Consider the following 121,896-nt stretch of genomic DNA (forward strand, 5'->3'; position numbering starts at 1 on the left):
ATTTCATAGGAGAGCAATACAGATCAGTTTTATTTTACTGCAATGAGCTTCAGTTTCAAAGTATATGAACTTATTACCTTAAAACAATTTAATGCACTGTACAACACATTCCTGAAATCCCTAGAGAGACATTAGAAGTAAATAGATATTTCATTAGCACCTACATATCTGAAGGGGATAGGAGCTGTAGGAGATTTGATTCAACTGAAAAATTTTAAGTGCATATAAGTGGAGTTGGTGGTATGCACTAAGACTACAGAGTGATTCAGAAATTGATATAGGAGTTCCTGAACATAATGTCTCACCATCCCCATTCCCCCTCCCATCTCAAATGTTTGCTCTCCAGAAAAGAAAAAAAATGTTTCCTGCATGAGAAATAGAATACAGTGATAGGACTTGTACTTTGATGCTGCTTTTGCAGATATTGATCTTGCCAGTGATTTTTTTCCTACCTCTGATAGTCCAGTTAATACCAGTTCAATCACATTAACCCCATCCTTGTACACATGTTCTCCCAAACACTACACATTCCTAAAATACATAATATATGCATATCAGTGCATGCATGTACGGTTTTTAAACAGTAAACAGCATTTACACTGTCAGACAAAAGGACAAGTCTTTTTTTTGAGGGGGGGAGGGGGAGGGAAGGGGGAGGAGTGCCACTGTGCTGAGATGCTCAAGAATGAGGAACAGCTATTCAGACTAACCTAATCCTGGAGATCTGCAAGCCTGTTTAGTCTTCCCTCCCTCCCCTTATAGCCTGTTACCTATAGGTTAATTAGCCTCCTTACTGTACATGAAGGCATTGGGCTGCTTTTGCTGCTTTTAATGAGGAGAATGGAACTTAACTGAAGATGCAAGGGGAAATCACAGCAGAACTTTTGTGGCTTGCCCAATCACAGCAGGTCATTGCATCCCACTGTGCTCTCCAGGATGGTTGCTCTTCTTGCTGCACAAAATATCATCTTGTAAAACCTACCACAACTATGTTCTTACTGGTAGTGGAAATTGGAGCTAACTTTTTATCTTGACAAATTATGAATGGGATTTCATATAATGGGGCAGGAAGAGGAGGTCACTTGTATAGTCTGAGGAAATCCCTCATGTTGATTATTAATCTGCTAGGCATCAAGGTATGATAACTGTTTCCAGGGGAACACTGAGAGCAATTGTAAGTGTCGGCTTACCCAGCATCTGACAGCCTTCTCTTAAGTTGCTGAATGTATGCTTTTTAAGTACAAAAAAGTAGCTTCTTACAGACAGTTACTGGGCTAAGTTCTTGCTTTATAGTTGCTGGGAGTTGCATTATAGTCCTAGTTTGTTAGAAAGCATAAAGTTTCTGATTTTTAAATTAGCAATTTCATAAATACATATTCTCACAGAATTACAAGAAAACATAAGGTTGAATAGAACCTCTGAAGTCTGAAGAGTCTTCAGGTCTCCTGCTTAAAACAGGAGAAACTTCAAAGTTAGATCAGGTTGCCAAGGGCCTTGTTCTACCAAGCCCTGAACATTCCAAGTACAATTGCTCCTGAATGGCTACAGGTAACTTGATAATCATCTCACACCTGGAAAGAAGCCTTGCATTCTTCCTCTCAGCAGGCACAGATCTCATATACTAGTGTAATCCCACAAGCTTTGGAGGGGCCAGGTGACCTGCTAGCTAGCGAAGCTTCTCCCCATAGAGAAGCCAGTTCTAGGCAGCAATACTACCCTTCCTCCTCAGTATCACCATAGAGCTGTCTATTTTTATATCAGGAGACAAGAGCTCAGTTATGCACATGCACTTGGCAGATTTGACCGTGCTGGAGATGAGCCATGACTGCACTGCCAAGACATGACATCAGGATCAGCTGAAGTGTGAAATGGGAACCAACTTTGAAAGTCTCTTTTATTTATTTATTTATTTATTTAAAAAACAGAGCTTTGTCTTTTTTTTTTTTGGAAAAGAAACCCAAAAGGCACTTGTCATTTATAAATATTATGTGTGCATATGCATACACACACCAGCTATATAAAATAATGATTTATTTCATTATCTTGTCAGGCAAGCACATAGTAAACAAGAGGTAGCTACCTGCATACAGCTGACTTAGCCCACAGTGATGTGCAGAGGTTAGAAATAGGTACTGTTCCCATGGGCTTCGTTGTATAGTTAAACAGTAATTAGTTCAAGAATAATTCCAAAGCTTAGTCTTCTAAACTTCTAAGTAGGTTGAATTGTTACAGTATTTTAGCATTCTATCTTTGTCAAAATTAGTTAATATGGCTAGGTCTGTGGAAAAAAAATCCAAAATATCCATCATCTGCTTTTCTTCCCACATATAAGACACAGTAACCCCAGGATTGAGAAACAAAATCATTATTCATTGTTTTTGCAGTACATGTGGAGCATATGGGGAAAAAACATATGGTGTACATATGTTTTTCCTCAGCAGTACAGACAAAAAGATTGAAAGCAGATAAATTGAATGCCTGTTTTCAGCTTCAAGCATCAACCTCATGACTCTGAAATGCAGCAAAGACATTCTTTTACCATTTCTGAGTATATATTGATGTAGCCTTTATATTACAAGTTAACAGTAGTGCTAACTGAATATAACTGTTTTATTGTCGGTTATAATTATCAAAACAAAAACAAGAACATCCCCCAGAATATCATTTAAATCCAAAAGTTACAGTGATTTTCTCTAAATAGAAGAAAAGTGCTGTGAAGGTGAAAGATGTGTTTGCAGGAAGGGAATCAGAGCTCAACTCACCAGCAACCTCCATTACTTTCTAGCACATTCAGTCTGGGCTCTGAAGTCTCTCTGCTTTAGCACATCATACAGCCTTTATCTTTGATCTTTAAAGGAATGAAACTGTAAACACTGTACACTGACAACTCTGAGAAAATAGATTCAGAAGGATTCTTTCTACATACAGAAAGATATTTAGAAGCACACATCTAAGATCAGCAGCCATACTGGTGCATTTTTCAGAGAGCAGATCTTTTTGTTTAGAATGTTTGGGGCTTCAAAGACTGCACCTTCTTATTCTATACAGCCATGAAGTTGCACATATGAAACACTCACTTATTTCATAAGTCTAAAATTAGATTCTATTCATTTTTCATCTGTGAATTGCATGCTAATATCAGTAGTGTTAGAGAAATCATAGCTGAAGTCTTGGATCACTTTACCAATGAGCAGACAATTGTTGTTCTATGATTTTCTCACAATTTACTAACAAAAGAAACAAGTGTAGCTGCCTCAACATATTCTTGATTTCTCGTGGTTCAGTGTTAAAGAGAAAATATTTTTTAATTACTTGCAAGTATATGTTGCAGTGTGCTTCTGGACACAGAAAGAGTGAAGCTGTAATGTTTAGCTAACTGAGAACAATAGAATTGATGCAAAATGTGGGAAGTGACACATCTGACTAATATGCAGGAGCTCTGCATAAAAGGAACCAGTGTCTTCCAGACTTCAGTCTGCATGTGAAACCTGCACAGTTAAATTGATGGTAACTAATAAGCTTCATGTAAAGAGACCAAGATATGAGCATTCTTCTGCAGATTCACAGACCAAAAAAAATTCAATAGCTTGGGTAACACATAAAAAGAAGCAGGAATAGCTGTTGGAAAACAAAGATTTTTTTTGATTTGAGGTTACTATTCACATTGGAAATGGCAGTAGAACAAATGTGGGCTTTTTAACTTCCATAGCAACACACTCATACTGAAGTTATGCCACTCAGAAGTTGTTTTCTTTAAATGCAGCCATATGGCTTTAAAACCTTTTTGGTTTGATGCCCAGATACAAAATAATTACTGCTTCTTTTTATTGTCCTAGTAGACTCTGAACAAGGAAGCGCTACAATTCTACTCAAATTATTTCAGTTTTCCTTTAATCTTCACAGCTTCCTGCAAGGCTTTGCTTTTTACTTTAAGAGAAAGTGCTAACAGAAACCCACAGCAAAATTAAAGATCTAACTGTTAACTTCTCTCCTTCAAATTCCTCATCTTCTGGAGATCGTGTACTTGTTATTAGAAAGTTTGTTTCTTGCTTTTATAATTTGCCACATAATTTCTAGAGGACTAAACATTCACATTTCACTTGAAAGTTTAAGTAAGGAGTCATCAGTAGTTGCATTAAGAATACACTCTCAAAACAATACGCTGAACTTATATAACAGCAGAGAACAAGTCTACCAACACTGAACATAACAAGCTCTACTGAATTGAGCCTAACTTTAGTGTGTTCTTTAGTATACTCAAGCCACACAGAAACCTCACAAAAATCAGTTAAAATTATAGAAAAAAAAGCAATGCAAAGTTCACATCTTTAGTCTCTATTAAGACATTATTGCTAATTTTAGGAAAATCTTTTATATTAAAAGAGTATAACACTTTAGACACATTTCCTTAAATCTTCTTTCTAAGCTGTTTTGGTAACTACAAAAAACAAACAGGTCTACATGACAACACTTCTCACTCCTGGAGAGGTGTAATAATACTTAACCAGCATCTGCTGGTCTATTGCTTGGTTTCAAGGCAATGATTGCATGGTCAAAAACTGCCTCAATTCTAATCTGATTAGGACTAAACACACTGTAATGTACTTCTCATCCAAAAAATATCAATTCAGTTGAAAAAAATACAATGTTCAATGCCTCTTGTCCACAAATTCTAAATGTATTTAGAACCCTGAAAGGCATCTTTCACAGTACAAGTAAACATAAAACTCCTGCAAGTTACGTTTCCAGTGTTTGTTCCCAATATACATAGTACAAATAACTTCATTCATCAATATTTCATAAAACAAGAAGTGTATTATACATTTTAATATAATATCACAAGAAGACTTCAAATATAACTGGCTTTCCAGGCAAAGACTGTATAAGAATGAAAGCTTTTTTTTTTTTTTGTAAGCAGGGAAAAGAACACCTCTAGGAAATCAAATCACTTCTTCCCCCTGTACAGTTGATATCACAGAAAAGCTGTTCTGAATGTCTAATGATTAGCTGCAAAATGTTCATAGGTTTTTCTACAGAAGTGCTTTATGGGCTTTTAGGTTAGCTTTTACCATCAAGTTCCACACATGAATTTCAGCAGATGTTTCCTGCAGAACGCTGTTCACAGTATACCTAAAACTGTGCCAAGCAAATGTAAACCTGTTATTGTAGCACCCAAAAACCAGTACTTCTGTTTTAAATGCACACTAGAAAGGACCCACCATCAGCTGCATACTCTGGCCAGCATCATTCTTATACTAAAATAGATGAGATAATCTGGAAGTGGAAGATGTACACCATTTCTTCCCCCCCAGCAGAGTAACTTAAACTCAAGGCAAGCTTCGCATATAATATAATATTTATTTCCTAAAGTTAGTCTGACATACCACAAAAAGAAACAGCTATTTCTTACACTTCCTTAATTTCAGTGCCTCTAACTTACTACATATTTCCTTCCTAATTTGACTATGTAAACATTTTTCATATTGCTTAACTACCTCTAGTATAACAACACTTATTACCTCTCTCTGTACCAGACCTTAGATACAATCTTTAGAACAAAAAGATGCAAATGAAAAACTAAGAGGAAAGTTCTGTTTTTTGGGTTTTTTTTTTGTTGTTTTTTTTTTCTTTTTTTTTGCCTTGAGTATTTTTTGCATTTGTTATTATGAAGCAAATAAGTAAGACAGGAACACAGCACGGAAAATATTCATAACATACAAGAAAAGACTTTTTGCAAAGTTCATTCATTGTAGATATCACAGCTAAGTAATGCAAAATGCCCAGGTCTATCATCCATTCAGCAACAATTTCTCCACATCTGGAGAGCCAACACAGAATTTTATTTCAAAAGACATTCCAGCCACAAGCATCTATGCAATCCTGTAAAGATTTGAGGTGACATCTTTCAAACAGCACTCAGCTCCTCAACTGAAACATTTCAGATTTTGATATTATTCTTCTTTGTCAAAAAGTTAAAACAAGTTCAGGACATAACCACACACTCTTGTTTCTCCAACCACACCATATGCAATACCAAACAAGTGAAGAAAAAAAAAAAAAAAACATTCAAAAGGCTCACACTTGTTTCCTCTTATTTTGGTCAGCAAACAGCTCAATAGAAAGAAGATCTTCACTTACCTTGTCCTTGTCCTCTGATCTGATGACTTAACAGCAGCAGAATAATTGCCAATATCCAGTGTGTCCATCTGATGAATCTGATAGTTAGTGGTCTTCCAGCCATTGCATTATCAAATACTGTAAAAAGAAGTATTATTGACTGTTTCAATTATACCCCCCAAGAAACGTACTCTTGAGAAGACTTTGGGAGCGAGAACACCACAGATTTCTATATTACATATGTATCATTCTAATAAATACTTAAATGTAAAAATAGTTTTTATTCAGAACCTTCCTACATCTACTCAAGACTGACCTCTTACGCCATTACAAAGAGGAAGTTGCTATAAATATACCTACACCTACCTTTCATACAGAAATCTTAGATTTCACAAAAGAAATAGGTTCTAATACTTTAAAACTTTAAGTTACCTAAAACTTTTGTAGTTGGTGGACCTTAAAAGCAGCAAAATTACTTCTGATAAGTTCTTTACAATACCAGACAAAACATCATTGGGAATCCCAATAATCACATGCAGGAAAAAGCTGACTCACCCAATAAGCAACAGAGTCTCTTAGCTACATAACAGTCCTTCTGAAGAACCCTACATCAAAGAGCACCTCTCCCTTTGGAAACTGGCTCTTAAATGAGGCCAGAGAGGGGATGGAGCTTCTGGCACATGGCAAGCACGAGTTCCTGGCTTAGCCACTCCCCTCACCAGGTGCTCAATCAGTTCAGACTGATATAACAGTTGCCTTAAACTTATATAGCACAAAGCCCCTCAGTGTGCAACTTGAATTTTAAAAAAAACTGTTTAGTAACGCTGAGTTATGTTAACAGTTGTCTTCCACTGTGGGTATTCCTAAAACAACTAGATAACAGAATATAGAATATCCCAGATTGGAAGTGATCATGAAGTCCAACTCCTGGCTGTGCAGAGGACTACTCAAAAATCAAGCTCTGTGTCTGAGAGTACTGTCCAAGTGCTTCTTGAACTGCAGCAGGCCTGGAACCATGACCACTGTCCTGGAAAGCCTGTTCCAGGGCCCAATCACATTCGGATGAAGAACCTTTTTCTAACCAGTTTCCTGACACACCTCCATGCTGTTCCCTGGGACCCTGTTGCTGTCACACAGAGCAGAGCTCAGAGCTGCCCATCCTCGTGAGGAGCTGCAGCCGCCATCAGACCTTCCTTCATTTCCTCTGCTCTGTGCTGAACCAACCAAGGGACCACAGCAGCACCTCATACATCTTGTCCACTAGACTATTCACCATCTTCAGGGCCCTAGTTTAAGTACTTTTTAATAGTTTTCTGTCCTTCTCATATTCTGGAGTCCAAAATTGCCCCAACCCCTTCTCTTGCCATGGCTGGCAGCACTGGGCCTGATGAACCTCTGGAAATGTTGACTCACGTTCATCTTACCATCAGCCAGAAACCCCCAGATCCCTTCCTGCAGGGCTGCCCTTCAGCCTTTTATCCCCTAGTCTATACGTAGATCTAGAATTGCACCATCCTGTAATTAGCTTTTGGTAAACTTTACCAAGCCCTCTAACTTGTCAAGTTCTTCCAGGAGACCCATTTTTTGCAGTTTCCATCATGACCAGATGCAAAAGTGATTTTTTTTTTTTTTTTTAAGCACTGTGACTCTAGTCTACTTATTTAGATTTTTTTAATCAGTTGCAGATTTGTCAAAATTATACTGAGAAAAAATAAAATGCAATTTTTAATACACAGCCCAGGCAGTACCACAGATAGTGGCATACAGTCACCCTGTGTGTAGAAATTCTTCTTGTGCTAATTCCTTGAGCTATTTTAATAAAGATGGCATTGTAAAAAGTTCTTGTAATTTTCATTTACGATACTTCAAAATTCTTGCAAACCATGCTGTAGGAATTAAGAAAATATTAAGGAAACAGGAAAAATGATAGCAGAAGGGTATGCTTGCATACTGGTTGATTAAGCATGCTTTTAATATTGCTCTTATTTTCAATTTTTATTTTCAGAAAAGAAAGTATTTGACAAACCCATAGTAAGAATAATGGCTGTTGCTACTCAAGGACTGACTAGACATTGGTGAGTGGATGGCGAGCAACTGTTTTGTGCATCACTTGTTTTCTAAATACATACTAATATTTGGGTGTATTTATACATATATATAATCAGTTATTTTTCTCTTCCTATTTGGTCTTAGTAAATAGCTCTTATCTCAAACTACGAGTTCTACTTCTTCCTTTCCCTCCTCCAGCCCCCAGTTCTGTACTCCATCCTACTGGGAGGGGCCAAACTAGCAAAAGACCGTGTGGCATTTAGCTTCTTGCCAGATTAAACTACAACAGACATTCATAATTAGTGAATAGAAGACAATGATTACTGTTTTATTGAGGTGAATTGTAGAGGTCAGCATCGATATTATAATAAATAAATAAAGCAAAAATTTTGAATTCTTATTTTGAATCTGAGAGGAATTTTCCTTACACTGCAGTAACCATCCAGTAAAGAAAAATAAAACACAACATAGAAGAGGGTGCACAGGGTGGGAAGATGCAGAATACGTAAAAACAACACAGGATTACAATGGGAGGGGAAAAAACATGTATGTGAAGTTCTCTGTAATGTTTGTGAAGAAAAAAAAGCAAAGAAAAACTTCTGACACATTTGTAAAACTAGAACATCCGTTTGTCAAGAAAATTCAACAGGAGATAGTCATGTAAGAATAAAACTAATTTAGAACCCAAAACACAAATCCCCTCTGAATTCAGAACCTTGTTGCCTATGCAGTAGGTTTAGGATGAGAGGACTATCTTAAGAAAACACATTTTTAATTAAAGAACAGTTGTTCTCAGAGGCTCCTGTGTTGCAGAAGAGCTTAACTGTCAAGTCCATGGCAACCTTTATATCTTAAGAATTCACACTGCTGTTGGTGCAGCCCATCTAATACAGAAAGAAAGTGACTATCAGGCATAACAGTTTGGTAGAAGAAAATAAAAAGCTTTTACCTCTCTTTTATCAATTAGTTATCTCCTAAAAAGTGACAAGAAATTATACTAAAAATGCTGACTAATTAAAAAAGACTTTAAAAGCACATTTGCTTTTGTTGTTGTTATAAGAACATTTGCAAGAAAGCCAGAAAATATACAAATTACAGCTTACATGAACAAAAATCTCATTAATCATTCTAACTAGATCTTCAGGGAAAAATTATTTATTTTTTCTTCTCTTAACACTGCTAAAAAAATGGAAACATATCAGAAAAGAGAAAAACAGCAAGCTGACAAAAAAGTGAAGTCTTACATAAAGAGGTTCCTCCTCCTTACTTCTTGTTCTAAAGCAACTATTTCTCATTCACATTTTGAAGAAGAGAGAAAGAAAGAAAAAAAAAAAAAAAAAAAAAAAAAAAAAAAAAAAAAAAAACCAGACCCACCACTTCCTTGGTCTTGCTAACTGACGCTCAATTACATTAATCAGCAACTCGAAACAGCCACACACACACATTTCTAGCGTTAGAAATCATAGGGAAAAGATCATTAATGACTGCTATTTATTTTATTCTTTTTTTTTTTCCCCTGCAAACTTACACATATAGAAATACTTTACATAAAAGGAAGAGAAGGAAAAAAAAAAAAAAGAAAGGCTATAAGAACACCTGCCAGTTAACAGTCAAGACAAAATAGCAAGACACTTTCTCTCCATTTATTGACAATTAACTGTAACTAGTTTAGAGTAAAACAGGTGCAGTCAGGTGGCAAGAAATCAGCTAACACAGATAAATCTGGTGTATCAGAAAGTGTAGCAAATTTTGAAATTTGTTATAGTTAAGACTTCAGTAGAAATAATGTGGGTGATTTTCGTAGCGTTATTAGAGACCTACTGCTGCTTCTACTAAAATCCAGAGATGGCTTAAAATTTTATTTAGGGATGACAATGACTTACACCTATTTTGCTTTCTTTCTGTTTCTGCTTAGATTATTTTATATACTTTGATCTGTTCTGAATCACTGAATACAGTGACTATTCAGGCTTTAAAACTATCTTTGTTTAGTAATTTTTATATAAAAATCTCTTTTCTAAATAGTGTTTGCTCTATGCTAAAATCAACTTGATAAAATTTTGATAAATAAGTAAAAATATGATATTCTTCTGATAAATTTATTATTGATTTGTGAATTTACTTTTGAAGGTAATTTAAATGACTTAAGTTCTGTTCATTTGAAGTTCTGTTTTTCTCTCTGTACAGCACTGATGAGAATCGAAGGAGAAAAATAGAAGGCCAAAAATAAACCTATACAAAACATCCTTTGTACTTGGAATGTTTTAATAACAGGGATTCACTGATGCCTAAGGAAATTTTAAGGATATATTAAAACTTTTGCTATTATAGATTGAAAATTCTATGTGATTCATCTCACTGAATGAGAATCTATGATGTACCTGAAAGAATGAAAGATTCTGATTTCCTTAAATGAATGAAAATCTTTGGCATCAGCAAGTGTGTTTATATCCATGTAACTGAAATTATAACCTGGTCTGATTCAGTTAGAAATAATTAAACTTATCACTGATGTATTACATTGCCTGTTATAAAGACTGTATGCTTTAAACTCATTTCTGTTAGTGCATTACCAAAGACATTATAAATACAAGATCCCTCTGAGGGCCATCTGTGCAACCAGATACTGTCTGATGAGGACCTTGCTGCAGTATCAGAATTGTTTGCGCAGCATAATACAGAGCAGTGATAAGATTTTTCCTATTTAAATTTTCCTATTTAAACTTAGAAGCAGTATAAGAACAGTACATAACCTCAACTGACTGCTGGAGAATCTCAGGGGTGTTGGCCCTAACTATGAAATAGGCTGAGGTGCACAGTCATGCTCTTATGAGACATCTCTTCCACTCTGCTCCCACACTGGCGCATGTTCTCTCAACCATTGCTAGAATACACTAGTGCAATATCAGAATATGTTCTTCTGTACTTTCTAACAATTTCTTCAGAGCTAAGCACACCTGCTAGAAAGCTGTGTGATGTATTTAAACTTTACAAAAATTGTTTAGCAAGAGTCATTCAGAATACTGGTTGGTAATTACTGATTATTCAGTAAGGTATTAAAACATTATTTCAGTAACTTATAGTCAGGTTTGTGTTCAGTATCTTTCCAAATCTTAGTACTGACTGATTCCTCTATACTCTCTTATTAAAATTAAAAAGTAGTAAATCACTTTTTAATCTTATTTTTGCACCAAATCAATAGTAAGAAGAAAACAACACACATGTAGTGCTTAGAGAAATGAAAATGGACGACAGGCATGCTATTTAACCTTAAGTAAGTTTCCTCAGTTCTTTTGTATATGGACACTTCTCAATTTCACTTTTATGACATACTTTGGACTCTCATGGACACCGCACCGAGAATGAAAAGGTCGTGAGTTTTTTTGTGGTTTTTTTTTTTTCCTCCTATTCTTCTGTAATAGATAGTTTAATTCTTGGATTACTTAAGTTTTTAAGATTTTTTTTCTTGCAACTGTTCAAAATTCTGATATAGGAATTCCCTGCATTACTATAGAAACAAGCTAGTTGCTAGAACTAAAAGAAATGATTCTATTACTATCAATCACTCAAAAAGAGTGCTTAATTTCACCTCCCAGTCAAGTTTTTTCTTTTTGTTTATCTTCTGATGCTGTTATCTTTGGGATTCATATTTTCAAGTCTTTTTGAAAACTGCAGTAAAATTCAATCTCAGAATCTAAGATTCCTAGACAATAATCTAATCACTAAAACAGAACTTTAAAAAATACACTAGATCTCAAAGAAACAAAACAAGAAATCTCTTAAATCATAGAATCATAGAATTGCTTATGGTAGGAGGGACCTTCAAAGGCCATCTGGTTCAACTCCCATGCAATCAAGAGGGATACCTAGAGCTAAATCAGGTTGCTTGGAACCCCATCCATCCTCATCTTGAATGTCTTGAGGGGCAGGACATTCACGACAACTTGGAGTTTCAGTGCTTCACTATGCTTATCATTAAAACAAACAAACAAACAAACAAAACCTTTTCCTTATATTCAATTTAATCTCCATTCTTTTAGTTTGAAACCATTTCATCTTTTCCTATCATAACATACCCTGCTAAAGAGTCCATCCTCTATTTTCCTTCAGACCTGTTTTAGATACTGAAATGTTGCTCCTGTGTCTCTCTGGAGCCTTTTATTCTCCAGGATAAACAGCCCCAGCTCTGTCAGCCTGTCCTTATAGAGGAGGTGTTCTATCCCTTGGATCATTTTTGTGGCCCTTCTCTGGACACTCTCCAACAGGTCTATGTTTCTCCTGTACTAAGGACTCCACATCTGGATGCAGTACTCCAGGTGAAATCTCACCAGCACAGAGTAGAGGGCAGGATCACCTCCCTTGACCTGCTGGCCATCACTGAGGTGCATCAACCACACAATACAGCTTGGTGTCATCTGCAAACTTACTGAGGGCCCACTTGATCCCACTATTGATGTCACTGATGAAGATGTTAAAATCCCAGGACTGACCCCCGAAGGACATCTCTTGTTAAAATCAAATGTGTACTTTTTTTTTTTTTTTTTTAAGAAAATGAAACAAATTGTGATGAAATATGAGCATCTGAGTTGCTCTCATTTTTTTAAAGACCAAGACAACTTTCAAAACGTATGTGTACAATAGGTTATAAAATATCAGCATGTTTTGGATAAGTTTGAAATAGTTTGCTTACCAAGCTTGCAGAAGTTTTGCTTGCACATTTATTTTTAATCCTTAATTTTCACCCTGAAAGCTTCCCTGCATTTCTAAAATATTCAGAATATCACACTTTGGTTCTGACCGAAGGCAAATTGAATCCAAGTTAGCAGTGTACCCTGGCAGTCAAAAGGGCCAACTATAGCACAAGGTGCATTAGGGATAGCACTGCCAGCCAGGCATGGAAATGCATTGTCCTGCACTGCTCTGGTGTGGCCTCACCTTGGATTTGATACTGCAGTGTAAGGACGTCATAAAACTATTAGAGAGTGTCCAAAGGAAGGCTATGAATCTGATGAAAGGGAGCCTGCAGGATAAGATGTAGGAGGAGTGACTGAGCTCAGAGGAGAGGAAGCTGAGGGGACACCTCATGGCAGCCTGCTGCTCCCCACATGGCAGGGGCAGAGTGGCAGCGCTGAGTTCTGCTCTCTGGTGACAGTGACAGGACTTGAGGGAATAGCATGGAGCTGCTTTGGTGAAGGGGTTAGGAAAAGGTTCTTCATCAAAGGGTGACTGGGCCCTGGAGCAGGCTCCCCAGGACAATGGTCATGGTTTCAGGCCTGCTGCACTTCAAGAAGCACTTGAACAGTGCTCTCAGATACAGGCTTTGATTTTTGGGTGGTCCTTTGCACAGCCAGGAGTTGGACTTCATTATCTTTGTGGATCACTTCCAACTTAGGATATTCTGTGATTCTGTGATTCATCTCTACATACTCCTGCAGGTTATGATTTTCATATCATAAGAGTAGTATTGTCAGATGAGAAAAGGACTCCAAAGTCATTCAGTTCTCCCCATTCTGCCCTGGACTATAACCAGTCCTACTTCCCCCCCCTTCTGAAAAAGGGATAGAGTTCTCATTACCCATTACCGGGCAGTAGCATTTGCCATTGGATAACATTTACTGACAGATGCTTGCAACAATGTACATTGTTACCTGAGCATATCTACTTTCTATGGCTATGCGAACATTTCTCATCAACTGCAAGATGTTCTCCACCACCGCACAAAGGGATTTAATCTTTGGTGAACCTGAACAGTGCACAATTGTTTTTTTTTTTAATCAATCCTAAAGAAAATTATCCACTTTTGGTTATCACTGTTATTTTGGCCTTTGAGTCTTTCTGATTATTGAAAGAGAACAAAAGCAAGGAGTAAATAAAACTGTGACCAATAAATATAAGTTTCCTAATTAACAATCACTCATGCAATCTACTTTTGCGTTAGCAGAATAAAATCAATTTAATTGACTTCTGCTCCATAAAACCACTTGTTTTGTTTTTCTTTCCTATCTCAAATACTAAGAAATTAACTTAACAAAGCATTATGAAATTCCAGATACTGACTCTGTCAATACAGCATGAAGGATGAGGAAAAAGTGAGTAGAAGAGTAATACATATTTCACAAAGTATTGGATCCCATGAACAGGTTAATGATGTTTGCAAGGGAGAAAATGTGAGAATCAAAAATTCCCGAGTTGCTGAGTGATAATAATGGTGCTATCTATTTTGCATCCATCACAGTGAAGTGCCTGACACATATTTTGGATTGTTTTCATGCATTTTCTTTATTATGATTAATAGTAGCATTGAACTATTTGAAATGGCAGCCCATCACACAGAGAATGATGTAATAAGTTCACATGATAACAACTTTGATCTCAGACACACATGGAGAAAAGGTTAAAACTAAAAACTTTGAGAAGTAGCCATTTCTGAGATAAGGGTCTGTTACAAACAGAGACCAGGGAGTAAGAAAAAAATACCCTACCTAAACACAAATGCCTTTTTTTATCAACTGTTATTCTGGTACCTTTTCTACATTCTCTTTTTACATTAGAAAGTGCTGAGATTTAAGATGTGTCTTCTTTGTTACACTTTGAAGGAAAAAAGGGGGTTACTCTACTAGGTAAGATAATTAAATTTCTGTAACCAAAAGGAACAAATGGTGATGTATATCATCCTCCTATTTCTCACATCCTGGATATGCTACAATGCTCTACTTCATCTCTCACATAAATCACAAGTGCACAGAGGTTGATGTAATGTAGAATCATAGAATTTCCCACACTGGAATGGACCCATGAGGATCAAGTCCAACTCCTGGCTCCACACGTAATATATTTCTTTTCTCCCAATTCCTATAACATTTTGAATAATGCATCTATTCACTTTTCCTTTTAAGCATAGAGAGAAAATTAAGTTAGCATAAAGACACTTTGCCAGTGGTTGGTTGCCTGGTGAGAGTGAGAAGTGGGGTTTCCAGTCCTTGCAAGGTGATCCAAGCATTGTAAAGATGTTTCAGAGCAAGTGTGCTTATGCTGATACACTTTATTTTGCTGCCTAGGAGGATGTACTGTTGCTATGGCTCAGATAACAAACTCTAACATCATCTCTTCAGAGGAGGAATTTTATATAGGAAAAAAGTAATTTTGGAGCTACACTCTTTCCTCTGACACAACCAGAACAAATGAGGAAAAAAATTCCTACACTCATCAAAAGAATGGACATAGTAACAGTCTACATTAGTGTCACAAAGTATTTTAAATGACTAGAAATCATTCTGAAATATCAAGATGTGTCATACACAATTAAGAATGGCAAATCCCTGTTAGTACTTTCTTGGGAAACCTTCTGCACATTCCTGGGAGCGCAGAAACTGAGTCATACGTAATCTTCCCAACATAGGAACAGAGCTGCACAAATCAACGATTCAGTCCTGCAGCAGTCAACAGACTTGCAGGTCTCGATGGACTGTAACTAGGGGATGACAGATGACAGTCGAATTTGTGGGTCAGCCCAGGTACACACAAGTAGCATGTTAAAGTTTGACTAGGTCAAAGACTCTCACCTTTCTTAACAGCCAAATATGAATAAGTAAGGGTCAGATGAGTTGTTTAGAATACATAGAATGTCAAATCTGCTTGAAAGTAAGTTTAGTCCCTTCTGGCTTGTGCTCTTCATTATTTTTGTATAGTTACAGATATAGAGTCATAGAATCACAGAATGGCCTGGGTTGAAAAGAACCACAATGATCGTCTAGTTTTAACTCCCTCTACTATGTTTAGGGTCACCAATCGCCACACCAGGCTGCCCAGAGCCACATCCAGCCTGGTCTTGAATGACTCCAGGGATGGGGCATCCACAACCTCCTTGGACAACCTGTTCCAGTGCATCACCACCCTCTGTGTGAAAACGGTCCTCCTAATATCTAACCTAAATCTCTCTTGTCTAAGTTTAGAACCATTCCCCCTTGTCCTATCATTATCCACACACGCCGTTCCCCCTCCTGCTTATGCTCCCTTCAAGTACTGGAAGGCCACAATGAGGTCTCCACGGAGCCTTCTCTTTTCCAAGCCAAACAAGCCTAGTTCCCTCAACCTTTCCTCACAGGATAGGTGCTCCAGCCCTCTGATCATCTTAGTAGCCCTCCTCTGAACCCGCTCCAAGAGCTCCATGTCCTTTCTAGTGCTGGGGGCCCCAGGCCTGGATGCAGTTGGAGCCTCACGAGAGCCAAGTAGAGGGGCACAATCACCTCCCTCTCCTTGCTGGCCAACTCTTTTTCAATGCAGCCCAGAACACAGTTGGCCTTCCAGGCTGCAAGCGTACACTGCTGGCTCATATCCTGCTTCTCACCCACCAGAACCCCCAAGTCCTTCTCTGCAGGGCTGCTCTCAAGGATATCTTCTCCCAGTCCATATAAATATCTGGGATTTTCCCATCCAAAGTGCTGCACCTTGCACTTGGCCTTATTGAACCTCATTATGTTCTAGCTAGGTTCCCGTGGGCCAAAACAAAAATGTATAACAACATATATAAATAATAATGTTGCACATGGTTTTTAAGAAAAACTGAATTAACTTCAAGTTGAAATATTGAATACCTTCCAGTGAGGCATTATATAACATAGCGAAGAGAGCTTACTGTTTATATACTACGTATTTTAAAAATTATTACCATTATTAAGAAGTATTGGCATAGTAAAACTTCTTTATCTCCTCTGCTTAACCAATAATAATCCTGAAAAATATTTCTAGACAAAGAAATTCTGAAGAATGGGACCATCTATAATTCACTTAATTTTGTGAATGGAAGCAGCAACAGAGATGGGAATAGTTGCTTAGTTTTTATCCGTTATGTATATAAAATCCAAGTAGTCCTAAACATGATAGTTAATGAGAAAGTTAATGTTCCACGCACACCAGTAGTATCATACTTTCATATATTCAGAAAGGGCATGATTTACCAAAGAGAGTTTTGAGAGTAGTCTGACAGGTTTTAATATTTATTATAGTTACACTTGCATGTCTTTTTAAAGAATAAGTCTCCAGCACTTAGCTGTCTGGACTTGTTAAGGATAAAAAGCATGATAGCTAATAAATTTTAAAATCCTCTATAAATTCTTTGAATGACTTTCCTACGCATAACGATGTCATATCTAATGACTTAAGAGACCTGATACACCAGGGCTACAAACATATATGTGATTTCAGGAAAGATGCTTACTGAGAGGTTAAAAAGTCTTTTTTTCTGGCCAGGATTCTGGAGACATGTTAAATCTATCCTTCATCCAATATTTTATATATTTAAATCTAGGCTCTGGTTATCATATTTCTCTGACGGAGTGTTCTTGCTTAGAGAGTGGAAAGGGAAGAAAATGTTTCTGCAGCCACTACTTCGGATCCACTGCTACAGGATATTAGTCTTATGCTAAATGAAAAAAACTTGAACATTCTTTGAGGCACTGGATTCCAGAAGTCATAATGGAAGCTATTTGCTATATCTTCTTGTCAAAAATAGGTAAGAAAGGAAAAATTACACTGAAAATCAACATTCTGTAATTTAATAACAGGTTTTCCTCGTGACATCCCAAATCCCAGAAGACAATATGAATCAAATCCCATGAAAATGTAAGGTGCCAGGTAGAACTGATTAAGAAATGCTGATTGAGAACATGCTAGTAGATATAACAGGGAAAAAAAAAAAAAAAAAAAAAAAAAAAAAAAAAAAAAGAGAAGAAGAAGAAAAAAACAACAATAAATCAAAGTTTGAGCATCAGTATAACATAATAGCAATAGCTCATTTTGTCGCCTTGACTGAGTTTGTTTTTGACTAAGATTGGCATTATTTTTCCCCCTTAAGTCCAATTTAATCCCTGATGTCAAGTTATACATTTTCATCTTGTCCAATATGGGTGACTTCTGCCTCAGCTGTGGTTGCCACCACATTACTTGTTTCTCTCTTGCACAATGGCTCCTACATTCTTTTTTTTTTTCTGTGATTTTCTCTCTCTCATGGCAAGTTAAATATGCAAATTATCATTACTACCAGAGGCTTATTAAATACTGTAGGTATGATACTTGGATAAACAGATGTGCAGGCTCCTAATTTTTTTTAATCAAAAATGCAGACTACTTGGATAAATAGATGTGCAGGCTCCTGTTTTGTTTTGTTTTGTTTTTAATAAAAAATGCAGACTGCTTTCTCCTTCTCACAAAATATTTAATCAGCAGAGGTTTCATAAGTGGTCATTTGTTGTTCCTTACAATTTCTAGCTGACTGTGTAACAGGTTCTCCTACTTCAAAGTTTAAAAGCAAAGCCCCTGGGCTGGAGATCTTCCTCAGTTTTTCAGTGAGCTAAACCATGGATAAAGATTTAAGCAGTTGGCAGTTCCTCATGTTCATTAAGGTCAGTTATTCCACAGGGGAAAAAAAATTCAAAGGGTATTGCTGTCAGAGAAACCATTTCTCCGCTGCTCAGATAGCCAACAAAGAAAACCACCAGCTCGAAATGTTCTTTAAACAGATAACTTGGCTCCAGTTTTGTAGATACATTAAGCAGTTTCAAATGCTTCTTGTGGAAGTCTCTCATGACCTCCCTCAGTTTTTAATTATAGTCCATATAAAAAAAATAATCAATGAAAGGCAAAAAGAGGTAAGAACACCCACCTAGTACTTGACTTTGCCCAAAACCATATATCAGAATCTAATCTTTCTATAGTTTGAGTATAAACTTGCTAAGATATCTTTTCACCTATAAAGTTATTTATTTTCCTTCTCAATTCTATATATGATTGGATACAGGATTGCATTTTTTCCACAGTAATTCTAAAGTTTGTATATAACCTGCTTAATTTAGGAATTATGGGTTAAAAGAATGCTTGCTCAGTACTTGCATTTTTTTCCTATTTTAATTTGGAGAACTCTACTGACTTCTACACAAATACCGTTCATTCATCCTGAAGTCAGTGAAAATTGTATGACTGAAGTTTATCACTATTCATAGAAGCAGCACCATAAATAATCTACCAGAGCTTTGAGCAACACGAAGATCAGTTGGGAGTTTTCTATAAACATGAAAAGATCATTTAAGAGAGGAAGAACCTGCATGTACTCCTAATTTTTTCATGCTAAAGGAAAAGAAGCATATAAGCTTGTTCTTTTGTGTTTTCTTTCATAGTAGTATGAGACTCCATTTGCACATAGATTATTAAAGCGACTAAACAAGACTGACAATTTAATATACTTTATAACCACTAGTTATACCAATGTCATTATGAAAATACTATATCTTTACTAATCGTTCTTATTCCTCTCACGTTTTTGATAGAGTCTTGGATGGGCAAATACAGGTAAAAAACCTTCTACTTGCATCAAATTTGATCAACAGTAGAATAGACCTATTTCTCACTGCCCAGAATGAGACAGAAGACAAATGAATTAATTGTTTTCATAAATTTGTTTCTGTACTTCTAGATTACACCTTAGGAGTGACAAAAAGCAGCCATCTGTGCACTTGCTATCTCTAGCTGCCTACAAATGCCTGAGAAACAGAGTAACGTGTACCAATCATACAAAAGTACCTAGAATGTAATACAGGACATGTAACTCAACAGCTGATTTCCATCAATCTCCATAATGTTAGGAATAAGATGCAGTTGATTTTCCACAAGTATTTTAATTCATTAACAATATTTACTCCAGGTTAAATCCAAAACACATGACCCAATATCAACAGCTTCGAATCATGATCCATATCTGCGGTATGCAGGATTATTTCCCCTGATTTACAGCTAGTACCCTGATTGTTACTGTCCTATGATTTTGCAATGAAATTAGAGGCTTCTTCTGCAATCCTAAAGGCCTACATCAGTTTCCATCTTGACTACTAGTGTTCCATCCTGACCATAAATTCTTTATCTGTAAACACATGCATGCAATGGATACCTTTCCTCTTATTCATCGGAAATGTCATCTAAAGTTATGAAAACTGCAGATGAAAGGCTTCTGCTGTGTTGGTTGCAATTATCTTAAATTTAGAAGACTGTGTTTTCTTTGGTGAAACATGCGTGTATGGAAGTGTCACCAAGCTCACTTGCATTTCCATTATATTTCCCAAAGCTAATTACAACTATTTTTATTGCCTAACTTTTCCTTACCATCAACGTAATTGAATATATTATGCTAGTCCTGGATTAATTAAGGAAGTCTGCAATTTCCTATTTACATACCACACTCTATTGTATTTAGGAACTAATCTGTTTTGCATATAGTAATCCATAATTTGAAATAAAAGACTTTGGCGTTTTTACTGCTAAACTGTCCGTACCACAAGGTCAACGAGCAAAACTCCTCGGCCCTTTCTCCACACGAGCACTTCACTCCAGCTTTGCCATCAAAGGAAGTCCAGAGCAGCGTAAGGGGAAGCAAGAAACAGCTTTGCTCCCTTGTCCCAGCAGCTGTTCCGCCCCCCACCAGGCCGAGGCCGCCCCCCAAATTACCTGGTGGTGGCTGAGAGGGAGGCTGCCCGTGGAGGGGCGGCCAGAGGTGGGAGATCTCTCAACCTCCGGGGCCGCGCAAGCAGGGCAGGGGAGGCTCGGCTCCTCCCCGCAGCACTCAGCCCCGGTTCGTCTCGCCGCGGCTCCCAGCTCCCCCCGGCTGCTCCCGGACACTGCTCCGGGCAGAATGCGAGCTTGCGTGGCAGGCAGGTCTTGGGGAGTCCCCTCCCCGGAAGGAGCATCGCACTTTCTGCTCACCCAGCGCAATAAGTCTCCCTCTGAGGGATCGAGGGACATCGCTCCCCCCGCCCGCTTTTTTTTTTCCTTGTCATCTCTTCTGAGGGAAATGCCACTCCTGAGTCCCGTGCCCACTATTTCCCTGCCAGCATCTCCTCCTTCTGCCAAGAAGGGTTCCCCTTCTTCCCCGAGCCTGAGCGCTGCTGGCAGCCTCCCGTGGCGCCGGCAAGGGAGCAGCGGAGTACTCCCGACCCCAGCCCCGGCTCTTACCTGGGCATCGCCGCAGCAAAGCCCGAGATGCGGTACGGAGAGCGCCTGGGGGCGTGCTGCCGGCTGAAGTTTATCAGGGAAGGGCGGCGGGCAGATCTTGCTGAAATTTAAGTGCCCCCAGCCCCAGACCTCTGGGTCCTTAGTCAGCAGTTCACCCAGTCCAGGCAGAGCAAGTTTACTTGTTCTGATAAGAAAAAAAATAAAGGAAAAAAGAAAAAAAAAGCGGGTGTAACAGGCGAGCGAGAGGAAGGCATCCGCTCCTGTGGGCTTCTGGCGGTGCAATTATTACAGCTGAAGGGAGGAGTTAGTTTAATTACAGGCCGTGCTCCCAGGAAATGTGCCCTCGTGGACGCACGCACGGGCGGGGGTGGAAAGTTGCCGCGCTCCAGTGGGCGGTGGCGCTGCTTCAGCACCGCGGACAGCAGCGGGACAACCCGGAGTGCCCCGGCAAAATGCCCGTACGGCTGGTGGCCGCGGATGTCGGCCTGTGATTTCCTCCCTGTGATTTACCGATTGAGTTCTCCAGCCGTCGTCAGCTGAAAGAACGTGTCAGGTCATGGCCGCTCAAAGAGTCACTAAAATCCCGGCAATGCACACACGTTATATTTTGTTGCACAGATGTTGACTAGTCAGTGTTTTCACTGACTGGTGAATTTTGTTAATTCCATCACTAGGTAACCTGGGACAGGAGCTACAGATCCACACGGAGGTCAGATTCATACAAAACTCTGCATCTGAGTATATCTAACCTGTGAGGTCACCTTCCTCCTTGCTCCATAGGTACAAGTGCCTCAGTGGTACCTTATACGATTTGCATGTCAACTCTGGAAGCTTTTATGGATCTCACTCAAACAGTGAAGTATGCTTTGATGTCCTTCAAATCTAGAAAACTGCTGTGTAGATTTTAAGACTTCAACAAAAGGAAGCACAGTTTTATGAGGATCAGTCAGTAAGGAGCATGAGTGCCAGCCCCTTTGTATTAACACAGATGAGTATTAAAGAAGTTGGATAAGAACTGACACCTAAAGGTCTCCCAAGTCAAAGGGAGAGATAGCAACTTCTGTAAATCTCGGAGAGAAAAAATAATCCAGAGATGAAATACTTATCATTTTCTCCAATATTTAATACTATATTTAATACAATGTTAAATAAGCAGTTGAAGTGTTGTAGAGTAAGCATTGAAACGAATGGAGCTAAGTTATTTTGGAAAATAGTAATTGATATATGAAAGTGAGAAAGGGAATTTGGTTTACTAATTATTTGTACAAGCATTAAATAAACCATGACTTGCTGGTTGTTAGAAATAGTTTAGAGATTGGAAAAAAATAAAGGAAAGCTTTGGAAAAGATCGTTAATGATCAAGGCAGACATGAGGAAGGCAAAGTGAATCTTAAAAATGGTACTGCACGGATGTTCTGTTCATCAAAATGTATATGATCTATTTGTGTGTGTGCTTTTTTGAAACGCACATATGACATGAGAATACAAATTACAACCGTGGTAAAGGAAAGAAATAAGACAGGCTGGCTGGATGGAAAAACACTGAGCTTTTTTCATTAGCTAACAAATTGTATACGTAATTATATATACAGACACATATGTACATACATCTACATATATACATACACGACAAAACCTAATGCCATTAATTTGTGACATGTTGTAAAATGGAGCAAACTAAAGGAAATGTAGACCCTGAAAACATAAGATTTAAGATGCAGACAGTAACATAGGATTATTAAAAGGTTTACAGAGTAGTAACATACTTAAAATCACGCAAGCTTTCCCAACAACAGTCTGAAAGCAGCTGTGCCAATTAGTCTGGTCACAGATTGTGCAGTAAAGACAGAGTCCTCTTCAGTGAAAGTGTCTTGGAGCATATCCAGTACTAGTACATGACAGTGAATATGACAGTGTCAAATCAAGACTGCTATGGCTTCATGTTCATAAGTCACCTTGCTATACAGATGGTCTGAGAGATGAAGCATGGAGGAAGAAAACTAAAATGCTAGTGGCAGAAGTCATGAGCTGAGCATGACCAACTGCACAAAGCAACATGTGACATACTCTGCTGTGGCAGAAAAGAGTTTCTTTCCTTCCCCATGCTTACCACACATTCACAGTCAGAATGCTCGTTTAGGGCAGTGAACAGTTTGGTACGCTCATTTTACAGGATAATCAAATGCTTATGGTTAGCCTTTGATATTGCAGGTAAGATTACTCTAATACAGACTGAGTTGTTGGCATCCATAGTCTCAGAGCACTTTCTACAGGACAAATTTTTTTGCTCAGATAGTACAAATTAAAGTTAAGCAACATTCAAGCAGTTATTCTCAGAAATGATTAGGGACTGAGTAAATATCAACTCTGATCAGAATTAAAAATGCTACAAGAATCACACATTATTTTCAGACTTTCTTAGTACCATCTACTTTTGCCATAGAGCAGAGAGGACTCCATTATGTTAGATATGGGGTAAGTATGGAACAGTAACAGCAAAAACTTTCCTTCACTGAAGAGCTTGTAGTCCAGTAAGGTAAAAATTTTGAAAAGAGCTAAGTGCCTACTGTGTAGGCAGCATAAGTTTTATGCATTCTTAATTATTTATTTCTATGCTTCTTAGTGCTTTGATTTATACATGATATGATGCGTACATGCAGTGTTGATACTCAGATAACTTAATTGTTTTGGTAATATAACAAGGCATATGATGTAATGTCAATTGACTGCACCTTGTGTCCATTACAGAGCTTTTCCATATTGATGCTTATCCTCTAGTGGCAAAGCTAATGATTCCTAATATGTGTTCACGGTAAGAAAGAGGCTATGATAGACACTTAATAAATGGTTAAATAGATTGATGAGAGAGCCAAACTCGAAATCAAATATTGGCTTTAAAATGTTTTTGAAATGATAAAAACAGACGCAAAAGATTTGAATGCAACTTAAGGTAATGTTTCCATAAGTAATCAAAAAAGAACAAAAGAAGGGCAGGGTAGGGCAGGGTAGGGCAGGGCAAGAAAGAGAAGGGGAAGGGAAGGGAAGAGAAGGGAAGGGAAGGGAAGGGAAGGGAAGGGAAGGGAAGGGAAGGGAAGGGAAGGGAAGGGAAGGGAAGGGAAGGGAAGGGAAGGGAAGGGAAGGGAAGGGAAGGGAAGGGAAGGGAAGGGAAGGGAAGGGAAGGGAAGGGAAGGGAAGGGAAGGGAAGGGAAGGGAAGGGAAGGGAAGGGAAGGGAAGGGAAGGGAAGGGAAGGGAAGAGAAAAAGAAAACTAACCTAATAGTGGTTCAGCCACTTTTTAGTATATGTAGCATTTATTGCTCAAGTCCTCTTAAAAGAGTTTAGATTAGGTAGGTATCAGCAGCTGGCTGTTCAGAACAAAGATGAGATGCTTAACTTTATGTGCCAATCATCTGTACCAATACATCATCTATTAAAGAAAATTCTTGTATCATCCTACTTCTTCTGAATTTTTTTTGTTTTGTTTTGTTTCTGAACAGATTTTCCTTTTTTTAGATATTAGCATTACTGCTAGGTAGTGAGAAAAGCCGAAGATCACCTCTTGTAGTCAAAATAGGAAGATCAGCTAGAGCAACTGTCTTTCAGTAAATAGATACATATCTAGCTGCATAAATTTCAAAAAAAAATTTCATGTATAAGCATTTGGCACACTGAAATGAATTTTGGCAGTGATCTCAGCAGGATTAGAATATTATTAAAAAGTTTTTGAAGGCATGGCATAGGAACATGTCAACAGAATGGGAGGAGGATAGAGAATGGGCCATATATGTAACATCTCTAATTAAGCCAATAAGAAAAATATTCAAGTCACTACCATAATTGCTGTGATTCACATTTTCTTCTTAGAAGGATATCTACTAACCCCTTTATTTTCCCCCAATTCTATCAAATGCCCCAAAGAGGGGCATCTGACTGTCCCTGTAGCAAACTGATGGCATGAATAAAAGCAAAACCATTATTTGTGGTATCATAGTCACATTAGTATAAAATAAAATATTTGATTACCAGGAGAAAATAAGAGGTCATTTACCTTTTTCCAATTACTTAGCCTAAAAATTCATACTTTGAATAACAATTTGATTTGAGTTGTGTCAAGATCAGTTATACTACAAATAACACTACTGCCTAATTACAAATATAATCACGCTTTTGTGTGAAAATTAACCTCATAATATCCATATGTGTGCTATGGCATAGAAGGCTAAGTACTTAGATTACTTTGTACCTAGAATCTGACCCAGGTTCTCAGTTTGATAATGCCAGACCAATTTGTAATTGATTTTATACCACCATTCATTCTTACAACAATGTAAGTCTTCATACAATTGAGTTATAGAGAAGAAAAAGTCTGTCACAAAGATACAGGAGCATCCATCAAAGATACATTTAGAACAAATGGACAATGCACTTTTTAAAAAAGTTGTAATTGTATTCAAGGGGATGACATTTAGCAGTCATTGACTGCAGGTTATTGAAATATTCTGTGACCTTGGCTCCATTCACAATTGGAAAGAAAAACCACAAACAAAACTGCGGGGAATAAGGAAATTGAATTTTGGTCTCAGTTACTTTGTTTTGAAAATGTAGGATAATGATTTTAATTACTCTCACAACTACCGTTTTCGGAATCAGTGCTTAACCAAAAGCCACATGCAAAATAACCCCATAATCTGTAAATTCACAGACTTAAAAGTATTGCAGCTGGAATCCATCTACATATATATAAGTGACTCTACATACTTACTAGAGCAGGAAAATTGTTTTGGTAAAAGCGTAGTTCTAATGAAAAAAAAAATTAATAATATATTCTTTGGAATGTTTAAACCTGAGAAATACACATGAAAAATATTATAGTTTATTTCATTAATACCATATAAGATTTAACTATGGTGATGCAGCTGCAGTCAGATTGGGTGGGTATTTTCCACTCTGATATGTTTTAGTATATAAAGTAATCTGTTCAATATTTTCAATATGTTTAGGAGTGGGTTTTTGTTTTTTTTTGTTTGTTTGTTTGTTGTTGTTGTTGTTGTTTTTAATTTAAGAAAGGACAAGAAAGAGAAGAAGTCGAAAGCCAAGGCTCAAAGATCTAGTGAATAAAGATTTTTATTTACAGACTGTGTCTGTACACTGAATTTAGCTGATAAGTAAAGAAGTAGGAAGAGAGGAGAGCAAGAACAGACGATCTTTGCCTGACAGCAGTGGTTAGATCAGCACTCTTGATTATCGTAATGGGTTCACTTGTCAAATGCCTTTCATACCAAAAGCAAAGCTGTTAGATGTTAGAATGTCAATTTTTTTCTCCAAAGATAAAGGACTTCCTCCCCCCAACCCCTGGATGAACATTAAAAGCATTTTAGTGCTTGAAACAATTTTATTTCCAGGGGGATATAATAGCATCTACCTGTCTTTGTTGGCTCTGAACACTTTATTCTTAACTTCAAATAATGAGTCAGCATGTAAGGTTTCTTTTAGAATTTACTAGCAACAAAGATACAATTTTACCTCTTTTGACCAATAGCATTCATAAATAAGCTCTAGTTCTTGCTTTGCATTTCCTAAAGAGATTGAACATTGTACCAACAATTGAAAGCTTTTGCACATTTTTTCAGCTCTTCAGTGCCAAAGCTCTCATAAGAAATCAAATGTTAATACTGTTTCTGTATCAGTTATTAATCTGATCCCTACACAGTGACAATGTGAATATTTGAACTTTTTAAAATGAAACAACAGCAACAAGAAATTCCTCTACTGCCTCAGAGGCAAAAAATTTCAACAGCAGAAAAGGAAGCAAGCCTTTTGGTCCATTTAAAATAATGCTTTATCTACGGGTTCTTGAGGGCAGGGGCTGCCACAAGCGTGGCTGTTCCAGCTTGGATGGCAGAGTACAGTACTGTAGCAAACACAAGTGTCTGCTGCACTAGAAGGGAAAGAATTTCATGGATTCATTCTCTTATTGTGCTAAATGTGAAAAAGATGTTACAGCGAACAGATGGACAAGTGTTGAAAATTTTAATAACTGAAAAAACAAATGATTGCTCTTAATAAGAGTTGTTTAGGCAACTACTACTTATAGTGGTGGAAAGGAAATGATTTTAGGCTGAAAATAAGAAGATGCATCAAGAGCTGAAAAGAAGGAATCTATGGTACTTCTGCTTTTTTTCAGTAAGCAATGCACAGTGAAGGCAGTTATTCATGGGGTATGTGGAAGATCCATTGGCAGTGGATTAGGAAATATATGAAACTGTATGTCTGAAAGACATCTGAACCTAATGAGGTTTAACAAGGTCAAGCGCAAGGTGTTACATTTGTGCTGGGGCAATTCCAGCTATTTATATGGACTGGGGGAAGATCTTCTTGAGAGTAGCCCTGTGGAGAAGGACTTGGGGATCCTGGTAGATGAGAAGCAGGATATGAGCCAGTAATGTACGCTTGCAGCCTGGAATGCCAACTGTGTTCTGGGCTGCATTAAAATAGGAGTGGCCAGTAGGGAGAGGGAGGTGATTGTCCCCCTCTACTCAGCTCTTGTGAGGCCCCATCTGGAGTACTGCGTCCAGGCCTGGGGCCCCCAGCACTAGAAAGACACAGGAGCAGGTCCAGAGGAGAGCCACTAAGATGATCAGGGGAATGGAGCACCTCCCCTACGAAGACAGGCTGAGGGAACTGGGCTTGTTTGGCTTGGAAAAGAGAAGGCTCCGTGGAGACATCATTGTGGTCTTCCAGTACTTGAAGGGAGTGTATAAACAGCGGGGGGGATGGCTGTTTATGAGTGTGGATAGTTATGGGACAAGGGAAAATGGTTTTAAATGCATTCAAGACCAGATTGGATATGGCTCTGGGCAACCTGGTCAAGTGGTTGGTGATCCTGCATATAGCAGGGGGGTTGAAACTATATGATCTTTGAGGTCCTTTTCAATGCAAGCCACTCTATGATTTCATGATTCTATGAAATATATTACCACAAAACATGATTGTGACATTTAATGGTTATTACAAATAAATATTATATATGTTTTTCCTCACCTCTTTATTTTCAAAGGGGTGTTTTGAAACAACAGCAGTATTGCTAGGACAAGATTCAGAAACTTAAAAAACACTAAAGACGTAGAAGTCTCAATAGAGTAAGTAATAATTGATTTTTTTTAGAAATTATTTTAGGCTACTATTACTTACACTTCCAGACACACTCAAATAAATTTCTAGAAGAAAGAGTGTTGATTTTTTTGATGAGAAAGTTGATTTTCTTCCTTCGTCCTTTCATGCAGGGCAAGTCATTTCAGATACCTATGTACTAGCTACCTCATTTCAAGGACAGGAAAGAATAATGTTTGCATGCCTCACAGATTTGACAAAATATATTTTTCTTTGCTGCATATGGAGAAAGGACAAATTTCCAATTCCATGTTAGAGCAGAGATGAGTACAGAGTTCTGTATCTCACTATTGCATGAGATTTATTGGAAAATAAAAATTTTAATTATTGTTCCCATATTACCTAACTTAGTACAGATCCAAGTTATGATGCATTTCTGAGGTGTGCCTGTTGGCTATTAAGCTATCAAAGTACTTGGAAGCCACGTGAATTCTTTAAGATGTGCAATTGTCTTTGCTAGCACACAGTTCAAAAATTCTAAGAATGATATTCCATTACAGATTCTGCAGGCCACCAGGCTGCTTTCGGAACTTAAAAGGACTATAAATAAACATCTTAAGGGATAATAAAGAGAAGGAATAGACATAATGGGGAAAATAATCCCTTTGAAAGTGAAACTAGATTTTCAATGATTTTTATAAACCATTTTTAGTTCAAGGCAATGAAGAGAAAGAGCCAGTACATTCAAAGAAACCTCAATTCCTTTTGCTACCGTTCCCTAAGAGATAAACTCAAATACCATGAATATCTTCCTGAAAGACAGAGAGTTGGGAATGCAGTGTTACTTTTATTAATTTTGTCTTTTAATTGAAAAAAAAGTGGTTGCTCTAGATTTTCTTATTATACATATTGAAGGGAAAAAAAAAAAAAAAAAAAAAAGAGATGCAAAAGGATTAAATCTGCAAAATAGTACCAAAAATTTAGGAAAAAAAAATCAATGCCAACAGGAATCTAGGGAATAAAATTTTTAAAAAATATCACAAGTGCTAGAACAATTACTTGAGAATGACAGACAAAAAGAATAAATCAGTAGAAAGCTTTGAAGGTACCTTAGAAATAAATTAATATTTACTCCAAAAATATTAATGTGTTGTGTATGGCAGGCAAAATCAATGGAACCAGTCATCATAAAATGGAAAATAATGTAACATCCCATAACACTCAGTAATGATCTGGAAGAAGCTGTGATGTTGCGTGCCCTATCTTAAAAAAATGTTTATATCTTCAGTGCTACTCAGCATACACTTGGGTTCCAGTGATTTGGTACCTCACAATTGAATTAGTGCATTTTTGAGAGATTTGACTTTATTCCATTCACTTTACTTAGCTAAGTAGAAAGAAAGGAAAAAAAAAAAAAAAAAAAAAAAAAAAAAAAGGGGGATATTTAGACTTCATTCTTCCTCCTTTTGAGTATATATAAATGAAAGTTTAAAGTTGGAAAAATCTTTATGGAAACTTTGTGAAAATAGCCACAGATTACCAGAGTAATTGGGGAAAATGTGAGTACTATTTCCCTGGTTTTCTAGTCCACTACACCAACTAATTTCACAGCTTCTTTTCATCTACTAACATTGGTTTATATATACACTAATCTCACAGTCTATAGCTATTCTTCAGATATGTTTTAAAAGCCTACTTCCCTTGTGTCAAAAATAATTCTATCCTGCCTCAGGCAACTTCTCCAGACTTTCCTTTTAACCAGTGTTTGAGAAGTCATTTTGCTCTCATTTCTTGATAAATTCTCAGTTGTATCCTTGATATATTTTAAATCAGGCTTTCTTTCTTACCAAAGGATGAATACCTCTCTTCCAATTTGTTAATGGTTTTCTACTTTCTCCTGCTGTTTCCTCTACTCTCATCATCCTCCTTGACCTCAGGGTTGCTGAAACTACAGTTAGATTAGACAGGCCCAGAACATCCTCACAGAAGCTGATACAACACTTTTTCTTTTTGTGTCCAAAAGCATGCTTGGATTCACATGGGATTGTATGAATTCCATTAATGATAGGTACGGATGGATGGATGTGACCATTTTTTGATACAACTTAAGTTATGAAAATAATGCAAACCAAAACAAACAGGACTTGTTTTTGTAGCCAATCACAGGCTATGTATAAGCCTCTATAAATGACGTATTCAAAACATTGTTCATTACCTTGGAAATAACACTTCAAATAAAAAAGTAGAGTTAACAAAGTCAGAACAGTAATATAAACAAATTAGGAATGGCTCGTTAAAAATGACACTGTGACTGAGTTTATGTGCTAAGGAAATAATCCTTCCATTTCAAGTACTCAATATTTTTAATGCAAGGCAACTAGTAAAACTAACAAGCTGGAGTGAGAAAAAGGATTTTTTATATGGATTGACAAACTTCTATTTTACCAACTTCTCTATTTAGTGAAGAAACAAGGTTCACCCCAGAATGCTCTCTAACCCTCACTGCTTATATTTCACAAAAATTTTAAAGGGATAGGAGCTTTAGAGTAAGTGCTCATTAAGAGTCCTTTTCTGCATTTCATTAGTGTTGAAATAATAAAGTGAAGGCTATGTAAGGAAAACATTTCCTGAAACAACAGCTGGTAATAGAAGCAAAAGTTAAAAACAGCAGCTGATTATGCAACTGAATGAAATGGTAAAAAATATTAATTAATTGCAGTTCAGCAAGCACCCTTCACAAATATGTAGGTATGGCAGAGTCTATACTTATTATGCACACTAACCTGCTAATTAAAAAAATAATAATAAATGAATCCAGCAGTGGTGAAGTAATTTTATTATCTATTATTTGTGTCTATCTTCTGACTGTGTCTTGCAAATGGGAAACCTATCACTAATCTTAATAGAAGATATTTCATGGAATGTTAAATCTTTTTCTCTTTTTCTTAAAGAGACATGTAATTTAAATTTTGTTCTCTTAGCAGTGGCTCTTCTTCTACCTCACTGACTCTCTGCTGTTAATGTAGGGGCAGGATCACAGAGATGCTTGGGCTCTAGCACTGTTGTATTCACATTTCAATTCCTGTGACTGTGACAATTCAGTTTTGTATACATGAGGGCTACATATAGACTGCTTGAGCTCTTTCCAGCATCCAGGAACAAACTCACCATCCACACCTCCTCTTAATTCTTTTGCATTTAGCCAGAAAATAAAAAATCAATTATCTGAAGAGTTCTGAAGAGTTGATATTGTTGAATATAGGACATAATACAGATCAGATTTTTCAACTCAGACAGCCTAACTGATGTAGTCTGAATGCCAATAAATAATGAAGCTTCTATTTTTGTGATGCCATTACTATTATTATAGTAAGGTAAAAGAATTTCCGTGATTTTACTGATGTAAAACAATATTTTATTAACATTAAGGATTTCAATCCTCAAAGATGTGTCATTAAACAAGAAAGTAAAGTACGGTTTCTAAGTTATAGTGAAAGTTAATTGATAAATACTAGCAGAAACTGACAGAACATAGGATTCCTCATAACAAATGTGTCTCTTAAGAACTGCAACTAATCTGATTAAAATATGAAGAATATAAAGCAGGATATTCTCCTGGAGTCAGCCATACTTGTAATGACAGTCACTCAAAAAACTAAACACCAGAAAACTAGATCAATATAAGCAAAGAAACAGGCAAGTTTCTTTAATCTTACTAATTATTTTCATCCTTCATAGTAACTAAACTAAATCAATTCACTCAGTGTGATACGAGACAAAATCATTATTGTCTGGTCATGACTACCGTGCATATCAAAAGTAACTTGATCAAACTAAGGTGTGCATTGCTTAGAGAGTCAAAAAACTTCAATGGTATTTCACTGAAATCAACCAACAGTCAATCAATCAATCAATCAGCCTCAACTCAAAACCAAATTTAACTTCATTAGAAACAACTGTAAGAATTTAACAAGAATTTAACACCTGAAATATATTCAGAGGAATCCACCTTATTTGTAAATGTCTGTGCTTAAGAAATTCAGTCTGAATTAGATTTATTTCACTCTCCTGAAATGTATGATTATGTTTCCAGAGTAAAATTGGTATTCTAATGGCTCCAGTTGTACTCTGGGTTCAGAAAACCCTCCTTCCACTGGCACCTTATTGGAATATGATGTATTTCAGTGCATTTTGATGAGTTCAGAGCATTTGGATATTTCCATTTAGTGTTTCGTGCATCCTTTTCAATTCTCTCTCTGCCATGTATCAAACCTTGTTAATTATATTTCAAATAGTGGGGCAGACAAATTGTATCTGCCAAGATATACTTTCAATTGAGTATTGAAAGTGCCTGCTTAAAATTCCCCTTGAATAAATTTTTGTTAAAAAATATGTCTTAGCAAACCATTAATTGTCACATAATTATTTGTACTAGATTATCACAGTAGTGTATATAGCACTACAAACATGTTTTATAAATAAAATCAAAAAAAAAAATACTGATAATTTTTCCCTCTGAGGAATTTGCTAAATAAGTAAATAACTTTCATGTCTTACATAAAAAGAATTTTAAGGACCAAAAATTGTTATAAATCTGTGTGTTTTCTTTCTAATTAATTTTTTTTATCTTCAAATGCAGGGTAAGATACACTTTTGACAGTTTGAATCTGCAGCTTATGTTTTTTTTAATGTTGAAAGTGAAGAAACTTTCCACAGAACAAACTTAAAAATATTGAGAAGTATCAAAGCCCCTTCCAAAGGCATCTTGTGTCTGCTTTTATTGTCATCTTCACTAGATCATTTGACAATTAAAACTCCAGCTGCTTCATACAGTTAGAAAACATCAAGAGCTAGGCATTGAATGTCTCTTCTGTAACTACAGGTCTCAATCTAGGACAAATATCACCGAGTTTCCCCTACTCTAGGAACAGCAAAAACTCACCATAGATATCAATTTTTTATGCTCTCTTGGTGAGATTAGCTTTCTTCACAGCAATACAGCAGTATGGTGCTGTATTTTGGATTTGTGGGCAAAACAGTGTTTGACAACACATCGATATTTTAGCTTTTGCTGAACTGTTTTGCACAGGTTTTCAAGGCTTTCTCTTTTTCCTGCATAGCCCCCACAACTAGTAGACTGGAGTGGGCAAGAAGCTGGGAGAGGACATGAATGAGACAGCTGACCCTAACTGACTAAAGAGATATTCCATGGCATAAAACATCATGCTCAGCAATAAAAACAGTGGTGCAGAAAAAAAGGGGATGCAGGTGGAGAAAGGGTAAGTCTTTATTCTAAAGCAGCCATTGCTCAGAGATTTACTGGGCGTCAGTCTGCTAGCAGGAAGTGGTTCATAACTACTTGTGCAACTTTTTTTCTTTTTCTCTCTATTTCTCCCTCTCTCTCTTTTTTTTCTCTCCTTCCTGCCTCTCTCCCTCCCTCCCTTCCTCCCTTATCCTTCCTTCATCTATTGAAATGTTTTCATTTTGATCAATCACTTATCTTCTTATTGCTCTTCCCATTATCTCTTCTACTTCACTGCAAGGAGGGAGAGAGGGAATGAGAGACTCTGTGGCTGCTGGCTTTATATAAACCAATCCTAATGTAATAGTTTTAGTGAACAATTTTTAAACTTGAATAAATGCTTGCATAAACTAATATTTTTAGTACAAGCACACACAGATGAATCTTTTCAGTGTCTACCTGAACCACAATCCAAACAGTAACTGGACTTTGAATAGCTTTAATCTTGTTAGTTTGGGTATTTGTAGCTAAGTACTCAGAGCAGCACTCAAAGCTTTACCTGTTTTAAATCACCTGGGCCACAGGGGGCTACACAGCCAGGGAAAACTTGAGGCTCTTCTCCATGTAACCAGATGAACCCACAAGAAACTAGCTGGGGTATGTGAAACTTCACTTTAGAATCTCAGGGCAGCAACAACCTCAGCCATGACAGAGCACACAACGGCTCTGTACATGGTCTCTCACAATATATAATTATACAATTTGTTCTACACATTTTCTCTATTTGCAAAAACCTTCTTTCCAGATACAAGAATCATAAGGCAAGACAAACTATTTGTTCTATCTAGTAGTCTGTGAAGTTTTCATTAAATTCCTGGGGTAATCATTCAGATATTTGGAGAAAGAACAGGGTTATTGCAGATATTGCAGGCAAGATTGTCTGTAACCACTTATTGGTTCCCAAAAGGTCATAGATTGTTACAGTGTCTATTAAAATCCAATTTTATATGACATTTTAAAGCTGTGTTGGGCAATAAATGGCTAGATTTAAGGTGTTTTTCCAAAGAAGAGAAGGGGCAGATATGCATTGCAGACCAGTAAGACTGCAATAAACTGAAGTACACTATCAATCTGCTGAATTAAAGCAAGGGTTTTTATCCACTGCATTTACTGAAATAGAGATAACAGTTGTCAAAGCAGAAATATAGGATTACTTGATAACTATTACAACAATAAATATTAATGAATAAGACAGCCTCATCTCTGTCCTCATCTGGAAAGATGATAGAACAGCTTGTTCCTGATGCCATCTCTAAGCAATTGGAAGAGAAGATGGCCATCAGGAATAGTCAGCATGGATTCACCAAGGGAAAATCATGCTTGACCAACCTTGTAGCTGTCAGTGATGGCATCACCAGCTTGGTAGATAAACAGAGAGCAGTGGATGTTGTCTACCCTGAGTTCAGCTAGGCTTTTGATACTGTCTCCCACAACATCCTGAAAATGAAGCCAAGAAAGCGTGGGATAGATGAGTAGACAGTGAGCTGAGTTGAGAACTGGCTGATTGGCTGAGCTCAGAGGGTTGTGATCGGCAGTGCAGAGTCTGGTTGGAGACTTGTAACTAGCAGTGTTCCCTTGCGGTTGGTGCTGGGTTTGGTCTTGTTCAATATCTTCATCAACAAACTTGATGAGGGGATAGTGTCCACCCTCAGCAAGTATGCCGATGATACAAAGCTGGAAGGAGTGGATGACACACCTGAAGGCCGTACTGCCATTCAGCAAGACCTGGACAGGCTGGAGAGCTGGGCAGTAAGAAATCAAATGATGTTTAACCAAAGCAAGACCAGAGTCCTGCACCTAAGAAGGAATAACCACAAGTTGATACAGTTTGAGGCATGACCTGCTAGAGAGGATCTCTGTGGAGAAGGACTTGGGGGTCCTGGTGGATGACAGTTTGGCTATGAGCCAGCAGTGTACTCTGATGGCCAAGAAGGCCAGTGGAACCCTGGGGTGCATTAAGGGAGCATGCCCAGCAGGACAAGGGAGGTGATCCTCCCCCTCTACTCTGCCCTGGTCAGGTCTAACCTGGAATACTGTATCCAGTTCTGCGCTCCTCAGTATAAGAAAGACAAGGATCTCCTGGAGAGAGTCCAGCAGATGGCAACAAAGAAGTTACAGGGCCTAGAGTGTCTCCCCTGTGAGGAAAGGCTGGCTGACCTGGATCTGTTCAGCCTTGAGAAAAAAAGAGTCAGGATCTGATTAATGTTTATAAATATCTTAAGTGTGGGAGTCAAGGGCACATAGCCAACCTCTTTTCAGCAATCTGTGAGGACAGGACAAGGGAAAACAGCAATAAACTGGAGCATAGGATGTTCCACACCAATATGCAAAGGAACTTCTTTACAGGAAGGGTGACAGAGCACTGGAACAGGCTACCCATGGAGGTTGTGGATTCGCTTTCTCTGGAGGTATTCAAGACTTGCCTGGATGCCTACCTGTGCAGCCTGCTGTAGGGAGCTTGCTTTGCAGGGGGGCTGGACTCGATGATTTCTAGAAGTCCCTTCCAGATCCTACAATTTTGTGATTCTGTGATTCTGTAACAGCTCTTGAGAACTGATATCTAATCGATTGCAGGTGGGCCTGCAAAATATTTTACCATCACTCTTTCCTTTCAGTGGACACTGTCATAAATGACCACTGTCATAAATGTCCACTGTCTTAAATGTGGGCCCGAAGAATGGATGTAGGTAAAGGTTGAAATCTCTCAGGATTCTTCTCCCACCATCCTGTAATGCAAGAGACCCTTAGATCCAGTGCTATGAGCAGCTGGAAAACCTCCTATTTGTGATTATTAGAACATGAACAATCATTTTCAAGAATGGGTTATCCAAGCAGTCCTTTCATGATTTACAGTGATCCATATCCTCTCTCGTGCACTCTTGTTTCCCTCCAGCTACACAAAAAAGACAGCAGTAATTGATCAGAGAAGTTAGTTTTTTACCAGTCTGTTGATTTACAAGTAGCTCCAGGAAAAGCAAAGCATATGGAACCAAGTGTTGCATGATGTTCTTTCATACTTGACCTCTCTGGTGGGTGTGTATTAACATTTGAACTCTTCCTGTGAGTTGGGCATCAGAAACATTTTTGTCCTTTGTGGGTTCTCTGGTACATAATATGGTGATGAGCTAAAAGCGTCTCTTCTCTAGCACTTACTGTCATAAGATGTGTAAGCTGCTGTCTCTAACATGAAATCTTTGTAAAAATAAGAGCTACATGTCAAAAGGAATGGTTGGAGAAATAGCCCAAAACCATAATCAACATTGTCAAAGAAAAGCAGGGTTTCCTACTGCCTGCAGGAAGATAGCCCTCAAAATAAATATTTATGCTTAATTTGCATAAGTTTTATGTCTTTGTTGTTTAATTATTGCAATGTTACTAAGGCCCAATGTTACACATTTCATCAATAGAGAAACTACAGCAATGAGGAAGTAAAAAAGCAAACATTTCCAACAAATCACTTCTCACTAATGGCAGCATAAATCAGCTGTTACTCAGCAAACTTCAGTGAATCTACTTTACATTTACACTGGTGTAGTCAAGCATGAAATTTGCCCTAGTGATTTATTCCATAGATAAGATAGATCTAGGCTGGACTCAGTTCTGCACTTAGAAAATGGTCCATAATTGAAAAATTCCTAGTAATTGAAGATAAAATTCATGGCTGAGGAGTCTTTCCTGAGTAAAAAATTTTAAATGTTTCAAGAATTGCATTACTATGAAGAGCCAGAGTTATGCTGCCACCTATGACTTCAAGTGTGTGTGCTGCAGTTATGAAGAAATTCTTAGCAGTGGGTTGGTAGAGAATAGTTCTGCAGAGGTGATGGCTGTTTACATTTTAGCAAAGGATTTATGCAGCCTAATTCCTATATCTGTAATACAGCTTCATACAATAGAACAAAAATTTTAAACTACGAGAAAAAATTGGTGAAGGAAATGGAATAAGTCTAGAATATAAATCAATTAATCATTTTATGGTAATTTGGAAATAAAAACACTTTTAAAAATTTCATCATAATTACATAGGCATTATGAAGGTAAAAATGCAAAGCCAGACTCTTCTCATAAAAATCCAGGGTCATGAAAAGAGGCCAGGTACAGCAGAAACTGAAATACAGAATATTCCACTTATACAGAAAAAAAAAAAAAAAAAAAAAGCAACAAGACAAATTAGATGTTTTCTTCCTCAACTGATTACAGTCTCCACCCTTTTCAGTCATTGTGCAAAATATGCTCTGTAACAAAGTTCAGAAGAAATTTACATACCCATCTGGCTAAAGTATAAAATTCATTAACACCTTATCTTGTAGATGAAAATTGCAGATTTAAAACCTTTCTTCTTGTGAAAATCTGAAGTCTTTTTTCTTTTTTTTCTATAGTGTGAATTGATTTTTCCCATTTTTTACTTTAAGTGTTTGGTGGGAAATGTATAATTTGCACTTCAAAGACTCTCTCCAGATTAGTGTGTGCTTTGCCGCTGCAGGAAAGTCTTACAATTGTATCATTAAAGTCAAGAGATTTCCACACATTTAAAGTGACAAGCTTCCATTTGTTTAATTCTGTAGGAAGAATTACATATTGTTCAGTACAGCATTTTAGCATATTTTATTTTCTGGTCTATTTGTTTATCCATACAAATGATGAACTGGGTATCTATTACAACATAAAGTTTCATGTGCATGTGAAATAATTTACAAAAAATCTTGAAATGGAAGGTTAAAATAAACCATATTCAATGGCCCAAAATAATCCACTCAAGACAATTATTCCTGCCTCAAGCCACTAAGTTATACAGTTAAGCTTTAAATCCATGTGGTAACAGACCAAACCCTGACCATCTACTCATCCAGTATTCCTGATGGAGAATGTTTCATCATGAAAATTTTGGATGAGAAGCCATCACAGTACATGTCAAGTTCTCTCACTGTCAAAAATGAGTTCCACTCTGTTTACAGTGCAGTTGTGAAATAGCACAGAGGCTCAGAAAGGTTCTCCTGTTTCACATCCTATGCAGAGAATATTTCTTCACAAAAGGATTTGGAAAGCTAACGTGCCATAAAGTACTGTCACAGCAGGTAGATTAGAAGGCCTTGCTCTCAGCTGCTAAATCTCTGCCAGAGCTCAAAGCCAGATTGTTCACACCATGACATTGTCATTCCTAACACTGCTGTGCAGGAACTTAACATCCACCTGTACAGCTACATGTATCCAGGACAGAGAGCCCATCATCATTTGATAGTAACTGTCTCCCATCTACATGGAAACATATTAAATAAACAAATAAAACAGGCACTGCCTAGGAAGACAGGGAAAGCCAAATACATCCCTCTGAAATTACCAATTCTTGGAAGCATTATTTGCAAGAAACTCTGCAATGCTAGGGTTAAAGGAAACAATTTCAGTGGACTGTGGATCACACCATGCCTCATGGTGCTGAGGCTGGGGGCAGCTGTGGCCAGTGGGCACTCCCTCCCTCCCCAGGCAGCCTGTTCCGCAGCCCCTTTGAGGTGAACTGTGCTGATTTGGAGATAGTAATCAGGGAGGGCCATAGGCATGGCTGGGAAAGAACTGGGTCCAAATGGTGCCCAGGCCAAGGGCAAAGCCAGGACCGATGGTTGCTCCAGCACAGGCCTCTCTATGCCCGTCTGACATCTCTGAGACTGTGCCCACTGCCACAGGGTTGTATTCTTCAGGCTTCAGGACATTGATCTGCCACCCAAGTTGATATACAGTTTTTTATTAAGCTTTTTAAGCTTTGATTCTGTGTTGTCCATGACAGCTTAATGGGTGGGCATCCTCCCCAGCACAGTATTCAATTACCAGAAGTAGTGAGGAATTAGAGCTCTCCTGCCTGCTCGGTATTGCTGATTTGAATGCAGTCACTCTGTTCTCAGAGATGGGAATTACCACAGATCTGATTTTCCTATTGCACTGATGGATCTCCTCCCAGTAAAAACTGCAAAAAAAGAAGTTACACAAGCAACAGAAGAGAACCACCCCCGTGTTTTTATTTCCATTACTTGCTAAGTGAATTATCTGCTTCAGTGATTAGAGGTTACCAAGCACTTCAGCTGTGGGGAGGGTGGATGGAGCAGAGAATGGATCTTGGCACCAGTTGCGGTGAGCACTCCTCATTTGGAGGCACTGTGTTCTTATCTCTCTTCTCCTAGGGCTGGTGAGGCTGTGGTGTGTGAACCTGTATCACCTGTATCAGACTATCAGTGGTTATGCACAGGGCATCTCTACGTGGGCACATTTTGCTCAACTGGAGGTTGTGCCCCATATGTGTTCCCCTCAAGTTATTCAAAAAGCTTCTACTGCTTACCTATAAAACCAAGTGTTTTGATTCCAGCAGTGTCCTTGGTCAACAGATGGCCTACGAGATTATTTCCTCTGGTTGGTATGAATAATAAAGTAATGAGAAATCTGGAAAGTGTGTGGGAGGAAGGGGAAGACTAATTCCATTCACAGAACTTGTCTTGGGGTAGGTTATGTATGCTAATACTATGACACATAATGTATTTGATAACTATAAAAGGCAGTGGATGCAGAGATTTTGTTTGAGGTAAAGGTTTTAATTTGACATCAATTCTAGCACAGTTTGTCCTAACTTGAAATCCCAATTGTACTTATAATTAAAAAAAAATGAAAGAAAACTACAAAAATCTCTCAGAGCTCTATTAGTAAAACATTTTTAGATTAAACTGATTACTAAAGGTAAAATGCTATAGAGAATTTCCTAGCAGCAAAAACTCTTTTTTTTTTTCCACTGAGAACTCTGCACTTTCACATTCCCCATTTTTAAATAGCAAGCACTCCACAAATCTTAATGCATTCACAGAATTTCTGGGAGGCAGAGGTAGACCACTGCTTTTCATTTTACAGTTGGAGAACAGATGCAGAGTAAGAGAATGTGAAATGCTTTTCCATGGCCATGAGTTTGAATTGTCATTTCTGGGTTGCTAGGCCATTGCCCTAAATACCAGGATGTACTTTCTACTATTATAATTTTTTTTCCTGACTACTGATAGTCCTAGGTAGAAGCATTAATAGCATTTCATTAAGAAAATGCAGGATATTCTTCTCTCCTTCCTGAGGGACCAATGCTGAGACCTCCTATTCTTCCTTAAAAAGTCTAGGAGATACAATAGTATTGCTTATAGACAGCTGAACTATTTTCAGTAGTTCCTGCTACTCATCATTTTAAGTCAGAGCAGAAAAGTCTGTTATGAAAATTTTGGCCTCTGATGGGTTTCCCAAGCCATTAAAAAAAGAAGACGAAAAAAAAAAAAAAGCCAGCTATGATAGGTTTTGCTCTTTATCTCCAACATGGTTTTGATCTAATCTGACTCAACCATGTAAAGCAATTTTTGGACACTGGGGATACAGGACCCACAGGGCTAGTAGGGTCAAAATCTTTCCCCAGTGTTGAGCAAACAGAGTGGTGTTTAGGAATAAGTGACACTTAAAACCAGAAAAAAGACTACCTTGTTACAGATCCACTTAGGTCAGCAGAGGCTTTAATGTGGGCTGACAATAGAAGCCTATCTCTCACTAATATGCAATAAAACTCTTTTTTATTTTTTTCTTTCCTGCTAACTAGAGCTCTGCAGAATCTTTTGCTGATATATAGGAGTTTAAGATATACTGTTAGCTTTTTGAAATAATGTTATGCTCGATAAGAAAAGCATTATCTGAAACCAGGACAAAGGCCTGAAACCAAGGATGAGTTCATAGTTTTAATAACACACATATCTTTATGGGGTCTGTTATGCAGCTACTGGGAGAAGCACGTGGATAGCCAGGCCCTAATGTTAGAAAAACAGTAGCTCCTTTGCAAGAGATACAGACATCCATCAAAATCACACTTCAAAAATCACTTCAACTTCAAAAAACAAACAAAAAAAAAAGATCAGTCTCTTGGAATTTGTTTTGTATTTTCCTCTCCTTTTGTTTTTACAAGCTGCATGGCTCTAATAAGATAAAAGGAATCTGTACCGCAAAAAAGCTTTCTGCTTTCTTCCTCTTTCAGGAATTAAAACTCCTTCACTGCATTGCAGATAATTGAAAAATAAAATTATAGGCTCATTCTAACTCAAAAAAAGGAAAACTCTTGCAGCACAATTCAATATGGGAAGCCTGAAAGATAAGAAGAGCTGTTATGCAGCATTCAGATAAGGTTCTTTGCAATCAGGCAAATTTTTATGCTTTCTAATAGAAATTTGCAAAAGGCTAGACTGCTTTGATATTAAAAACTTACACTTGGAAAGCACAGACATAGGAAAGGAAGCTGTTAAACAAATAAAGCATCTATCTAATAGAGTCTGACAGAAAACAGTGAGGTACAAAAAGTAGATCTACTGCCATCTCTACTAGCTGGGTTCCGCTGGTTTTGGAAAATGGTGTAAAACCAAAACTTATACAGAAAGCCAAATTAATAGAAAGCCAAAAAATTAATAGATATCAGCACAGTGAAATATACAATGAAATTCCAAGATCACTATTGTATGAATGCTTGTTTATTTATACACACCTATATCATGAATGCCTTCTTGCTGAAAAATGTTTTACTCTAAACATATATTGGCTTCAATAAAAATCTTACAGCTTTGAAATCAGAATTTGCTGTTGGTAAACGTTTTAACTTGTCCTAGAAAGTGCTGAAGTACCACATTAGACTGAAAATCAAATCTTATGTTTTGTTTCTGTTTTTGTATTTTTTTCCATTATTAAATGACAGCAGAGTAGAAATAGCTCCTACTGACATGTCATAATAACTGAAATATTCTCTTAATAGTACTTATTTTCTAAAATCAACAGGAAAAATTGAATGTTATCTTCAGATGGAAAAAATCTGTAGCAAAATAAATTCACCACAGAAGAAAACCTTTTACATTCTTTGGAAATACACCTCCTGTACTGGCTGTAATGAAAACACTGTGAGAAGCACAGGCATCTTTGTGTTGATTCACAAAACTCCTGCTATTTACCATCTAGCTGTAATGATTTCAAAGCAAATCTGAAATACACACTGAAGGTGTTCTTTCACAGATTTCTCTTTCTTGCAGACCAGACCATTCCCATCCTCTGCTTCATTTCATCTTCCTGGAATTATTCCATAAAACTGCTTGGAAATAGGTGCAATAAGACTGATTTCTTCGATTTTCTGAGTTAAAAAATATATCAGAGTGATCTTTTAGGTTTGTTTTTTTTTTTTTGCTATGTAAGGCTATTGCGTTTTTTTGTTATTGTTTGTTCTTCCACTCTTCTCATCTTTCCTCTTTAATGGTATTCTGGTAGAAATGAGAGAGCAACAAATTATGGTGAGGAAGGGGGAAGAAAAGTCAAGATGGGATGTTTCAGGCCAGCTTGTCAATTTAATAAAAACAGAATAGAAAATGTAAGTGCTGAAGAGACTGACCTGTGGAAAACTGACATCACTGCTAAGAAGGCAAAGTGCTCCATTCACAGAAGAGATTTCTGAACTCAAATCAGACTTACAGTCTGTTCAACAGTTGTGGTAGCATCGCCTTGTGCTAGCTAGATTTGGGACAGGTAACTGTAGGCAAAGCAACCAGGAGTTCAGCTGGACAAGAATGATGGTTTGTGAGTGTAACGTATCACCTGTACCACAGAATTAAGCCAGGTCCTGTTTTTATTTCAATTACTTTTAAGCCAGGTCCTATTTTTATTTCAGTTACTTTCAAGCCAGCCTGTTTTCTGACCTACTCTGATCATATTGTCAAATCATACCTTAAGCATTACTTGGACAGGATTTCCAGTTCCAGTTCATTTTTCATTACTCAACAAACAAACAAATCAACAGATAAGTAATAAGGCAAGGAATGCTCTGAACTGAGCAGATCAATGCATGCACAAACTATTTCTTGAGGAAAAATAAAGTTAACTATACATACTTCCAAATAAGCACTCATCAACAAATCTGCACAATGCTTCATGGGGTGGAATGCTTCATAACATAAGCATGCAAAGTAGTTAATTACTGCCTTGCTTCCTTTTCTTACCATTCTGCAATTTTCATTTTGTTTTGCTAAACTTTTAAACAGGAAAATATGGAAAAGAAATAACAAAGGAAACAAACTTGAAGGGTGACCAAGACATGAAGGAGGACTTTAATGATATTCTCTGGAAAAACTGTAGTGTCAAAGCATGTTGAAAAAAAAAAATTGTGAGCTGCTTCAGAATAAGCATATAATAGACATTTAAACTCCTAAACTTTGCAATATGCAAGTGTATAATTAGGAAAGTGCTATGTAATAAACACCAATTAAGCCAGAACCATCACAAGCAGAATAACAAAATGAACTCTAAAGCAGGAGGACCAAAACTGTCTGCACACTGGAAAATAACAGGAATTCAAAACTGTGTGCCTAACTGAGTGCCTGAAAAACTATTTTTATCAGGGGAAAGGATGCCGTAACAACAACATTCTTCTTACAAAACTCTCCAAAAGAAAAGAAGTGAGAATAAGAGAACATACAGTCAATTATTTTAAATGAGAAGTTTTGGTCTGCTCACTGACAAATGAAACCCAAATAATTTAGATAGCAAGAAAACTATGGATTTACTGAGCATCTTCTTTCTGGATTACTGAGCATCTTCTTTCTCTGGCCCCCCTGAGCATAGGTATGCAAAACACTGAGAGCAATAGACTGCATCTATAGCACTTGCTGCACCCTTTTTCTAACTGGTATCAATCCATCTTCTTCATATTCCTTTTTGCTAACATAATGCCTCCTAGCTATCATAACTAAAACATAGAAATATCCTTTATTTTCCAAAATATAGACTCCTTGCCTTCTTCATCCAATAGAAAAAGATCTCATTCTTATGAGGACTTTAACCTCATTTCAGGAGGAGCTACAACAGTGGTAAAATTCACATCACCTGGTATCTGTACTGAACTAGTGCCTATAAAAGCTATATTTAGTTCATTTTCTGTTACAGGTAATAAAATCTTAATCATTAATGAAAAATGTGTGAATTAACCAATGGCTTTTCACAGATGAATTATTAAAGGAACAGTACTTCTGTTTCATCTAGCATCAGCATTGCAACTTTGGGCTTCTGTGGAGGCAGACAGCGAATGACCCAGCAAATTCCCCTCCTAGATCTCTGCAAATTGATGGCATAAGCAGTAATGACAACTGTAAGAAAATAAGGGAAAAGGGAAGAAGGACAAGATGCAAGGGATGTAGTTTAATTATCCGACACCTTCATTAAACCTGGGAATATTTCTCAGCAATAAATTGTTTCTCCTTTGATCACTCCCATCCTATTTGAGAGGGTATTTATCGGCCCACAGACATAGTGGCAATCCCTCACTGCATCCTTGGCTGCAAATTAAAGATCAGATGACTGTTATGTGTTACCCTGCTGCCTCAAAGAATATTGTTACTCTGATACCCTTCCTTTATTCCTGACAGCTCTTTCACAGACACTTAACTAAACTTAACAAGGGGAAATTTAGATTGGATCTAAGGAGGAAGATTTTTACAATAGGAGTGGTGAGGCACTGGCACAGGTTGCCCAGGTTGGTGGTGGATGCCCCTTCCCTGGAGACATCCAAGGTCAGGCTGGAGGTGCTCCAAGCAACCTGATCTAGCTGTAGGTATCCTTGTTAATTGCAGGGGAGTTGGAGTAGGTGATCTTTAAAGGTCCCTTCCAACTCAAATGATTCTATGATTCTAAAATATTAGAGTTCTGTTTTTTGGGGAGTTGTTCTTTGTGTGTGTATGTTTTTGTTTTGTTTTGTTTTGTTTTGTTTTGTTTTTAACAGAACAGGGTTTCTATAGAATTAAAAGTCATCAGAGAAAACAAAATATTATTCTCAAAAATATTGATCAGTATAAATTATGCATGACTCCATGACTCATTCTGAATTACTTCAATTACCCAATATTCTTCTCTTTCTGGTGGGAATAAATTAATTATAACATTAGGAGCCATTGTACAAAGGTTAAAAACAGGCATGCGTGCATTCAATCTACAGAAAACTAAAAAGTCTAGGCTAATGAAATGTCTGAGGAAAAGTCTTATTAATTAGCAGGTTCACAGCATTCTTCACAGCTATAATTCAGAGATGCCAAACTGTTATATATATTAACACTGTAGGCAAAAGCTGTACCTCCATCTAGAGAATCATTTTATGCTTATTTCATTCAATCTTGGACCTTTTTTCTACTGATTTGTATGCTAGAAAGCCCTATATTTTCTTCAAAGACTTATTTGAGATAGAAATCAAGTGGAATGTTTATGGCCTTGCAGATAATGAGATAAAACTGCTGAAAGAACTCTAGTTCTATTTATTTTTTAAAATGTTATCCTTATTTTTTAAAGCAAATTGCATTTTCAAAGTCTCAGTAACATTGTACCTGAAATAGGTATGTGTTTATAGAGTTCTCTTTATTTGCGTTAGATTTGATGTTGGTATAGCCTGTTATTTTCTTCTTGATCTTTTTTCTCTTTTTTCTTTTTTTCTTTTTTTTTTCCAGTGAGGGAACTGTCAATATTGGACTCATTCAAACCCACTGCATCAGTAAGAGTCTTCCCACTGACTCTGCAGAATACTTCTGTAGAAAACACAGTGAAAGCATGGAGTGAGAAGTACTGAGACTATCTAATCACACTGCTCCTTTCTTCAGCTATGAAATAAAGCTTATTCATAAGTAGATTTTCTAATGTTTCACTTTTCTCCTCTCAACCTTTGCATTTTGCAGAATGTCAGTAATGCTCATTGTGATTTATTCTTTGAGATAGACACAAGTATTTTTTAAGCAGAACATTTATTCCATATCTATTCCATGTCTTCTAATAACCAAGCAGTTAAGCAGCACTTGTGGTCTCGTGGGTTGTGTTTATTAGGAAGATAAATCAGTCTTGGAGGTAGAAACAGGAATGGGTGAGCTGCCAGATATTTGCGCCCAGTTCCAGGGATGGGGACTTCTTGTTCTGTGCATGATTGGGAAAGGGTAGGAGAAGCTGCCCACTGAGCCAAGTTTGGGTGGCATGGCTCCCAGCAAAAAGCATACCAGGTTGGAGAGCAGAGCTTACTGGAGGTGGCATCTCTTCAGTTTACAGACAGATCAGGATCCAGCTTTTAACTTTAAAGATCACTCATCTAAACTGGGATGAACCCCGTCTAGCTCAGCCCTGGATGCAACTGTGTTTATGGACAAAGCTCTGCCTTGGCGGACAGGTCTGTCCTTAGTAAATCAAAGCTCTTTGTACAGATAACACTGCCCTCCCTCCTTTTTGCTCAACTTCTTCCAGAGCTTGCATTTGTCATTATTTTAATTTTCTCTCTCTCTGTAAGGCTCTCTACATTCTTCTTTATTTCTGTCACTTTACACTGCTGATTAGGTTGAAGTTTTGCATTCCTTTTTTTCTGGCTCCATTCTTTGGGACTTGTCATCATTCTCCTGCTGGCAGTTACACTGCCCTGAAGTCTTCATGTTTTTCTAACATATTCCAATAAAGATGACACAGTTTAGTTGAAGCAATTAAAACGGTAGGTCTTTGCTATCACTTAAAGTACACAGATAGATTGGGCAGCAATTGTATTTGTAGGAAAGGCAAAAGCCTGAATAGTTACCAGCATATATCTGCCAGTTTTCTCCATGACCAATTGCTCTTTGTCCACATTGTTCTGCATTTAGTATATCAGTTCTCAGGGAAGTACGTCAGTCAGTGAAGTACGTCAGCTTCAGTTCCAGTCTTAACACCTACTTGGACATACTGGATTAAGTCTTTGTCATTTCCTTTTCCAGTAAAGAGGTTTATCTGCACATTCTCCTCCTGCCATCTCCAATCTTACCCACTCAAAAAAAGAGAACAAAAAAACCCCACCAAAACAACTAATAACCCATAATCTTTCTTGAGTTGCTGAACAGCTGGTCGATAATCTTGATCAGGCGTCAGTTGGGCTTTTTTTCATCTAGTGATACTACTTTTCTTTCCTTCATTCATTACATTTAATAAAATTTAGATATAGATATGTCAAAGAGCAACTAGAAAGAGAGCAACAAAAAATAGGCTAGATTCAAAAGCTATTAGGAAAACCTGTTCTGTTTGCAGAAGCAAGGGCATATGGACAAGATACAATATAATTCATTACAAGAACTTCATTTGGTAGAGCTAAACACTACATCATCTGAAAAGCTGACCCTTCGTCATATTTTTGAAAAAATTATTCTAGTTTAAGACATTTCATGAAAGTTAGGGCTTTTTTTGGTAACAATTTCACAGTAAATCTGGTAATTTTGCTGATTAGAACAATTTTTCTCCCTTTTTATTTCAGGATCCTGTGTGTTTTTCTAGTCAAAATCTAGTCAAAATTGGGAATATTCAAAATTCAGCTATTTTAAAATACCACAATTTGCATCATATATACTACTACACCTTCAATATTGTAAGTGCAGATCTGGAACATTTCATACAGCCCTCTGTTCCTTAAGAAAAATGAGTTAGAAATTAAAAAAAAAGAAAGAAAGAAAGAAAAAAAGAAACCTTTAAAGTGAAAAAATTGTTTTGTATAAGCACTGAAAAGCCAAATCCCCATCTGCTCTGCATCTACAGTGAAGTTGTCTTGCTATAATTTGTAGGAAAAGAGGAGTGTCTTAGCATTCAGTCTTTAACAATACATGCACCTCATGTTGAGCAGTATGTCATGCTACGATTAACTCTTTTCCTTCCCCATAGGCTTACCAGAAGGGTTGAATCTACAAACTAAGAGTATCCTTAAGCATGGAATAGATGGGTGGGAGGGAGAAGAATGGTAGAGCTTTTAGAAACCCTTTGTTCCTTCCTTTTTCTCTGTATTTGTTTCTTAGTTGTAACAAAGACATAGGTTTGCACACTATGCCCAGACTAAATCTTGTGTGATAGTTTTGAGCACTATGGAAATCACTGATCTTCAAGCAAAATATACTTAATTGCCTGAGACTGCAATCATGTTCCTGTTTAAGTCCTTACTTAGTTCTCGCCTTAACCAATCACTTTATAACACCTGGAGTTTAAGTGCTCTACCAATCCAAGCTCTAAAAACTTCTTTGAGTCCTCAGTTAGCTAAGTGCCTCAAATTTTCAATCAGTATAGGCCATAAGAAAATTTGGAGATATTTTTTTGCATTAGCCACATAATAAAAAATATGCATAGTGTTGCATAGCAAGCAGGTGGGTTTTCTGTTCTTAGAACATAACAGATGTCTATTCCGCCTATAATTTTTGGCTTGTTTTTACACCCATCTTGAAGTTAAACAACAATAGAAACTTCATCCTACTTTTCACCTATTACTCACTATTTCTCATTCTTCTTCTGCAGAATGCACTGGGAGGCTCTAAATCTTTCTGTTCTCAAGAAAGGCTATAAAAGCAATAAAAAAGAGATGGACGCCTCATGTTCTGTGGCTCAACAGTAATTATTTTACAGACCACTTTTGGACTTCCTAAGGGAATAGAGGGTCCAAAAACACAAGGATTGCATTTCACTGATGTAAATCTCTGTATATTCAGGGAACACCACCGATTTAAGTTTTATCTACAAAGCTGGTTGTCATCAACCTCTTTGGCCTGTATTCATCTTTTACATTTTACGCTTTCCACATACAGCTGATGAGCGGCTACAGGTAGATGAGATAAAAGCTCCCGCTACTCCTGCTCTAAGCCATCAGATAGCTTTTGTGTTCAAATCATTTAGAAACAATGGGTATGTTAATAAGCTTTGCTTAGACTTTGGACATTTTAATGTGGGTTTTAGGGAAGGTCTTATTGCATAAAAGTTCCAAGAGATACAGATACATAATGCATGAGAATGTCATATTTGTGTTCATTTTTTACGAAGTATGCCTACTCACATTAGTGGTGATCTTCATAATACCTCACCTAGAGTTTGGGAGTTTCTGTTCGTCACCCTGACCTCAGAGCTAAGTTACTCACAAAGACACAACCACAGACTACTCCTTTCAATCAGGAATCAGAATTTAAAACAAACAACAACTTCAAAATATTTTGCATCAGTTCACAAATTATAGTCATTGAGATTTTAGGTTTTCTCTTTTTTCCCATGTAGAGATACATTCATTGGAATAATGTAGCTGGAGTTTACCGACAGATGAAAGGCAGTCAGTAAAATCAGTTTAGTTCGCCAATTGCTTATGATATAAATTTCCCTATTTGAAACAGTCTTCATGACTAAATATTGCATTTGACACATATTGATATGCTTAAAAACACATTAATAAATTGTAATTCAATTTACTAGTGCTTTATTGAGCTGGGGTTGTTCCATTTGGAGAAGAGAAGGCTTTCGGGAGACCTCACTGCAGCCTTTCAATACGTAAAAGAACATTATGAACAGGAGAGAGACCAACATTTTAAACCATCTGATCATGATAGGACAAGGGGGGATGATTTAAAACTAAAAGAAAGGAGATTTAGATTAGATGTTATAGGGAAAATCTTTACTCAGATAGTGATGAGACCCTGGCACAGCTGCCCAGAGAAGCTGTGGTGCCCCATCGCTGGAGGCACTCAAGGCCATGTTGGATGGGACCTTGAGCAGCCTGAGCTGGTGGGAGGCAGCCCTGTGCATGGAAAGGGTTGGGCTGGCATGGACTTTGAAGTCCTTTCCAACCCAAACCATTCTCAGGTTCTATGATTCTATGAAATATTGACTTAACTCTCTGCAACAATATTTAGAGTAAATAAGCCTTGTTACCCAAAGTATGAAAAGAATGATCAACTTCCTTTTGCTGACTCATCTTAAAAACATTTCTGACTCCACTGTCCAACGTAACAGAAAAAGCTCTATAGATTTAAGCCTCTGTCCTTTGAGTACCAGGCAGCACAAAAGAGAAGCATTTGTGTTGTGATCTAGTTTTGTGCATGCTGCAGTTTCCTTAACAAGATTAACCCCACACTGACACGCCTAGCTACAGTGAAAGGAATAATTTGTTTTTTCTGTTGTTATTAACTTATAGTTTATGAGAAAAGGCTGCCCTCTTCTGACAACTTTTTTGTTTCTTCTAAATTCTTAGCATCATTTTCTCATTTCCAATTATACCTTATCGTTTGTTTCTCTGAAAGTTGCGTTGATAAGATCATTATCCCTTTCCAGTGTGAGAGAAACAGAGCAATATAAGAAATGTAAAAGTAAGAAGAATAAATACAGTTTGCAATTAACATGTAAACTGCATGTAACCAGTAAGCGTGATAAAAATCAGCACCTTTCCACTTCTCAAACAGCTAAATAAGGAAGTACGCAGATACCTGGTAATCTGAGGCATGGTAGAAATATCATTCACCACAGGTGTCACACTTTCACTTCTTAAATGTGTCACCTTCACAATTTCTGAGGCGCACACAGTGCGGATGCCTTTATCCATAGCACTTTGGCAGTATATGCTTAAGCCTTTGGGTCTGAACCAGGCCTGTATTTCTGATACAACCTTTCCTACTTAGCCACATCTAATTTGCGTTGCAGAGCCATCTCTGAGCACACAGAGTGGGTTGCTCTGAAATTAAATTAAGTGACCACATCCACTGTCTGCAGATGCACTGTATCTAAAGCAGGTCAGGGACTTGGGAGCTGAGCTTATTTAAAAGCTATCACATTGTTTTTCTTAGGGCATAGATATTTATTAATGTTTCTCTCCTATACTCCTACAGTACACAGAAAGATGCAAGTGTTGAAATTAAAAAGGGAATTCAATGTCACAGTGCAGAGCCTCTCTCAGGGCTGCAGTGAATCCAGAGCTCTGCAGCAGTAGTATACAGGCTTTTTTCTTAGAAAAGAAAAACAATTCCATTGGAATTGAGAACAAATGAACACAGACTTTTAAGAGTAAGCTCATTTAACTGATCGATGATTTAATGTAAAAAAAAAAAAACAAAACAACAACAACAAATGTATCAATGGCATCTGAAGTAAGGACTGCTACCTAAGAGTTACTCTCTCACTGAATGCTCCCCTTGATGAGCTTCCATTTGCTTTCTCTAGCCCAGGTAATCTTGGTCCTGCCCTGAACATCAGCACAGCTGCAAGAGGGGGGAAAATGCACCCAGCCTAGAACAGCTTACAGCATAAGAGCAAAAGCACTCCCTTGGGAATATGGACATGTAGATCTAAATGTCCCTTTTACCATGGCTGACTAATTTGTTCCCAAATGACCTTTTAATCCTAAACTACACCAGCTAGGGAGCAGCAGCATGCAATTTTCCTTACACTTTTTTTCTTTTTTCTTTTTTAAACAGAAGGTAGAATCCTTCTCAAGAGTTTGTGTGGAGTTTTGTCCAAAGTGTTATGTGTGCATCAGGTATACCCACTAGGCTGAAGAGAGAGGTGCATGAATGACTTCAGGTATTGATTAGCTAGAAGGTGCAGCATCAAATTGTTCAGATCTGCATTTTCTCAGAAGAAATATTGCAAATGTCAAAACAAAAACTGAGTGCCTGCAGTGGCAGCTGACAAATGCAGTGGGTAACTTTGTATATAGCATAGATCCTGATTAAGCACTTCTTCAAGTCCCCACATCTAAGTCCTTCCTTTCTCACTCACTTCAGCTATGCTGTACTGGTCGCTTGCGATCCAGACAGAGTCCTGTGTCATTGTTCATTATTCTGAAATGTTCCTTTAGGAGTAACTTTGCTTATAACATTCATGTAGAAAGAGTTGATGTATTTACAGATCTTTCTTCCTTAAGTGTTCCCTGCCTTCATTTCAGCTTCTGCTTACTGAATCGCTTTCCACTTAGCTGCATATAAACCTAGTCTGTAATTCCAACTTACATCTGCACTTTACCTTGTACAAATAAGGAACACCAATGTGAAATCAATCCTGAAGTTATCTGAGGCAGAGACCATAAAAAACAGCCTTAACTGTGTATAGCATCACTGAAAGTAATACAGCCATCTCGAATTGCACTGGCAAATGGACCTGTTCTACATATCTTTAATGTAGGCTATTTCAAGCTCTTTGCAAATTGTATGATACATATAGTGAAAAACTCTAACATTACATGTCATCTTTCCTCTAGGTAAACTACTACTTATTCTAGCACTTACAAGTGCTTAATGAATTTCTTGACATATCCCTAATTTCATGACACCTGAAGTAGCATGGTTAAAAGAAAAGATGTATTTATCACATATAAACCAGTTCTACTGCAAATACGGGAAAAATAAGCTCAAATTAGCTTTATAAATCTGTCATTTAACATTTTCATCTTCCTGTGAATAAGCACTAAATATGTGTACTGCATAAAATATTCCAAACTTGTCACATTTGGCAGTAATAATTTAGAATATGTTGCTAGAAGTATATACTAACGAGATCTTTCTTCATACATATAAAGAACGTTCCTTACAATCGAAAACTTTGTCTATAAACAAACTACTACAATAAAGTTTACAATTTATAAGTTGGGAAAATTTTCTTTTTTACTGGACAAATTTCCATTATACAGGAAAAGCCCAGAAAACTGAAGCATGGAGGTATCACCAGGCCAGGTAGCAGGCTTGTACTTACAGCCTAACACTGAACCAGGAGAAAAACAGAGTTCAGTGTACTTCTACAAAGCAAATACTTCATCACTTCCGAGTCAAAACAATCTGAAAAAGACCTATTTCTTCATTTTGGATTTTTCTCAATGGAAATTGACTTGGGGTTTTCAGTGCATTCTGAATCTTCTCAGTGAAGACATACAAAAACCTTTTTGTGGTAAAAATGAAAAATGTTAGTGAATATTCAGTAATCTAACAGAGAATACAAAATAGTACTATAATGAGTCCAACCCCTCTTTGGCTCTGATGCAGAAGTTTGTTCACTGAGCTATCATCATCACGTGGTTCAGAAAAAGGAACTCCTTGGAAGACTTTTATTTTCTGCCTGACTGTGGCATCCTCTGCTGCGCTTTGGAGAGTTGACAGAATTAGTACAAAGTAGCATGTGGCAATGGGCCATAAAAGCAATGCATTTTCAAACAATTACAGCACATTTTTGCTGGTGCTGGGAGATATAAGGATGGAGTCCAAGTGCTTAGCCACTTGAGAAGGGCAATTATGCACTGGAAGTGCACTGCCTGAAACTGTCTTTTTTACAAAATGGAAATTACAAGCTAAACTGGGAAATTAGAAAAAAAAGTATTGATGCCTCGCGTTGATTACTGGATTCTCCTGATCAGCCCCACTGCTCCACTCCTATTTACCCAAAGTTTACCTAAAACAAGGAAGCAAATCATCGTTTCTTTTCTGCTATAACTTACATAGGTATGATCCTCATCATAGCTTATATAGGTGTGTTTAAAATGTGTGAAAATATTACCATTGACTTTATACTGCATCACTGTTTAACACTATTAGTCATACCTTACCACGTCTCCTTGCATCTTCAGAAGCACCTTAGCTGGCATTTTTTACAAGCATTTACAATGGAAAACTCCTAGAAAGGTATCTCAGTCTTCAATTCTTCACATATAGTTCCTCATGTCTTACACCCCAACAGACAATTCAATACATTATGATTGTTTGTGTAGGCGTGCACCGTTTTGTCTGTATGTTTACGTGATAAATAAGGATGCTTGGAGCTAGTAACCTGTTGTATATATGAGTTATGTCTACTGCCTAAAAGAAAGTTCCCCTTTCCAAGGACTTCAACACTAGAGTTCTTGCCTATTTTGTCAGCAAGAAAAAGGCAAAGAATATATTTTACAGTGAAAATGCCAACCACAGCAAATACTGAAAAGGCAGATTTTTTTGTGTCTCTATTCTAAATAGAGTAAGCTGCTGAAAATTAAGCTCATATGGGTAAACAACCTGGAAAATAGTGTTAAAATCTCAGCCATTTGACAACTACGTCAACAGCAGCTGTAGTAGTAAACAAGGCCTCAATACTGGAAAGGGCAATACATCTATCCATAACACTGTCAATTTACAGATGATACAATTTCATTAATTTTTCCAGATAGTAACTTGCAGTTGACATGCAAAATACAAGTTTATATGCAAAATGATAATCATGCTCTGTACTTCAGTTCTTTTCAATAGCACATAAGATCAGAGCAAAAATAGCAATAAATAATAATTTTAAAAAGAGAATATAAAACATTTCATAAATATTTCAAAGAAATTGTAGAAAGCAACACTGAAAGGAAACTTATGCAATCTGAAACGATTATCTGCCTGAAAGTCTGTGTCACCCATGACAATATTATTGTTTGACCCATGTGAAATTTACTCTCAGATGTGTAAGCATCCTTTCAAGTGATATGAGAAATGGGTACAGAGAGGTAAGATGATGAAAAAAAGACGGCTCAGAACCCATATAGGTGAATCTAGAGGCGCTGAGAGAAAGCCTGTGTAAAAAACTACATAATGAAAACAAGGAGCTGAAAGGAGCTGATTAAAAAAAAAAAAAATAGAATGAAAAAAAGAAATACAAAACACTTCCACATAACCATACAAAACAAACAAACAAAAAAAAAGCATACAGTGCCAAAGTTGAGTGAGGCTCCACCTGAGATAACTCACTTCCATGGAATAACGAGATTTCTGTCCACAAGTGTGTATATATTTGTCTTGATGTATCCCAGCTTATCTTGTCTAGACAAGTAAAAGCATGTGCAATAGCAGCCTTGGAGCTTTGCACACATTAACCTGCATGTTGGAACTGCCTTTTGCAATTATAAAACTGAGTTACAGCTCACTTTTTTGTAGTTATGACACTATCTTCCATTTGCCTTCTAACTCATCTGTTTACTTTCAGTAAAATTCTCTGTTCATGGGTTTTGGACATCCCACACTACTGACATTCAGATGAAATTGGCCAGTAGGTTCAACCAAGTATTGCTATCAAGAGCAGGAACACTAGGGGCATGAGAAAAGGAGGAAAAGGAAAACATGCCTAGAACTTACTTACATTAGAAAAGAGGATTGAATATATACAATATTCTTAAAGAAAAACAATATATGTATTGCTGTTTATCTTGCTCCACAGCTTCTGCTCTGAACACTTTTTCTTGTATTCCCACAATGTATCTTTTCTTCAATGATCAGTACCATCATAAAAGGCAAGCTGGCACTGGAAAACCTTATTTGAACAGGATTATTCCTTAAATAAGTGAAAACCTGTCACCAATTTTAACCTGAGCAGCAGTTCTAATTGGAAGAGCCCCAAACTGAAATAGAATATAAATGCATATATTTCATCTTTGTTCTCTTCAGAATAGACTTTAGAATTACTTCATATCTGAAACATCATTGCCCTGTCCATAACTTTTATAGAAAAAGATCTGAGTGGGTGCAATGATATTCATCTTGGATGAGGATAAAGATAATTGATTTAAACAGCAAATTTATGTATGTGCTCACAAATCTTATTGTTCAGTTCTTAGAGACTGAGACATTAAACAATGAGAAAATGTGGATTAATTTATCCAGTGAACATAGCACAGCAAAACCGCTGTATATTAGATCTGTAGATCACATGTACAGTATATTAAATTCACTTTGTAGACAGATAATTATGTTTCAATGTAAAATCCATTATAAATAATAAATAATTAAATATATGTATGACTTGATTAATAATGTGCCAAGATTATGCAGATAATTCATCTTTAATTCAGTAGTTGTCTCACTGCTAACAAATAATAACTAATAGATCATTGTATGTTCTTTACCATGATACATTTATTTTATTAAAATTTCTGAAATGCAGAGGTATCTGAACATTTCAATGAATTTCACCCTAAGGCACTAAAAGGAAGTAATACATATTACCACATAGACTCTTGAAAATAAATCTAGCTTATCTCATTTCCTCTTGTTGCAGTCTTTATCCTGAGGAAGAATCAAAATGTCATTTCCATGAGAGAAATTATGTTAGTGGAAGCTCTCTCTCTCTTCATGGACTCCTCTCTGGGCAGGGGATAGGTTTGAAGGTCAGTTCAGTATTCTCCATTAGTACAAAATCATATCTGCACAGCTGTAGCCTATGAAAGTAAAAACAGAAAAAAATGTGCATAACAGAAATTTTAAAATTAATTGAAAAATCTTTTGTATCTGAATTACAATTCCAGTATTTATCACTTCTCAGAGATGGTACTCAGGACAACAAAAAATGTCTTCTCGTCTAAGCTTATACCCTATATAATACATCACTAGCGTAGTTTTGCCAGACTATAAACAACCAGGACATCAGATAGATGAAGCATAGTAGCATGAGTATGAAGAGTCTGATATTAGTCTGAACCAAAAGCTACTAACATTAAAATTAAAATTAAAATTAAAATTGATTATTTAGAACAATGGTCCAAGCACAGCCCAGTTCATGTGAACTCTGGGAAATTCAATTTATTTTGAATTCCCTAGCTATGAAAGTTTTTCTTCTTTCATTCCAAAGAAAGCATCTTAACACTATTTCTGTTTTTTGGATGTAACGAGAGCATGTACAAGAAAGTTTCATGCAGAATAGTAATTTGTCATCAAATGCCTAGAAAATCCAGAACTGTGCAATACTACACAAACACATACAGATGTCATGAAAGGTGCCTCTTACTCATAGAATTCTACCTTTTGATGTCAAAGGAAGCTAACTGCACATTTAGGGCAGAGATGATAGCTAGTAGGTTCTTCATGATCTACTAAAGATAAATAGTGTGAGCTAGATTGGACAAGCAAATGACTAGCACACCCTTTCCTCTAAAGGGACATAAACTATGTTACTTATTTTATTCAAAATGATCTGCATTGGTTTGAACTGGCTGTACAACACAATTCACACAGAACTGACACATACAGTGAAACTGAGGGAAAAAAGCCAAGAAAGAATAGGTACCTTTGCTATTGCCCATTAATGTAAGATTTCCAACTAGTGATGGCTTCACTCACCTGCATGGGATACTGACAGATTTTTGAGTCTCATCAAAGTCCTCACAAAGCTAAGGCAGTAGATTTTACAACTAAGATGATCAAGACAAATCCTGGTATTTTGTACAATGCAAAATAGAATTTAATGCAGTCCCTCGTCCACAATTTGCTTTGATTTGAATGTAATGGTTTAGTCTTGTATTATTTTTGTAGAGGGAGAAAAAAAGACATGAAAGCACGGAAATCGAAAGCATTTTAAAAATCCTTAAAAGGCCTGTGAAAAAATTTAGAGGACAAAATTTCAACCAGAATAATGTAAGATTATTACTTGGATACATTTCTTGAGTTTAATTTCAGTTCACAATGCTGCATTTCAGCACAATTGCAACACAACAGCCAAGTATGTTTGCATAGCCTGTTCTCCAAAAGAGTTCATTTGGGAAGGATTCTATCTAATCACAGAGAATATAGTACTTAGACATGATGATGAATGTTAGGAATAAAAACATGGTTTCCAACATACTGTATCTCATTTAAAGTGAAATCCATCTAAGTTTGTCATTATCAAGTACAAGGAATGGGAGTGTGGTGAGTAGGTTTGGTTCTCCAAAGAAGAAACAAAACACAAATATTTTGGGGAAGTGAGGCATTCAGAAACTTTCACTCCATGTGGCTTCTCTGATGTCTACTAAAAAGCAAGGGCTTAGTCCACTCTTTTGTTCAGTAGAGATATTAATAAGGTCTTTTCTGTTATACCTGTTCTTGCTTTTATTAAAAGGAAAAAAAAAAAAAAAAGCTGAGATAAATATTTTTTGAAACATTCACCTTCTCTGTCAGTTGAGTTTAACCTGACTGACAGATTCAAGAGGTTTTAGTGAGAACTGACACCGGGATACATACAAGTTACAAAAGCTGTTTTTATGTGTGAGCCAGAATGATTTACCTTAGAAATTAGAAGAAGAGTCCGAAAATTATATGTATTCCTTAGCACTCCCACGTTTACACACCATCTTTGCGAATAATGTGTCAGTAAACAATTTTCAGTGATATCCCACTGTTCACTATCAACTCAAATCAGAGGAGAGTGAGACTCCTATTGTCTTTTATCTCTGCATCTGTTCCTGTTTTTCATCTACTAGTTTGTTATGTGAATAATTTAAATATTTTTAAAGTAGTTTCTAGTTGATTATCCTGTATTCAGGTAATTGGTGTAATTACATGTAACTAAATAAGGTAAATATAGGTAGTTACAATTACATTGAGCAATTATGTAATTATACTAACCAATGGCGATGTAACATATGCATTTAAATTACCTTCACATGCTGATTCAACACACTTCTTTCCATCATTATCTTAAAACATCAAATGCGCCTATATGACTGCCATCTGATAAAGCTCCATAAGGATTTTAGGGGATCTTATATTAAACCAAGTACATCTCACTTTAAAAGTAAGAAGAGTCTGACTAAAAGGCATGAAAACCAAAAAGGAATATTCACTGTAAGTAGAATATAAGTAAGTATAAATGAAAGAATATTCCCACTCATTAGTTATTTGGGAAGGGAAGGGAAGATGGGAAGACTGGAAGGGAAAGGAAGATCAGAAGGGAAGGAAAGGGGACATTGAAAGTCACCAAGCCAAATGCCTGATAATTCAGAGCTAACCAGATGTTAAAGCATATTACCGAAGGCATTGTTCAAATTCTTGAACAGTGACATCCATGGGGCATCAACCACCTCCCTAGGAAGCTTGTTCTAGTGTCTAAGTACACTCATAGTAAAGAAACTTTTCCTAATACCCATTGTGCAGATTTTATTTTAAATTTGGTCTTTGTTGAATCTGCCTTCATATGAAACAAATATATGTAATAACTCTAAAACACAGTAATGCTGCTACTCCAGTGCATTTCTTAATTATTGTTTGTAATACACTATTATCACGAGCTGAAAATTAAAAACGTAATTGCTAATGCTATGGTACAAGTAACTTTGAGACTTGAAAAATGAATGTATAGATAGTAATGCTGCTAAAATATTTGAAAACATAAATAAATAATGAAAGGGTAGTAGCAGCAATCAGTATAATAAGCACTGATTATTTCATTTTAAGTGAAGACAAGCACAGACTGTATGTTTCGGTCTTGGAGGATCTTTACCATCAGCCACGGGACTAAAAGCTTATTCCAGTCATCAAAGTATCTAAAGTGCTCCATTCTGTAACTGAATGTGAAAAGCTGTGTGCAGGCACATAATTAAAATAAGAAAAGTGCTTCATAAAATTCATCTCCAGGAAGAGAATTCACCATGCAGTCTCCTGCTTTAAGTCAGGCTGGCTTACATAAGTGGTCCTTAAGAGCTCCCGCAGACCTGAAAGCAGCAACAGCCTGCTGTAATAAGGAACATGCATGACTTCTACAGGCTCAAGAGATACAAACTGAGGATGCTGTGCATTAAACATTGATGTACAGAACACTTCTTCCATATGATGAATTTGAGAAAGGATTAGAAGGATACTTATGCATTTATGAATATGTAATAAAAAAATCAATAGAGGCAAGTACAAATTTCTGGGGAAACGTCCTGAGCAATCTGGCTGATACACAACTTGAATGCATTACACTTACCTTTCTGGATTATTAAGAGCTTTCAGTCTCATCTGAAGAATCTTAAGCTTGTATTTCTGGCCTACTAAAGTCTTCGTAGAAAAAGTCAATGAAATTTTGGATATTTTCTCAAAATCCTGGTAAAATCCAGTTAATATTTTGACTCTTTTGTATTGCTGAAATGTCGTCACTTCACTAAAGAAAAATATCATTTCCAGTCAGATTTTTTTTTAATCTAGGAAATATTCATTATTATTAATAATTATTACTAAGAGCAGAGGTCTTGCAGGATGGATCACCTAAGAGCATTCAGAATGATGACACCGAGAACTGGATTCAGGGGCATAATTTGTGAAGAGAGAGAGGATCATTTCAGTATGAGGAGTGTTGCCTCTGACACTGAGCCATATCAGATCCAAGAAAAGGAGCTGACTAGACAACTTGATGATAACTTTAGACTTAGACTAATAAGTCTGAAGCAAGGATTAGGAAACTCAGGAAATTAGTTGGTAAGTAGATAACAAAAGATTTAGAAACAAATAATGACGTACTGATTCATCTGTGACTCAATTGTATTTCCAGCATAATCTGTTATTTTAACTTTAATGAAACCTCTTCTGATGCTTTTATTCCAAGTAGTAATATCCAGTAAATAGTTGTACGCTGCAAAAAGAAATAGGAAATAGTAAGATCCAAGGAATGAACCTCAACAGTTACGACTGCTAGTAGCACTCTGCCAAAAGTATTTACTGGGTAGTAATAGTGATCCTTTACTTCCAAGATACCAGCTCAAACCAAAATAAAAAGGCTATTGGAAAAAAAAAAAAAAAAAAAAAAAAAAGTAGCTTCTTCCAAATGGCTGCCTAGAGTTCTGTGTAATTAATGTGTAATTTCTTCCAATTTTTATATGGAAAAGATTTGCATAAGAAAAAAAAAACTCGTCAGAGTTAACATGAAGAGTTTGACCTGCCTAAATAAACAAAGCACAACTAAGTCCTAAGTGGCACCTTCAGTTCTTGGCAAGCTTTGCAAAGTGGAGATGTTTGAGTTACTAACGTGGTGAAACTACCACATAATCTACAAAAGTATAGAGTACAGAAAATAGAAGAGGTAGTTGGCAGAAAGAGAGGGGAACAGCATTCATGCAAGCTTTATGGATTGGCAAGGTGGGAGGTTATCTAGGTAAGCAGATCAGTCAGGATGCAACTGCTGAAGAGAGACATTGTTCTGGAGAACAGCACTGATCTGTCCTGCCACATGTTAAGAAACTCTGACCTGGCCTTCTAGTGTACTTCTGCAGCCACCACTCATACTGTAGTTGTGCTATGGCTATCCAGAGGAGATACAGCTTTACTAAGTAAGGAAGCCAATTCAAATTTTTTGTCTTTTTTATTTGATGTTTATCTTTGACATTCCCTCCTAAGAGACCAAGCCTCACCTTGAATGAAAAGCTTGTCCTGTCAGGTTTACAGTATTAGCTTAGTTTACAGACTCTTGTTTATGTCTATTTTCTCATGTTTTTAAACATCTAAGAATTCAAATAAGGCTTAGTTAGTAAATTCCCTCTTTTTCAGACCAGTTTATTAGACTTATTTTTATTTATAACTCTGCATATTTTCTCTAAAACTTATGCTGTCGTTACAACACTTCTTATTCCTTTCCACATATCTCCTATGTTTGGTAGTATTACCCTGTTTTCTCTCTTCTGTCACCCTTGTTCCAGACGACTGTATGTCGTCTGTGTTATATTCTGTGTTACATTCTTTCCACCAGGAAGAACCAGGATTCTCCCTACGTGGATCTCTGATAAATGCCCAGACAATTAACAATTATGAAAGCAAAGCAAAGCCATACTTTTCTCTGGAAGGAATGAAGCATGGAGAACTAGTGGCCCATTCAGCCTTAAGAGCATAAAAGAGCAAACTCGAAGCCGACCTAATATGGGGAGATGAGTGGTGTTAGCAAGCGTATAGGTTCAGCAGAAAGATCACTGGGAAGAGGAATTATTTTTCTTCTGTGAGTCAGGAAGGGCCAGTGGGAGATTTGACTTGGGTGGTTTAGTGAAGAAGGATTGGGAAGATTCTGGAGTGTGCAAAGTGCGCCTCTGCAATATTAATCTTGGCACACTTGAAATGCAATCAGCAACCCAAATATTCTTCATACTCCATCTGCCACACTGAATGCATATATGTAAGCAAATTGAAGTTTGTACCTTGGGTTTTGTTGTCCAAGTCTTTTTCACTGCATACCAAGACAACTTTTTTAATCGGTCAGCTGTATAAATAACCCTGATACACCATACACCATGTTATATAGTATCTATAACAACTTCATTAACATCTCCCAAGCTTTTTGGAAGAAATGGTGATGCAAGTAAGCACAGTTAAGGTAGTAGCAAGAGATACTCAGTCTCTGGTCACAAAACTAGCCAAGATTATGGAAAAAGCTAATAGGATAACTTGATTTCACTTGAATTCTATCTAAGCTCAACCTTATGCACCAAATCAAAGAACTTGTAACATTATCGATTAGAAGCAGAGTGTAAAGTCTCTTGATAAAAACAGAAATTAGATGAGAATTTAGCCCTCTGGATGGAGAGGTAAATATCTAAACTGTTCTAGCTGAACCGCATGCCATGAGTGTTCATTTCAGTGTAGCATAACCCTAATAAAGTTAGCTAGCTTTTTGTTCCATTGTTTTCCTCACATGGAGATGCAGAACTTAAAAAGCAAGAGTAGCTTTAGTTTACTTTGTACACTTCCCTTGCTAGGGAGGAGCATACAAGTGTTTCTTCCTCCAGCCACGGCCCCAAGGTACTGCTCTCTGAAAATGATAGTAATTATTCCATCTAGGCAGGTTCACTCAGTCCATTTTTTTCACTGTCATTTGATTCTTATTTTTTGGCTTCCTTATTCCTCTGACAGTACAGCTCATTACTTTTAAAGTCATATTTCTTTCTCAGTTCTAACTCTTCTGCCATAATCACTCTTCTCCCTGCCCCAGTCTCCAAACTTATGCTTAACTCATGGTTTATTCCACCCTTTCATACTGCACTGAACAATACCTTTCTACTCCTAGAGTGCATTCACTTCAAATCAGCTAACAAATGACAACCATAACACTTCATGATGTTTGCTGTGAATATGCATATATATGTGTATGCGTGTGTATTCAGTCACTCACTGCAGAATGGGTCTTCATCTGAAGTATCAAAAAAAGCTTTCGTTGGTGAATTCCTGAGACTTAACTGTTTTTTCCAGCTGTCAGCATAATAACCTGAAATTTAATGTTTAAATATTTTATTTCAGATATTTAGCAATATAATGACATACAAAAGTGACAGATTTGGCTTTAATTTTCTAAAACATTGTATTAGAAAATAATCGACTTGGAAAATGCAGGAATCCCCTAAGTATAACAGAATGTAATATATATGTATTTCATTTTTCTCGTACATCAGTATTACTAAAATTATCATAATCCAATATTTTGAATCTATTTAACTAAGTGCTAAGTTCAAAAAAGCAGTGTTTATAAAACACTGGTAATAAGTACAAACCTAAAAAGGTAGTTCAGATATTTGGAGGGAACAATTACAGAACAGGTTCACATTTAGTAAAATTCTTCTTTCTTGAATCATTAAAGTAAGCATTTTTAAACCCTGTGGGTATTCTCTAATAAAATACAATAAATAAAATATTAGACATGTATGACACCACCTAAGCTCTTGGATGCAATGTATTTTCATTTCATGTAATTTGCTTTCTGATTTTGGGTCTTGACAATAGTTCTTGTTTCTAAAATAGCTGATACCGTTTTGTGTATCTCATTTCTTTAACTAGAATGGACAGTGAGGGCTAGTTCTAGTCTGCAGAAATCACTGCAAGACAGCAAGTGGAAGAGCCTGTGTCAGAAGGATGCAGTTTTTCTACCCAGTGCCCAGATGCAGCAACCTGCCATTTCCTTATTAGTTTTATGGGTATTTTAAAAAGAAGAAGAAAAAAAAGGTGTCAGCTGATTGGTCACATATTTCTCCTTCTCCAGCTCAGGCATTCTGTCAGCTTGCATCAAACATGGCTAGTAAACATTCTGGCAAAGTACTCAGGTCATCTTGTCCTATTATAAAGTACTTTAATAGCTGGTTCTTATTATAAAGTAGGATAGAGATATGTCTGTGCTTTGTCTTCAGACTTGATCTCATATATGTATTTAAGGATGTGAAGAAGATAAAGCACAAATTGGAAGTTAACTTCTATTTAAATATTCTAAAAATGTAATTCTAGTGAAAATCCTGCTCTGCCATCTAGCAAATGCTCACATTACTGTAGCTGCTTTCAAACTGTCTCTAGATCTTCTCTAAAAGTAATAAAGCCCCAAACAACTAAAGAGTCTACAAATAAGAATTTAATTCAAAAATAAGAGCCCCATGAAGTTGGTATAAATATTATTACTCTGAAACAAAAACCACAGGCACTCTAGGAATGATAGCACAGTATGAAAGCATAACATGATGGACTAAGTAGAAGCAGTTTCTCTATAAAGAGAAAATGCATTCTGAATCCACTTCAAGCTAGAAAGCCAATAAAGGATAAGAACATTCAGTACTCTAACAGAGATAACTATGAAGAAGAAAAAGCCTAAAACTTTTAACAGTTTAAAACACTATGCAGCTCAACCAACCTTGTTGATTCCTTAACAGTATTCTACAGATCTTTAAAGAAAGCCCAGAAAGAGCAAGTCTGAATTCCTTGGAAAATCTCACCCATCTCAAAGACGAAAGAGTAGTTCTTACCCAGTACTGGACAGGACAGTGGTTGGAAAACTTCACAATCATCACATTTTCCTCTCTTGTAATCTGAGTAGGAGGCACAAGGATATGCTATTATGTTGCACTTCTTTTTCAAAGATGATAAGAAGAGGAAGACAGATCTTTGATGGTCACATTTAAAATACTGAAAACCTTCAGGAAAGAAGAAATAAAATACGCATGTAATATATCATCATTTTTCTTCAGGAAAGAAAAGATATTAACCAGGTTTTCAATTTAACTAAGTCATTCTTTGTTAGCCATGATTTTCTTCCTGTTTATTTGACCTTATACTTTATTTGAATGTAAAAAAAAAAAAAAAAAAAAAAAAAAAAAAAAACATAAACACAGCAGGAAGAAATTGGACTGTTTCGAATATTACAGGTATGAAGAAAAAAGTCTGCAGGATTTTATATGCAAGAAACAGTCTGTCTACTACACTCTGTCAAATTATCACCACTTTATTATCAAGCTCGAGCCTGCATTACAATTGGCCTTATGGTCAGTTAGCTATGTGTAACATCTAGGTAGAAAAGCTACTCTGAGTAGTACTTTAGAAATTCTTTCATCCAGGTTTTTGGGTAATAAAATCCTTTCCCTCCTAGCAAAACAGAAATGTGTAGGTAAAGATGATCCCTCTTAAGGGACTGTGCCATACTCCCAGGCACCCATGTGGAAGCCCTATATTTTTGAAGCAGCTCTAACTCATACCAGCAGCATGCAAGTTTGTAATAGAAATATGGATATTCCTATATATACCAAAAATGAGTAAATAAAAATGATAGCAACTTTTCTTCTGATTTATGGAGGCTGAAACAAGCACAATTCTGCAGGAAAAGATTGTGCAATAAAGTGCTTTCTTGATGAATATAAAAGTGCTTGTTCAAAACCTAGGACATCTTTGCCAACCAGGTGGAACCTAAGAAACATAGTAAAGACTTCAAACCCTTGCTTTCCATGTCATATGCAGATAACCCTGTCGAAACCATTCACATCTTTCCCCACAATATCTTCCCTCATACTTGGCCATATATAAACACAGGAAGATAATAATTACTACATGCAGATTATGTATGCAATAATAAAGATACAGTGGAATATGTATGGTTCTGGGAAGTTTTTTATTAAAAACAAAAACAAACAAACAAAAAAAAACACAATATCTTTGCTCAACTCATCTGTTGAATTTGAATGGGAAAGGAAAAAGAAATGCTCTCAGACCCCATATTATTGGGTATGTGCAGTATCCATTGAACTCAGGTTAATCTTCTCTTATTTAATTTTGGAGTCTTTTCCCTTTAATTGAGCAAACTTTTACTTACCGCTGAATACAGTTTGTGGACAACCAGGCTGATTCATTCCTCCATTTGGATAAAAATCAATGCTTCCTAAAGGTTTCCTGAAACCTAGTGCTAAAAATATCACAAATTAAAACATAAGCAAAATTACCCAGTGATCAATTTATTATCTGATTGCACTACAAAATAATATGGAAATTTTAAGGAAAATATTTTAAAATATATTGTTCTTTCTTTAAATGAGATTCATCTTGAGTTACAATTCATGACTTCTTTCCTCCTTCTAAGAACGTTATTCACTCTTATTGACTCCTGTTAAGCTATATAAAATGGATAGAACAGAAGCAACTCTGTAGTACTGTAAATATGACACATTTGCACAAAGACATTTATAAAATTCATGTTCTCTGTAGCAACAAAATTTCTTTACCAATGTATAATTGAGTAGGATTTCCCATTTTTGCACGATTGGATTCTGAACTGCACTAATATAAACAAAACACTGAAGTAGAAAAATCCAAACTTCTGTCCTATGACAGAGAGATTTAGCTCTATCTGACCTAACTTCCTTTTTAGCTTCCTTACTTTTGTTCACTTAATGGGAGTGTTACAAAAATTGGTGTTTTACAGCTTCATATATGAGTTTGTATAGTAAGATGCTACATATTAGTACCATTAAGGAAACTGATAAGAAATTTGTGACAAGTAGATTTGAAAGGTTTACTTTATATTTTTGGGAAGAAAACAAAACCAGATTATTGTACAGATGAAGTAGACTACAACATCATTACAATAATGAGATTCCATTTTGAATTTTAAGCAGTAGATCTGTTCAATGACAGAACTGAGACTGTTTTTCTGAGAACAGGCTTTAACTCAGTGATAATGACTGAATTGCAACGTTCAGGTTCATACACACTACCAGAGTAAAAGGATGTTTATGCTAAACTATACTGCAAAGAATAATATCATAAATTAATTCAATATGAATGTTTTATTCAATGTGCAAAGTTCTTTTTTGTTTTTATTCAGAAGGCATATGCTATAACAAACTTGACATAAATGACTGCATTTGCATGGCATTCAATGGATTCATGACTCCCTGGTTATCTACCTGTGCCTTCAGTTAGCTGTTGGAAGTGAGAGTTACTCCAATATTTTCAGGTTCAGTTATGAAACTAAATAAGTCAGTAACAGGTCATGATTGGTTAATTCATCAGTGAAGATGAGTTTCATTTACTTGACAAACAGGCATGATAACATACAAGAGACTTTAACAGTGTACATGTTGTCAGGAATCAACAGCCCAGCATTCCACACAATAACACAAAACTACTGTAACACTATACAGATGTTCTCAAAATAACTTATTCATTCCCCTTCCCCTTCCTGCCTTTTCTCAAGTTTAAATAGTATAGTTCAAGTTTTGTTATTACCATTAGCATCCGTATGAATTACATCAACGAATTGTGCATCAGTACGATCCAATCTGTCCTCTGGTTGTACTCTAGTGAATAAAGGGCCTGCTGGATCAAGACCTACATGAAAATAACACTAGCATTACACATCCTAAAGTCTGTTTCTAAAGTTATACTCAAGACTAACATTAGAGCATTATTTATTATTGACTCACACATTTTTCTAGGGGTAATAATAAGAAAAAAAGCACAGTTTCCAGTCTTCTACATGCTAAGAAAAGCATGAGATCCTAGCACAAGACTTATCAACCCAGACCCTTGAATTTCTCTCTCTCCTAATAAGTTGTGCTCATCTCCTCATTCTCCAGAACTATAAGCAAACTATATTAAGGATGAAATCAGGTGAACTCATTTTCTCTTTTCCCCCAGAAAATATCATTCCTATTACATATTTCATGAGAATAAAAAGTGAAATGTAACTACTCTTGCCACCAGAACTCAAGATGGAGATAGCTTGGATGGAGACAACTTCAACCAAGCCTCAATCATTTCACAGGTTAGCGTTGGAATTCATAACAGTTGTTACAGGAAAATAAGTGAAATACTAATTTTTTATCACATTTTCATCTGAAGGAGATTTGAAAATCTTAGACTCCATCAACTACGCAGAAACTCAGCATATTGCTTAAGTGGATAAAGCATTCAGTTTTCATTTGGGAAACTAGAAGTGAACAAATTGGGAAATTAAAACTGTAACTTACATCCTCAAGGAAGAATTTTTTTAACTTATACAATGGATGCATTCTCCTTATCGTATGTTTCTAAATAACCAGTACTTATTTGTCATTATTTCAATTCTAGCGTCTATATGATCCACAACTATGACAACCAAGCAAAGTACATTAGAATACATATATCGGGATTAAAAGCACTACCTGTAATTCTGCCAAGTTTGCCTTTATACTTTTGTCCAACAAAACCAGCAATATGAGCCCCAAGACTAACACCAATCATATACATAGAGTCAAGAGAAGCTCCAGCTGCCTGTGAGAAAACAATAGAAAACAAAACACACAGTTAACTAGACATCAGGAGACTGATTTAATGTTTGCATTTGGTTGATGTTCTATATCTAACTCTGCAACTTTAAAAACAAATGGAAATTACAAACTTTGTTTCAGTTTAAAATTCTGTACTAATTACATAACGTAGTAACCATGAAATGACTATAAGAATGTAGAAAGGAAGCTTGAGTCACATTTCTTCCAGTCACACCAGCTTATTTGGAGGAGAGGATGAAGACAGAAGTGGAAGACATTTACCAGATACAAGACAGATGAACTAAAACTATGAACTAGAGAGAAAAAACCTTCTGCTTTATCTTTCCAGTAAAATAAATTAAAAATACAACACAATTAACAAAGCTCAGGGCCATTCCCCAAGGAAAGCAGTACCTAATTAAAAAACCCCTCCCCTTGTCCAACCACCAGAACCCTCCAAAAAAAAAAAAAAAAAAAAAGCAACTAAAATCCACAGTCTACTCTGCAATAGGGTCAATCCACCTGTCAGAATATCTATCAATATGATGGGATGACAAGTAAAATCTGAAATTTTAAAGCATCTCAAAATGAATTACCACAGACCTTTCAATAGCTAGCAAGTATGGAACAGATCACTGTGGGATAAATGGAATAAAAGATGCTAAAGATTTTTTATTCATTTGATTAAAAATATAAATTTAAGGCTCACTGAAGAACTCTGGCACCAAAATTGTTTCATCAACTACTCCTAGAATTCAAAAGTATATGTGACTTTAAGACAAATGTTTAAATATCGGTCAGTGATTTTTCATTTAAAATCCTTAATTCCAGTAATTTATTAATGGTAAAAATGTGTGATGTTTTGCAGAGTTTTATTGTTGCGTATTACTTGAATATCTCTCATTGTACCTTCTCACTGGTGCTTTCTCTGTTTCCAGAAGACCTAAAAATTCCAGCTGGCTAAAGGAATAAGATGCACTCTCATACATATATTCAGTGAAAGAGAAATGAGAAGTTGAGGAAATAAAAATTGCATGCAAAGTTAGTAAGTACTTTGCTAAAGACACATCACTTAATATTGCTCATTGTGCTCCTCTTTAGACATAACTATATTTTAAATATTCATTTTCACACAAACTATGCTATTTAAACTTCTTCAGACAGATACAGCTCTACGCCTTACCAGCATCTGGTCAACATAGTTCTTCAATATTTCTGCAACTTTTCTGCAGTTGGCAACAGCAGTTGTATAAATCACAGTTGTAGCACCACGATTCCAATCAACTATAATGAGATTAATATCCCCAGAAGACAGTAAGAGCTTCTTCATTTCACCTAGCCACGCCGGTTGAGACCCTGTTGGTCTGAAGCCATGAATAACAAAGACAGTTTTCTTGGAGGTATTAAGATACTTAGATGCAGTAACATTATGTTCAATGAGTCTCTCAGAACAATTTTGATTTTCCCATGTGTATAGCAGTAGCTGGACTTGAAGTTCTGTTCCAGATAAAGCATAGCGTATATTAAGATCTGTAAATTCAGGACATTTTTCCTCCCCATCTGGAAAAAAATATATATATTAGACAGTAATTTGGAGAGTCATACCACATGAAATATCACCTCTTGAATTTCTTTTCTACATTTACCCACTAAAAGGGAATAACCCGCATTGTATTCACTACAGGTCTTTGGAATGAGGTGCCAGCATGAGTACTGAAAGTCAAAGAACCAGTTAAACTATTTACTTTGCAGATATCACTATGTTCTTTCAAACAAGTATGAAAACAATCTTTCTAATTATTTCTGAACCATAATTGTTTTAAATTACAAATTAGCAGTTAGTGTCAATAAAATCATCTGCTTAACCATCAAATGTAGGTTCTTCCTTTATCATAACCAGTGCGTGTTGTATAAACAGGAAGACTGCTGTGTTTTTTTCTTCCTCTTTTCAGCCAGGGGTGTGAAAGTTCCTAACTTTTACACATTATTGGTTGATATATCAACAAGAAACAGTTGTCTGACAGTAGAAAATGATCCAGCATCCTTCTCTAATTATGGAGCACCACAAGGACACCATTACCAACAAATAAAGAAGCAAAGGATACCGTTCTGGATCTGTAAAAAGCAGAAGCTGTAAGATCATTGCATATAGAGGCCATATGAAAACATGTAGTGTTTAGCATTTCTGTACTCAGACAATTGTGGTACAACAGGTTAAGCTTTAGATAAGTCAGGACCAAAATAAGGATGGAGATTTCCAAAAGAGTCTACAAAGATTTCTATTTTTTCCTGTGTATATATTAATGTCAATCCATAAAGAGTTCAAAAAGAACCCTTGGCTATTGAGGTGATATTGTGTGGAAAGTGGCTTCAGGATTCTGGACACAACTGTTTTGCCTGTCATAGTTCTTCTGCATGATCAGTCCAGATTCTCTATACATTTAGCCATTTAATGAGCAAATAAATTTGGACCAGCCTCTGGACCTCTCTAGTGGGCTACTTTATGTAAACCTTTTGTTTGACATTTGATGGCAGCCATGTTGATATTCTTGCTATTACCCATTTTATGAAACAAGAGTCAGTCAAATTCCAGAAAGCAAAACTAGGAAGAGGAATAGAGGAATAGTGCCTATTCAGTTCCTTAAAAAAAAGAAAAAAAAAAAAAAAGATTTTCTTAGTAATTTTTAGTTAAGGGGGAGGAAGTTCTAGCTCTTATTTTAGCAGCATGCAATCAAATTCACTATATTTGCACATTTTCCCTATATTTATTACATCTTGCAAAGGATGCAAGCGCAAGGGGCTACAAGCTATCTGAAAAAGATATTTGATATCATAGTGGAGGACTAAAAGCCAAGCAATGTTTGCAGAACTTAACTGCCGAACTTAAGGTGCAGTAAAGATGCAGTGAGAACACTAATAATACTAACTTACGAAACGTTAATTTAAGGAAACTAACCTAGTTCCTAAAATAACACTATCTGAGGAAACTAGACCAATCACTTCTAGGACAAACCAAATGTCTACAGTGACTTCAGCAGTCACCACTGGAATGAACATCAGAAAAAATAATGGATATTTGCAAACCTGAATAGAATTGAAGTTACAGCATTTTAGAAATGGCCTGAAACTTCCTGTCTCACACTGACAAGACAAAAGTGCCTATCACTGCCTTATAATAAATGACAATACCTGTAAGAATAGTGTCTGAAAAATGTTAAAATTGCCCATATTTCAAAGCAGTTCTCTTAATTTAGACATTGAATAATTTAAATGTTTATTGTGATTACTGGACTGGTTATTAACTAACTACTGATACAGGAAGGCAACTCAAATTCACTGTGGAAAATTATCCAAGAAAAATTCTGAAATCAAGAACTGTTTAGCTGTGAAAGTGGTATTCAGGAACCTGGCGAAATGTCATACAACTGATATGATTCTGAAATGGTAAAAGAACATTCCACACTTAATGTCCAGTTTTCATATAATAATGCGTGATGACAAAACCAGAAATTCAAACACACAAGCATCACATACAAACTACATAATAAAAGAACAGGCACTTTGTTACAATTTTACTATCCAAATTCATAGGTATAGCATGAAATTATTTCATCCTTTTCCTAATATTCTTAAATCCAAGTTCAGTCCCCGATCCTCACAATGTCACTCCTACATTTCTAACATAAAAAAGAATTCTAATAAGATGTTGTAAATGTTGATGAGTTCCTTTATATCACTCTAAATGTTTTGATTTCTTATTGCATTATTTGGTTGGCAGAAATAATAGTTCATTTTTTCTAAATCAATTGAATGACACTGACATACACCAGAGATGCACTCTGGTTCACGTAAAGGAAAAAACTATCACAGGGAACACATTTTAACTAATGAATCCTATTTACTTGCTGAGAAACATCAAACAGAATAAAACTCATTTACTTAAGGATGAGAAATGGGAGCAGAATTGTGTGAAACATAAGTAGAGAATAAAAAGATTACTGTGAATTAGGTAAGTACTATACATAAACGTGCCAATTTACTATTTTAAATTGCTTAGTAATGAATCATTAAGGGGACGGTTTTCAAATGCCTCTTTGTCTTTGACACCTGGAAGCAGTACGCAGCTGCCCTTTGTGCACTTTCGTGGGAGTACTCAAATACACTTTTCTGTACAGTGAGAAAATACAAACAGGGGTTGGGTAGTTAAATATGCAGTTTAACTCAGGTAGAATACAATTTCAACATTCCTATGTATGTTTGGAGCCATCATAAGCATCTTAAGTTTACAGTGCCTTTCCGTAACTAAATTTTACTATTTAAAATGTAACACTTAACTTGAAAAGCTGTCAACATAGCAAATTGCCAATAAATTTCAAACTTACTTTAATATGCTAGAACTAGTTTACAATTACCTCTGTACAAGGTGCAAATACCTGAGTGTGTCTCTGTACAAAGTACAGCAAGAGATAAAGTATCAGACTTTGTTCTATTTACTTTAAAATGAGAACCTTTGGCTCAGTTTCAAAGTGATCAGATTCTCTTTACCAACCCTCTGCTTCATTAGGCACAGTACACAGGATTTAGTCTTTTGGCCAACTTAAATAAAGAAATATTAGTTTTCAGTACCTTAATAAAGCCATGAGTCCATATCACAGACAGTAAGATAGTAATTCTTACCTGATTCCGCCCAGTACATCAAACAGATGAAGAAACACAATTTTAACATGCAGAAACGGAGAAAAGTACTATGTAACATTCTGAAATGAGTGACAAGCTAAGTGCTTCCTTATAGCATGCTAGATTTTTAACTTAACTGAATGCTACTGATGAAGTAGGTGACATGTAGATTAGGAAGCAGAAAGTAAAACTGTATTCAAACTTCTGCAATTCATGACTCCTCCTATTGAATGACTTCAGAAGGTAGGGTGGTTTCTGGGCATTCAGAGTTGGGACTATTTCTTTAATCTATTTCCCCCTCTATTTGGTTATCACCAGGTTGACACGTAAGCAATTGACGTTACATATTACTGACAACTCCATTACACCCACGGAGCTTAGGAAGCAGAGTGACTAGGTGTAAATCACATTAGATGCTCCCCATGTCTGCTTTTTTCAAGTGTGTCACTCACTTGTAATAGGAATACTGAGCTGGATAAAAGAAACTTGCCAAAAAAGTCATTGGGGTGACAGAAGAATTGTTCTATAAGAATTTGAAAATAATCAGAGAATCATGAAATCATAGACTATTCTGTTGGAAAGGACCTAAAAAGGATCATCAATTTCAACTAAAAGAATCATAGAATTATAGAATGGTATAGGTTGGGGGAGACCTTAAAGATCATCTAGTTCCAACTCCGCTGTTATGGGCAGAATTGTCACCCACCAGCTCAGGCTGGTGCCCAGTTGCCCAGTACCCCATCCAACTTGGTCTTGAAGACCTCCAAGGATGGGACATCCACAGTTTCTCTGGACAACCCATTCCAGTGCCGTACCGCTCTCTGAGTAAAAAAAAATTCCTCCTAATATCTAATTTTAATCTCCCCTCTCTTAGTTTAAAACTATTCCCCATTGTGCCCGTGTAAAGTCAGTCTCCCTTCTGTTTATAAGCTCCCATAAACACTTCTTGAACACCAAGAAGTTTGGTGCCATGACTGCAGCTCTGGGGAGCCTGCTACAGTGCCAAACCACCTCTCCATTAAGAACCTTTTTTCCTAATATTCAACCTCCACCAACACAGAGCAGAATGGGATAGTCCCTTACTTCAGATGTCTAGCAATTAACAGCCTAATGCACCCCAGGGTTGGCTTTTTTTAATATAGATGAATGTTACAAGAAAATCTTAGTGAATACAAGCAAACAACAGTTAGGCAGGCCTCCATATGAATGCTGCTGAAAACGCTTAACTGGAATCAGTAATGAGCTCTAGGAAAATACCAAAACAGGGGTGGTCAGCACAGCTGGGAGGTGATTCTCCGCCTCTACTCTGGCCTTGTAAGGCCCCACCAGGAGTACTGCATCCAGGTCTGGATGGAAGGATGCAAAGCTGTTGGAGCTGTTGGTCCAGAGCAGGGCCATGAAGATGATCAAAAGGCTGGAGTACCTCTCCTATGAACAAAGGTTGAAGGAAATGGGCTTTTTTAAATTGGCCAAAAGAAGGCTCCTCATTGCCACCTTCCAGTATTAAAATAGAACTTATAAGCAGGGAGAGAACTATTTTTGCATAGCCTGATAGGGATAGGACAGGGAAGAAAGGCTTTAAAATAAAAAGGGGAAATTTTGGTTAGATGTTGGGAAAAAATTATTCACTCAGAGAGTGGTGAAGCACTGGCACAGGCTGCCCAGGGGGGCTATGGATGTCCCATCTCTGGAGGCATTCAAGGCCAGGCTGGACGGAATGATGGGCAAGCCTGATCTATTGGTTGACAACCCTGTTCACGGCACGGGGGTTGGAACTCGATGATCTTTAAGGTCTCCTTCAACTTAAGCTGTTCTGTGATTCTATGATTTGCTGTATTTATGTAACAACCTGTCACTGATCTTAGAAGAAAATCTTATATATGCACCTTTACATATACCTAATGCCATTGCTCTTATATCTATACTTTGCTCTTTTACATATGAACGGAGTAAAAAAAAAAATCAAGATCCTTCTAAGGTAAAAATCAATATGCCCAATTAACATGCATGTTAAGTACTTTGCCTATGTTGACAGAATCTATAATATATCGCCCACATTAATTTAGCAACTCATGAAAAAGAAATTAAATTTTTAAAGTCCTCAGGAATCAAGATTTGCAAACGTTTTCAGCACCAAATGAATGCTCAGAAAATGTTGTAATATTAATCAGCTTGTTGAACTAGTACTTGTGGGATAGACCACTGTCACATGAAAGGGGAATTTTGTTCACTAACAGTGACACACCACTTGGAAATTCATAAATCTGAACTACTGTTTACAGAGTGGCTTCCACTGGCATCCCACTATCATAAATCCCCCAAAAGAACAGTGAGCTTCAGATAACAAGTTCACAAGCAGATGTGAGAGCCTTGAAGTTCAGGTGTTACTCATGCCTCTTCACTGCATATTCTGTGCGATACTTTTCTTGGGTTACATTCTTCTTGCATTAGATTTCATAGTTATCTGCTTCTGAAGAGGCTTGTGCAAACCACTTGAGGATCACCTCACTGTCTCATAAGTACTCTGCTTATGTCCCAAGAGCTCAGAAATGTAAAGGTAGTCCCTCCTGAATGAACAGTGGTGCATCTGGGAGAACCCACAGTGCATCAGCTATTACAAAAACATGAAAGACTTGCCAAGTATTCAAGTTAAAACATACCTAAAAAAATTTTATTGCAGTGCAGGACTGTTAGATTTACAGATAAGAAAATAGCGCTTAGACTTCAGTTCCTTCCCTCCAAGATGCAGATAAAATAACAGCCAAAAATACTACGGAATCCTGGCATGGCTTTCAAAATTAAGATCAAATTCTCATACAAATTGCAACATCCTGATTTGCAGATATGCGTATTTCCCCTTCTACTCAAAAATGTCCTAATCTTGAAAAATATTCTTACAAGAATTCTGACTTCTCTTGTAAACCAAGGCACTTCTCTGGAACAAATACTGACCCTCCTCTACCGACGAGTTTTTGAGTACTATTTCCTGCCAGGCAAGATGAAATCAATCTTCTTTTTGAAAAGCCCTCTAAAGATTACAAAGGGAAAAATAAATAGACTGTCTGGAAGAAATTTAAATCTCACTACTGGTTCTACTAAGGCTTATAATGCCTGTAAATGGATAATCCCTTTCTAAACAGATAGAAGGAAAACATGTGGTTTGTTACTAGTTATTAGCTGAGACCTGACTGGTCAGTAAGAGAACCTTTGTGAGAAATTAATGGTATTGAGGCAAAGCAAACAGTCAAAGCTTGAGAAAAGAATAAACTCATTGAAAAGATTTCTTATGCTGCTGTCATCAAGATGACCTCTGGAAATGTACTCCTTTGAAAAAAAAAAAAAAAAAGGAATAAATAAAAAATTAAAAAAAAAAACTTTAAAAATTTGTACTGAATACCATATTGCTATATGTGTGTACATGCTTGAAAGCTGATTGTAGTAACTGTAGTAATCAGGTAAGGACCTGGGGGTACTGGTAGATGGAAAGCTGGACATGAGCCAGCAGTGTGCCCTCACAGACCAGTCAACTGCTTTGTGGTCTGCATCAAAGGAAGCACGGCCAAAAGGTTGAAGAAGGTGATCCTGCCCCTCTGCTCTGCACTTGTGGAGCCCCACCTGGAGTACTGTGGGCAGATGTGAAGTCCTGAGACCTGAGAACAGGAGAGACATGGATCTGTTGGAGGGTGTCCAGAGGAGGACCACAAAAAGGACGGTTCCGAGGGATGGAACATCTCTCCTGTGAGGACGAGCTGAAAGAACTGAGGCTGTTTAGTCTGGAAAAGAGAAGGCTCTGGGAAGATCTGAGAGAGGCGTTTCTGTATCTAGAGGGGGACTGTAAGAAAGAATGGGACAATCTCTTTGGCTCCCGCCAAGATAAGACATAAGATAAGACATGGGGAAATGGTTTCAAACTGAAACAAGGAATATTTAGACTGGATGTAAGGAAGAAGTTTTTTACAATGCGGGTGGTAAAACACTGGAGCAGGTTGCTCTGAGAGGTGGTGGTATCCCATCTGTGGAGATGTCCAAGGTCAGGCTGGAAGTGCTCTGAGCAACCCGATCTGGCTGTGGGTGTCCCTGTTCATTGCAGGGGAGTTGGACTAGGTTACCTTAAAAGGTCCCTTCCAACGCAGATGATTTTATGATTCTAGGTGACAGTGGGTTAGAACGCAAGCATAACATCAAAGGTAGCAGTCATGTTTTCTTAGTAACTATCAGAGCGCTTTATCGTACTGATGACTAGATACTTAAGGGTTTTAAAGGGTTTCGGAGCATTTGCCCATCAGTCCTGGCGCAGCATCTGCAGTACCCACCGACCCCACAAGAGGTCAGGAGGAGCATTTTAGCTCTATTTCTGCAGGGCGCTGATCCCGTTGCCTAGCGACGAGCTGTCGTGCAGCCCTTTACGGCAGCGGGGCCCGTTCCCTCATTCCGCCCTAGGCGACGCCCAGCGGCGGCGGCGGCAGCAGTGTCATGTCGGGGCCGGGGCGGGCTGGGGAGGCGGATCGGACGCTGTTCGTGGGGAACCTGGAGAGCCGCGTGCGGGAGGAGATCCTCTACGAACTCTTCCTGCAGGTGGCGGGCGGGCCGTTGGGCGGGACGGGGCGGGGCAGTGGCCTGGAAGTGCCGCAGGGCAGCAGTCTCGGGCTAGGGAGTGGGCACGGTAGGGCACGGCAGGGCAACGCAGCGCAGCGCAGTGCTGGGCAGCTCTGCGCCGGCTGGCATCGACACTGCTGCCTGCGGCCGTGCCGTGGTCCGGCGTGCCCTGCAACCCCTGAAAACCAAGAGTTAGGTTAGCTGTTGGGGGGAAATTCTTCACCCAGAGGACAGTGAGGCGCTGGCACAGCTGCCCAGAGAAGCTGTGGTGCCCCATCCCTGGAGACGCTCAAGGCCAGGTTGGATGGGGCCCTGGGCAGCTGAGCTGGTGGGGGTAGCCCTGCCCGTGGCAGTGTTTGGGGCTGGGCCGGCTTTAAGGTCCATTCCAACCCAAACCAAATGCAATTCTATGGCTTCTTGTGCTCGTGATGTTTGTGGCAGCTTCTGTGACTTTGAGGGCTCAGTGCACTGATGGGTTGAGCTGCCCCTCTGTCACCCATCTGTGAGAAGGTTGCAAGTGTTAATAGAGCAGGACGGGCGATAGCAATGTTTTTCAGGTGGGATGTGGGACTTTCACTGCTATAATCTTTATAACAAAATGTCTTCTAATGCTTGAGATGATATTCTGCTGGTGGGATCCAAACTGTTCTCTCCGTTCTCTCCCCAAACCTGAAAGACTTGCCTTAGGGGTGGCCTATTTTAAGACAATGACGTGACTTCAGTTTTGGTTTGCTATTAACAAAATATTTGGCTAAGACAGGCTTATTAATCTGAAAATGGTAAGGAAAAGCAGGTGTGTGTGGAAAGGAGCACTGTGTCAAACTGCAGAATGGATTAACAGCAGTGGATGATGAGGAGGAACTTCTGCTGGCCTGAAACAGTCAGTCTGTATCTAGCTTACACTGGGCAGTTCTGCCAGCAGTGTGGTGATACACTTGCTTCTGCTAACACTGATTATTCCCAGTTGCAGAAAGAACTTTGCTGCCTTCTGGTGTGTTTGCAAAATAAAGAGCAAAAAAAAAGGAAGGCATCAGACTAATCTGCTCCATTGCTATTTCATTTACTAATCAGAACTATTTTTACTCACCATTTTTATTCCATTGATTAATGTGATACTCATCATCTTAAGTAGACGAGGTCAGCACACTACTCCATTTGCCTTGGAAAACCTTTTTTCTTGGTATATTCCAGCCCTGTAGCCTTTTAGCTTCTTCAGTTTCTTAGTAACTTTAAGTTCGTAACTTTTCCCTAAAATTATGTAAGAGATAGTTGTGGATGCCCCATCCCTGGAGGCATTCAAGGCCAGGCTGGATGTGGCTCTGGGCAGCCTGGTCTAGTGCTTGGTGACTGTGCATGCAGTAGGGGTTTGAAATTCAGTGATCACTGTGGTCCTTTTCAACCCTGGCCATTCTATGATTCTATGATTTTCTGTGCAGTATCCCTGTTTCCAACAGTAAGCAGTATTCTGTCGTCTAGCTGTAAAAGCTAGGTTAAAAATGCTCATCTTACCAGGAGACAAGTAATTTATCATACAAATCCTGGCACAAAAGCAATGAAAATAAACAGATTCCTCAGAATGCAGCTTTACACAAATCTTCTGTGTAATCTGCTTCACTCACCGAAATGTTAATTTTTATCTGGGTCTTTAGATCATGCCAGTAACACCTACTTAACTTTTTTCTTGTCTTCATGGTCTCACTCAAGTTTCTCTGCTTTTGCTACAATAGCACATCCTTCTCCTTGAAGTATTGTCCTTTCTTGGAAAGTACACAGATTATATTCTTGATGTAGTTCAGCCCTTAAAACGTACTTCTGAGCTGTAGTGTTCCCCTCATAAAATTAGGGTAAAATATCTATTATTAGTACTTCTAAACTATTAATATTTTTTGTTTATGAACAGGAAGACTACATATTTAAGACATCTTCAAAGTGTTTGAGCCTGTTACTTCTAGAGCTGTTACTTCTAGTTCTTGAAGATCCAGACCTCCTCATTAGGCAAATAATGCGAAGAATGGATATATGCCATTTTGAGGAAAAACTGCAGTGTAGTGCAGAACAACAGAAAAATGCCTTAGAACCAACTCAAGTAAAACCAAGTGTGTTCAGAATGTCACTGAAATCCCCTCTTAAAAAAACAAACAAAGCAAAAAAAACTAACACATCAAATTTGAAGATACTTGGAAAGATGAAATCAACGTATTGAAGATTCTCTGCGCAAGTCAACCTAGGTAGTATCCATTGCTATATAGCCTGATCCTCCTGCACCAATAATAAAAATGATACATTATTTATGATCCTTTGTCTGTATGGCTCTCTTGCTTTCACCAACGTTGAAGTGAGAGGAGGAAATGTTTTTCATGTTTCAGCAAGGGCATTATATTTAAGTGAGGAGTTGTTTATACTCAGATGGCAAAAGCATACAGCAATCAAATGTTATCACAGATCACATTTCTTCATATCCTCAATCTAACATCACAGTGGCTAGAGTCAAGGAAGATGGCTCCAAATCATCACTATTTAGTTAATGTGTGTTTGCCTAAAGCTGTAATTTACTTTTGAGTTCACATAGAACACTACTACTACTGTTACCAATGCTGAGTGGTACTTTTTGATTCAGGACAATGAATTCTCCATCTATGATGGTAATTTAGATATTCAGAAATTTTGTTACTGTATCTGAAGGATGTTGGTATTTGCTATTAAAATAACAATTGATTTGAAAATGGAGCCAGTATTTATGTAATATCACTGCTTTAATTTGGTTCTTCTAGAAGTATTGGGCAAGGATTGTAATGGTGCATGTAGGCAGAGATGGAACTTCTTTTCAATGAATATATGTCATGGTATATCCTGAGCTGGAAGGGACACATGAGGCTCATCGAGTCCAAACAGAGCATTCTTCAGGGGGAAGAGGGAGTGGTTCTGTTCCCTGTTTTATGTTGTGTTTTTGTTTGTTTTTCTTGGTCAGTAACAGTACACTATCTCTGGTTAGATGATGACAGATTCTCTTGATTCCTTGTCATGCATTTGTGATAGGACTAGGTAGTATAGAAAATAAGATTTTGTTGTTATTCCAGAAGAACTATTCTCTGTTTAAGCTTGTTTTCCAACAGTTTTGATGCTTCCCACTTCTATATTCCTTAAATTCTCAGAATCAGACTAATGGATTACTTTGGTTTTACACAGCTGATATAATCAATTTGTATAGTTGTGTTAGCTGTGCAAAAACTTATGTAATGGTTGTACTAGAAACTGTACATGCATCAATTGACCTTTGTTATGGAGACAAAGGAGCCTAATACTCCTTCTTGCATCTGTCATAAATATCTTTTAAAAATAATAAAAATAATCAGATTATTAAAGTAGAACCAATCGTCACCCATGGACTGATGGTTGGTTCCAGTTTTAATATTTCTAGGGCTGCTTTTTGTTTTATAAATGCTCAGAATTTGAGAGATTTTTAAAATGAAATAAAGAATCTTATACTTGAGAAACACCGTTTCAGACTATGGCAGTGTATATAATCATGAAATGATTGTGATTTTTTAATTTTTTTTTTTTAATGTATGTTCTGTGAGAAGATAACGCAGATTTCTTTCAGGCTGGACCATTAACCAAAGTGACGATTTGTAAAGACAAGGAAGGAAAACCTAAGTCTTTTGGATTTGTCTGCTTTAAGCACAAAGAATCAGTGCCTTATGCAATAGCTTTGCTGAATGGAATCCGTTTGTATGGAAGACCAATTAAAGTACGGTATCGGTTTGGTAGGTTTAGCAGTCACAGTGATTACTTAAGTCTTTTTCTAAAGTCTTTTTTTGAAGTATGTTTTTCAAAAATTACTAGTTTTTAATCCTTCAGTCTTTTGAAAAGGTGTGACTTTCACTTGCAGTCTTAACTCAGTTTATAGCAGCAACTAGCAGGCTGTTTGAAAGCTTCTGTACAAAAGCCATGAAGCTATCAGTTTTATTTTAATTGGAAGAGAGTGTAGTTAGGAAAATGCAGTCAAATCAAAGTCTTATTCTTCATTTTATGTTTATGAAAATAAACCTTCCGGAATGCTAATGATTAGGCAGTATTTGCAGTCCAAACATTGACTTGTTCCTCATCTGTACTTTGTCACTCCTTACCTAGAAGTCTGTACAGGGCAACTGTTTAAGTAAAAATGACTGCGGTTCCTGAAATCAGAAGCAGTGGAAACGATTCTGTTCATGATTATTGAACAGTCCTGATTTATATTTCTCTAAGTGGCTGAGTATAAATCATAAAGAAACATTTTGAAGCAGTTCATTGATGGTATAGATTGTCTGCCATAAAATGACACCTTTCCGTAATATGCCAGCCTTGATATACTAGTACAGTACAGGTGACAGAATACTTTCTGTGTTTTAACTTGTTAATCAAACAGTCAAAACTGAATAGTCATTACAGTCTTGTCTTATTTACAGGGAGTTCACACTCTTCAGAACTAAACAGCCCAACACATGGTTTTGAGAACTATGTTGACTTATATTCACCTTCATATAGGTAACAAAGACTTCCTGTCAATGAATTGTATGATTATAATTAAAAAATATTAAAAATGATGTGGTAGATACAGTAAAGCAATCTTTAGGCTCTTCATTAACATGGCAGTTGCACATTTTAATTGCATCTGTAATAATGACTTGCAGTAGATTTTAATTAATGTTTGGTTGTTTAGCTTGCTAGAGGTTCAGTTAGTTAAATTCCAAATCCTATTTATTTTTGCAAGATACAGGAAGGTGAAAAAATATTATAAATATCGTGTTTGTACTAGGAATGTTTGCAGTTCTTAGAGGAAAAGAAAATCTGGCAATTGAGATAATCATTTTCTACTCCATTGAGTTACTTGCTGTGTGTATACAAACAAATGTGATGCACACGTGAGTGTACAGGTAGAACCTGTACACACTGTTACAACAGAACTCGGAACATCCCAGTTTCAATGTTTCAGCATCTCAAACTCTATTTTTTTTTGCAAGTATGCCAGAACTCTCTGTAGGATTACTTGTTGAGTCTTTGGAAGTGTTTTCCTTGATTTATTTATTTATTTATTTTTGTGGAAGTCCAGTAGTTAATATCTGTATTATTCTCTTGAATACACTCATTATAGCCCAAGAGCCTAGTATCAGCACACTACAAGGTAGTATTTGTTAGAAGCCTAGTGTTTGTATGTTTTCCTGTTTTTCCTAGGTATCAAGAGCCTTATGGAAATCCTCCATTTCCTGTTACTCCTTTTCCAATGAACAATTTTTTACCTCAGGAACACTCTGTCTTTCAGAAGATGGTGAGTTTGTGATAAAAGTTAAAAATATGTGAACTTAGTAATGAAGTTGAAGGTATTATTGCAAACAAGTGCTTATTTGATGACTCAAAACTTGGCTTAGACTGCTAAATTTCACTGTTCAGTCTATTTATCACTTCAGGTGTTTGTCAAACTGGACTATTTTCTTTCTGCAGGAATGTATTAAACGTGTAAGTTAGGGAGGCTAAAAAAGTCATTTGACAGTAGAAACTCTACTGTGTTTCAAATCAAATCCCCTTTGTGAGATAAGCTAACATAGTAAAATTACAGCCATGTAAGCAATAACTTCTTCATATACAGCTGTTTCAGTAATGGAGCCTCTTAGTTCTACTCACTTCAAATATGCCTAGCAGAAATTTGAAATTTAGTTCTGTCCTAAAATCTAACATAACCCAACAAACCACCACTGCCAATATGAGAAACAAGTTATGGCAACAGCGATTTGATTTTCCAGCCAGAAACGTTTCATGTCTCTGCAGTTCTCACATTGATTATTTACACTCATTGCAGTAAAATGATGAGGCCCCATATTGCCTTCTATGAGACTGGTGTATTTTCTTGTCCTAATCTCTTTGAGATACTGCATATGGCAAGTCATCTTATGGATAAAACCGTAGTCATCAAACGTGTTTGGGAACTTCTGAGTCTAATGAGTGTGTATGGGTAGGATAGAGGAATCCAAGCATTTAACATGAGATACTGACTGCGGACAGTCCTGCTGCCACCCAGTCCGAGTGGGGCATAGTCCAGCTCATTGTAGCAGTAGAATGAGTGAAGTTTGAGTAGATTGCTCCTATAGCTGCAATCTAGGCAGGAAAACACACATATCTAGTGGTGACCTGCCTCCTCTCTTCCCAGGCTCAGATCTGATGTTTGCACAAATCTTCCTATGCCTTCCACTGTGTTTGGATACTTTTTGAGGGTACCATGTCCCTCACTGTGCTGTCAAACCCGTTTTACAGTACCAATGCAGTATGCAAATGCTGAGACCAAATTCTTAGAAGTTAGCACACCTGCACGCAGCACTAACTCCATCCCATTTTCTGCTTGCTAGAAAAGACAGTCCTGCAGCAGGAGCAGAGATTGCTTGTTTCAGTTTCAGCAGGAAGCTATTCACGCATATGCCTTCACACGTTTAGATCACCTTTATGTTGGTTATCCAGATATATTACTTCAGAGGCTTTTTTTTGAACACAAGGACATAACTCAGTGCTTCCCATGCCTTTTCTGGTTACTGCCAGTCCGTAGAAAGCTGCTCTTTCCCCATTACTTTTGTAACTGTATTCCTGTATTTGGACAGTCCATTTTACGCCCGTCGCTCCATAAGTAAAACCTCCTATTATTTCCATGGAAACTATAACAAATACTAAGATCACAACAGCACTATTTGATAGAGCAAATTCTCAGCTACAAAACATGGTCATCAATATTAACTGTACATTTTTGCCAGCGATGAACTAGAGCCTCTGTGTTGCACTTGTAAAAATTTGTACTGGTGGAGGTGACCCACTGTCACCACTGATGAAACACCACCCATCTCCTCACTGTGCTCACATCCACTGTTTGATCTCTGTGAACGCTCAGCAAGCATCAATGGATGTCAGTGGGTGCTGTTTTTTTCTGCATAGAGGAATTCAATGACACATCTTTGCTTTACACACACTGCTGTGCCGGATGCCATTTTGTCAGACTGCCCCTCTGCTCCATCTGTCACAAGGCAACAAAGTGTAACAGAATATTGATTGGAAGGTTCTCTACTGCCATACCACCAACATCCACCTCTGATGTTGTGGGCCAACATAATAAATTAGGAAGCATTACTTTCGGAGCAGCCCTCATATATGAGAGAGACTTGTGGAACTTGAGGAAATGCAGGAAGAAGCTGGACTCTTACTGCAGTGTTCTAAGTGCTTTGATTCCCTGTAGCTTTGTTGGAACTTGTTCCAAGTAACTTCAAAATTAGTTAAACGCAACTGAAAAAAAAATGCAGCTGTGCATGTCTTTATATTAACAATAGGCACTGTAGTTAGAAATGTTTATAAAAATACATAAAAGAAATGAGAGAAATGCTATGTTTGATTACCATTCACAAATTCTTAGCAAGCAGTTTAAACTTAAATCAGATTATATATGTGTTCCATGAAAGACTGTCTACCTTTTCCTACTCTAGTAGGTGATCTAATAAAATAAGCTTTACTTTTAAGTCTTGCTATTTTACACAACTTTTCTATTGGTATTTTCAGGGTAAAAGCTGTAATGCATGTGAAATAAAACTCTTCAAAAGTTTCTCTTAATGGTATTAACAACTCAAGTTTGTATTTCTCTAGATGAACCATTTTTTAGAACAGCAGTACATAGTACACAGTCCGGTGGGTCAGCAATTTCCTTACTACCAGATGACTCTACCACTGCCTTCAAGCTTATCCATTCCTCCCTATCAGAATGAAGCTGCAAATTTTAAGTCTGGGCAGAGTTCTTTTGAGTTGGTCGTGCCACATTCAAGTGATGGAAAAGTATACCAGGTGGATGAAAGCACATCTAAAAGAAAGAGAGAACAGCAAAGTTGTGACAGCGACACTAGTACTGAAGATGACAGAATGAGACAAAGAGATCGTGACCAAAAATACAATAAGTGCAAAGCCAAGAAAAAAAGACATTAATACTGTAAGACTGGATTATTTTTAGTTATATTTTCTATTTTTATTTGAGAGAAATTCACTCATTGTTGCACTTTATTACAAAAGGAATGTACAAGACTCATATTAATTTTGAAATACTTTGTGCATAAATTATACTGATACTTTATTTAAACTCAACCAAGTAAAAGAAGAAAATATTTTAAGGTATAGGAAATATTTAAAAAGATATGGTTTTCCTATGGAAGGAGAACGTCAGTAATTATGCTTCTGCTTACCAAGAATTACAAAAGTCTGTTATTTTGCTAATTTAGACACTGTGAAAATGTATACTTTGAGCCACTCGTAAAGCATATGTATCACTTCCATGACTTGTGGAATTTACTATTGTGACTGCTTTAAGAATTCTCTGGAGCTGCTGAAGAACTGAGCGGACTAGAAATTCTAGGCGCCGTATTAGAGATCTGCTCATCGCTGCAGTATCAATACCTGTCAACGGTTTACGGGCTGGTTCGGCCCGGTTCCGTGACTAGAAGGGCGGAGGGATCCGCGGATCCGCGCCCCCGGAAAAAAAAAAAGAAAATAAGGGACCCCGAAATAATTGAAAACAGTGGCAACAATCTGAGGTAAAACAAAGTAATTTACTAAATATGGTATCAACAGAATTTTATAAGGAGAGAGAATGTGAAATTGATGGTGGATCGGCCTTACCACAACGCTGAGATGAGAAGCACAGGCAGAGAAGCGCAGGCAGAGAAGCGCAAGCGAAGCAGCGCAGGCAAAGAAGAGAGCATCAGGTGACCTTGCCGGGAGTTATATCTCCTCGCTGACCGCAAAGCCCCCTGGGGAAACGTAGCTGCTCTTCTCCGCTGGACAGGCACCCGGAACTTGAGCATCAGCAGTCAAACCCCCAGTGCATTGCATGATGTTATGATGTGGAATACCGATAATGAAAAATCATGAAACCATGACATTACCTACAAATTTTCCTCTTTACTGATCCATCTCTGCTCTTATGTTCCATTAGGACCACTGTGTAGAGTTATTGTAACTTTTCTTTTTTCTAGAAGTAAATGCAAGGTTAAAAAAAAAAAAAGGCATTTGCACTAACTACAAGGCTTATGTACTGTATCAGTTCTCAAATTAATGTACTTTATGGTTATGATATGCTCTGACTGGAACTGCATACACTGTGGATCTTTCAATATACTTACTGTGGCTTTTTTGATAAACTTACTCTCCAGTGCTCAATTTGCTTATCTGAGGCTCCAGTTATTAGTTATAACAAATGGATGAAAAATAACTGAGCTTATGGCTACCAGGATGATCAGAGGGGTGGAGCACCTCTCCTATGAAGACAGGCTGAGGAAGCTGGGCTTGTTCAGCCTAAAGAAGAGAAGGCTACGAGGAGACCTCATTGCAGCCTTTCAGTACCTAAAAGGAGCCTACAAACAGAAGCAGACCTAACTCTTTACTGGGATAGATAATGGCAGGACTGGGAGAAATGGTTGCAAATTGAGGAAGATTTAGGTTGGTTTTTTACCAAGACAGTGGAGAGGTGCTGGAACAGGCTGCCCAGAGAGGTTGTGGATGCCCCATCCCTGGAAGTGTTCAAAGCCAGGTTGGACAGGGCCCTGCATGTTGCAGGGGTCTTGGAGCTTGATGATCCTTGAGGTCCCTTCCAACTCAAGTCATCCTAAGATTCTATGATTCTTAGGAGATTACTGCTGTAACACCATGATATGGCACCCTTAAAATGTCACTAGCAACCAAATTTAACTATTTCTAGAAGGAACTTCTATCTAGAACCTAGAAGTTCAAGCCTTAGATTTATACTGCATGTATTGAGAAACTTGTTAAGTGTCCAACCACTTTTGCTTCCTCCCACACCAACACCTGCCACCTCATCTTTCTTTCCCCCACCAGTAACTAGGATTAAGCTGCTGAAAGACAGTGATGACATTATACCAGTAGACCACTGATTTCAAAAGCTGACACAATAACGGAAAACCTTCACAAGTAAAATACACCAGATTGCTTTACAGAAGCAGAAATCGCACGCAGAGCGTCGCCGTAGTGGTACGGTTCCTGCGACGGGGAGCGAGCCGCCACCAGGACGGCTGCGAGACCCAGGGGAGGCGGAGACCGTACCGCCCTCCCACCCTTCGGCTGCGTAGCACGCACGGGCGACGCTCGGCCCTTGGCAGCCATGGCAGGCTTCTACGAGCGTCTGAGCCCAGTCGGCGGCAAGGTAAAGCCGCAAGGGGTGAGCGGGAAGGAGGAGGCGCTGTGAGGTGCCCTGGCGGGCTGGGCAGGGCGGGTGGGTCAGCTGCGGGGGAGCTGTAATGGAGGACGGCGGGACGCGCAATTTTTACAGCAGGGGCAAGCGCGGTCTTCCTGTGTGCTTATTTCTTAGGTTACCATTTACACGTTTTGAGGGTTTTTGTTTGTTTGTTTGTTTTTTGGTTTTTTTTTTTTTTTCCACTGAAAGTGCGAGGAAATTTTTGGGGAAAAAAAAAATAGAGTATGTCAGAGCACCAGCGGCATCTATAGGTGGTTTTTTTACACCACCTACCGAATAGAACCATAACTGCATCTCTTGTTAACGACTGGTTTTTTAAGGTGATGCTGAATTCTTTAGCACCAGGAATCACACCGTGGGGCTGCTGAAGTTCGGCCTGGCATGCATACGGGTTTCTCATGAGGTGAAGGAGAACCCATAGGTGTTTTCCTCCCATACGTGTTTCCCTACATCTACAGTGAGGTAGGAGCTGGGCAGCAATCTGCACAGTGCACTTAGAAGTACTTCATCCTTTACGGCCTGAAAGGAGGTTGCTGCTCTTCAGGCATTAGGAGCTGATCGCTTCCAATAGCCAGGTTTTCAACAGGGAGGAGGGAAATCCACAAGCTTTTAGTTGTCAGAATTGTGCATCTTGGACATGCTTTCCTGTTGGTGTAGTACTCCACAGTGTACATAAACAGTACAAAATCAAGCTAAGGTGGTGGTTAATCATCCTCTCACAGCATGGTAAGTCCATACATCTGTCATTTGTCGTGTCTTGTGTGGGAAAAAAAAGTATAAGTATTATAGCTTGCAATTAAATATCTCCTGAAAACAATTAAATATTTCCTGACAAGGATTAAAGAATAAAATGAGGAAAAAATTTATTTAATATTTCAAGTAACATTAATAATTTTTCCCTTTTTTATTACTTTTCTTTCTTCTTTTTTAATAACAGAAATGCAGCCCTGAAGAAAATGTTTCTTGCATCAATAAATTAACGTATTCCTGGTTTAGCAGGTAAGAATTCAATAAATAGCTTGTTGATTTTTACTGATGCTCTCTCAGTAAGAGGGTGCACACATTCCACACCATCATTCAGGCTGGATCTGTAGCCTGAACTCAAGATTGCTGTTTTCTTGTTGTATAAAAATCAAAGTTTACAATTCTTAGGGATCATATTCAAATATTTTATAGAATACTGTTGTATGTATGTATAGTATATGTAATGTATAAAGTTAATACTTGTTTTATATGTTATTTAGTATCTATTTAAAACATGATTTTTTGATAATTGGAATCAGTGTTCTTTTCACAACAGAAACTACTTGTAGGCAACAGGATTTAAACAGCCAGATTAGGCTTTCCTTTTTGATTTGTTACTTTTATTTTGTAAAAATTTGGTAATATGAATAAATAAATAAATAAATAAATAAAGGTTTTCTTTGTGCTTTATTTGCTAGATCTCCAGGAACATATATTCAGTAGTTCATTTCAGTGCATTTAGGAAGTAGCCAATGTCAGACTTGTTTTCCTTTCTCTTACATGTTAGGCCAAATGCCATTACTCTTGAACTCTTGTTCAAAAAAACCAGTAGAGTCCCTCTGCTTCTTAGAAATTCTTTCACTCAAAAATAGGAACTGAAAGTTCAGCTACATCAAGCCATACAGCTTCCTGTCAGTGTTTTGGATAGTAGTTGAAACAATCTCATGTGTTACATCTTGTGACTATTTGTAACATTTTCCTAATTCCTTTTAAATTGTTTGAATCACACCCACACAATTACAGTAAAAACTGTAATTGAGAAAAAAATATTTTGAGTATTGGAACTATTTCTTGCTTTATTCAATATTGTTAGTTTAAACAAAAGCTGAAAATGATATCTGTACTTTATAAGCTGAGACTGAAAGAATCAGACTGTCTAATGCATTGAGTGTAACTCCAACAGGGCCAGAGTTTAGGAATTCAGCCATCATTTTCTGAGTAACCATGCTTTTTATCAGTCACAGAATCATTAAGGTTGGAAAAATACCTGTAAGATCATCTAGTTCAACTATCAACCTACCACCAATATTGCCTGCTAAACCATATCTCTAAATACCATATCTACATGTTGCTTTAAAGCCTCCAGGGACAGTGACTTCATCACCTCCCTGGGCAGCCCATTCCTGTGCTTGACCACTATTTCTGAGAATACGTTTTTCCTAATACCCAGCCTGAACCTCCTCTGGTGCAAATTGAAACCTTTACCTCTCATCACTGGTTACCTGGAAGAAGAGGCTAACCCTCACCTTGCTACAACCTCCTTTCAGGTCATTGTAGCGAGCAGTAATGTCTCCCTTATGCTTCTTCCAGACTAAACCCATGTTCAGCTGCTCCCCATAAGACTTCAGCTCCAGACCACTTATCACTGCCCTTCTTTGGACGTGCTCCTGGGCTTTGATGTCTTTTTTGTAGTGGAGAGCTGAACATAGTACTGAAACTAGTACTGAAACTGAACATAGTACTCGAGGTGCGGCCTCACCAGAGCGGAGTACAGGGAGATGATCACCTCCTTGCTCCTGCTGGCTGCATTATTTCTGATGCAAGCCAGAATGCCATTGGCCGCTTTGACCACCTCAGCACACTGGTGACACACATTCAGCCAGCTGTCAACAAGCACCTCCAAATCCTTTTCCTCCTCGTAGACTTCCAGTCACTCTGCCCCAAGCCTGTAGCCTTGACTGAGGTTGTTGTGGCTGAAGTGCAAGACCCAGCACTTGGTCATGTTGAACTTCATCCCACTGGCCTCAGCTCAGCTATCCAGCCTGTCCAGATATTTCTGTAGGGCCTTCCTCCTCCCATGTGGATTGACTCTTCCTCCCAACTTGGTGCCACCTACAAACGTACTGAGGGTGCACTCAATTCCCTAATCCAGATTGTTTGTAAAGATATTAAACAGGACTAGCCTAGGTACCAACCCCTTAGGAACCACCTGTTACTGGACGCCAGCTGGATTTAACTCCGTTCACACCATTCACCAGTTCTTGCATTCTATATATTTAAAAGTATGTAGTATACTGACTGCAACATGTTAAAATGATAGTTGGTCATTATGTCACAAGGTGTCGAAGTGGGGATAGCTTCTGTGGTTTTTAACCACTTGCACAATGGTTAACGAAAGTAGAGATGGAGGGGAATATGATTTCAGTTCCGATCAGTTAGGATGTGCTTCACTGTGAAGTAATTAATGGGATGCAGTCAAACTAATAATATAAATGTTAGGTATGGTCATTTTTCCCAAACAGCAATAAATTGTTAAGTATAAACTTGTACCTCGCCCTGGGGGACACGTGGGGATAGTAAAGACCACTCCCACTAGAATTTTGTTACCAAAGTCTTTCTGAGTCTTATTTTCCATCCTTTGCTAAGCACGATGGCACACACATTAGCATGAAGCCCAGTGCTGGCAGAGAGGCATACATTGGGAGTGCACTCTTGAGAAGATGGACTCTGCATCTGCATTTCAGCCCTCAGAGAGTGAAGTTCCTAGCAGCGTAAAGGCATTAGTGCTGCCACTGTCACGGCGCCCGCCCGTATCCCAGCATGTGTCTCTTGATGCTTCTTAGCTGTTTAGGGCTTTCTCTGAGATGAAAGACATTGTCAATATAAGTCTCTTTGCGTTTTTCCCACCTCAGAAATGGGACACTGATTTTCTTTAAGTTCCCTGAAATGTCTGCTCATCAGAAAATACACATCATCTATTACTCTTCAAAATGGAGTTCCTGTAGGTCCAGTGTATTCATCAGCCCTATTTTGTCACTTTCAAGAACAATTTCTCATCTGTTTTAACAAATAAGTAAAAAACAGCACTTTGCTGAAACAAAATTATAACACATGAGGATCTCCTGTAAGGAAACTTCCATCATACCTGTGCTGAAACCCAGCTCATTAAGGTTGTTACCTTGGTTAAAAATAAGTTGCGACATAATGCAGTCCGATGATTTATTGATTTATTAAAAAGGGGTATTTAATTTCCAGTTGTAAAAGTAACTGGGTAGTGATGCTATGCAAGTTTATTCATTAAATATTCTATTTTCATGTGAGAATATGTGGGATCAGAAACGTAGACAGACTTTGAAAGTAGAAAGTTTTCTCAGGGTTTGCTGTTCAGATGTGACAGTGTGTTTGGGCTCTTCATATGTCAGGTTGATTTCAGTTGTCAGGATTACACCTATTATTTTGAATATAGATTGTACTTAGATACCCTAAATGATATAATTAAATTTGGAATTACTCTTTTGGTTTGCTTAGTTTGCTGTATTTCATGCTGTCTAAATTCATTCCTTTTTTTTCAGACTAATATCTATAGGCTATAAAAAGCCTCTGGAAAGAGATGACCTGTTTGAACTGAATGAAAGTGATTCACCGTACAGTGTGGGTCCTAACTTTGAAAAGCAATGGAGAAAAGAAATCCAGAAGTCTTCTGCGGGATTGACGGTAGTGAGAATTCTGAAAATAAGCAAAATCCTTTTCTAAATTTAAAGAGACTAGAAGCTAGAGATGATTTTTTAAATTCCTGTTTTTTTGTTGAAGAGACTACTTGCTGTAAATTGCAAAGACCAATCAGTATTGTGATCTGTGATCTCTAATGTGGCGATAGGATTTTTCTTAGTTATACAAACCCAAATGTATCTCTTACAAAAAAAATCCAGTAACATTTTAACATATCAAGTGGTGTGGAAATTACCACCACTTTTGCTTTGTTGATTAAGCACCATATGTTTTAAATGTCTTAATACTTCCTGGTTTGTCTTCTGTATGTCTGGTGTTTAGAGAAATCCATTATTGGCTTATTTACCAGTGGATGCTCTGACCTGGAGAACACACAAAGCAAGCTTCAGTTTCCTTTAATTTCATCAATATTGAGTCTTACAAATATTTTGTTTGTTTTCCTTGAGTTTGCCTGTGTGATTTTCATATAAGAACTTGGCATTTTCAGTCAGAGTTTTTCTTTTGTTCTTGATGTTAAAATACACTAACTGCTGCATGATGCCAGGATATTCACAGGAGAGAGCTTAACCTGTAAATCTAATAAGAGTGTAACTTTTATTTTTGAATTACTGAGAAGAGGACTGCTCTTGCAGTCTGGCTTTACTGTATCTATTGAGTATTTTTCATTTATTTCTAGATTTGTTTTTTCTTCCACTGTTGAGAAATCTATTGAAGCACTTTCTACTGAAGCGTTAAAAAGCACTTTTCATTAAGGATTATTTTTAATTCATTAAGGATTATTTTTAATTCTGATATTAGTATTATGTGGTTATCCATCTTGTCTGTAAAAAATATTCTGTCCTTCATTATTGTGATAATTAAGAGCAGCTAAAGCTTTTTTTGAGCCAGATTTAGTAAAACCAAAGTTCATTTCTTACCCCAAAGCAGTTCTTCTGTTCTGATTGCTAGAAATGTCCTTCAGAACATAAGTACAATAATGATTTTAAGTGTACACTTGTTTAATAATGTGATTTAGTGGGGCAAAATAATTTCCTAATTCTATACATATTCTTGTAATCTTTCAGGATTCTTATATTGGAAGAATACTATTTAAGTCAAGAAGTTTCTATAAACCATCTTTGATTTTTCCACTGTGGCAAACATTTAAGTTTTTGTTGCTCAAAGTTGCATTTTTAAAAGCTGCAGCTGACATTCTGGCTTTCATGAGTCCACAAATAATGAAGTAAGTTTTTGATGCATTTCACCTTACGTTCAGAGAGCAACAGTAGAAGTCAAGCTGAATGCTTACCAATATCAAAGCCAAACTGAACAGCTTAGATGTAATGATTGGTGGGCTCTTTGTTGGGTTTTGTTTGTTTGTTTGTTTGTTTGTTTGTTTTTCAGTAATTATCTGTAAATTATCTAATGAAGAAAAGCTCAAAGAGATCAGGAATTTCGTGGTCAAAAAGTTGAGACAAAGGCAGTATAAGACTTGCTTCCACAGCACTGAATATAATCAAATACAAAACCAGATATTAAAATATATATATATATGTAACTTTTCTACTTTTTGTCAATATTTTTGGATCTCTGTTTTTCAACAAAATATTTAAATATACGTTCATACCTACAGTTTCAACATTTCAGGGAAAAGTGTGGCAACTCATCTGTAACATTATTGGTAACATGAGGCAGATGGAAGTCATCTTTAGGTATTTGCTTAGCATAGAGGTGTTAAGAATTTTTCAAAGAAAAATGGTAACGAACAGAAATATTGTTAACCTCCATACTACATCCTGTGTCAGTGTAATTTGTTGTAACCTGAGATGTTAAGCAAAAGTATTGTGGTTGCTGGTTATTTAAGACAATCTTTTACTAGCACCAAAATAAGAATTAATTTTCCTTAAGATTTTTTTCTCTATCTCACTTTGGTGGATGGTATTAGAAGCTTTTGTAACTATAAGCATCTAATTAAAATGTCTTTTTTTTTTTTTTGCCATTCTTTATTTGTACTGTGTTCTCTGTGAAGTCAGTGTAGCTGATTAATTTGTAGAATAGTGTTTGAGAATTGTTTCTAGGGTAACAAATTGGAAAGCACAGATATCTGTTTTTAATGTGGTTTTCTTCATGACCTTCCACCATACCTGGACTTAAATCCACCATAAATTGACTTAATTAAACAAGTTGCCAGTGTGTTCCTTTACTGAGCGTTCTATTGTCAGATGTTGACTGTATGCACAGAATTCTAAAATCATTTTTGTTTCCTTTTCAGATCAATGATAACTGTAAGTGAAGATCACACGAGTTCACATGGGAGTGGATATGGCTATGCTATTGCCCTGTTTTTTGTAGTTCTTTCACAAACTCTCCTGCATCAATTATACCAGCGTAACAACATGCTTACTGCTGTCAAAGTCAAGACTGCTGTCGTTGGCTTGATATACAAGAAGGTGATACAGTCTTCTGATTTTCTTTCACAACAAAAATTTAAAATAAGTGTTTAAAGATAATGCATTTACCAGTATGATCAGAACCCAAGATATTAGAAACTGGTGTCAGGCTAACAGATTGACTTTATATTTTGACAATTGTTTGTTTAAGAATTTGGAATTTCAGCAGTGTTTCTACTATATGGCTCTAATGGAATGGCTTGGGTTGGAAGGCACCACAAGGATCATCAAGTTTCAACCCCCAGCCACAGGCAGGATCACCAACCTCCAGATCTGGTACTAGACCAGGTTGCCCAGGGCCCCATCCAATCTGGCCTTGAACATCTCCAGGGATGGAGCATCCACAGCCTCTCTTGGAAGCCTGTTCCAGCACCTCACCATTGTCATAGTGAAGAACTTCCCCCTGACATCTTACCTAAACCTTCCCTCCTTGAGCTTAAAACTATTCCCCTTTATCATTATCTACGCTTGTAAGAAAGTGATTGCCCTCCTTTTTTTAAACCCATTTTAAATACTGAAAGGCTGCAATGAGGTCTCATCACAATCTTCTCTTTTCCAGACTGAACAAGTTCCCTCAGCCTGTCTTCATAGGGAGGTGCTCCAGCCCTCTGAGCACCTTTGTGGCCCTTCTCTAGACCCTCTCCAACAGCTCCACATCTCTTCTGTACGGAGGCCCCAGACCTGGGCACATTACTCCAGATGGGGCCCCATGAGGGCAGAGTAGAGAGGGACAATCACCTCCCTGTCCCTGCTGGCCACCCCTCTTCTTTTGGAGCCCAGGATACCATTGGCTTTCCAAGCTGCAATAGCACAATAGTGTTAGTTAAATACTTTTATTTAATCATGCAATTAAATATTTTTGTCAGCCACCTGTGCAGAGATGTTGGGCATATGGGCATATAATGTAGAAACTGAACTCTTCCTGTTTTTGTTATATTTAGACTGGATATAAGGAAGGAGATTCTCACAGTGAGGATGGTGAGATAGTGGAACAGGCTGTCTAGGGAAGTTGCGACCCATCAGTGGAAATGTTCAGTGTTGGGTTGGATGGGACTTTGAGCAATCTTATCTAGTGAGAGATGTCGGTGCCCATGGCAGTGGGGTGGAGTAGGTGATTTTTAAGCGTCTCAAACAGTTCTAGGATTCTGTGATCATGAGTTAACCTTCCCAAATTTACTGAATGAACTGGGAAAGCATGTTAGGCTGGATGTCCAGGGAAAAAGCAAGGACATATAGACATATACAGTCACTTTTTTTACTATGTAAATTAAAATAACGTTAAAGCATTTATTATACTACTAATATATACCATATGAGATGAAGCTGGTTTCTCAGTGCTGCACCTTTGCTTTATTACAAACATGACACATTGGAATTTGTACTGCAATATTTGATGATGAAGCAAGAGTCAGGGAAGACGAGACACAATCCAGACCTGAAATAAATACAATCCAGATCTGAAATAAATAACATTTATTTGTCAATTTAAATTTAAATTTAAAATTGTCTCTTAAATTGCCTCTTTTTCTCAAATAGATTTAAACAAGTCTTTTGGTATAGACTTCCCAGGTTTTTTCTGAACCAGTATACAATGTTTTGCTTGTTAGCTGCAACTCAGGAAAACAGGAAAATTCATTCTTTCATGTCACATACGAGGGTATGTCAGTGCATCACATCATGAGCAAGGGAATAGTATGAGGCTACAGTTGGGGTAAACATGTATTCTGGCAAGTTTCCACAGCTACAGGGCAGAGAGTCAACTTGGTTCACTCTTTGAATATAGTCAGTCAGTGAATGCCGGATCGGGTTGTGCTTTGCTTCTGGAATGATGCAAAATGATGGTGGAGTGAGTTGCTGTGACACTGTCTTTTTATGTAAAAGAGTTGCAGGTGGCACAGTGGATAAATATGAGGTCCTTAGAGAGGATGTATGTGTGTGTGTGTGTGTTCTGTCTGTGTATCTGTCCTCAGATACCTGGACATGTAATGTCAGATTGCCACACTGGGATTATACCTGTGCTTGGTATGAAGCTTGCTGTTCTTGGCTCCCACACCAGCCCAAAGCTGAGGTCTTCTGAGCTCTCTTTGAGCTGGTATCTATTTATTTACCATTAAGTGTTACAAGTGTGTTTCACTAAGTTCAGCTTTGTTTTACTGTTCGTCATCCTTTGCTTTTAGCTTCTTCTGGGAAAATAAACCCATCAAAATTCTTGATTTTTGCAACTTTTACCCTCTGTATTTTCTGGGTGCAGGCCTTAACTTTAGCCAATTTCTCACGACGAAGGTATACAACTGGAGAGATGGTTAACCTGATGTCAGCAGATGCTCAGCAACTCATGGAGCTAATTGTAAACATCAACCTGTTGTGGTCAGCACCTTTTCAGATCATCATGGCTGTCATCTTCCTCTGGAAAGAACTTGGCCCCTCAGTCCTAGCCGGTGTAGCAGTGCTTCTTTTGGTCATACCTCTTAATGCACTTATTGCAGCCAAAGTAAAAACTCTGCAGGTGAGACATTTTAATAGATGTGATAATGAGGAATTTAATTGTCATAATGCAGGAATGAAGAAGAGAGGAAGTGTTAAATTGTTTAATAGTATATAAATACTATTGATATGTCAAAGTTAAAAACATAACAATAACCCAGAACTGCAGATATTTTTTACTGAGAATGGGAGCACAACTTTATAAGAACACCATCTATTTGATAGCTAAATTAGAATTTAGATGCATGCCTAACTTTTCATTATACTAAAACAGTACTTTTGTATTAGTAATAATTACTATATGACTCACTGTAGATAGCAGTTATGGTTTTTTCCATTTGAGTTAATTCTTTTAAATAAGGGATTTTATATGAGATTGTGGCCCTCTTCCACCTCTATTATTTGGGCTAAGCAGCTCTTTCAAACTTAGTACCTTTTCCTGAGGTTATGAGAAATCCCACAGAGGTGCTCCTATTTCTTTTCTGCTTTTCTCATGCTGCAGTTCTCTGCATTGCTTTTTACTGTGCCTGATGATTTCTGTGAGGTCCATTGAGAAAAAAAGTGTTATAATGCTAAGTGTTGTGTTGTTATCAAGACAAATGCCAGTCTCTGTGTTATTTTTGCCTTTGGTAATGCAACATACAGTGAATACTCTTTTGTGGATCTGTATATTCTATTGTAAAGCTGTGATACAGACACTGCAGTAAAAGCCCTCACCTCTTTTGCAGTCACAGCAGGTACATTTGCACTTAGATCCCTACTGTGTTAAGAGAGAAGGAAAAAATACAAAGGATAACAAAATAACTGTTTAGAAGTTTGCAACTTGTATTTGCAAAGACTTGGGAGGTGTAAAGGGCTTGTTAATTAGTATTTTATAAATGTTTTATGCAGAACAGACTGCGTAGCACAGTGTAGCGCAGGAGTGAGAATAATTTCTTCATTTCTTTGATTGGTTCTTTCAATAACAAGGTATTAATTAGTAATGGAGGGAATGGCTTCAAGTTGTACCACGGGAGGATCAGATATCAGGAAGTATTTCTTCATGGAAAGAGTGATGAGGCATCAGAATAGGCTACCCAAGGAGGTGGTGCAGTTGCCATCCTTGGAGGTATTTAAGAGGTACCTGCATATGATGCTTAAGGATGTGATTTATACATGGACTTCATAGTTAGGTTGATGGTTGAACTTGATTAATTGATACGTTGTGTATATTGATATTCATACACGTGTATAGTGGCATAATATATTAATGCTTTATCTGTATTGACATGCATAGCAATTTTGAAGATCAAAAATGTATTACCATTCCTGAACACTTGGGAACCGGAAACCTGTTAGGGCATTTCAGGACATAGAGGGAGCCTACAGGAAAGATTAGGAGAGTTTTTGTCAGGGAGTGCAGTGGTAGGACAAGGGGGAATAGTTTTAAACTAAAAGAGGGAAAAATTAGATTAGACATTAGAAGGAAATCATTTACTCAGAGGGCAGTGAGGTGCTGGCACAGCTGCCCAGAGAAGCTGTGGTGCTCCATGCCTGGAGGCGCTCAAGGCCAGGTTGGATGGAGCCCTGGGCAGCTGTACTGGTGGGGGGCAGCCCTGCACATGGCAGGAGGCTTGAGACTATGTGGTCTTAAAGGTCTCCCTACTCAAACAAAACCTATGGTACCGTGTTTCTATGATTTTAAGTCAATAGAAAAAAATAATGATACCAGAGGAAAAAAAATAAGAATTTAAATGCACTCCGTAAGATATTTTAGGGAAAAAAATGTTTTTATAATGTATTTAATTAACCTTTATCTATGTAATGAATTGTAGAACTACACATATATCTGAACATGGTGTAACTGCAGTGCTGTTGTGTTTTTCAGGCAAAACTAGCATAACATATATGTATTCACTAAATACACCACATATTTTACTTCTTTATTTTCCTCACTGAAAAATGGGAACATTGTTATCTTTTAACCAGAAAAGCCAGATGAAATATTCAGATCAGCGAGTCAAATTACTGAATGAAATGTTACATGGAATAAAGGTAATGCTACAACTAATGAATTGTGAAATTTGTTTTAGCTGTGTTTTATTAGCTTTTGAACTTTTAAGACAAGTTATTAAAAAAAAAATAGGGATCTTTGAGTAATCTTTCAGCAGATAATGATTGAAAATAAAAAAGAAGACATTTTAACATAATGTACTTAAAGTGTTTTTTTGAAAAATATTTACTGATTTGACTTGAAAAACTGATTACCTGTTATGCATTAATTTTACTACCACATTTTTTTGTAGAACATAAAATGTGTTGATAGCTGTCTGAAAACCTTGACCAGAGTGAAATTTTGGTGTGCAGGGAAAATGCTTTTTAAAACAGACTACCTGAATTTGTTATTTATATTGTTCGGAAGTAAACTAATTTATTGTTTATGACACATTGGGAATATATTGAAATGTGTAGGATAAGGGGAAACTGGAACATATTTTCCATAAGAACAAGCTAATTTTGAGTTATCTTGGGTCTAACTTTTGTTTATTGAAATTTTTACAGTTTGATGTTGCTGAATCTTTGAAAATGGCATTTGGAGCTTAATCTTATTTTGTGAAGCATGATCACTGCTTTTTCTTTCATTTAAATAGATCCTCAAACTTTATGCATGGGAACCTTCATATCAAAGGAAGGTCATGGACATTAGAGAACGTGAAGTGGATGTTTTGAAGTCATCAGGATATCTGAAGACTTACTCCATGTTAACCTTGACCTGTATTCCTTTTATGGTTTGTTTTATAAAAGTATTCTTTCAAGCAGAACTGTTGCTCATGTTGCCAGTTGCTGTAGTTGCTGAATGGATCAAAAATGTTGCCTCACAGTATCACAAAAATACAATATATGATGAGAGTGGAATGAGACAAAGAGATCATAGATTAACTAAGCTTTTGGAGACCTCTGTTTAAAAGCAAGAAATCAAATCCGCATCTCATGAAGCTCATTTTGCTGTTTTAATCATGCGGTTGTTTTCTATGCAATAGAAACATTCTACTTTATATTTCTTCTGTTCTAAGAAGATGCATTTTCAATCTGAAATTTTTAGCAGTCCCTTTCCAAATGCTCACCTGCTAAATAAATGAAAAAATAAAATGAATATGAGACAAATTCATCCCAGCCTTGTTTCAGCTGAATTGGAAGGCATTTGTGTCTTTGGCATTCAGGAAGGCATTTGTGCCTTTGAATCTTTATGTCTCTCTGTTAAACTCCAATGGAAAGTAAAAGGATCAAACTGCAACTTTCTTTAGGTATAAATGAACACTCTTCAGATCAGCTACACCAACTGAAATCTTCAAGTGCTTAACTTGCAATATTAACAGGTGAGGAGGAATATTCCTTATGAATAGTGAAAGGGAGGATTAAGGCTGTCCAGTCTGTTAATGTTAATAACTTCAAGCAGTGGGTCAGAAAAATTTGTGAAGTTAAAATTAACTATACTGAAATTACTCAATTTATTCTTTAGCAATTTCATATGATTCCTTCTTGTTTAGGGTTCCTAGTTTAGTTTAAGACTCCTCCTATACTCAAGAAAAAGCGCGAGAGACACCACAGGACAGGTTCTTAACTTCAGGCTTTTTTGGGTGATTCTGAAGGCTTGAACATCTGTTGTGTAGGAGGCCAGTGTATTTTCTGATGATGACAGACTACAATTTTGGGGAGAAAAAAAAATTCCAAGTGGTAAAAATATCTGTTGTAAATAATTTTACTATGATACTGTGACCGGTAGGAATAACTAAATACCAATAGGAAAAACTAAAAACAAAGTAAATTTCCTGAAACATCATTTGAGTGTTTTTAAAGGGAAGAAATCAATTCTTGAGGTAGGAAAATTATTTCATACAGTTTTGTAAGATCCAGTTGGATCAACCACAGTAGGCAGGTATTTTACTTGCTGAAATTGTAGTATTTCTGCACACAGCATTGCAGACAAGTGCAGCAGATGCAGACAAGTCCCTGCTTAATTATGAACAGAAACAGAAGTCCACTTGTTTGAAATGCAAACAAAACAGAACAAAAACAAAATTATATGTGCATAAATTTTAGTTCTACCATGAATTTGCGTCTTTTTTTTTTTTTTTTTTTCATTTAAAAGGTTTCATTGGCTACATTCGGAGTCTACTTTTATCTGGACAAGGAGCATGTTTTAACAGCTGCTAAAGTTTTTACATCTATTTCTTTGTTTAACATTTTGCGACTACCCTTGTTTGATTTACCATCTGTAATCTCTGCTGTAGCCCAGGTAAAGGAATTATGAGTAAGTGCTGTAAAGCTGATGTTTACTCTCCTTTTGATCTTCTGTCTTGCTTCATCTATAATTATGAATGATTAAATCATTTAATTATCTGTGGTTATGTTTGGTTAAGATAAAACTGCACACTGTTTCATGGTAGGAGAAGCATGAAGGATGTTTAAAGTGTGCCTTGCAAACTTAATAAGTGATAATGGGGTAGCACAGCTGATTGGGACTAAGCTTTCCATTTCTGATTTTAATTCTTTTAGTAGTCAAGACTCATCTTCTGCTCCTACTCTCTCAGCTTTTCATCTTCGCAGTCCAGTGAAAAGTGTAACCTATTTGGGCTGCACCTTTTTAAATAACTTGTTATATGTTGGAACCCTTTGTACCAAGTGGTGGAGGCCCAGTGTGGCCTCTATAGTGGCAAATTTCTCCAGTCACCACTGGAAGAATCAGAGCAAAAAAGGAGTAAAGCTGCTGAGGGTACCCAATCAGGAAATTTCAGCTCTAATTGTATACCAGTAGGGATGCTGCTAGCTTTTAAGACTCTATTAGGAGCATATTATATGAGCTGCCCATGAATGTACACTGTCACAGTTTTATACAACTCAGCTTTTTGTAAGGATAGAGACTAATGAAAGCAGCTACCTATGCTGATTTGTTTCCTCTGTGGTCTGTATCATGTTAGATCAAAAATGAATTTACCTGAGGTCTAGTTCCATTAACTTAAAAATTAGTGAAAGTTCATCTCATTCTGTGTCACAGCACAGTCTTGGACTGCTCATGATGAAATACTTTTTTGTCTTCATTGTTCTGTGAAGATAGTTACTGTACACTGTTGCATTAAAATATATATATTTCACCATATGTTTTTGAAAACAATCTAATTGAGTTGGAAGAAGCAGCCATTCAAAGATTAACTATGTCTTCTAACATTGATGACTTGATCATGTTCTGTTATTTTCTAATTGTCAAGCAGTACATTCTCAGGGAAAAATAAAACCAACACTTACTTAGTCTTAGTTTGTCTTAGTCTTAGTCTTTAGTTTGTTTAGTACTTTAAACAAAGTAAGTTTTTAAACACCTGAATACCCTCTTTTGAATGTCTTTAATTAAAACAAGGAATATATCTTTCCACACTGTTCAGAGTGTTTTAATGTTTTATTTAAGAATTCAGGTATCACAGGCATGTTGTGCTTACTATTTATATTTGTATTCTTCTTGCAGACTAAAGTTTCTCTGAGCCGTTTAGAGGATTTTCTGTTTGCTGAGAATCTTAACCCTGAAGATGTTGATACAAACTACAGTGGAAGTAAGCAGGAGTTACTCATTTGTAATTGGACATAAGTTTATATGGCTGATCATTAAGAATCTCAGCTGATGGAATGGGTTAGCAATTCTGCTCTTTTTTCCTTACTACGACAGACCATGCTGTTGAGCTTACTGCTACTTCTTTCTGCTGGGAGAAAAATGGCCTGCCAGTCTTAAAAAAGTAAGATTTTTATTATTTTTTATGAGCTCTGTTAGCTAAATGTGATATCTATAAAGTTTTTTTTCAGGATTAGTGTATACTGATTAACACTACTTCATGATGAAGATACCAGAAGGATATTATTATTTCCAGAATATTATTTCCAGATTATCCCATGTAATCTGCTTGGAATGTCAAATCTGACCTGGTTTCCCTCATGCTCCAAGAGGAGTCTCATAGCATGTGATTCCCCAGCTTAGTGAGTCATTTCTTAGGAGTAAATTCAGCTGTGTTTAAACTGCTACACAATGCATTCCTTGGAGTGTTAATAAGGAAATGGAGTAAACAAACTCAAGTGAAGACTCTGTTTGATAACCTCTGTTAAATTTTGCTAGGGCAGATGAGTAGGTTACGGCCTACCCAGTCTAACTCTCTCACCGTGCTGTCTGCCCTATTAATCTCAAGGTTAGAGGAGATGAGTTCCTGCGATACGGCATGGGTGTCCACATCTCAGACAGTGTAGCATGAAGTGTAATATCCAGGCATAAACTACCTTCATCAGCCTTAATTAAAGTCTGATGTAGTCTCTGTGTAAAGTCTTTCTTAATTTCATTTGTGCTTTAGACTCCGATCTGAAGGAAATATGTTTATCTTAGAATAGGATGTTCAAATCAGTAGGTGCTTAAATCGACATAGCACGGAGTACAGATGGAGCAAGTGACCTCCTTGTATCAAACGTGTGAGATCAGATCATACTTATTTTGCTAGCAAAATATGCAGAGGATGAGGGGCAGCCTTTTAATACTCAAATGTTTTTCTCACATTGTCTATAGTAGATGCTACATGACAAGTCTAGCAGTTCATTGTCTGAGTAAGGTAGAAAGTCAGCTACAGGCCTGGGAAGAATAAATCCACTTACTGTTTACACATTCTGCCATTTAATTGTACGAGGTGAGAGCAGAAGCTCTTAATCTGCAGACAGGTAAATTTATTCTCATTACTGCATATCAAAAGATATGTGAACTGATACACTGATTTCTCATTGTTTTGAGGGTAAAGCAGTATTTCTTTCTTGCAGTGACCACGTCCTAAACATGTGATGCAGTATTTACGAAGAGGGTGACTAATTTCTTCCTCAATATTTCCAGCTTGAGTGTCAGCATACCTGAAGGCTCTTTAGTTGCTGTTGTGGGACAAGTTGGATCTGGAAAATCATCTTTTCTTTCTGCACTTCTTGGAGAAATGGAGAAACTTGAAGGAACCGTTCATAGAAGAGTAAGATTGTCTGTCTGTCCCTCCACCCTCCCATCCTAACCCACCAGCCACTGACTAAATTAAGCAGAATTGCTTTTCAAAGTGCAGCTTTTACTTTTCATCTATTTGTGACGATAAAAATACTGGCAATAGAAGCTTTAGTACTACTTTCTTGAATCTCTTATCTTCAAATAAAAATTAACTGTATAAATATTTTTAATTGCTTTCAATCTAAGTAATTACAAAGCTATTCTCATTTCTTACATCTTATATCTAAAATGGATGCCCCTGATTGTCACTGAGATCTCTTCCTAAAAGACTTTACTCAGTGGAAGTCTCAGCTCTGTCAGGTTTATTGAAAGTATGTGCACTTATAGTAATTAGAGGCAAGCTGTTGTATAGTAGTATTCAACAGATTGTTTTTATTGTCTTAGTAAATATTTTAAAATTTTAATAATGTTTGAGTTATGTAAGTAATGTCTAGTTACTTTGAGATAAAGCTAGAATAGCAAACATATTTTAAATACTAGTTTTTTTGTGTGTTCAGAAAGCCCAAATAAAATGAATTTTCAATTCTTTGTATTCAGGGTTCAGTGGCTTACGTTGCTCAGCAAGCTTGGATTCAAAATGGCAGTTTACAGGAAAACATTCTCTTTGGCACAGATCTAAATAGATCATACTACGAGCTTGTTTTAGAGTCTTGTGCTTTGCTGCCAGATTTGGAACAATTACCCAATGGAGATCAAACAGAGATTGGAGAAAGGGTGAGAGTTTGACATGTCAGAAATTATTTGATAATTCAAGTTATGGCTTTTATGTTTTTATCTATGATCCATTTGATAATTTACACTGATGACTCAGTGTCATCAGATGATTCAGTGCTCAAACAAGTACATATAGCTCAACTCCTTACTTAGCTTTCAACTTCTGTTCAAGTTCTGAATTCTCACTAATTTTTAAAATGGCTCTTTTCTATGCAGATGTTTGAGTCACTCTTTATTTTCCAAGGGTACCCTGTATACTGTAAATAATGTCTGTAAATAGTAGTTAACAAGGTACGTTACATCTGCCCATTTTGGAATGGTAAGTTAATCAACAAAGGACAAACTTTAATTACTTGAAAATCCAAGTTATAACTTTTCTATTTTACAAAATTTACTTTAGATATCTGAAAAAATATAACAAATTGCCTGTGATAAACTGGTCTTCATAGTATTTTGTATTAAAATGTGGATTGTTTCAGCTTCCTTTTTTTTTTTTTAGGGTGTCAACATAAGTGGGGGGCAGAAACAGAGAGTGAGTCTTGCTAGGGCTGTGTACAGCAATGCTGACTTGTATCTTCTGGATGACCCTCTATCTGCTGTAGACGTACACGTTGGAAAACATCTTTTTGAGAAGCTCATTGGGCCTTCAGGTCTCTTAAAAAGCAAGGTAAAGCAGGGAGGCTGCTTCTTAAATTGGAGATTAACTGCTTTGTATAATTCAACTGACATAACTGCATTCTCTCAGTCATTCTGAGAAAGTTCCTCTCTTATCTATTGTGTTGAAAATTATTCTGAGTTAAGGGAATAAACAAAAAGCAGATGAATCCATAGCTCTGAAGCCTATCAAGTGGCCATAACACAGACTGAAAGAAAAAAAAAAAAAAAAAAGCTGAGAGCTGGCATAACCTGGTGTATGATCAGTAAGTATACAGATGTTGTAAAGTATTGGATGATCAATAAGTATACAGAGAAGTTAGGTTAGTAAGACTATCACATTGGAAAAGATAATCAGAGATAAATGAAGAGTGCTCACTGGTGTTACAGGCTCACAAGAAACTCCACAAGGAGAAATCTCCAGAGAGAAATTGTTCTTCAGTGGCAGTCAGCCCTTAAATGGGGTCTAGGAGAGCTGCAGCCAGGCTCCACCCCTTCTGGTCACAGAGCTGAATTGCCTTCACTTGTGTTCCCACAGCTGACTCAGTGCTCACCTCAGGTGATCAATCAGAGGTTCCGGCCATGATTCAACAGTTCCAATACACCTGGAAATTTGAGTTTTATGGCATTTGGCCATTCCACTTTGCTGATAGTTGTTGATGAGTGCAGTGATGTGTGTGGCATGGCAAATCGAGATGAAATCCTTTGTGGTTACTCTTGATGCCTTGCTGCTGTGAAGAAGTTATAGTCAACGCAGGTTATAAAAAGAAGGGCTTGTTGACTGAAGAAATTCCATAAGAGAAAGTGGAATCAGAGGAAATAAGTTTTTTCATGTAAGAACTGTTAATGTGGAAAGGTAAGATGGTTGTATGAATTAGTGCAGATTACTCCTGCTGATTCAAGCTTATTCCTGCAAAACACATGTATCATTGTGAAATGCTTACTTATTATGAATACTTATTATAAAGCACGTCTTTTACTTCCCCTCTCTACCTTTCCTCTTTTCTTACTTTGCTGCTTCATGGGTGATAAATATCTAACAGAAGAAAGAACTCCAGTAATGATAGGCTTCTTGGCAGATATAATAGTAAGACTATATCTAGTATGTTAGCAGCTGTAGTATCTGCTTTTTCTCTTTATGATTGAATCTAAACCATTCCTGAACATAGGATACACAGTAAGAAACAGGTAAGTACAAGTAATAAGGAATAGCTATAAGCATAAACTATTTGACATTACACTTGGCAATTTAAGGAGAAATGTAGTAAAGCTGGCAAAAAAAAAATGACTGTAGTAATAAGGTAGACAAGTAACCAAAATCCAAGAAAAATTCAGCTGCTATGTTAATAAAATGCCTACTTTTAATACTTGCTTTTTTTTTATATGGTGAAATGGAAAACACTGTTTTCAGACTCGTGTTTTGGTGACACATAACTTAACACTCCTGCCTCACGCTGATCTTATAATAGTAATGGAAGAGGGGAAAATAAGTGAAATGGGAAGCTACCAAGAACTCATTTCAAAGAGAGCTAAATTTGTTGAGCTTATTCAAGTCTTCAGTGAGGAGAACAGAAGTGAAAAGACAACCCCAAATGAAGGTGAGAACATTTGTATAGTGTATTTATTATTTTTCCTTTTCATTTAAGCTTCTCAAAATATTCTTTTCCCCTTCCTTGTAACAAACTGAATAATTTCTGTAAAATGAAAAACATTTCCATACATGTTTCGATATAAAATTATTGGTTGAAATTAAAAATAGAATTCAGGCTTTAGTTCTCTGAGATCAAATGACTTAGTCTTTCAATTAAAGGATGTACAATCAAGCTGCCTTATGCAGATATTTTTGCGTTTACATACTGATTAAGTACTTTGCTAAACTACCTGACTCTCTTAAGGTTCTGTTATTCAATAAATATTTAGAGGACATTTCAAATTTGTCTTCAAGTGTCAATGACTTATACTGGACGCTTCCCATTTTTTTCATCTTAGACTGCTGTAATCAAGGTAGAATGCATAGGAAAATATTATCCATTTGTAGAAGATAAATAAATGAAGCTTTTTGTACTTTTAAGAGATACTTCAGCCAACAAGTAGACAGCATAAACAAACAAAAATCACTTAATACCTTGAAAAAGCATATTTACAAACCATTTGCGTGTTTTCAGATTCAGTTCTGTACCCTCGTTGTTCAGTATGTGCTCCTCAGGCCAGGACTCCCAAATATTTGCTGAGATTTGATGGGGAGGAGGGGAAAGACAGAACAGCAAATTTGCAAGAGGCAGCAGGAAGCAGTCTTGGGCTGACTGTAGAGATGGTGGTGTGGGAAAACATGAACTAGTCATGAAGAGTGAGTAAAGACAGTATGTTTAACTATTGTTAATTCTAAGTTGCTCCTTTCAGACATTCAAGCAAACTATAATGTTGCAGTTTTTTTTTTTTAATATGCTTTTTAACTTCATATTGGGAGGGAAATTTACTTGCTGCCATAGTTCTAGTATTTTATTAAAATCATGGAATTGTTTGAATTCTAAGGAGTTGAAAGTCATCTAGTCCAGCTCCCCTGCAATGAAGAGGGAGGGACACTGGCAGCTACCTCAGGCTGCTCAGAGCCCTGTCCGGCTTAAACCTCGGATACCTCCAGGGACAGGGCACTTCTCTGGTCAACCTGTTCTACTGTTTCACTACCATTATTGTAAAAAAAAAAATTTTAATATCCAATCTAAATCTCCCCTCTTTTAGTTTGAAACCACTTCCTTTTGTATTACCATAACAGACCCTACCAAAGAGTCTGTCCCTTTCTGATAGCCCTCCTTTATACAGTGGAAGGCCTCTCTCAGATCTCCCTGGGGTCTTCTCTTCTCCAAGCTGCACAGCCCGAGCTCTCTCAGCCTGTCCTCGTAAGAGAGGTGTTCCATCCCTTGGAACATTTCTGTGGCCCTCCTCTGGACGTGCTCCAACAGATCCATGTCTCTCCTGTCCTTAGGATTCCACATCTGCACACAGCAGTCCAGGTGAGGTCTCACCAGAGCAGAGCAGAGGGGCAGGATCACCTCCCTACCCTGCTGGTCTTGCTTCTTCTGATGCAGCCCAGAAAACAACTGTTTCCTGGGCTGTGAGGGCACCTTGTTGCCTCATGTCTGTCTTGTCTCAAGACCAGGTTGACTTACAGGATTCATGACTTAAAGTACACCCACTCGTCACCGTGTTTCCTTTTTATTTCTAGATCCTTTCACTGTGCCCATCTACTCGTTGTATAATAATTGAAACAATTTTACTATTTTTTGCTTCTATAGCAAGTTCTTCAAATGAAGAGTGTCAACTAGGGAGGAGTCTGCAGCAAAGAGATTTGTTGAAACCCAGGCAGTAAGTATTAAAAAAACAATAGCCATTGCCCATCTGATGCAATGCTAGAGCAACCCTAAGTTCTTATACTGTAGGCTGTGTCATTATCCTCCGCTTTGTAAACATAGGTTAAGACTGAATGTCCCATTAGCAGTTGGCTGCAGAGTATGCACTTGGAGCTCATCTTCTGTTTTAGTTTTGTATGAAAGAAGTGCATTTGATGTGCTGCATGAGTTCAGGGGGTCTAGTTCATGGGCTGCTTCCCTGTCTAAAGTATGTCAAGTGAGAGTGAAGGGCACTTTCAGCCTTGGCAGCAGTTTCTAGTATATTATCAGGTTGTTTATGCTGTTTCTTCCATATTGATTTTTTCATTTTCCATCTTTAAAAAAACTGATCATCTTTCAAGTAGTGAGATGAGCTCCTTGATGAATTTCTAGTGCACTTTAGCGATATATCTGTAGGGCAGGAGGTAGTGCAAAGCTCCCCAGAGTAGAACAGACTCCACCAAACAAAGAGACAATGCAGAACACTTGAGCTTAATCACCTTGGATCAGATGTAGTAGAAACAGTCATGACAAATAATAAGCCTTATTCTTTGGCCCAGACAAGGGCTGAGATCCAAGTTGCAGCATACTTGCATGCCTCACAAAAGAGTGGTATTACATTTCTAGCTGCAGAGTCAGTCAGTGCAGGGCAAGCTCAGTTTTATCTGCACGTGACAATACAAGAAATGAAAAGTATATACCTAGTGTGGTCCTCTGATTAAGAAGTTTTTTAAACAAAAAATTAGAACAGCTAAGAGCGGATTGCATGTAAGAAAGAAAAATTTACAAGATTTCATAGTATACATTTTTATACTTGGATAAAAATGGATATATTTTAGTGGTTTACAAGGAGATTTGAAAGTATATTTCTTACTTTCAGTTCTTCAGATCAGTGGAAAATTCTCAGAAATAATAAGGAAAAAGTTGCCACTGGTGGTGTAAGTATCAGCAATAGAAAAAACTGAGGTGTTTGTGTTGTTTTTTTTTTGTTGTTGTTTTTGTTTTTTACACATAAGAGAAAATGTATTATTTTTCAGTTCACTTTCCTCTTCCTTGTTAGAACAGCCTGGCATTTAATCGCTGCATTTAAAATAAATCTTAGAATTTTTTACTGATCTTTAACAATCTACCCTGACATCTTTCTATCTATATGATCTCTAGATTGTGTCTGTTTTGTGTATTTCAGAAAGAAGACATTTAAAAGATTTTACTTAAGAAAAAAGTCTCTCTGTCTCATTTTTAGGAGGTTTAAATACCTGTGTGCTGGAGCAGAGACTAGAAATCTTGCTAATACTGAAGGACTAGTGTTATTAGTCCTTCAGTATTGTTTTGTGTTAGAAATGTACTTTTTGCAGTCCTCAAAAAAAAGAGAGAGAGAGAGAGAGGTCTGCCACTGCTAGGGAGATGGAAAAGAACAAATGAAGTAGAATGTGAAGAAGATCAAAATTTCCTCAGAAATAAAATAAGAATAGGGATGTGGACAAGAACTGAGTTTCCAGTGAGAAGACAGACGTAGGCACAGAACCTATACTACTGTTATCACTTCCACCTTTCTGTTGGCCCAAGTTTCTCTCTGATAACTTCATGTACAGGATGATGAAAACTCTATCCTTCTATGTCAAGTTCCCTTGACTTCAGTAGCCCATAGAAGCAGCTTTAAAGTTTCTAACTACAGTGATGAACAGGAGTAATACTTGCTTTAAGTAAACTGCATGCTGAGTTTTTTTTTTATTTGTTTGTTTCCTGTTTTGTTTTTGTTATTGGTAGCAGTGGTGGTGTGTTTTTTGATTGGATTATTTGATTATTAAAGAATAATTGTTTAATAATTTGTGTATCTAAGATTGTTGAAGTCTGTTGCTGCAAAGTGTCACAAGCAAGGTTGCCTAGGATACATATGATTAAAAAACAGAATGTAGTCGATGGTGAAACCTTTTAGCACTATGATTTTATATACCTTAGTTATCAGATTTAGGAAATGAAGAAATTCTGTAGATTTATTGCGAATTTAATATATTCAGTGTCCATTGTATAATATCTATTTGTCTTCAACAATGATACTGTTTTTATGAGTAATTCTTATTGTTATTATTATTAACAATTATTTTTATAATTCAGATGAAAATGTCAGTTGTTTTAAAATACCTTCAAGCCTTTGACTGGCGATGGATGTGGCTATCCGTGGCTGCTTATTTAGGACAAAATGCACTAGCCATTGGGCAAAATCTGTGGCTTAGCACCTGGACTGCAGAGACATCAAAAATCAGTGATTTCACAGAATGGCAACAGTCACGAAATTACAAACTTGGTATTTATGGGCTTTTGGGATTCTTACAAGGTAAGTATGAGCATTTATGACTGGTTTCCCACCATTTGCCAACTTTGATCTACCAAAATGTTTATTACTAGAGAAATAATACTAGTTGTTTCATAAACAGATTTATGTGCAATACGATGCAGTTGTTTAACCTGGGAGAGGAGCAGCAGAATAGATATACAGCAGCGTAGAAAATGCTTTTTAACTTTTATACTTCTGAGTTCTTAGAACATCTGAATGTAATCAAATGAAGTTCTGTATGTTAGCATGTTAGGGAGGGAAGTGTGCTAGCTTGAGACTTAATTGCAGGGAGGACATGCTTACAAAGAAGTAAAATTTATCAACAAAATGCCAATGCAAAAACTTGCTAAAACCAAGGTATGAAGTTAAATCCTCTCCCTCCCCTACCATTCAGACTGTCTTTTACTTTATCTGTTCCCAAGGACTGCTTGTTTGCTGCGGTGCCTACGTGCTCACCCAGGGCTCCCTTGCTGCTTCTAGGACATTACATCATCAGCTGTTGGACAGTGTATTGCACCTTCCTCTTCAGCATTTTGAAACTAATCCAGTAGGTCAGATCATCAATAGATTCACAAAGGTAAATGGAAAACTCATGACTGTTTTCTCTTTTAAGAAAATGAAGCTCGAGTAGCTACAGATTTAATCCTGTTTAGTTCTATAGAAAAATAAAAGATATCAAAGTAAATGAACGCAATATCTAATGAATGAAAGCTGCTTCTCTGCATAAGAACTTACAGAAATGTCTGTACCTACTTTCATGCAAAATACCCAAAATATTTCATTAGCAAAAGTTGTATAGACCCTACCTATGATCATTAAGATGCCATTTGTTAATTTTTACTCCCACAGTACAATGAGTTTACTAGACAAAAATCTAATCCACTTTTTCTAATAAGTAGGTCTGTTATTTTTTTGTTTGCATATCAGAATCAGATGTTGTTGCCAAAACCAATGAATACATCAATTCACATTCTCTAGTGTATATAGACTTACAGTGAATGTTATTTTCTGGTGTTTTTTGCTTGGTTTTTGGAGCACTTTGACTTTACTTGGGACTTCTTATTATACAGACAAATGTTATTTACTGTGATTTTAATACTTCCTGGTCTTGTCAAAAATAGCTTGTTCAGATTGTTGCAATGTATGACTAATTAATCCAAATGCAGTAACTGGTGAGGGCTGTGTATTTTAGAATAGAGCTGATGCTATCTGTGTAATATGCTAAGAAGTCAGTTGATACGGGTTTCATTAAAGCCTCTGTTTTTTAATAGCGTTATATTATAAACAAGATTTGAAATTGTGTTACTGTGTACAGTAGGAGATTATTTCAGTACACTTCAGACTTATTAACTGCTTACATAGAAGAGCCTGTTCTCTGACATGCCATAAGTACTATAAAAGACATTTTATCTAGTTCACCTTTAGAAAAATAATATTCATATATGAATATATGTCATTAGGACGTAATTAGGTGGGGAGCATTTCTACTAACTTATATTGAGGGTGTTATAGTTTATGTAGTAGCAAAATTTACTCAAAAATCTTGATTCTTCTGTGCATTGTTACAGGACTTATTTATAGTGGACATACGTTTTCATTATTACTTACGAAGTTGGCTGAACTGTACACTAGATGTTGTTGGAACCGTTCTAGTTATCACGTTTTCCTCACCACTGTTCATAGTGGTAGTTATTCCCCTGGGATACTTGTATTTTATTATCCAAGTAAGTTCATTAGGCTTTTGTAATGTTTTCTAGTTGTATGTACATAAGATTTCCAAAACAAACAACATTACAGGCTTAAATTATTACTCACAGCGGAAAAAAAATCTACAGAATGCATCTAAATTTACTTGCACAAAAAAATCTTCTAACTTGTTAAAAGGAAATTAGAAGAGTCCTAGAATATATCCTGTAGTGCTTAGGAACTTTCAACAATTTTTATTTTTCTCCTTACATTTTCTTTTCTTAGACAGATACAATATTGATGTAAAAATAGACTGATGCCTTGTTACCTTGCTGTTTTGTTTTTTTTTTTTTGGCTAAAGTGTCAGTTATGCTATGGAGATACTGAAAGGTAATGTTTCAGAAAGACTAACGGTTGCATTCCTGTTTCTTGAGGCTCAAAGTACATGTCTAATTAAGACTTCAAGTGTTCTTAAAACAAGAATGTATATGAAAGAAAAGAAGGCATGGATTCAGTCTCTGCTAAGGAATTTAAATGCAGGCATTATTACATTAAAGAAGTAAAAAACAATTTTCATGTGAAACAGCATTCTGTTTTTCAAGTTTACATGGAAGTTCTAGTTGGTTGCTATGTGCCTCTTGTAGTTAGATAACTTGGGAATTATTTGCTTTTAATTCAACCTTCCCAGTAATATATATTACATTTTTCAGCATTAAAGTGTCGGTGTAATTTTTTTCCAACTTCTTCATATGCAACATTTACAGGAATTACTTAACAGCTTTAGAAGAACTGGAAAAAAATATATAAAATAATATTAAATAATTTAAAATAATGTAAAGGAAACTGTAACAAGTTAAGATGTCCGTTTTTTTTCCTGTACTGTTTGATTAGCGATACTACATAGCAAGCTCCCGACAGATTCGACGGCTAGCAGGAGCATCACATTCTCCTGTCATCTCCCACTTCATGGAGACTATCCTAGGAGGATCAACAATCCGAGCATTTGGCCATCAGGAGAGATTCATTAGAAAAAATAATGATGTTGTATATGAGAACTTAGTTTATTTCTACAACAATGTCATCTCAAACAGGTACTTTATAGCACCTCTGACTGAAACCTTTGGATGTAGAATTCTACAACGATTGTGTTTCCTTTAGTCAGAGCAAAGCTACTTGAGAAACAGGATAAGAACAATTTATCTAATGTCCTCTGTAATGAGTGCACAGATGATGTCTAAGCACTAGGATGATTTCTTCTTTGTGTACCAGAAACTAGCAGGTTAATAGAAAGTATGCATGTGCTGTTTAGGATGAGAATACCAACAACAAAAGATGGATTATAAACATGGACTACGTACTGTATTGCAATTAATACTTCCTCTACCAAGCTTATGAACAAATGAATTTTATATTGCAGTAGTTCATGTGGTAGTAACATGGCCTATTCCTACAGTAATAAGAATGGAATCTCAGGTTTAAGGGAGTAAGAGCATTTCTCTTCCCCCACTTGTGATTCGGTTCAGCTACAGATAGAGATTAGCATGAAGAAGATTTTCTATTGTAGTTTTCAGTCATATACTTGAATTTTATCTGGATAGGAAGAGTTGAAAAGCCATATGAGTAGTGAAGAGAGCATTAGTCATCTGTGGAGAGACTGCGTTTTGTTCTTAACTGTGCTACTTGTTTTAGACATCATATTCCCTCTCCATACCATCTGTGAAATTGAATGGTGGTACATACCTTCTCTGAAAGGAAAGTTGGGGCACAGCTCTAGAAGAGCCATTATTAGCAGTATGTTCACTGCACTCAGAGAAAAAGAAAAATTTGCAGTAACTCATTTTCTTTGACTTGTTTACTGCAGGTGGCTATCTGTCAGGCTTGAATTTCTAGGGAATTTAATGGTGTTCTTTGCTGCACTGTTTGTAGTACTGGCTGGAAATACAGTGAGTTCTTCTACAGTGGGTTTATCAATATCATACGCTCTAAATGTAAGTCATGGAATAATTTTTTGCTGCTATCACATTCCCTATGAAAAGGGAAGAATAGGTTCAGTGAAGTTGAGTAGATAATGTATACGGTGGGGGCAGTTAATAAATCCCAAAACAAGGACAACTTTGTTCTGTAAGTTCCTTTAATTCTGGGAAGCCTCACAGTAATTATTTTTTTACCTTGAATTTAGATGAAATGAGAGTTATTAGAATATACTTAAAAATCAAGTTAATCACACTACGTATGGCTTACTTTTAACTATTTTGTTAAATCAAGTGTAAGAAACCAGGTCATATTCAAATATATTTCATATTTTATTTCTTGTTCTTCTTCACTTACTGAATATTATGTGGGGATACTTACTTTAAAAGTTTATTAAAATCATTTACTTTTCGCATTGTGCGTGTAAAAATTTGAGAGCTACATTAGCAGAGTGTCCTGTAGTAAGATGAACTGTATTGATAGGTTTCTAATTTAGATAAGTCTTAAGTATCACATATACTTAGACTAAAGCATCCAGAATTTCTTTAATGTGTGGTGCTTAAGAGCATAGCAACGTCCAGATTCTCACCATGGAAAGTACTTCAGAAATAATAGAAACTGAGAAGGGAGATAGGCAGGAGGAGAGCCTGGGGAGAAAAAGTAAGAGAGGAAAAAGAGGGAGAAAGAGAATTGCCTATCCTGCTATACCTACATTACCCCCAACTTAGAAGAATTCCATTCTTTACTGTTCTCTCCGAATAACTATCATTTATATCATGTACTCAGTGATGACAGTGCCAGGTACTGCATGGTGTTCCACCTTCATCTGACATGAAATTCACACCAGTCTTTATTTAGCTACAGAGAAAATCTCAAAACAATTGAATCATACAAAAAAGAAACAAAAACCTCTTTGGGCTCACTTTTTTCCCCTGTATCTAGAGGCAAAATTGTTACTTACCTGATTACACAAAGGTCATACTGATTCTGCCTGCAGAAACATTCCTCATGTTTGAAGAATTTGGCAGACACAACAGATCAGATGATTATCTCCAATATAGATTATTTTATGTGTGTGGTATTAGTGTACATTATCTAGGAAATAGTGTAATGATGTGTCCACAATATGAGCCACATATTGTAGCTTCCTTTCACATGTTATACTATTACTGTGTGCTTGTGAAATGATTCAGTTTGGGTAATTTTTGAAATCATTAAGCTGTGTTCCAGTATAGTTGAATTGTTACATTCTACAATGCAACTTTCTTCTCCAGATAATTCAGAGTCTAAATTTTTGGGTGCGTAAAGCATGTGAAATCGAGACCAATGCAGTTTCAATTGAAAGAGTTTGCGAATATGCAAACATGGATAAAGAGGTGAGCATTCTTTTTGGAATAGTAAATGGATATTTAGTTTGTGTACAAAGAAAATGATGTAGATTTGATTTAGTATTGGTTTGTGGTAAAAGCTGGCTATAATTTATTACATACTTTGTCAATTTTTTTACTAATGTGCAGCTTATCCATTCTATCTACAGTTACCATTTTTATATTGAAACAGTGAATTATTTGGCATCCTTCTTAGTAATAGATTTTCCAGTAAGACTAATTCACCTGCAGCTCAGGTCAACTTTCCATGCTTTGTGCAACCAAGAAGAACATTTTAAGAGTGGCAAACAGGGAAGAGAGGCATTGTTATTCACATATCTGAAGAGGCATTTATTTCAAAGCTCTTGGCCTTGGTTATTGTGTTTTTTGAAAGTAGTACCCAGAGAAGTAAAAGTCTGTCTCAGAAACAAGTCCCTCTTCTGTGTCTTTTTTTTCTTTTACCCTCCCCCATGTTTTTGTTTCTTTATGTTAACATCTTGCTTTTCTTTCGTACTCCTTAAAACAAAATGTTTCTCATACAATGTGTGTTGAAAATATCTGGAAGATTAGACTTTGGATTAAATTCAGTTCCTTCCCTGTCAAATAAGGGAACTATTAGAAACTACACAGTTCAGCTTCTTAAATGACTATATAATTTTCTTAAAAACAAACAAACAGATAAGTTGGAATGTTGTTGCTGGCTACATCATTTAAAGAAATTTTTCCTTCCCTTATATCACAATGGAATTATTCTAAACTACTGGGAGTTCTAGATGTATATAATTTTCCTATTTTTTTTTTTTTTAAATGATTTGGGACTTATTTCCTGGTATATACTTAAATAACAGTGCTTTTAATTCCAGGAACCATGGATTACATCAAAAAGACCACCAGTAGGTTGGCCTGATAGAGGAATAATAGAGTTTGTTAACTACAAAGCTCAGTACAGGAAGGATCTTGGTTTGGCCCTGAATGACATCTCCTTTCAGACACGGAATAAAGAGAAGGTATTGTATATAATAAGAAATAAGTTAGAAGCATAAACTTCTGTTTCTGGACTTTTTATTTCAAAAATATCTCATATGAATAGACTCCAATACTAAATATACCAAGATTATGTTGAACAGAAAAAATGATAAGTGACTAAGATATTAAAGAAAAAAAACAAATGAAAAAATGAAAAATATTTTCTCCTACTCTGTAGAAGTTCTTATCCCTGTTAGAAGTGGAGGTAATGTTCTATTTCCCACCCTTCCCCACATACTATGACGGGCAAATATCTCATTGAATTTGAGATAAAGCTTTATTTAACTTTGGGGGAAAAGAAAAGCGTAGGGAAAAATATTACAGTTAAAATACTTTTAGCATTTATGCTAATGCTAATTATTTTAATGTTATTTGTTACAAAGACTACGTTGAAACTGTTCTAGATTTTTCAACCAAATAGGACATTTCTAAGATCCAAATTTGAAATAAAAAATCTTTCCACTGTGCTGAATATTTCTGTAGAAAACTATATTAAAAGCTATATATTAGATTGGAGTTAAGCAGCTTTGGGTTTGGGATCAAAGAACACTGAACAGAACCTAGTTTTGAGTAGTTCAGCTGAGGAGTGCTAGACAAAAGAAGGCATAAGTAAAGGCTTCCTATTGAACGAGGCATAGGCTGGAGGCAGAGCTGTGATTGTAAGCATGTCAAGAGTGAGTTTTAAACAATTTTATCCACCTATAATGTTGGTGAAATAAACAGAAGATTAAAGTTAAAACTGAAATTATTAGTCGTTTTTTATATACAGCACTCAGCATAGAAAGTTATAGTCTTTACCAGTAAACTTTTTGTTTCAGGTTGGAATTGTAGGGAGAACAGGAGCTGGTAAATCAACACTCACAAATTGCTTGTTTAGAGTTCTAGAGGGATCTGGAGGCAAAATAGTTATAGATGGAATTGATATATCAACTATTGGACTCCATGACCTGCGTGGAAATCTTAACATTATTCCACAGGTGAGATGTGTTTTTCAGATGACTTTTTGGTGTGTGTGTGTGCTTGTAACACAAAACATTTAAGTTTTGTGGAGTATTTTTTTTTACTTTGTTGACTTGAGGAAATTTTTTTTTTTTTTTTTTTTTGAGAAATTACAAGCCGGAAGTCTATAGACTGCCAAAAGACAGAGACATAAAACTCCAATAGAATGTTATTGCTCAACATTTCAGTTGAACAGTAATCTTTAGTAATGCTTGCATAGTGCTATCTTGAAAAAATGTCGTGATTATTGCATGTTGGTATTTACGTGGAAGAAATCTCAAAACAGGTCAGACCAAAAGTGTGACATTAGGTTTTATTGTGCCAGATTTAGTTTAACAATCTTAGCCAGAATAACTTGCGCTCTCCAGGAGCAGTCTATGCATGACTCTGTAAGTCTATGCATGCTGCTTTCAAGTCTCAACTGCATCACTAATTCATAGGGAATAAAGTAATGTATAATCACGAATCATGTATGTACATAAGTTGTCCTGAAAGTAATGCTTCCTGTTTATTTCCATGGAAACAACAACAGATCCAAAATTACTTATTTCGCTTTCCTACGTTAATGCAATGTTGTGTTATAGCATACTCTTTAAGTCTGTGTTGGAACTTTGTACTCAAACTCTGCTATTATTTAGGATCCCATCTTGTTTTCTGGGACACTGCAGTCAAACTTGGATCCACTTGGAAAACACTCTGATCATGAACTGTGGGAGGCACTGGAACTGTGTGACTTAAAGAGTTTTGTCCAGTCACTTCCAAAGAAGCTCCTTCATGAGATTTCAGAAGGTGGTGAAAATCTCAGGTATATAAATAGCAAGTGCTGTTGTAGTTATTTTCTGATACTGTAAAACTGTGTTTTCTTTCCACATAACTTGTTACAGAAATTATCAATATAAAGATTACTCTTCTCCACTCCAAATAGAAGTATTGGTAGTAGGACTTCCTTCACGGTTTTGAGGTCATAACTATATGAAGTCCTGTAGCCTATGTTGTATGGGAAGCAAAGGAAGTGGTTTCAGCTTAAGTATATAAATGAATGGGGAATGGGGGCTTCATGTACCACCTAATTAGATCTGGAAGAAACATGCTTGTTTACTCATTTATTTAAAAAAAAAAAAAAAAAAAAAAAGGCAAAACTACAGTGAACTTTTTTACTCTATGGGATTAGGCAAAGCAACTCATTTTTAATTTGTAGAATGTTACCCCATAGAAATGTAAGGAGAGTGACACTTGAAATATAAGGACACCGACAAATAGTGAAGCTTTCAGCAGCAAAGAGACAAGCAGTAATTTAAATGGAGCATATTGAAAAATAACTTGAGTTTTTTAGGACAGATTATTTTCAGAAATATCTGCAAGGCATACACCAGAGGTAACATACAGGAATATCCAGACTTCTGAATGTTATTATATTCAGTCTGGCCAATTCAGGTTCCCCATAATAATATGAATACCGAAATTGAGGGCAAAGCTAGGTTTAAAAGACACTCCATATTTACTGTTGGTACACGGTGTGAGAAGGAATAAGAATTTTCAAAATTAGGTGGATATATTTCGTCAGAGTTTTGAGAATTATGAAGCTTTTTAGGGGAAGTTGGAATAGATAGGCTCCATACTAGTCCCAGCTTTAGGTCAACAACATCTGCTCCAGTGTCTAGGTGTAAGTAGTGAAGAAACAAGATCATTCTCCCCTTCCTCAAAGTGCCTAACCTGAGCTTCTTGATGTATTTTTAACAGTGTTGGCCAGAAACAGCTGGTCTGTCTGGCCCGTGTTTTGCTACGAAAGAAAAAAGTCCTAATCCTTGATGAAGCGACAGCTTCCGTTGACATGGAAACTGATAACTTGGTGCAGTCCACCATCAAAAGAGAGTTTTACAACTGCACAATATTAACAATAGCCCACAGATTACATACAGTCATGGATTCAGAAAGGTAAGTTAAGTTTTGATATGTCATTTAAAAATTAATGGCTGCTTTTAGATGCATGAGTTTGCAGACCTATAATATTTACTCTTTTTTCCTTAGTAGCTTTGTATCTGTACAACCCAGTGTATCACAAAAGTCTTGGGTATCAGTCTTAATTAAAGGTTGATAACCTTGTATTCTGTTTCCATGTTCTAATTACATTTTTTTCCTGCTAGGTTGCAAGTATTAGCTACTGTTATGAACACTTAATTTTCTAGAACAAAGGGACACACTGCAGAATTTTTACCAACTGAGCAAACATTCCATTTCCAAAAGGCTTTATTAATATGGGTATAACTAGTTTTAGAAAGCAATGATAGATCTTCTAAGTAAGAGTTCCAGTTAGTAGGTATCTGTAGAAGGACTGGAAAATATGGTTGAATTTTTTATCTTCTGTAATCTTTATGCTTTTGTGTTGTAGAGTGCTTGTTCTGGATGCAGGAAGGATTCTAGAGTATGATACACCACATAATTTGTTACAACGAAAAGGTGCCTTTTCTAAAATGGTTGCAGAGGCGGGTATAACAAGATAAAGAAGACTAATTAATGAATTCTTAACGAAGATGAGAATTCCTTGAACCAGTACGCTCTCTAAAGATATGCAGAATTCCTGATGTTATGAACTTCCTTGAAAGTTCTTGACAACATTGCTGTTTACTACAACTACAGTCCATACATAATGATCAGGTTTCTTAAATCAACTTCCTGTTTTTATACAAATCACTGATTTTGATTATGTTGGTACTGGACCAACACAATGAAGGAGTGATTTTCATGGCGTATTTTAAATATTGCACTAGTAAAGATGGATTGAAAAAAAATAAATTTTGCTCATCACACAGTGAAGAATTAAATAGTGCTTTATTAAATTGCTTGGTCATGATGCCCATTTAGTTAATACATTCTTATATAATCATGAATATATAAAACCCCAAACAACTTACTGTATGGACATACAAGCAGATCTCACCTTATGCTAATTTTTAGGATATACGCATGTTTTTGCATATATGCTTCAGTCATTCTTGGGCAGCAAACTTATTTATATTGATTTTTCTGTTTTTTGACTTTGTGATTTCTCAACAACTGAAAAATTATTTCAAACAGTTGAAAAAATGTAAATTCACAGAATCACAGAATGGCCAGGGTTGGAAGGGACCTCAAGGATCATGAATCTCCAACCCCCCTGCCACATGCAGGGC

At 36.9% G+C, this 121,896-nt stretch overlaps 3 protein-coding genes across 8 annotated transcripts; 2 read left to right on the forward strand and 1 right to left on the reverse strand.

The window, feature by feature from the left end:
• Positions 1–56,258: 56,258 nt before the first annotated feature.
• LIPI (lipase I) lies at positions 56,259–73,542 on the reverse strand. 2 transcript variants are annotated; one of them, XM_003202864.5, is made up of 10 exons: positions 73,301–73,541; positions 69,807–70,183; positions 68,519–68,627; positions 67,602–67,703; positions 66,190–66,279; positions 64,853–65,020; positions 63,244–63,336; positions 60,612–60,723; positions 60,082–60,255; positions 56,259–56,578 (listed from the first exon to the last, which is right to left on the reverse strand). In XM_003202864.5, the coding sequence occupies exons 1-10, from the start codon at positions 73,377–73,379 to the stop codon at positions 56,491–56,493; spliced, it is 1,392 nt and encodes a 463-aa protein (XP_003202912.3). In that variant the 5' UTR covers positions 73,380–73,541; the 3' UTR covers positions 56,259–56,490. The 2 variants fall into 2 exon arrangements, with proteins under 2 accessions (XP_003202912.3, XP_085097259.1); XM_085241133.1 differs by lacking the exon at positions 60,082–60,255 and having other exon boundaries at positions 73,301–73,542.
• A 4,169-nt stretch (positions 73,543–77,711) lies between these two features.
• RBM11 (RNA binding motif protein 11) lies at positions 77,712–87,087 on the forward strand. The gene is made up of 5 exons (XM_010722227.4): positions 77,712–77,875; positions 81,498–81,660; positions 82,342–82,420; positions 83,108–83,201; positions 85,547–87,087. The coding sequence occupies exons 1-5, from the start codon at positions 77,774–77,776 to the stop codon at positions 85,877–85,879; spliced, it is 771 nt and encodes a 256-aa protein (XP_010720529.1). The 5' UTR covers positions 77,712–77,773; the 3' UTR covers positions 85,880–87,087.
• A 391-nt stretch (positions 87,088–87,478) lies between these two features.
• On the forward strand, positions 87,479–121,548 carry LOC100546330 (multidrug resistance-associated protein 1-like). 5 transcript variants are annotated; one of them, XM_010722236.4, is made up of 28 exons: positions 87,513–88,106; positions 89,095–89,156; positions 92,474–92,615; positions 93,695–93,852; positions 94,882–95,059; positions 97,311–97,565; positions 99,512–99,577; positions 100,174–100,311; positions 101,673–101,819; positions 103,041–103,125; positions 103,239–103,305; positions 104,433–104,559; positions 105,126–105,302; positions 105,802–105,969; positions 107,368–107,554; positions 109,250–109,319; positions 110,223–110,280; positions 111,458–111,677; positions 112,100–112,254; positions 113,246–113,401; positions 114,255–114,454; positions 115,225–115,351; positions 116,609–116,710; positions 117,565–117,708; positions 118,546–118,704; positions 119,365–119,531; positions 120,467–120,661; positions 121,116–121,548. In XM_010722236.4, exons 1-28 carry the CDS (start codon positions 88,065–88,067, stop codon positions 121,225–121,227), a joined length of 3,864 nt encoding a protein of 1,287 aa, XP_010720538.2. In that variant the 5' UTR covers positions 87,513–88,064; the 3' UTR covers positions 121,228–121,548. The 5 variants fall into 5 exon arrangements, with proteins under 5 accessions (XP_085097293.1, XP_085097289.1, XP_085097279.1 ...); XM_085241163.1 differs by lacking the exon at positions 113,246–113,401 and having other exon boundaries at positions 87,481–88,106; XM_085241153.1 differs by lacking the exon at positions 116,609–116,710 and having other exon boundaries at positions 87,488–88,106.
• The last annotated feature ends 348 nt before the right edge of the window (positions 121,549–121,896 follow it).

This window comes from Meleagris gallopavo, chromosome 1, assembly GCF_905368555.1.
Source record: "Meleagris gallopavo chromosome 1, MGAL_WU_HG_1.1, whole genome shotgun sequence".
Classification (NCBI taxonomy): domain Eukaryota; kingdom Metazoa; phylum Chordata; class Aves; order Galliformes; family Phasianidae; genus Meleagris; species Meleagris gallopavo.

Coding starts and splice junctions, on each gene's coding strand:
- LIPI (XM_003202864.5), bottom strand. CDS start 73,379: ATGTTACATAGTACTTTTCTCCGTTTCTGCATGTTAAAATTGTGTTTC. Junction 68,628..69,806: donor ACTATGTTGACCAGATGCTG/GTAAGGCGTAGA, acceptor GTTTTCTCACAG/GCAGCTGGAGCTTCTCTTGA. Junction 60,724..63,243: donor AGATGAAGACCCATTCTGCA/GTGAGTGACTGA, acceptor TTCTTTTTGCAG/CGTACAACTATTTACTGGAT.
- RBM11 (XM_010722227.4), top strand. CDS start 77,774: ATGTCGGGGCCGGGGCGGGCTGGGGAGGCGGATCGGACGCTGTTCGTG. Junction 77,876..81,497: donor TCTACGAACTCTTCCTGCAG/GTGGCGGGCGGG, acceptor GATTTCTTTCAG/GCTGGACCATTAACCAAAGT. Junction 82,421..83,107: donor TTATATTCACCTTCATATAG/GTAACAAAGACT, acceptor TGTTTTTCCTAG/GTATCAAGAGCCTTATGGAA.
- LOC100546330 (XM_010722236.4), top strand. CDS start 88,065: ATGGCAGGCTTCTACGAGCGTCTGAGCCCAGTCGGCGGCAAG. Junction 89,157..92,473: donor ACGTATTCCTGGTTTAGCAG/GTAAGAATTCAA, acceptor CTTTTTTTTCAG/ACTAATATCTATAGGCTATA. Junction 101,820..103,040: donor TAATCTCTGCTGTAGCCCAG/GTAAAGGAATTA, acceptor TTCTTCTTGCAG/ACTAAAGTTTCTCTGAGCCG.